Below are 110,000 nucleotides of genomic sequence, written 5' to 3' on the forward strand. Positions count from 1 at the left end.
ACATATACGCAAACACACACACACACACACACACAAACACACACATACAAACACACACACACACGCGCACACACATGCAAAACACACGCAAACAAAACACACATAGAAACACACCCAAAACATACACACATATACACAAACACACACAAACACATACAACACACACACATACAAACAAACACATACACAAAACTTCCCCATAACATACACATACACAAACACACACAAACACATAAACACAAAACACACACAAACACGCCCAACATACACACACACACGTACACAAACACACAAACACACATACAAACACGTACACACAAAACACACACACACACTGTGACGGTACATGCTCTTAATTTCTTTTCGATTGTGGCGATATTAATTGTTTTAGAGGGCCGTGTCCATTTCCATATGCACTTAGCCCAGGTGGGCACTTTGTTACGTAATACCTTCGCGCGACCGTGCATCCTAATTTGCACTTAGTCCAGCTGTGGAGGCCATGTGGCCAGTAGTTACGTAATACCTCTGCTAGTGCGGTTTTTACAACCTGAATTGGCGACTAGGCGTCATTAAGTCTGACGATCAGAGAAAGATATGCCGTCTTGGTCGCTGTGGAAATTCACTTGATACGTGAGGTACCGCGATGTACCCCCAGGCGATATTTTTTTTTTTTAATAAATAGCTAGGGTTTTAGAGATATCGGGGAGAAACAAAAGGAAGGCTCCAGGGGATCGCTGTCCGTCCGGACTGGTAAATAATTTTATTTCTGCTCTGTGTATAACCTTGATGTGATTGATGTGACTTTAAATATTTTAATACTGTATTATACCAATATTATTTAGACGGTGCTGCCGGTTATCTGACGCAGTATACTGTAGGCTCACCGTTCTGATATATATATATATATATATATATATATATATATATATATATATATATATATATATATATATAAGCTTATCCAGTCATCCTAGAGGACCTAGGTAAACTGTAGGTTATTGTCTTTATTGTGATAGGTACCAGTATTAAGTCTGTATTACAAGGTTATTGAATGAGTAGTTAGGGTTAATTAAAAATTAACCAGTTAGGAATAGAGTTGTAATTCCCGTATTAATTAAGTTCTCCTGGAAGCGTTTCTCAATTATCACACGTGTGGGTGTTGTGTCACGGTGAAGTGATTAGCATATTGTGTAAACTAGACACCTAGAGATTAACTAATTAAGTGATCAGTTCTGGGTTGTTATTATTTGTTGTTGTTAATTAACTACTGCGGCAGTACATTTGTCAGCGTAGGTTAATACAGATTCCAAAGTGTATTGTGTTTTTGTTGTGTTTTCTAGTGAACTAAACGTGCTATAATAATATATACTTTATATAAGATCTTATCTCTGATCATACCTAGACGAGCCAGCGGGTATAACTGCCTGTTACAGAGAGATCTAATAGATATACAGTTAGGAGAGATATTTGGACAATCGTGTTTCATTCAGTTACGGGTATTATAGGATCCCCGTGACAGGAGTAGAAAATTGGGGCGCTTGTCCCGGATGTGAAACGGGGCATGCATATTTAAAAAAGTATTGTTTGTAAATGGGGGCTTTATAAATTATTTTTACAAATTTAACTAGAAGTAGCAACGTTGTTCACTAGAAAATTAATTAATAATAAGTGCATCATATCTAAACATGGATAAGAATTTGCTGGATAGGCCTACGCTCAGTGTAGTGGAGATTAAGCGAGCACGTAAGGCCGAGTTAGTTGAAATAGCGGGTGAGCGAGAAATTTATTTAACATCAGCTAAAACCTTAGGAGATATAAGGACAATTATTATCCAGGAAGTTTTTGGTGATAGTCCTGTTATGGAAGACAGTGAGATTGTTCCAGAGACAGAGATAAATGAGTTAAGTGTGGAACAACAATTAGCTTTTAAAAAGCTTGAGTACGAAAGAGAAGAACGTGCATTAGATAGAGAGAGAGAAGGGAGAGATAGAGAGAGGGATATATATATATATATATAGAGAGAGAGAGAGAGAGAGAGAGAGAGAGAGAGAGAGAGAGAGAAAGAAGAAGATACAGATAGAAAGAGATAGAGAGAAAGAGAAGAAAGAGATAGGGAAGATAGAGAGAGAGAGAGAGAGAGAGAGAGAGAGAGAGAGAGAGAGAGAGAGAGAGAGAGACGATAGGGATAGAGAGAAAGAAGAGAGGGATAGAGAATTCCAGTTAGAAAAATTAAAAGTGGAACATGAGTTAAAGTTGAATACTGAAGAATTCAGACGAGAAGTAGGAAATGGGTTTAACATGTCGGAGGCTTATAGATCAGTGCCTGTATTTGATGACCAGGAGGTAGTTATGTTCTTCCAACTTTTTGAACGGGCCGCTAAGCAGCTAAATTGGCCGCAGTCTAAGTGGACATTGTTAGCCGTGTCTAAGTTTAAGGGGAAGGCTAGTGTAGCTTATAATTCAATGAGTGATGAGCGAGCAAGTCAGTACGACCTAGTTAAGGCGGCAGTGTTGAGGGCGTATGAATTACGACCTGAGGATTATCGTTTACGGTATAGCGAGTTGAGAAAAACGCAGGGTCAGTCTTATAGTGAGTTTGTGGCTAAGAAGGCAGGGATGTTTGATAAATGGGTGGTGTCTCATCAGGTAGAGTCATATACCGAGTTACGGGAGTTGTTGATCTTACAGGACATTAAAAATGGATTACCAGTTAGCTTACGTATTCATTTAGAGGATCGTGATGTCAAAAAGATAGAGGAGGCAGGCATAGTGGCAGATGACTACGTGTTAATACACAAAGCTCAGGCAGTACAGGATAGCTCTTTACAACAGGGTGATAAGAAGAAATTTCAGCCAGGTTTTTCCGGGAAAGTAACTATCGGGGAGAGTCATCTAGTTGGTCAGCTAGTCAGGCAAGGAATGCACCTGGTGGGCAAAGTAAGGATAAGCCTGCATTATCAGCCAATGCACGAACTTTTCGTCCACATTGCAGTTACTGTAAAAAGGATAACCATCTTGTCGGGGACTGTTTTAAAAGGAAACGCGATAATGCGCAAGTCGTTGGTTTAGTGAGGTCAGCTCCGTTAGCGAAAGAGTTAATGGTTAGTCCCTTGGCAGAGAAAGTAAACCCGTATGTGTCCACTGGTATGGTTTGTGATGTGAAACAAGAATTGAGTCCTAAGGCAATACCAATCTATCGAGACACAGGCTGTAGGCAGTCGCTTATAACGTCAAAGTGTTTAGCTGGTATTAAGAATTCAGAAACAGGCCGTAGTTTGGCCTTAACCTCGGTTCCTGGAGAAAAAATGGTTGTCCGGTTACATAATGTTTTCTTGTGTTCGAAGTTTGTGACGGGACCAGTCGTTATGGGTGTTGTGAAGGACTTGCCTGTTGAAAACATAGGAGTTTTGTTGGGTAATAATTTGACTAGTCAGTGTTGTCAGCCGAAATGTGACCAATTGTTAATTGAAGACAGCCCTTTACCCATAGAAGAGTGTGAGGTTGATGAGACTAGATATCCTGCGTGTGTAATGACTAGGGCTATGGCCAGAAGGGTAACACAAGACCCAGAGGATAATTGTGAATTGTCTGATACGTGTGTGAGCCATGAAATTGGAGTGGATGAGGTTATCAGTAAAATTGTAGATAAGTCAACTGACGAACTAAATGTGGTGGAACCTGTTGACCTCCCGCAAAGGGTAAATGAACCAGTTGTGTTTGATAGAGGGGACTCACCTTGTAATAGACAAGAGTTAGTTCTAGAGCAGGGGGCTGATCCAAAATTGTTGGCAGCTCGCACTACATTGTTAACTGAGAGAGTATTAATGAATAAGAGAGTTAGAGATAGGAGGTGGCAGGCGACCGAACTAGCTAGGAAGCAACCGAGCCATGCTCAGAGCAAAATAAAATCAGTGTTTGATAGGAAGACTAGGAGTCGGGAATTTAAACCAGGGGATAAGGTGCTGCTGTACCTTCCCATTAAACGGGGTTCTGTGCAGAACAGGTATTTCGGGCCCTATGTTGTGCACAAACGGGTTAATGAGACAGGGTATGTCATAAACACTCCTGGTAGGGTTAGGAAAAGTAGGTATTGTCACATCAATTTGCTAAAAGGTTATTTTGACAGACTGCCGATAGTTCCAGCGATACCGGTCCAAATTGAGAGTCACTCAATTTCCTGTGATGACGTCAAGACTGCAGAGATCAAATTAACCAACAGCCAGATTCTAGCAGACTTGAACCCCCAGCGAGAAAAGCTGACTACATTGATACCAGACAATGTTTCCATTTGTCAGAACCTTCCAACGATTACCAACACCTCAAGCCAGGATATGTGCTTAGAACCCAACGCTACACTGATTCGACAGCATGCCTATCGGAGAAAACCTGGAAAACGTGCGACACTGAAAAAGAAAGAAACGAAGTTCCAGTGGTCAGGTGAATGCGAGAAGTCATTCAACCGTCTCAAGCAGATGAGCTACTCGTCTGCCGTGATGGCAACACCAGACTACCGAATGCCGTTCAAGCTAGCTATGGATGCCAGTGACGTGGGAGCTGGAGCTGTGTTGTTCCAGGAAGACGAAAATGGACTGGACCATCCTGTAAGTTTCTTCTCCAAAAAGTTTGACAAACACCAGGTGAACTATTCCACTATAGAGAAGGAAGCTTTGGCCATGGTACAAGCTCTGAAGCATTTTCAGATCTACGTGAAATCGGCAGTGCATCAAGTGGTGGTCTTTACTGATCATAATCTGCTTACTTTCATTCACAGAATGAAAGCCACCAACCAGAGAGTTTTGAGATGGAGTCTTCTTCTGCAGGAATTCCCAATTACCATTGAACATATCAAGGGCACTTCTAATGTAATCGCTGATGCCCTGTCCCGAAGTTGAACGTTATGATAATGTGTTGACATTCTTGATTTCTGTTTTGTTTTTATATATTTTATTTGTATACCAGGGACTCAGAGACTCAGTGTGATTACTGGTAGTCACCTTATTATTACATGTGTTATAAATGCCCGGATGCGTCGGTTAACGCACCATTTTGTTTTAATGTAGTATATTTCCCTATTCCTAGAGTAGAGGAAATATCCTTTTTGAGGTGGGGGTGTGTGACGGTACATGCTCTTAATTTCTTTTCGCCTGTGGCGATATTAATTGTTTTAGAGGGCCGTGTGCAGTTCTATATGCACTTAGCCCAGGTGGGCACTTTGTTACGTAATACCTTCGCGCGACCGTGCATCCCAATATGCACTTAGTCCAGCTGTGGAGGCCATGTGGCCAGTAGTTACATAATACCTCTGCGAGTGCGGTTTTTACAACCGTGAATTGGCGACTAGGCGTCATTAAGTCTGACGATCAGAGAAAGATATGCCGTCTTGATCGCTGTGGAAATTCACTTGATACGTGAGGTACCGCAATGTACCACCAGGCGATATTTGGGTTTTTTAATAAATAGCTAGGCTTTTAGAGATATCGGGGAGAAATAAAAGGAAGGCTCCAGGGGATCGCTGTCCGTCCGGACTGGTAAATAATTTTATTTCTGCTCTGTGTATAACCTTGATGTGATCGATGTGACTTTAAATATTTTAATACTGTATTATACCAATATTATTTAGACGGTGCTGCCGGTTATCTGACGCAGTATACTGTAGGCTCACCGTTCTGATATATATATATATATATATATATATATATATATAAAGCTTATCCAGTGATCCTAGAGGACCTAGGTAAACTGTAGGTTATTGTCTTTATTGTGATAGGTACCAGTATTAAGTCTGTATTACAAGGTTATTGAATGAGTAGTTAGGGTTAATTAAAAATTAACCAGTTAGGAATAGAGTTGTAATTCCTGTATTAATTAAGTTCTCCTGGAAGCGTTTCTCAATTATCACACGTGTGGGTGTTGTGTCACGGTGAAGTGATTAGCATATTGTGTAAACTAGACACCTAGAGATTAACTAATTAAGTGATCAGTTCTGGGTTGTTATTATTTGTTGTTGTTAATTAACTACTGCGGCAGTACATTTGTCAGCGTAGGTTAATACAGATTCCAAAGTGTATTGTGTTTCTATTGTGTTTTCTAGTGAACTAAACGAGCTATAATCATATATACTTTATATAAGATCTTATCTCTGATCATACCTAGACGAGCCAGCGGGTATAACTGCCTGTTACAGAGAGATCTAATAGATATACAGTTAGGAGAGATATTTGGACAATCGTGTTCATTCAGTTACGGGTATTATAGGATCCCCGTGACACACACACACACACATATATATATATATATATATATATATATATATATATATATATATATATATATTCTCACACACACACACACACACACACACACACACACAGTGTGACACATATACACATACACATTTACATACATTCACACACACACACACACACACACACACACACACATAGACATACATACATACAAACACGTACACACAAAAAACACACACACACACACATATATATATATATATATATATATATACACACAAAAACACACACACATACACACAGTGTGACATATACACACACACATTCACACACACACACACAAACACACACACAGACATATATACATATACATACATATATATATATATATATATATATATATATATATATATATATATATATATATATATATATATATATATATATATATATATATATATATATATATATATATATATATATACTGAGTCAAATATATTTAAAAATTCACAATCTAAAATTTGAATAAAGTCAATGAGTGTTGAAAGCAGGTATTTTTCAGGAATAAATATTGTAATTGCAATGTCTACACTCCATTTGAAGCCTATCACAGCTCACGTGACCCGATCGATAGCACGTGCACAGCACCATTGAAGCAACAGTGGTTTTGCACGTGCCACTGGTCACGTGACTACAATAGCACACGTGTTTTCATCGTTACTTGTTCACAGTAGTCTGACACAACAAAACCCCACATTAAAACGATATTTATTACGATCTGTTTCGATGTCATGCCTCACAAATGTGCAGCGTGAACGTGCTGTTGGCATGTTGCACGCGGGAATGTCAATAGCTGACATTGCAAGGACGTTGGGTTGCAATCGACGGGCAATTTATGATCTGCGGACTCGAGTACAACAAACCACAGCTGATCGCCCCCGACCGGGTAGACCACGTGTGACGTCATAGGCAGATGACCGTCATATTGTGTTACGTCAACCTCCGCAATCGTTTCATGACAGCTATAGCAACCAGAAATGAACTTTACAGACGTCGAATGTCCACGCAAATGATTCGAAATCGGCTGCGAACCGCTCACCTCCACGCATGGCGCCCATATGTTTGACCCATTTTGACACAATTTCATCGACGTCAACGTACCGGCCTCGGATGCGTCGTGGTTAGGCCATCGGTCTACAGGATGGTAAGTACTGGGTTTGGATCTCAGTCGAGGTATGGGATTTTTAATCCAGATACCGTCTCCAAACCCTGAGTGAGTGCTCCGCAAGGCTCATGGGTAGGTGTAAACCATTTGCACCGACCAGTGATCCATAACTGGTTCAACAAAAGCCATGGTTTGTGTTATCCTGCCTGTGGGAAGCGCAAATAAAAGATCCCTTGCTGCTAATCGGAAAGACTAGCCCATGTAGTGGTAGCAGCGGGTTTCCTCTCAAAATCTGTGTGGTCCTTAACCATATGTCTGACGTCATATAAGCGTAAATAAAATGTGTTGAGTGCGTCGTTAAATAAAACATTTCTTTCTTTCTTTCGACGTCAACTGTCGGCACAACGTCACTTGCGATGGACTCGGAGGGAATGGAATAGAGTTGTATTTAGCGATGAATCGAGATTCACACTGCGATTTTTCGATGGCAGGCAGAGGGTTTGGAGACGACGTGGTGAAAGTCATACTCAGTGTTGTGTCAGAGAATTTGACAGATTCGGAGGCAGAAGTGTAATGGTTTGGGGTGCTTTCTGTGGAAATGGACGTTCTCGACTTCTTGTCATCCGTGGCAACCTCAACACTGCTGCATACCGTGACCAGGTGCTGTCCCAGGTACTTGTGCCCTTCATGGCAGTTCATGATCCAGGCCTGATTTTTTAGCATGACAATGCCATATCCCACACGGCCATCTTGACAAGGGATTACCTGAGGAAAGCGGGCATCAATGTCATGGATTGGCCTTCAAGGTCGCCCGAGCTGAATCCCATCGAGCACGCCTGGGATGTGCGGGGAAGACAACTGACAACTAAGCACTCGCAGGAACCCTCCACCGACTTTGCAGGCACTTGGTGCCTCATTAGTAGAACAATGGCGCCGTATCCCTAATGCAGACCTTGCTTTTTAAGGTGCGCGGGTGCGATCGCGCTTGTACAGCGCATGTAATTTCAATCTGACGAATGTGAAAAACAGCGCACGTTATATACTCAACAAACGGCACACGTAAAATATTAGTAGTATATTTATTTCGACTGTTTACAAAAATCAACAGTTTTCATAGCTCATTTAGCTGATAGGTAGATCCTTTTATTAAAACAATAATAATTAAAAACATGGCAGTGGCTTTCATGCAGTCATTAAACTGGTATTTCTCTTTGTTGAACAAATCGGGAAATACTGGTTTAATAGACAATTTTGTAGATGTACCAGTCAAAATCCAATCGGAACTACATTGCCTATTTTATTTATTTTGGAGAGTAATTTTTCACTCGCCTTAGCATATTGAGGTGTGCGATTTTCCACTCGCCTATAATTTTCAAAAACCAAGGACTGCTAATGCAGTCTTTACACGCATTAGGCAGTCAATGAAGAGGCGTTGCATTGCCATTGTGGGTACACATGGAGGGCATACACGCTACTGAACCTGTGATTTTATCAGACGACCCCGCTTGTGAATTACCATTTTGACTGATTGTGGTTTGGACGAATGCTGTGGGCGCATCGAACAGATTTTTGATTTAACGTTTATTCCTATTCTTTCTTTGGACGTCATACAATAAAAAAAAATACCTTATTTAACACGTTCTTCTGTCATATTTGCTAATTAGCTAAGATGAAACGGTTGTGAAGTTTAATTTGACTCAGTATATATATATATATATACATTAACACACACATTGGATTGGATTGGATGGCCACAAGAATCAACTTGTCTTGTGTTTTTAAAACTGAAAAGCCAAATATTGATGTAAGTGTAATCTTATGGATAGTTTTCATTGGATTGTATATATTTGAAAAACTAAACATATCAATACAGTTTGTGAATGAATATGATTGTTAATTTATGCAGTTTCTGAACTTAAATGTCTGTGTGCTTTTTACGACTTATCGGTCCATTTTGAAAAGAAAAAAAATCATTTTGAACAACAGTCTGTTCGGTACAAGCATGAGTTCGAATTTAATAGAGAATTCACCTAATTTTATCCCAATACCATGACGAGGGGTAGGCATCCAAACAAAGACAAAACAGCGCTATTATTTTACAGACAAAGGATAAGACTTGTTTTTAAAAAACAAAAAACTAGAACCGCCCACAAGAGCTTCACAACTAAAATGGCCACAGATGTTCATTTAAATACAGGAAAACAGTTTTAATGACATTGATTAGGTCTAACGGACTCGACAGCAAGTAGAATGTAGTTTTTTTTCTTGGAAACATCTCATTAAGGTCAACACCAAATTACCGTGATGTCATAACACACCAATGGCCATTCAGTTTATGTGTCGCACATATACATTCTATATGGTTTGACCATGACAACATCACTAATGACACTTCATTTTTAATACTATTGAGTGATCTTGAATAAAAATGTATTATTATTATTGTTATAAATGCAGTCCTAATTTCTATATTGGAGAGTATATGGTGTACACTTTAATGTGTCCTAATTTACCTTATAAATGATGACCATCAAAACGTGTATACTTCGTATTTGTGATATCATAATCATATTGAAGAAACACATTATGACTGCCAAGGTCAAGTCAGGAGTTTTCGAAATGGCGCCGGATTTCGTGTTTTTAACACTGGAAACTGCACAGCTCTTCGAAATTTTTATCAACAGATCAGAACTGTATGATGGGATTTTCTGTGTTAAATGCCGTGTTCAATGCAGTCTTCTCTTTCTAAATTAATTATCCGATATTAAACCATCCATGTGTCAAACACAGCTACCCAAACATCAAGCCTGTTGGCCAGATTAATTAAATGTCTGTTTGTAACGCTGTCAGCAGTGACAACATTATTAATTAGCAAACCGCAATCTATAAATCTATAACATGCTCAAGCATATTAGAAACGCATCACACCCTTGCCATATGGGATAATGTATGTGCACGTACAGTCTGATACCAGTGTGCTATTATGTTAAAGACACTGTTGCAGGTTTGTTTCTGTTGTAATGTTTTCGGTTATTATAGCCTGTTTATCTACTAAAATACACATTAAATACATTTTCTTATTTAGAATATCAGTGTCTGTATATACAAGGTGTTTCTTGCCGTCATAATGTTTTCAGTCGCCAAATATGGATTTCACATCTCAATAATTTCGTACGTACCAACAAATACATATTCTAAAAACACGAAAAGAAACGCATATCAAGGTGTGGTTAAGTTTGTAACTAGAACAGGTTTACATGATATAAACGTTATATCAACCTGTAATTCCCCTGAATATCAATACGTGTTAACTCCTTCATAAATGTAGACCAGTGGTAAAGCGCTCGTTCGATGCGCGGTCGGTCTGGGATCGATTCCCGTCGGTGGGCCCATTGAGCTATTTCTCATTCCAGCCAGTGCACCACGACTGGCATATCAAAGGCCGTGGTATGTACTACCCTGTCTGTGGGATGATGCATAAAAAATCCCTTGCTGCTAATCGAAAAGAGTAGCCCATGAAATGGCGACAGCGGGTTTCCTCTCTCAATATCTGTGTGGTCCTTAACCATAGGTCTGACGCCATATAACCGTAAATAAAATGTGTTCAGTGCGTCGTTAAATAAAACATTTCTTTCCTTCCTTTCTTCATAAAATACGAAATTTAATGCTACAGCTTAAAATTGTTGATGCTTCTTTTGTTGTTCATCATATTAGGAAGTAAAACGAAGCTTGGGTTTCTATAACAATCACTATAACCAGAAGGACGCTGAAATATACAAAAACTGATTCTAAAGAACGGAATGTATTTAATATGTAATTTTAGTCGTTAGTCTGACACGGGTCTAGGTGGTATAGTGGTTAAGCCATCAGATTTAAGGCTGGTAGGTTCTGGGTTCGCAGCCCGGTACCGACTCCCACCCAGAGCGAGTTTAACTACTCATTGGGTAGGTGTAAGACCACTACACCGACTTCTCTCTCACTAACAACTAACCACAAATCTACTGTCCAGGACAGACAATCCAGATAGCTGAAGTGTGTGTGCCCAGGACAGCGTGCTTGAAACTGAATTGGGTGTGAATGAATGAATGAATGAATGAATGAATGTTTAACGACACCCCAGAACGAAAAATACATCGGCTATTGGTTGTCAAACTATTGTAAATTCAAAACATTTAATTGGATATAAGCACGAAACTAAGTACAAATGAATTAATGTGTGTTAGTCTGAAACATCTTTGCAATGGCAAACCGACCTTGGTGGTGTCGTGGTTAAGCCATTGGACAAAAAGTTGGTAGGTACTGAGTTCTCAGCCCGGTACCGGCTCCCACCCAGAGCGAGTTTAACAGTGGATAGGTGTAAGACCACTAAACCCTCTTCTATCTCACTAACAACTAACAACTAATCCACTGCCCTGGACAGACAACCTAGATAGCTGAGGTGTGTGTGTGTGTGTGTGTGTGTGTGTGTGTGTGTGCCCAGGACAGCGTGCTTGAACCTTAATTGGATATAAGCACAAAAATAAGTTGAAATAAAATGAATGCAGTGGAAACTAACTCAGGGCCTACTGTTTAACGGTGTCAATAGAACGTGATACACCACTGGAAGGTCAAGCATCAATATGCGGTCTTAGTGATACGAGATCTGATAAAAGTAACCAAATTTAGTGTTTACGGAGAGGAAGATTGTGCGATTTAATAACGTTAGTTGGGGAGATTTTACCAATAAAAGCAATTGCATTTCACGCTCACGAGTTTGGATGTTCTGCTGGGTTATCTTTTGTAGGAGTGGATGGTTTTGAATAGGTTTTTCTTTTTAATGTAGTGGCTGCTATAAGGAGACTTTGACGTGAAATAAATTGAGGGGAACCGTTTAAGAAATTACCATATTGATACCATAAACATTTACATGCTAAGGGAAGCTAAAAATTACTCTCCTATAGGTTGTACTATACCAAATAAAATCTTATAGGCGAAAATGTTAACGTATGTGGTTACAAATACTATATGCAATATATTAACCAAACTATGACCCATAAATAGCACTACAACGCTTCCATCAAAGTATTAACTGAACAAAGTGGAACCTTTGATGGCTCATTTTCGATATAACCGGATATTTTTTATAACACCCCTACGGCCTAGTTTCGCATAACATTGTAGTACTTAAGTTTTACAGGAACCCATACATGTTTCAAGCGCAAGGCTACTTGACACAGTGGTACTAGATAAAAGACAATTGTATACATGTTTTGCCCTTATGAAATTTCTTTAACTTTTTCACAACAAACACTGTCACATTTATTACCAATGTCAGGACTTGTGGTATTAACTGCTCAATCAAACGTTATACATTTATTGCCCATATGAAACTCTCTTTTTCACAACAAACACTGTCACATTTATCACCAATGTCACGACTTGTGGTATTAACTGCTCAATCAAACGTTATACATTTATTGCCCATATGAAATTCTTTTTGACAGCAAACACTGTCACATTTATCGCCAATGGCAGGACTTATACAACAGTGGTTTTCGGACATTACAAACACTGTCACATTTATCGCCAATGGCAGGACTTATACAACAGTGGTTTTCGGACATTACAAACACTGTCACATTTATCGCCAATGGCAGGACTTATACAACAGTGGTTTTCGGACATTACAAACACTGTCACATTTATCGCCAATGGCAGGACTTATACAACAGTGGTTTTCGGACATTACAAACTCTTCTAGATGTCAGTTTTATACATTATTTAAAACAGAATTTTACTTCGAAACCTACTCGTCGAGATTATCGTACCAAAATGGATGGCTGGATAACTAAATTGTGTACGTCAAATTTACGACTACCAATCGAAACGTTCCTAGAAAAAAATAGAATAGGCAAACTTTGTAATACTGATATTGGAGATGAATGCCATTATTTATTCAATTGTAAAAATTATAATATTGAAAACATTAGAAGAAAATATATATAATAATACTATAAAATTAATCCAAGCGTTTTTAAAATGAAAGGTATGCTGTCATTATGTAATGCACCATTATTAAAAAACAGCGATATTTATTTTAAAAGTATCTAGTCTTGTGAACTGACGTTTCTCCGCACATTTTAGCTATTTTGATTGCATATCTTGTATTCTATGTTAACTAGATACTTCTATTTTGACGCCTGTTCTTGTCATGTATGTTAATAATTATGATTTGAATTGTCCACTTGTTACACAAAGTAATGTGTCTGAGTGTTGTTTATTAAATCTTGAAAATATTGAAATCAAACGTTCGGTGCACCTTGAACTTTGACCGAGCCGGATGTTATTTGGTTTGGTACTACCTTTAACTCATCTCAGAGACGTGATGGTGAGCCAGAGTTATAGCAACCTCCCCCTCCCCCTCCCCCTTAAACGTCGAGGTCTGCTACAAGTTTAATAACACCACGATTTCTCCGTTATTGAGAGGAAAGGATTTGTAGGGATGCCTAGTGTTGGACTGTCTGCGCGCTAAAAGGCCAGAAGGTTTAACAGTCAGACTGCCTGCCACAATGCCCTCAGCAAATCGACACCACGCTTAACGATTCATGGCCAGGACAATCTCTTGTCATGACCCCCAGCCCATGATCGACACATTAACCCGACACATTGGAGTAACAGATTCCTGCAACAGCAAGACTAGCAGTACGGCTACCATCCGTGGAACAAGGGGTTTATCAATCGATCACATCATGGGAGATCTCCACAGTGGCTAGAAAGTCTGATCTCGGTCAAATAGGTGGCAAAGAAGAAAGTATTTATTTGAAATGCACTCAACACATTTTAACACCGACTTGAATATGTTTTTCCCATTCGTGTGCGTGCGGTGAAAGGCAAATTAATATCAATTGCTCTGATGATTATGCATTATCCACCCCCACCCCCTTCACGTAAAAGCAAATGACTATAACATGCCAATTGCTCTGACAATTATGCAATGTCCATCCCCTCCCCCTTCACGTAAAAGGCAAATTAATATAACATGCCAATTGCTCTGACGATTATGCAATGTCCATCCCCACCCCCTTCACATAAAAGGCAAATTAATATAACATGCCAACTGCTCTGACGGTTATACAATTTCCACCCCCACCCCCTTCACGTAAAAGGCAAATTAATAAAAACATATCAACTGCTCTGACGATTATGCATTGTCCACCCCTTCACGTAAAAGGCAAATTAATATAACATATCAACTGCTCTGACGATTATGCATTGTCCACCCCCACCCCCTTCACGTAAAAGGCAAATTAATATAACATATCAACTGCTCTGACGATTATGCATTGTCCATCCCCACCCCCTTCACGTAAAAGGCAAATTAATATAACATATCAACTGCTCTGACGATTATGCATTGTCCACCCCCACCCCCCTCACATAAAAGGCAAATTAATATAACATGCCAACTGCTCTGACGATTATACAATTTCCACCCCCACAGTTGCTGCACTTTTCTACGGTGTACAGTACAAGGGTGTCTGTCTAGTTCCGTGCATACTTGAATCATTACACGGCATTACTCCTGTGATATATAAACGACTACAATTCAGTTTGTCCTCGGGGAGTGTTTGCTTCAGACGACGGTCTGCTGGGACAGATATAATGTGTATAAATCATCTTCCACACACAGCACTTCCACAAAGAGTCGGATCATTTGTCGTGCAGATTTTATGCAATCATTCCTGAATCTGAATCTCAGCATAAAGCTGGAGTAAAATATCCATTTCTTTCCAAGGCTTGTCAGGTGTACTCAGAAACAAATTAAAATCTATCGTAGGACAATTTGTAATGATGGCATATCCATTTTTCAAAAGTACCTTTTTTTTTCTAAATCCAATACATATGTTGGGTAAATACACGTTAAACAAAATTCCCATGTGTGACTCGAAAAGAGTAGCATACGTAAAGTTAAAGTTTTGTTTCATATAACGATACAACTAGAGCATCGGCTATTGGATGTAAAACATTTGGTAATTTTGTCTCTCATAGTCTTCAGAGCAAACCCGCTACAGTTTTCCATTAACAGTAAGGAATCGTTTATATGCACTTTCCCAAAAACAGGATAACAAATACCAGGGTATTTCATATACCAGTCGTAGAACACTGTGTGGAACGGGGGGAAAGTCCAATCAGAAAATGGGTCCACAGATGAGGTTCGATCCTGCGACAAAAGCACCTAAGGCAAGCGCTCTACCGACTGAGCGAGATCCCGCCCCTTAGTATATGTAACGATAGTAGGCTTTATTTCTCAAACTAGATCTCATGTCGCAAATATAATAGGTTTTGACGATAACACTTTATATCAGTAATCAGACTTGTAACAACCGCGCTAGAATATAAGACCTACGCCAGACAACTTTTTCTTGGGAACAAAACCTATAAAGTACATTGTTAACAGAAAACAAACAATAGATGAAACGGATTTTCTTCATTTGAATCGACCGACTACCAAATCATTGATTAGTATTGATCGACGCTACCGGCGCCTGATACAGTGACACTATTCATTATAAAGGGCACACAAATGCCAAGTTAATCAGCTATGAAATAAACCGGCTATTCATAAATATAGAAGTCAATAAAAGCTATGGCTATATATATATATATATATATATATATATATATATATATACATATGTATGTAGGCCAATAAACATTCACACATGCATACCTCTCTCTCTCTCTCTCTCTCTCTCTCTCTCTCTCTCAATTCTCTTTCTCCTGTCTCTGTCTCTCTCTCTCTCTCTCTCTCTCTCTCTCTCTCTCAATTCTCTTTCTCTCTCTCTCTCTCTCAATTCTCTCTATCTCTCTCAATTCTCTCTCTCTCTCTCTCTCTCTCTCTCTCTCTCTCTCTCTCTCAATTCTCTCTCTCTATCTCTCTCAATTCTCTCTCTCTCTCTCTCTATTTCTCTCTCTCTCTCTCTCTCTCTCTCTCTCTCTCTCTCTCTCTCTCTCTCTCTCTCTCTCTCTCTCTCTCTCTCTCTCTCTCTCTCTCTATCTCAACTCGACCATTTGCAAAGCGCCGAATCAGACTGTTTATGCCATTCATTGAGGCCAATCGCCAGAATCCCACCAGAGGATTGCTACAGAACACTAGTCAGTATACTACGATTATTGCATTTTGTCGCTATCTACTGATTAAAAGCTAGTGCTGGTAATTTAGGTGCATTTACACGTAGTCGCAAAGTAATGAAATTCTGTCCCATTATCACTACTTATGACATGATTAAATAATAAATCAAATTAGTAGGATAGTCAGTAATAAGAATCATATAATTAGAACCAATTCAGCGGCTCAGTAACTGCTGTTCGTATTATTAAACAGTCCATTGTATGCGTACTTTTAAATATATTTCATCAGCATATTTATTGGAAGATACAAATTCCTGATTTATGTAATTGTACATTCAGATTCAGTTAATGGCAAAATAGATTACAATTTAGAATAGATATCTGTTAACCGTGGGTGTATTTGAAAGTGTGCAGGGTCACTGTCAGTGAGATCGCATGGAGGATAAAAATAGGTGCCCGAAGGTTCGGAACCAGTTATGCTCTCCGGGGGGGGGGGGGGGGTGAACAACAGGTGTTGGTCCCACCCACCCTTGTATCGCGGCCTCTGATTGAAACTCAGCATGTAATAAATAAATCCTGTATGTTTTATTACTGTCTGTTCAGTTCATTGTGGCATAAGCGGACCACATCTAACTGATGAATTAGTAGGCCTATGTAACTCCAAAATTAATCAAGTTAAAATGTATACAAAAACATATTATTTAGGTGTTGTTTTTAATTTCAGTGTACAAAAAAAAAAAAAATTCATAACCAATTACTATCAAATTATATAGATTAAATCTGATTTTTAAGGAAATGTTTTATTTAACGACACACTCAACACATTTTATTTACGCTTATATGGCGTCAGACGTATGGTTAATGACCACACAGATATACAGAGGAAACCCGCTGTCGCCGCTTCATGTGCTACTCTTTTCGATTAGCAGCAACGGATTTTTTTATGCACCATCCCACAGACAGGATAGTACATACCACGGCCTTTGTTACACCAGTTTTGGAGTACTGGCTGGAACGAGAAATAGCCCAATGGGGCCATCGACGGGGATCGATCCTAAACCGATCGCGTATCAAGCGAGCGCTTTACCACTGTGCTACGTCCCGCCCCTAGAACAGCCAAGGTATGCAGCTTCACTTTCATTGTCACTGGTGTAATTGGTAATGCTGTACACAGACTAAAGATAGAACTACGCATGCCTCGAAGGATCCAATTCTCTTGGGGAACCTATTCACTGTTTGGGTTTTACCCGTCCCAATCAGTACCTCACGACTGGTATATCAAAGGCCGTGGTATGTGTTGTTCTGTTTGTGGCAAAGTGCATATATAAAAAATCCCTTTTTGCTAATGGAAAAATGTAGCGGGTTCCTCCGACTACCTATCACAATTATCAGTGATTGTAATCCATTTAAAGTTCTCTAGTGGTGTCGTTAAACAAAACAAACTTTAACTGTCCACAGACAGGACAGCACAGACCATGACATTAGATATACCAAGCGTAAGGCACTTGTTGGGATAGAATTCCAATGGTCCCACAGATGGGGTTCGATCCTATGACTCGTGCACCTTAGGCGAACGCTCTACCGACTACACTAGATTCCGCCCTTGCTGCATAATGATTGAATATGATTAGGTCTTGTTCCAGTGGTTTCCTTACACTGTCGCATTACTATTAGTAAGATACAATAAATTATCAAATTCTGGTTGTTTAATCCTTTTCTCTGTATTCCGAAGGATGGGACGTAGCCCAGTAAAAAAGCGCTATGATCGATCCACGAAGAGAGGAGAAACTTTTAAACACGGCCGAGAAACTAAAGAGGCTTCCATCTCACCCAGTACATCAACAACTCCATAAGCGAACAAAAAAACGTTTAAAACGAAGCAGCATAAACCATCTTGTCAGATAGTTTGAACACACATACTCTGATATCGTACCAAGGGCACATGAAGAATGGGAACCCTTGATAGATGTAGAGGATTGCACAACATCATTAAAAGACATAACCAGTGTAGAGGATGTTCCAGGAATCACCAGGAAGGGAGAACAGTCAGATGCCATCCTAAAGTCTCTCGCACTGGAAATTCTTCAAGACAAGTACAACATCTCACAGTGGACCCATGTCTACACAGATGGCTCAACTGAAGAGAAAGTAAAGAATGCTGGTAGTGTGGTCCACGTTAGATTTCCTGATGGACGAGTAACTTTCAGATCATGCCCAGCAGGAAAACAGTCAACAAACTTCAGAGCAGAAACAAATGCCCTTCTTGAAAGAAAGACATGTTTTATTTAACGACGCACTCAACACATTTTATTTACGGTTATATGGCGTCAGACATATGATTAAGGACCACGCAGATATTGAGAGAGAAAACCCGCTGTCGCCACTTCATGGGCTACTCTTTTCGATTAGCAGCAAGGGATCTTTTATATGCACCATCCCACAGATAGGGTAGTACATACCACGGCTTTTAATATACCAATCGTGGTGCACTGGCTGGAACGAGAAATAGCCCAATTGGCCCACCGACGGGGATCGATCCCACACCGACCGCGCATCGAGCGAACGCTGTACCACTGGGCTACGTCCCTCCCCCTGCCCTGGAGAATCCACTTCAATCACAGGTCGTGTTCCTGATCGATTGCAAATCCCTCACTCAGAGCATACAGTCACCTGAAGAAAACCTAGTAATAGCAGTTCAACAGGGACTGGCTGACATTTCTTTACACATGCAGGTTGTAGTCCAGTGGGTTCCAGCACATTGTGGTATTGCAGGGAATGAACACGCTGACAGGCTGGCAAAGGAGAGGAGCACAATGGAACAGCTAAATCACCCAATCTCCTTCAGAGAAACAAAAAACATAATTAAGAGAAAGTTCAGATGCACCCACGCTACAACCAAGAATCCAGTTCATCATCTGGAGAGAAACCAAGAGACAACCATTTTCAGGCTAAGAACCGGTCACTGCCATTTCAGATCCTATATGTACCGCCTAAAACTGGCAGACACTGATGAATGTCCATGTCAAACAAGACCACAGTCCCCAGAGCACATCCTGAATTCTGCCACCTTTACGATGAAGCCAGGATAAAGCACTGGCCGAACAGAGCAACACTGGCTGCCAAGCTTTGGGGTTCCAAAGATGACTTCACAGAGACAGCGGTTTTTATCACCACACTCGGACTCCAAAACTAAAGCATGATCACCTATAGCTTGAACACAGATGAAGAAGATCCCCCTGGTGGGCTCATTTGGCTATTTCTTATTCTAGGCAGTGCACCAGAGTTAAAAAGTTAAAGTTTGTTTTGTTTAACGACACTACTAGAACGAGAAATAGCCCAAGTGGTTCATCGATAGGGATCGATCCTACACCGACCGTGTATCAAGTGAGCGCTTTACCACTAGGTTACATTCCGTGGTGTAAAAGCCGTGGTGTGTGATATCCTGTATATGGGTTGGTATATATAAAAGATCCCTTGCTACTAATGGGGAAAATGTAGCGGGTTTCCTCTCTAAGACTATATGTCAAAAATACCAAATGTTTGACATCCATTAGTCGATGATTAATAAAGCAATATGCTCTAGTGTTGTCGTTAAAAAAAATAAAATGTATTCCTTTTTTTCTGTTCACCAAAGCCGTCAGTCGGCGTTTGGTTTTATTTGTGTTTTTTAATTTCTTGTGAATTTCAACAACATAACCACGGACCTGATAAATGAATTAAACAAATACTAGTTAACAAACAAACATATAAACACACACTTACCGCAACACGTGTAGACAATAGTCCAACCGCACAATAGTTAGTTGTCGTCGTTAGGTAGTATTGGATCCAAGCACAGGTATTTCATATTTATACACATTTAAAAATAAATCTGTTTATAAATGTCAAACAGCGATTCTGTTCGTACACTTCTGAAGGTAAGCTATATCCATGAGAAGAATGTACGTAGTATCGCTTTGACATCAATAAGCATATTACGGTAAGACGTCAAAGCATTGTTGACGTCACGACCAAGGAATGTTGATGTTATGGCAACGTCCCCGGCCATTATGGTGTCTTACGGAAAGAGCCGAAATACTATTCCATGTGTGTGAGTGATCTAAAGTCTCACTACACAAATGTCATCTGCCATTGAATGAAGACTGCCAATAGAACGGGTTCACGTTGGCACTAACAACATACACCATTGCGAACATACATTATATAAGCATTTATTTTCACTCCAAAATTGAGCACATTTCCTTCTCAGTTTTTTGCTATATGACCGCATCAGGCTGTAGTACCGGTCCGAACAGGTGGTTCATTAACCGATTCACTCCGGCTGTCTCTTGCGCTATACATCCATGTCCCAAAAGGTCAATGCACAATTTTATAAAATAACAAGAAAAAAAATACAGCCAGAAGGCTTACTATTAAATATACATATTGTTTTAATTCTTCACCATTTCCTAGAAGTGAATATGTGAACCATAACTTTTGTCACAATTAGAAACTATAGTGGACCGTGATCAGTGAACTCTCACCCGGAAGTGATCTGTGTAGTGAGACCTAACAGGTTATATGGAGGTAGGATACCTTTAAGAAGACTTGGCATCATCACTAGTTTGACAGTGATTCATGAGTACACGCAGTCAGTTTTCTTGGTATGTATCCAGGACTCCCTTGCATATTATACAATTATATATTTAATTTAATGAGCAATGTTTTTTATACACGCATATGTTTTTAAATGCATCGTCTTTGAAACTGTGAATTTTAAATGGGGTCTGACAAACTTTGATGGTAATTGTCGAAATGATATTCAAAAACAGCATCAACTGATGAAAACGTACAATACATTAGGTAAATTAGTATTGAGCACATTGCAGATACGTGTATAATGACTTCAATCGTGGGTACTGTACAAGTATATCTAACTGTTAACACCATGTTCGGCAAATTTCAAAAGATCAATCGTGGATCAATTAGGTTGAGCAATTGCAGCTCATCAGTTATCAAAATAACATGTCCTTCGAAAGGTGTAAACATGTAACACCAGGAAAGAATTTAACAGAACTTTTATAGTCACCCACACATCAACTCCCAATAATATACACAAAAGTCGTATTCAAAATGTTTTAATATAATATAAAGCAAATAAAACTGAAATGCTCTATCTCTCCCATTAGACAGAAAATACATATTCTGATAGAGCTGTTGACATTGTAATAACGTCCATCCTCAACGGCTAAATTAATCCATACTAATCTTAGTTTTGTGATATAATTTTACATAAAAATGAGATTGGTTTCATGTGATATTTTTGTAAATTGAATCTCTTGTACTCTTGTATTTTTTTAAAGATATTAACATTTAGCAAGTGGTCGTAGCTACATGTATAAGAATAATATCGGGTTACAAGATGGAAAGCAATATGTAGTAAATACAGTATTTACATTACTATTCTGCTCAAAGGTTACAAGAAGGAACAGGATTAGATTCCCAGCAAAACCGCGTGCCCGTACGTCATCTCATTGTGATAAAATGTAGTCCCTCTTGTCGGAACCATGGAAACTGTTGAGTGCGGGATCTCTTCCTTTAATCACATGCCACACACAGTCTTCACGATAAAGGTATCAGTGTGGTTATTTCTTTCGTCTTGGTAACGTTAGACACAATCTGAACAACAAAACTCTTATTATTTTCAAAATTGTATATCTGTACAAGGCCGAGTTAAAAAGATGTTTTCACAGTAACCGTAAGACTGTTCCCTTGAGTCACTGACGGGTATTTTGGCGTTAGGAGGACTGCCATCTCCCAGGCCTATATATTCGTAGTATTAGTTATTAACCTGTATAGGAAGGAAAGGAAAGTTTTATTTAACGACGCACTTAACACATTTCATTTACGGTTATATGGCGTCAGGCATATGGTTAAGGACCACACAGATATTGATAGAGGAAACCCGCTGTCGACACTTTATGGGCTACTCTTTTCGATTAGCAGCAAGGGATCTTTTATATGCATCATCCCACAGACAGGATACACCAGTTGTGGAACGTTGGCTGGAACGAGAAATAGCCCAATGGGTCCACCGACGGGGATCGATCCTATAAACCTGTATAGCAGGACTACCACTTCTAAGACTGGCTAGACAAAGCTAAACCTGCACATAACTGGAAATTAAAACAGTTGTGATGACATGCACTCGTGAATCACTGCCTAGTTAATGATTATATTGGTGTGTTCAAGAGAACGGGCGCACGCGAACAATTTCACTGATTCTATTGCGTTCCATAATATCACATATTATTACGAAAGTCTAGTGAGTAATCGTGGGCGCTAGCACTCCTGAACACGCCTCGAGTATTCGCGAACGTTGAGTGTAAATTCTGCTGGTGCAGAATAATGTTTCACTCTATTTCGCCGATTATAAACGTACGTAGCTCGAGTGTCTTCTAGCCCTATCCTACTTATGTGTGATGACATTAGCCATAAAATGTAACCACAAATTCAATAAGATGCTTAATTGCTAACTACATACTACGTGTCAGAATTACCAAATGTTTGACATCCAATAGCCGATGATTAATTAATCAATGTGCTCCAGTTCAGCTACTGAATGTCAAATATTTGGTATGTTTTGACATGTGTTAGAGGAAACCCGCTACATTTTTTCATTAGTGGCAAGGGATCGTTTATATGCACTATCCGACAGACAGAGTAGCACATACCTGAAATGCAATTTCCTGCATTCTCAAAGTAAAATTTTGCCTTGAGATTTACTACAAATAATATTTTTTATTCACAATTATTCAGGGGATTAGAGCCACACACCCCCCCCCCCCCCCACACACACACACACACACACCTCCGCCGTAGCTGTGGAATCGCTCCTTAACGAGTAATCAAGGTCAGGATTCCACCAGAGGAACCTTGCAATGTTCCAGAGGACTATGTACTTTAAGGTTCGATTTCTCGTCGCTGGTTCAAACAGGAGAAACTTGACCTACGATTTGATAACACACTTGACAACGAACCGTCGATCATGTCAGAAACGATTTAACGTGCTAAATCATTACGTTCAAACAGATTTTGAGCGTAGATCAAAACTCATTCGTTAATATGAAATGCAAAGTTCAGCCGATTCTCTCTCAACCCGAATTTGAACCATCAATATTGGCCGATCGTCAAGGAAAAATCGAGCCAAAGACAAGTGGTCGATAATTTACATGTCATGATCCGCAGAGAGCTGATTGAATAACCGCAGATTCTACTCAGATCATTTAAAATTCTATGTTCATCCAAACCCGCGTTATCGATCCCAAAACCGCTCATGGTTCAGAATTTTAAACGTTTACGACGAACAATAGCATCTTTCAAGTTTTTTAATGTAGGTCACGTTTGCAGTATAGCCTATTTGATTATGTGATTTATTGGAGAATGAAATTGTTAACTAGCCTGTCGTGTTTTTCTTTAGGTTTAATGTCCTGCAGTGAAATGAGATATTTCCTGTGGATAATGTCTGCAAATATAGCTCTCACTAGACGGGCTATATGCCATTGAAACCTGTGTTAATTTGCCCGAATTCAAATCCAGATTTTTAACAGAACGGATTCTCGTCGACACTTTTAAAGGGTTTTTTTTTTTGGGGGGGGGGGGGGTTGGGGGTGTTTTTTCTTTTGTTGTTGGGGTTTGTTGTTGTTTTTGTTGGGGTTTTGTTGGGGTTTTTTGTTGGGGCTTTTTGTTGTTGTTTTTTGTTTTGGTGGAGGGGGGGGTTTGCTCCAAATTTGAGAGCATTTACGTCTGTTTTCCAATACATGGCCCATTGTGACTGTAGTATGTGTCGTTATGGTTATCGGAGGAACCGATGGCACCTGTTCTGGTTTAAATCAAGTGTCCAAATTTGAATGACAAAATCGTTGTCCTTGATCAAGATCGAATGGGAATAAGTCAAAATTGTGCTTGATTCCATGAATCTCTATAGGACAGTCACTCCCGAGGAGATCCTTTACTGCACAATACATCATTTTGACCGCCACAAAGATGACTGCCACTCCCAGATTAGTAATTGCACAGTATTACTGAATCTCATGGGCACAGTGCAGCCAGGAGATTTGGCATTTAAAATAATCACTTATCATTAATCATTCTCTAATTTATAAAAAAAAAAAGTGAACAGGTGCCCATTTGTTACAATTAAGAACTCAAATGGACTGTGATTCCCTTTCACCTGGAAGTGAAACCTGTGGTGAGCCTATACATACGTTGAACCTGCCTGATTTAAGGATAATATTTTGGGTTGTTTGTTGTTGTTGTTGGGGTTGTTGTTGTTGGGGGGTAACGATACAGCTAGAGCACAATTATTTATTAATCATCAGCTATTGGATGTCAAACATGGTAATTTTGACGTATAGTCTTAGAGAGGAAACCCGCTACATTTTCCCATGAGTAGTAAGGGATCTTTATAAAGCAAATTTAGTTGAAAACTATATCACGACACCAAAGTGGGATACGGTGTCCTGTAGTGGAATGAAATATTTTCTTTCCACAAGGTCTGCAGTTATAAACACCGACCCTTCCCCGTTTAGAAACTAGAACAATTAGGTCAAAAATGACCATGATTCCAAAGTGGAAAACTGTATCTCTTAAATCAGTTGTATGGATTCATCACTAAAATCTGGTTGCAGGCGAAACATTCAAAATCAACATTCAAAAAAGCTTTTTTGAGATATTTAATTAATAAATTGTATATTTTCAACACAAAAATAATGGCAAAGTAGTCTACGTCGCCGGGTATTTGAAAAAAAGTTAAGGTTTGCTTTGTTTAATACTAGAGCACATTGATTAGTTAATCATCGGCTATTGGATGTCAAACATTTGGTATTTATTACTCTTATTATCAGAGGAAATCGCTACATTTTTCTATTAGCAGCAAGTGATCTTTTATATGCACTTTCCCACAGACAGGATAGCCTTTGACCAGTTGTGGTGTACTGATTGAATAGATCCACCAAGGTGGTTTGATCCTGCGACGCAAGTACCTTAGACGAGCACTCAACCGACTGAACTAACATCCCACACCCAACCCACCCGGGTATTTGAGTTCCAGTAAACGGATCGAGTCCTAATTGACCCGGGCCAGCCTCGAGTACAGTCCGTGGAATTTCTGGCGTTATAAGAACATGTATGTATGTATGTATGAAGTGTTGCTGGAATTAATGACTTATCAGATCGCTTGCTCTTTCCTTTGAAGTTTGTTGCGTTAACATGAATCAGAATGTTAACACAGGCTAATTATTTTGCTCTCCATATATTATACATAACTTGTTTACAATGCATTTACAAAGTAATCGACCCGCACACATATAGCTAATTTAAACAGTTTATCAGAGTGGTAGCTATGGAAACAGCAGACCCTCCACACACACACACACACACACACACACACACACACACACACCAGACACACCTTATCCAAATCCAACATTATGTTTCCATTGTTTTAGTATTCCCCCAGAGGGTCAATATTCCATCATTTTAGGTGTAATATATGATAATTGTGACGTTTACATGGGTGGGCCCAGGGAATGTTTTTCAGAATGCGTTTGAATGTTTTAGAATTGACGTGGGGTTAATAATAAAGTTTGAAATAGCAGAGAAATACAACAGAGAAATACAGCATGGTTCAATGATAGCGCCACATGGTCACCATTCTGAAGAGAGCTCACCTGTATAACGACTGCAGTCCAACTCGTATACATAAGCTACTGCTATAGAAGAGCATTTCGTTCATACCATTATATGTTAATTGGATGGGTATTCATTTTGAAAATAAATGCTATAAATATATATATATAATGGTATATTGTATGTCGTAGTACACTTATATTGTATATGTCTGACGTGCTTAATGTATGTCACGTGCCTCGTGTATGCGTCCTCATGCATTCAATACATACTACATCCAGATTGTGTATACTTGTACTTGCATTCTTCGATTATTTAATGTATACTTTGTGCCCATCGTATATATTAAACATATTACAATGAATACATACCGTACATAAATGGGTATATAATAATAGATAAAATGAACAAAAGGCTTATAACTGTTAGCTATGGGACCAGCTGCTCTCCACCCCAACCCCCAACCCCCTCACCCAATGTTATTGATATGGTTTAGAGTACTAGAGAAAACATCTTTCACGTGGGTTAATAGCAAATAATCCTTTATATGCTTTTTTTTCTTCTTCAAACGAGATACCAGAACGTCGATACACCAATTGCAGAGCACTGAGCACTGAACTCAAGTGTGCATGTATAAATGCAAACAGATCGATCCTGCGAGCATTTTATGCAAAAACAGTAAAAAGTATACATCTCAAGAAACTTAGTGACTTTAAGCTGCCTTAGACCAAGAGGTTATATCGTATATTGCAGCTTTGACCAAGATGTTAATATTGTCATATTGTACATGTATATGGCAAAATAAAGTTTTCTAAGTATTAGTGCTAAGTAAACTGAATTACATTAAACAATGGCAAAATAAAGTCTTCTAGACACTATTAATGCTAGGTAAATTGAATTGTATCAAACAATAACTTGGTAAAAGTGGCGGGTTGTAATTTGTGAATCTAGAGTAGAATAACCCTGTACCATACATCTGTTAAGGAAGGAAGGAAATGTTTTATTTAACGATGCACTCAACACATTTTATTTACAGTTATATGGCGTCAGACATAAGGACCACACAGATATTGAGAGAGGAAACCCGATGTCGCTACTTCATGGGCTACGATTTTCGATTAGCAGCAAGGGATCTTTTATATGCACCATCCCACAGACAGGATAGTACATACCACGGCCTTTGATATGCTAGTCATGGTTCACTGGCTGGAACGAGAAATAGCCCAATGGGCCTACCGACGCGAATCGATCCCAGACCGACCGCGCATCAAGCAAGCGTTTTACCACTGGGCTAGGTCCCGCCCCTATACATGTGTTAAAAAGAGATATGTTACAACATACATATAGCTATAGTGGTATATCAATGGTAATTAATGTTGTACGATCCTTCAACTAGATTAGATTAGAAATACATCAAGCAGATCTGCCATTCCTCAGACTAATCAAATACCAGGCAAATAATTTCCTGGAATGCGACAAACTCATAAAAATCACTATATTCATTTTAGAAGACTTTTATTTATGAACGGCGGCTTCAGGTTTCAAACACCATGCCCCAACTCGTGCAACTGTCCACAGCAATCAGCTATGACTTGAAGTTTTTAATTCTTTAGGGCACTTTGTTTTTGCTGTAGACTACATTTAGTTGGGGTTTTCTCATGGCATGACATTTTCTTAATTGTAGGGATTTGTATTCCTCATTTGAATAAAGCATACTTATGTGCCGCAGTAATCGATCACAAGTTAAAATTATAAAAATAGTTTATCACATGTATAATATATTCTTCCAAAAAAGTAGGGGAACCTGAAATATTAATGTTAATATCAACTATTAGACCGAACATACGTTTTGACCACAGACATCCTAGTAAAGAACGTTCAAGTCTGTTTATCAACACACCGAAACACATTCCATAGTTTGCACATGCATCATGCAGTTGCCCTGTACACGTGCGTGGGGTGTCATTCTCGATTTTGACAATTTCCAGGAAGGTCCATTAATCACGGTGGAACATTATTTCTGTCAATCTTTTTCATTCTGTTGATCATACAGTTGTTATTGTGTTGTTTTTAGTAATTTTTATTGTTTGAATTTGCGATTTACTGATAAAAAAAAACGTCAACTTTCAAATTTCACTTCTGACCCTAATCGTCCTTCAAGATCTTTGGTGGTCATAAAACCTACTGTAATACTTAACTACCGGTTATAATGTTTGCCCAATTAATTCACTATTATCATATAACCATTCCTCACAGCTAATATACCTTACAATTTTGGCAATTGTAAATTCTTATTAGAGTTCCCCCACTTTTTTTTAAGAGTATATATTGCATTCAAATTCTGATTGTCCAATCCTGACTATCTTTTAATTATCCGTAACTATTCTATAAAAATTAGTTCTTTACATGTGAAAAAAAGAAGAAATAAATCAGTTTCATTTGGAAAGAAATTTCTCCTCACATTTCCTAAAACATTAATTCAATAACAAAACTCTGTTTCAACTGTAATTATTTTATTTATTCCATTTAATTATTCATTAAATGAGGTCTTTATGCACAATATTGCCTTTTATATCAAGGCAATGTGCGTTGACAAAATCAACCATAATCCCAACAAGTGAACAATACATGATAAATAAACATGTGAACACAAAGTGCAAAATACATTTTAAGACAAGTTTGTCGTGATTACCTCCCTTTAACCCACATCTCCAATACTTAATCTAGTTTTGTATTGCAATGCATCAAGACGTGTCTCTTTGTTCGCTGTAATTACCCCAAATTCCTCACACCTCAAATATACACCCCGGAATTGGTCACTGGTGAAGTCAGAGGCTAAGTACGGGGTGGGCGTGCCTGAACCTAAGTTGGATATGGGCACATAAAAACAGTTCCCATTCCCATGCATTTGATGAAGTTAAAAATGTTATGTAATGTACAACATTAATTTATAAAAGAACTAACATAAAATAAAAAAACCCACTAGAAAATCTGTTTTTAAAAATAACTGAATTATTTTTGCTTAAAAAGACTAAACATTTTATAAAAGGATTTTTAAAATATTACAAATACACATTTTTGAAAACAAGGTATACAAAGTATTTTGTTCAGTCATGTAAACAGTTAAAATCATGTTTTGAAAAAAAAAATGCATGTATTATTAAAACAAACATTCAAAATAAATAAATGTGAAAAGACTATGATTTTGGTTCCATGTGAAGCCAGGAAAACAGTAAATTTGTTGTTAAATGGAATTATAGGAAAGGCTTAAAAATAAACAATTTAGTATACAATATAATAACAATAAAAATACATCTAAAATACTATAACAAAATGCTTATTTAAACATGTCCCATGCCCGGATGTGGCCTCAAATTTGAGGTTACTGATCAAAGGGTTAACTTGAACAGATACACAAACCCAGACTGAGCACTAGTCAGTATGATGTATATTTACAGGGATCGAAATTGGCTGAAATTCCTGCCAGACATTTGGTCCAGTAAGCTACACATTTTACAAGACCAAATAAAAACCTGTCGGACCAAACATGACAGTGAAGTAGAAATGCAAAATAATTGTTGGTCCAATGGAACGACAGGCAAAAACATCTCCTGGACCGCGCTAATGTTGACCAGCAAAAAACAGTCGGGATGGCAGAATTTCAACCCCTGATTTACAAATCTAGAAATAAAACATTTTAAGTGAAAAAAGTAAAAAGCCCCCCAATTGTCCTATGTATGAAAATAGTGGGATTGAATGAAAGAATATCAGTACTTAAATCCACCTCTGTAAATGAGACACTACATAAAACTGGACGGTTTACTTGCTTCCATACGTGTCTGCTTTAAAGTGCTTTCACTGTCTATATATAGTTTTATCCTCCAACCATTGTTTGGATTGACGGATTGACTGACTGACTGACTGGCTGTTTGATTACAGTGACAGTTTGAAGCAAAATCATAAATTGCTACAAGCAGAATATCGCTTTTCGTGTGACCTGTCCGACTCGACACATACACTTTGACTAGATAAGTAGAATATCAATTACATTCTTTACAATCATGAACTTTAAATGAAATTAAAAGTTGTGTGTTGTGGTAAACACAACAAAAATTACATATATTTATTTAGGAATTATGAGCATGAAAACTATTATAAGACATGACAAATGTAACAAATTACAGTAGGGTTTAAGTTGGACGTCGAATATTAATAGCAATTTGGCAAATTTGATCAAAAATCTGTAGCCAAGTAACATTTAGCTGAATAGAATTATTTTTAAAAACAGCTATACACACACAAACACAAGGTTTTTTAATTAGTATTTTGGTGACTTGGTAATGACATTTATTTGCCAAATTCAACTCTAAAATGACATTTGGTGAATGATGACTGCATAACCCATTACATTAATGAAGTCATGAATTTTTTGTCATATGGCAAAAGGTTTGCTTGTTTAGCTTGAGCATAATGAAAGTTAGGAATAAAATGATTTCCCTACTCATTTTATTGAGTTGCCAGATAATAATAATACAAAGATAAAGACTTAAGTTATCAACCTAATCCTGTTCAGGAAGAATGGGAAGTTCAGCTTTGCAAATCGTACAGAACTACTCACTGTCTATGTAATACAGCTATATTTCATCATTGTTAAAACTAAACCGTGTGAGCAACTTGTATATATTTAAAAGTATTTTAAAAATCAAACTACAGTACACAGCATGAACACAACACAAAAACATGTTTGGAGTTGAAAACCTGATTGTGCCAAGGGTTCATATGGACTATTGGTGTGCAACAGAACCACTGGCTTTGCCAGTATAATAAACTGGTAGCTAGTTAATATCCCATTTATTACCCATGGTGATATAAACAATATGGCTCAGTGAAATCAGTTAACAAATACCAAATCTTACAGTAACAGACATGCAGTTACACTTAACCAAGGATAGTTATTCATTAATAAATATATATATATATATATATATATATATATATATATATATATATATATATATATATATATATATACAGTAGAATCTCGTTGGCTCGACCTCGGAAGGGTCAATCACACCGCAAGGCTCAAACCAAAAACAAAGTCCCGAGTTTTTTGTTTGGTAAACCCTTATATTAACTGATGATGGGTCAACTATAAGCCTTCGGTCGAACTAATTTATCGGTCCCGTCTGTGTTAATAGCTATATTTCCCTCGAACTGGTGATCCATCAAATATCAAATGGAAAACCACCAAAAAGGACCAACAATTGCCGTGCTTGTGCAGATGTTATTACAACCTTCGGATTATAATTATTTAGGCGGAATGAGCTATAGATGAATCGGAGAATCGCAACAATAGCCATGCAATCCTTTCTTTACCATACTTGTCATGTTGTGTGTTAAGCGGCTATTGTAATGGTCTTTCAAGTACAGCTAGTGTTACGGTACCTGTTCGATGAACCGTGATACCAATCAAACAATTAGTGCACAAAATGGCCTCGACGTGAAGCGTTACTCTCAACACATCTACAAGACCAGTTTTAAGTGAAACAATGGGCGAGTTACTCAGCTGTCATCACTTCAGCAACCATATATTTAATTAATACCGACAAGGGCTCTGCATCACACAATCGGAGTAATTTGCAATAAATCCTTTCACTCTGATATTTTGCTATATAACACATTGATGACATTTTTAAGTTCGCAGTTACCAAAATAATATGTATCTAATTCAACTTTCTAACTGATGTTACGGAAATATCCAATGTGGTTGGCTATTTTATCCTTTGTGATATAAGGGAGACAACTCTTCCCACTAGATTCAGTACTGATAATACTTTTAACACTAAACTTTTCTTTGTATATCAGTTTAAGCAGATTAAATATCATTTACATGACTGTATGCAATTATGTGCTTTTTCTTTTTGTTTTGACCGTGTTCATATACAGAAATTTATGCATTAATAAATGTGCATATATTTATATCATGGTCATATGACCTTAATAACTGTTTTGTCATATCCTTATATTCAACCAATTATATCCTCGATTATTGGTTTGGTCTTAAATTGGACTGAATGTTCTAACACAGACATGTATACATTGTCACTTTTGTGACCTACAGTTATCTGCCTGCTACCAACCTTGGTTGGGCTGCTTGTGCTCTCTAGCACTTGCCAAGCGCAGGCGGTCCCCTCTCCCACCCACCCCAATCCCTTTCCAGTCCTGGAAGAAGGAGCCAGCTAAGTCAACACCCGCGTCCAGGACAGGTGTCCGCTATAACAGCTGGCTCTGAATGTGCACGTTAAACCCTATGACCTGACCTGACTTGACCTACAGTTATGACATAACAAAATATGTTATCTCGAATACCGGATACACCTTAGTTTGTCAAAACCCTCATCTGTTAAGTATTGAAGTCCCAACAGTTTTAAGAAAAAATTGTATATAATGATACTTGATATAAAAGAATATTATTATTTGGACTTTCATGAAATAAATTTTATATTTCATAAATTATGTGACGACATGATTAAAAACAACTAGGAATTATGGCTTTCATTAATTGAAATGCAACTTTCACAATAGTTTTAGTACTGGTTAAAGGTGTCAAATCACATTTCATACAAAGCAAACTGAATACCTGCAACAGCACAGCAAAATATATACATATATTTATACAATATTAGACTTTTACCAGTAATCAGTAAAAAGACAATCATCTTTGCAATCTAATTAAAATTAGATCCACTATTACATATGGATCTAACAGCAGCCCGTTGGGAGTTCATGTCCAGCTGACCTTTCATTTGACCAATCAAAACCTTACTTGCAAAATCATGCCAGTGATTTGAAAAGAATTTGAAAACATGTGGGATTATGCCGAGGGTATACAAAATGATTCAGGTGAATTAAGAAGTATGCCGGAAACTAATTGCAATATAAAATTTTATATAAAATTTGTTTCAAGACGAACAAAAAAAACGTGATGGTATAGCCATAAAATCTGTTTATACTAATATACAATCCAGAGTTTATTACTGCACTTTTCCCCCTGTTTTTTTCAATGTTGAAATAGACCAACAAGTTCGCCTATTGCATAAAATTATTAATAGTCTCGCCCGATATTTTTAGAATTTGTATGCTCCCGAATAACACTATAAAAGGCACAGTGTAATTGGTCGATATTTAAACTGTTATTTATGAAATGTCACCTGGACATGGGGAGTTCAGGCAATGCTGTTAGATCTACTGGTAGACCCAGTAGAGCTAATTTTAATCAGATTGTCATCTTTGGATACTCCATAGTAAAATATTGTGTAAAATGGTATTTAAAATGTTTTTCTGGTTAACAATACTACATTTCAATCAGGAGGTAATTTTAGGAAAATATTTTTTTTTTTTTTTTTAAAGGTTAAAATATAATAACAACAGGGAGATTCCTGTGCATACAACTGGTTAAGATATTAACAACAAGATCAAAAAACATCCGTTAGGTCTGATATACAAATATGAGGCAAATTGTCCAAAATAAAAATAACACAACTTTTAGGAAAATCATTAGAATAACGGTACATACATTACATTATGTAAAAGTGAAACCATTTTTATATTTGAAAAAGAATTATTGCATTTCGAACTGTCTAGTGTAATTTCACTGGAATAGTAACAAATGTTTAAGACACTAAAAAAACTTATTAATATATCACCTGAAATTGGTTTAACATTCTGGAGGGTTTGGATTTTTTTTTTTCACATTGTGTGTGTGAAATAAGTTTTTAGTCAAAATAATGGAAAGTATACACTTGATACAGGTATTTTGTGGTATTCTATAGGTCATCAAGTCTATATTCAGGACTCACCCTGACGATAGCCATATTACCCAAAAGATAATGTTTATACAAAGTGACTACAACATTTAGTATGGTATATGACTTACAAAATTTGGTTTAAATTAGCCATTTTGTAAAAAATTTTCAAAGAACTACTCTACACATTAAATTGGCTATTTGAACAAATTTATTTCCAGTGTGAGCCCAGCATATTTTATGGATGGCTGAATTTGGGTTACCAGGCACAATACGTATTCTGATGCCCGAAATAAACCTAACTCTATCAACAACATTCTTATTTGGTTGCTCCTCAGTCATAATGACTGTTTAAGTTGGACAAAACAAGGCCGATGTACAGACCAATGATTACTGCAGTAAGGATGATGGCAATGATGCCAACGATGATGCTGATGTTGATCATTGTCTTTGCCGATTTCGCCGAAGAATGCGCTGACATCACGTCATTTCGAGCCATGGCAACTCTCGACTGGAAATGAAAAGAAAACAAAACAGTTAGGATAAGTAACATCTGGATTAAAACAGCTCCTTACTGATGAACCACATCAACAAGGAAAACATCTATGATCATTTGAGAAAATTAGGTACCTATATTTATACATGCATGCATGCACGTACACACACACACACACACAGATATATATATATATATATATATATATATTGAGCACATAATGATGGGTATAATTGTAAGCGTAAGTTAAAAATTACTCAACTCATCGCCCAAACCCCACACACAAACCCTACCCCGACCATGTGAGCAATTTGGAAGATTCCCAAGTATCCAATGACACTAAATCATGTCCGTGTACAGGGGATGGTTTCCGGTGTCGAAATTGCCCCCCCCCCCCCCCCCCCCCATCCCTTGCTGAAGCAATTTTCTTTTTTCAATACATTTTCACTCACACCCACTCACACACCCTATAAACTTTGCTTGCCACAGTTTAGTCAGATATTGTAAAACGGGTATTATTCACGAATGTGTAATTTTCGCGTTTTTAATTTATCCGCGAAAATTACACTTACGCAAATAATAAACTCCATTAGAACAAAACAAAAACAACAACAAAAAGTTTAGCAATTTTGGCATGCTGTTCTGCATCAAACAGTCTATATTCACCGTATTTTTGTTTACGATTTGTAGAAGTTTTTAATTTATCAACGGCATCATTGATGACGTTGAAGGGTCAGGTAAACCAAGTTTCAGGTTTATCCACACTTTTTTTAACCACTGCAAAATTGAACCTGCCATACCGCTGTTTTTGTGAAGAATGATAAATGTAGTTGATTTTTGGAACAGACATTCTTACTGGTATTGTTAAGCTGTGAATAAACATTTAGAAATTAGTATAATGAGCCATTTTTAATTGGCCAATCAAAATAAGGGACACAAATGGTTTTGTAAACTTCTGCAAAAACGTCATCGACAAGAGACAAAAACAAGAGGTGAGACATTTTTAAGATACGGTGTTTAAACATTAAAACAAGATTACTAGTACATGTGTTTGTCTTTATTTCACACTTTCTGGAGAGTTGATTGAACCACATCCTGGATTAATTTCATTAATTGTACACACAGTGTGGTTGCCGCTGGACATGTGGCTGCAGCACTTAGCGGAGTCACTCAGAAAGGGATATTATTATGTATACCTCTGTTGACCACTAGTGTCGATTTAATGTATAGTTTTGTACTTGTTAGTAATTTAAAAAACAAACAAACAAAAAACAAAAACCATGACACCGTGAAAATTAAAAACCACGAACTGCCTGCATTTTTGATATCGCGAAAATTTACTGCCGTGAATAATACCCGTTTTACAGTACTTCCCAGCTTACATCATTGGCTTTCATGATGGCTATGATTCCGGTTGGCCAGAAACAGCACAGTGTCACAAAGATGGCTGCACACATGTAATCTTGAGGTGCAGCCATTGGGACCCCACCCGGAGCCAACATGGGCTGCTGAACCTGTAAGATAAAACCAAACATGTACATCAAGAGAAGAAGGAAATGTTTTATTTTATATGGCGTTGGATATATGGTTAAGGACCACACAGATATTGAGGGAGGAAACCTGCTGTCGCCACTTCATGAGCTACTCTTTTCGATTAGCAGCAAGGGATCTTTTATATGCATCATCCCATAGACAGGATTGCACATACCACGGCCTTTGAGTACATCAAGAGTAGTGTTTTCCATAGCTTCTTTTAGCATGGTGCAGCACCATGCCTCAATAGTCTAGCACCATCTTGCCTTAATCAGCGCCATGCTGCCTTGAGATTTAACAAGCCTTTTTCAATAATTAATTCTAAAATTGCCTTTATACAACACCAAGAAATATATTATTAACAAATAAAATATCCCTGGTTCATATGAGGGTTTGAACTTAACAACAGCAATAAACTGTCATAGGTCGGTAAAGTTCCTCAATGATGGCAAAATGTTTACACCTGGTGTACATTAGCTGCCAGTATATAACATTAGTACCTTTAAATATGTCTACATACAGCAAAATAACCTTTCAGTCTTATTTATTTGCTGCAAAAGTCTTCTCTTTTTTCAACTGCTAAGGGCAGGCTTTAAATTGCCGTCGGTGGGCCGTTTCACCCACAGCAATTTTGTTTTTAAATTGCCATGGTAGAAAAATTCTTAAGTTCGAGCCCTACAATTTTTTTTTTGCCATTCATTTATCAAAGCAAACACATTAATTAAATTTATTTTTACTTCAATATATTTTTTGTCTTTATTGAAAAAAAAAAGTGCCATAAAAGTATTAACAATGCCCAAAAGGAGTTTAGTTTAGCCTTGCCACATCTCTAGGGAAAATACTAAAGACGGTGTATTAGAAGCGAAATCTGGTGATTTCTTCACTGATTACACGCAGAGTAAATATAGCGGCAAAAATTACACAATATGTTCTTTCTTGGCATGTCTTATTCCAAAGGCATTAGAAATCTCAAGCCACATGATTTGAAATTTTATAGGAAACACTTTTTCGATTCCATGATCTGTGATCCTGGGATCCCATTGGAAACTGTTTTCGTGTAATCATGGGAATGGTCGATTATGTTAGCTGATAATGGCATGGAACATTCTGTTCAGTATCTCGATTCATTATGGCAATGGTCGATTATGTTAGCTGATTATGTTAGCTGATAATGGCGTGGAACATTGTGTTCAGTATCTCGATTCGCTAAAGCTATGGTCGATTATGTTAGCTGATAATGGCGTGGAACATTGTGTTCAGTATCTCGATTCGCTAAAGCAATGGTCGATTATGTTAGCTGATAATGGCGTGGAACATTGTGTTCAGTATCTCGATTCGTTAAGGCAATGGTCGATTATGTTAGCTGATAATGGCGTGGAACATTGTCTTCAGTATCTCGATTCATTAAGGCAAGTTTCACAGACTGCTACCAGGGCTAGCTCTGGGTGAGCAAAACATTTCTCCAAATTATCTTTAAAAAAATGCAAAACCCAGTTATTTTTTAACAAAACATCAATTACTACTTTAAATTTTTTCACCAAATTAAAATAAAGTTTGCCATTTATTCCTAAAATTCACAACTGGCGAATTTGGCGAGTGGCAGAGCTAGCCCTGGCTACAAAACTTTTAAAAAGTAAATAATAGTTGCTAACCAACATTCAATTGACCAGAAATGTTGGTAATTATCAAAATTTTGAAAACAAAATGTCCCCAGACCAACCATGCATCAGGCGGATGCTTTAGCACTTGGAAACATCCCGCTCTTGTTGTATAACACGAAATACTTACGACAACAGCGCTATTTGGACCAAAGTGCGTTGTGTAGCCAGACATATAGGGTTGTGGTGGCTGGGTGTACCCAGGGACTGGTCCTTGCTGCGCATACTGTGGTGGTCCGCTACCTGGCGGTGCCTGGGCTGGGTATTGTGGGTACGCCCCCATGGGGTACTGGTATGGGGTGTCACCTACAACATCCGAGTAGTCTGGAGGTTTGGAATCTGTAACTATAGAACAGAATGATGTTTTAAGCAAATCACAAATAATATTATACTATGGTTTGATTCAATGTGTGAATTAAACAAATAATAATAATAATAATAAATGTCTGGCCAACAATAAACTTATTTCTTATCGTCGACAATTGCATCTATAGATGTTCATGTCAAAGCATTCATGATTTTTAAAAAAGAAAAAGAAAAAAATTAATTTAATTAATTTTCTTTCACATGCATTCAATTTGTGCATTAAAAACAAAGAACATTTATACAGAATTAATTGTCTTGCCTACAATGTAGTGTGTGTATTAGTGGTGAATAAGCAAAATATTTGTCATCGGCAAACTCGAAAGTTATCAATGTAAAGGTATTTAGCGTCAAACTTAGAATTTTTGTTGTATTAAGAGCGGGAATTTTTGTCTAGAGTGTGGTAGTCAGCCATTCCATGTTTTCGCTAAAGAGTAATTGACTGAGAGTGCGATTACAACATCCAAATGTCTGTCTAGCTCTCAAACGGCAGAGTACTCAGGCTAGGCTAGAGGTCACTTGACCGACATGTAACACTGATAAATAGAAATTGTTTTGTTTTATCACAAATGATCGGGCAAATAAGTGTGCAGGAAACTGTGCAGGGATGGAAGCTTAGGCAGGTCATGCTCCCCCGAAAAATTCACTTGAAAAAATGTGCTTGGAACACATGGGGGGGGGAAATTGGGGTCGACTATAAAATAAATCAAGGCTAAAAAATTTGCCTCTTTAACAATAATTTATGTGGATTCTCATGATTTAATGTAAATGATTTACGAGAAATAGACCTGATGTAAAATTACAGTAAGATATATCATGATATGTATTAAAAGTCTGAACCAAATTGTTAACAACTATGATAAATTACTCTCCTACCTTTAATTGCCTTTAGATTTCCACAAACTTTCGACCAGAAACAAATCGTGAAAGAGATTCCACATACGAGACTGTAACGATGTCACCAATATCAACTTCGCTGAGATCGCATAGGGCAAAATACATGCAATTTTCTGCTATCTGTGATTTAATTAATTAGTTCATATACTTAGGAGGCTTCCACACCTCTTGAAGAGTATTCCACAAAAAAGCAAAATGGCAGACAGTGAAAAATGGCATGTGTAATGTCCTAGGAAATCTTAACAAAGTTGTTATATCATCAACATCCCTAACTGTGTTGTGCTTCCAACTCCGTTCAGTTTGGGTTTTTGTGCAGAGTTCATGCAATCAAAATTTGATTTGCTTTTGTCTGCTTGTCATTCATTTGTGAGGTTTTTCTTCACAGTTCAAGAACATTTTCATTGACAAAGTTCAGACATGTAAATATCTAAATACAAAACTTTACAAAACTCTAAAACCATTTATTTTGGTTTGTCATTTTTGTTTATTCCTTAAAATTACCGAAATTGGGTCCACTCGACTCGTAGAAATTGACTTAAAATGATAAAGATGAATTAACATTTGGTGTGTGTCACATGACCTCACATGTGCCAGATCAACAAGGCCAAATCATTTAATTTTTAGATTTTAAAGCCCCCTGTTAAGAATTTGTTTTCAATTAATATATTTTATCTGCATAAGGTACGCTACATTTTTGTGCCTCTAATGTAGTGAATAGTAGACATAATACATGCATAACAATTGTAAATAATTTTATATTTTAGAAACTATTCACTGGTATGAACATAATGCCTATCTGTATACTGACATCAAGTGTTAGCGATAGGTGTTGGTAAAACTTGGATTGGACCAGAACGCTTGAAAAACTGAATTTTTCCTTTTAAAAAAAATATTAAACAAACTGATCATCAACTGTGCATAGTTAAGAAAATATATGTTATCATGTAGTGGCTTTAAAAATAAAAAAAATGACGATCAGCACATGCACGGAAAGGTTATTTTTCCAAATGCATGTGTCTGAACGCAGTTAGAAACTACCACCCTTTCCTGTTTACTGTATCATATGGTGTTACACTTTTGTTTAGTAGACTGGATTCGTTTTACGTCCATGTTGTAGATTTTTTCATTAACTGATTAGAATATATTTTATTTCATATACTGTAATTGAAAAATATGGAATATTTTTTCTGTAAGTATCATACCATCAACGTCCCAAACTGCGTTCACCTAACAACAAAAACAAGAGTACAACATTTACAGAAATACTATTCTACATTTTTCAGATACGATACATGAAACAAAATAGATTGCAATCAGTTAACTTAAAAAATCAATGTGGATGTAAAACAAATCCATTCTAGTAAACAAAAGTGAAGCACCCACCAGTAAACAGGAAAGAGTGCAACATTTTCTAAGTGTGTTCAGGAGCATGCCTTTGCAAAAAGTATCATACCACACATGTGCGATTCGTCATTTTCCATTTTAAGGCCACTACATGAATAAATATATGTTTCTTAACTATGCACAGTTGATGAACACTTTGTTTTAACAGGGCTTCAACTAGCCATAGTGATTTTAAAAACTGACTAGCCACGATTACAAAATGACTAGCCCTACTTTACTTGATACAATTTTACTAATAGTAATAATTGGATATGTTACCTAAAGAGGGAGATCTGGTATGTGTGAGGTCATGTGACATGCATCGAATGTTAATTATCTTCCTCCATTTTTAGTAAATTTTTACGAGTCACATGGACCTGATATTGGTAATTTAAGAAATAAACAAAAACAACTTAGTAAAATTAATGGTTTTAGGGGTTTGTAAAGTTTTGTATTTAGATACTTACTTGTCTCAACTTTATTGTTAATGAAAATGTTCTAGAACTGTGAAGAAGAATCTCACAATGAACAACTAGTCCAAAGGGACGTAGAATGTGTGGTTCTTCTACATCCAAAGCTTGTTATATACCCTATATGTAGCTGGTATTCAAAACTTGTGGAACCATGTTTCAAAATATTTTCAACCAAAATAGTGCAACAAATGGACACACAAACCAAAATTGTATAACCTACCATACTCATTAAATCCTGATTGAAGTACTTGTCATTATTAACAAAATAAATCTCCAACAACAACCGTCAAAAGTCCCCTGCCATTTTAAATATGCTACATAGAGGGAAGCAACTCGCCGTGCACGTCAGGGGTCATGTTAAGATGCGTCCATGCATCCCTGAATGTATGTAAAGCAGACTTGGATGCCTGCTCATCACCACAAGTGACAATAAATACTGTCCCAGTTTAATTTCAAAGACGCATTCTAGACACATGTTTATTCCATTATTTCATCATCACCACGTCCTAAGTGATCTGGACGCATGGAATAAGTTAGCCAAGTCAAACAATCCGTCACTCATAATCCCGCCATGATCTCCCCTATCATTCCCACTATAAACCTATTGTAAAAAAACACTAGTGAAAATCACTTTCTTCTCCTGATCGTCTGGTGGAATTGTGGGAATGGCAAGACAAGTCTATATTTTGAAAGGTATAGAGGACACTTCGGTTGATTATGGTATATTCTCTCAGGCTGAAACGCCATCGGAAATCCTCATGTTGCCAATGTACGTCACAATCAATGGGGTTTTCTTAATCAGAACACGGGCTATGTTACTAACACTGGAGCCGTGTTAACATTCAACGTATACCTTACTATAGTGGAAAGATGAAATGTCACAATAACTTAACAAGTGCGGTCACTATATCTAGTCCAGACCAGTATTTGGTTGTACTTTCAATGTACAATGATTGAAATTTAACCCAACTTGATAATAATGGCTATTGGCTATCAAAAGCTTGCAGCAGTGAGCCACTTAGCCTACATATGGCACTCACGTGTTTAGAATGTTCATAGGCCCTATGGTGTGTACTATGTACTGTGTACAGTCAATAGAAAGATAGTGATGTAACACAAAGCTCAAAATAGGCAGGGTCGCTTCGCTATTTGCGATAATTAGAATTATAGGCCTACATGATCATGATTCAATCAATTTTTTGTATCTCATTTTTGAAAGACTAGTAATTCGCCCCTCTCCTGAGGTTTTCTAGGTCAGAAGGCCTAACTGCGCTATTTGTGCTACGACTGCACTCAGCGATAGGCTGTGACCCAGTTTCTCTTTGTGTATGGCCCAAACAAGCATGCGCCACGGTTACTTAGCAAAATAATTTTCCCTCATTCCCTGGCATGTTTTTTCTTTTTAGAAAATTTATATGAAATGTATTTCAGGTGGCCACTGCTTCAAGCATGACTTCTGACGACAGTTTAAGGTACTGTAAAACGGGTATTATTCGCGAATGTGTAATTTTCGCGTTTTTAATTTAGCCGCGAAAAATTACTTACGCAAATAATAAAATCCATTAGAACAACAAAACAAAAAAACAGTTTAGCAATTTTGGCATGCTGTTCTGCATCATACAGTCTATATTCACCGTGTTTTTGTTTACAATTTGTAGAAGTGTTTAATTTATCAACGGCAACATTGGCGGGCCTGTGTCGATTGAACTTCTTCGTAGAAACTGAGAAAGGTCCAAGGGATAATATTACGTATACCTCTGTTGACCACTCTAGTGTCGATTTAATGTTATGTACCAAAGTATAGTTTTGTACGTGTTAGTAATTTTTTTTTTTAAAAAGAAGAAGAAAAAACAAAAACCATGACACCGCAAAAATTAAAAACCACGAACTGCCTGCATTTTTGATATCGCGAAAATTTACTGCCGCGAATAATACCCGTTTTACAGTATGTAGAGGCATTTTAAGGTGCAAAACACTGTGGGGTGGGTGCAAGCAAATTATTTAGTTTTTCTTTACCTCTCAATTTTAGTGAAGGTGATCATCAATCTCAGGTTAGATCAGGCAAGTGACTTTCAGATGTATCTATAGTCAATAGTAGAGTAGGTATTATTCGCGAATGTGTAATTTTCGCGTTTTTAATTTAGCCACGAAAATTACTTTACAATTTGTAGAAGTGTTTAATTTATCAACGGCATCATTGGCGGGCCTGTGTCGATTGAACTTCTTCGTAGAAACTGAGAAAGGTCCAAGGGATAATATTACGTATACCTCTGTTGACCACTCTAGTGTCGATTTAATGTTATGTACCAAAGTATAGTGCAAATTATTCAGATGTATCTATAGTCAATAGTAGAGTAATTCACCGTAATTATTTGTTCGATAAACCGCTAGTATTTTACTCGAGTCCAGTAAATGTTACTTTTATTATTTTTTCATTCCAACTGGTACATGATGGAATCAATTTTGTTGATGGCACAACTGTTAAATACAACTGATGTACGTCTTGAATGAAGCTATGGAAACATGTTCTTAAGCTGTTATTTCCGAAAAAGGAATATGGACTCATGGATTTTGAGAATGGACTCATGGAAATGAGCTAATTCAGGAGCAAACAAGTCCACTGGAAAAAAAATGGACTCCTGGGAAAAATCCATAATACTACCAATGCAGTTTAACAAACATATTGACATAACGTCCCATGTGCACTAAATGAACAAGCAGACAACAAATCAGATGTTTATTGCGCAAACCGTAAGAGAAAACAAACTGCACAGAGTTGGATGCATAACACAGTTAGGGACATTGACAATATTAGTGGTTTTGTTGGCAAAGCAGTTTGGGACATCAATGGTAGGCGATATCGTTTCAGTCAATGTAATGGGGTTTGTTTTGTTTTTTTCACGATGTATGTTTGGGCAAAAAGTGGAGAAAATCTAATGACAATTAAAGGTAGGACTGAGAGTAATTTATTGTAGTTGTTAACAATTTGGTTCGGACTTTAGTTAGGAAGCTAAAATGATGTGTAACAATGTTACAAATGTTATGTTATCGACCTCAACTTCATTCAGTGATTGCACTGATCAACTGATGACAGAGTGGTTTATGATTAAAAATAGGGTGGAGAACAGCGCAGGCATATAATTAGCCCGAGTACTCTGACTGTAAGAGAGCTAGACGGACATTTGGACATAAATACGCTCTCATTACAGTCAGAGACCAACCTATGTACATTTTTGGCAATTCCTGACTACCAGACGGTAGGCAAAGATTCCCACTCTAATACCACAACAATCCTATGTTTGATGTCAAATACCTTTACATCGATAATTTTCAAGTTAACTGATACAAAAAAATCCACATATTAATCACTAATACACATACTACAGAAAGAAACCCGACAGCACCCACATTCAGCTACGCTTCGTGACACTCCGTCGCAACAATTACAAAGCTCGGTGATCTATTTCGACACGTAGATCACGTGATCGCCACTGGGCGATTCCGCCTTGAGCAGCAGTTACAGGGGCCGTCTCATACCAAGCGACGTTACAACATGGAAGAGTTGGCTAATGCCGTTTTGGATGAATTTGGATTTAATTACGTCATTAAACCAAAACAATTACACATTATTGATTCCATTTTGAATTTGAAGGATACATTTGGGGTGTTATCGACAGGATATGGCAAAAATATGTGCTACTCACTGCCTCTTTTTATGAGACGGCCCCTGTAACTGCTGCACAAGGCGGAATCGCCCAGTCTCGAAATAGATCGCCGAGCTTTGTAATTGTTGCGACGGAGTGTCACGAAGTGTAGCTGAATGTGGGTGCTATCGGGTTTCTTTCTGTAGTATGTGTATTAGTGATTAATATGTGGATTTTTTTTGTATCAGTTAACTCGAAAATGATCGATGTAAAGGTATTTGACGTCAAACATAGGATTGTTGTGGTATTAGAGCGGGAATCTTTGCTTACCGTTTGGTAGTCAGGAATTGCCAAAAATATACATAGGTTGTTCTCGGACTGTAATGAGAGCGTATTTATGTCCAAATGTTCGTCTAGATCTCTTACACAGTTACAGTCAGAGTACTCGGGCTAGCATATAATATATGCCTATTAATTGCATTAAAAGTGTATGACTACCTGGTTGTTTTTCCATGTTATGTCTGTCTTGTTTGATATTTACCGACACTTGATACGGTATTTCTGAAATTTAACTGGTCTGTTTAATATCGTTACGACATTAACGTAACTTACTATTATAGTAACAAGCTACAAGACACCAGTTACAAAAAAAATAGTATCGTGCGCCCTCTTTGTCAGACTTTTTGCATAAATTGAGAGGGATAACTCTCAGAGAAATTTTGAAAGCGAAAATACTGCCTTGACAAATATACTAAAAAGAAAGAATCACCATGTCTCATAATTGCTACTTTAATATGGGCGACCTAAGTATAAAATAAGCAGAAATAATTAGTTTTATATGATTGTCCATACAAAAATTAAGCCTGCTATCAACTTCAATAAGAATGGTTTAATAAAATAATAGTCGTGTTTTAACGTAACTTAACTTATGACCCTATAAAATAGTGTAAATAATAATGTATTTGAAATATCGCCTACTTAAAACAGAGACGAAACATGAATTGTGATGTTTTTAAATTCTTATAGAACATGCATAGAGAATTTTGAAATAAATAAATTCAGTACGTTTCATTTTTATATTTTAGAGATAACATACGTTTTGTTGATCTACGGACATGTGCTGAAATATTTCTTTATAATTTGGTCCTAAAATGTCTTTTGTTCAACAACACCACTAACCATCTCGTAAATTGGGCAGGGCGTGTAGGCCTATTTCCTCGAAAGTAAAGAGGCCGCAATATATTATTTCTTGTGACTGGAAAAATAAGATAAGATAAACTTGATTGCATATAAACATTCCACACATGGAAATGTGATAGTACACTATTTACAACATATATTAGTACAAGCACGGCACTGACACACATGATACTAAACTAATGGTAACAGTACTTGATTATTGGTTAATACATATATAATCATAAACAAGTTTACACACCACTCCTGCACAAGCAGGGTCGTGGTTTTGCATGATAAATTTACATTTTTCATGCATAGATATCATTTTAAAGTTAAATATTCATATAATTTAGAGCTTGGAGTTTTATATTGCCTGACACCCCCCCCCCCCCCGCCAAATAAATCGCTGGCCAGTCTAGACCCACTTCCCCCCTCCCCGAAAAATTTACTGCACACGCGTCTGTTCGATGTACCATATGACTCTCTCTCTCTCTCTCTCTCTCTCTCTCTCTCTCTCTCTCTCTCTCTCTCTCTCTCTCTCTCTCTGTATATATATATATATATATATATATATATATATATATATATATATATATATATATATATATATATATATATATATATATATATATATATATATATATACATGTATATATATATACACACACCTGGAAAAAAGTCAAGCACCCCCGTATTTAAAAAAAAAAAAATTCTGAAGTAAACATGCTATATGTGAAAGCGTAATCGTATCTTTGAAATCGTAATGTGATTTGTTTGAAAGCATATCTAATAACAAAAACGGACACATTTGATCGTAGATTTCAAAATATTTATTGACAATAACAACAATGCATTATTGTTATGAATGTTACCCCAAAAATCCATGTTGAATAAGTATGCCCCTAAAAGCCTTCTTAAAAAGTCAACTCAGGCGTAACAGATAGGAAGTTCATATCAGAACAGAACGTCTGTACATGGCACATTGAAATGTAGGTCCACTTCATTAAGAATGTATGTAATGACCACGTACACGAATGACTTCCTTGACCCTCCTTCTCATACCCCCAGTAAGTCGTCGTATACGGCCACGCGGTATTTGCTACAACTCACGATGTTAAGCTGCTTCTAACTGAGCAAGGTTTTGTGGGGCAGGATCTATTGCTTGCATACGGCGCCCCAAATAATCCCAAAGATGTTCCAGGGGGTTCATATCGGGGTTCATAGCAGGCAAAGGTAAGGTCGTGGTCGCGTTGTTCTCCAGAAAAGCCCTCGCAGCATGAGAACGGTGAGGTCGAGCATTGTCATCCATGAAGATAGGTCTGCTGGCTAATGGGTAGTCATCAAAATGCGGCACAACTATGGGTTCCAGGATGTCGCGGATGGCCTTACGAGACATACCGGTAGCGTGCATCCCTATAATTTTCCCCATTGGGCTATTTCTCGCTCTAGCCAGTGCACCACGACTGGAATATCAAAGGTCGTGGTATGTGCTATCCTGTCTATGGGATGGTGTGCATATAAAAGATCCCTTGCTGCTAATCGAAAAGAGTTGCCCATGAAGTGGCGACAGCAGGTTTCCTCTCTCAATAGCTGTGTGGTCCTTAAAGGTAGGGTCAACTCAAACAAGAGCCTTGTGTGTTGGAAAGATGCATACCCGGACCACCAACACATACTGATACTTTAGCAAATGAAAAATGCGTAATTTTAGAGTTAATAAAAAAACATGATTATTCCTGCTAACTGGGGGCAGCCATTTTGTTTCAGTTTTTTGACGTCCGGTGGGATAGCTTGGGGCGAAGTGACGTTAGCTCCTGACCATCTCCTGTATGTACAGTGTAAACAAAAGCAGTAATTTTCGACAAGGCGCTTCTCTTTGATCAACCTGACTTGTAATACAGCATAAATGACGTAATAATATAATAAACTATTTAACTAAATATATTTCAAGTTGCATTAACGGAACAAAATGGGGTTATAGTATTTTTTCACAATACCGGTATGTATTTTTGTGTCTAGACAGCGTCAATTAATTGGCTCGTCGGGTTACCAATCAAATACACACCTGCCAATTAGGAATCACAGAACAGAACAGAACAGAACTTTATTACGCTCAGGCCGTTACACAACGGCATATGAGGAACATGATATATAAACTGTAGTGACAAGATAGGGTTTACAGGAGACAATAGTACGATAGTATTAATACAAATGCAATAAAGTAATAGAGACAATAGTATAATACAAATGCAATAGAATAATAAGGAATAATATAATACAATTAGAATAAAGTAATGTAATGTCACATTATTGTAATTCCTACCAAATGTGCTAATCAGACATGCGCACACATATATACATGTATACTTGGGTAGTAATAAGACATTGTACATAATTCATATACATATATTTTAGGGTTTACTGCATTTATTAATAATTTCTTTTATTAATTTACATAATTTCTTGAGAACACTTATTTTGCTATTCGTCATTAGTTGTTTAAATTTCAGCGTACTTGGTTTATTATAATAATATGGCTTAAGCAAATTTTTACGGTAGTTAGTGAAATAAGTACATGTGAATAAATAGTGAAATTCGTCTCCAATATCATTATTGTTACATAATGTGCACGTTCGATCTTCCACTGGGGTGTTGTTCCAGCGTCCTGTTTCGATTGGTAAGTAGTGATTAGATGTTCTAAATTTGAGTAATATAGTCCAACATGTTTGTGGTAATATAATAAGATATTTTTCTAATCTAAGGTTTTCCTTAAATATAGTGTACGTTTTACCTTTTGATGATAAAGTTATGTTTGTATTCCATTGTTGTAAATACTGGTCGTTTTGTCTTAATTTTACTTGATTAAGAAGTATTTTTACGGATGAAAAGTTCCGTGATATCCAAACATTTGTCATGCCTAGCTGGTTAAATATATCTTCGACCATTTTTATCCATTTATAACTATATCCATTAACAGAAGAGTCGTGTAACATTAATTCATGCAGTAAAAACGATGATTTTGTTTGTTTACCAGATACGATACGGGCCCAAAAACTTATAATTCTTTGTTGAATAATTAGTTTAAGGGGTCTTCTTCCTAGTTCTCCATATAACATGAATAGCGGGGTGCCTTTTTTAACTGGTAAGATGTGTCTTAGGAATTTTATATGAATAGTTTCAATGATATCGATGTTTTCATAACCCCATATTTCGCACCCGTATAAGAGAATCGGGAGTACAATGGAATCAAATAGTTCTATTGAAAAGTTATTGTCTTTGGATTTAGACAGAACAAGTAGAGGCAACTAACAGCATAGACCAATTAACTAAGAAAACACTCCGTGTATCATTTCAGTACGTAGGTTAATGTATGGGCAAAACATTATTAATTGTTTATACTTGTTGTGTAGCCACTTTGTCAATGGTATTTTACTTTGTATTGAAATATAATATATATAGTGCTGGATATACTTATTGCTGGCTTACTGGGATGTGTATTATTACAGAACATTGCAATGTATGACTATTTATCATCCCTCAAAAACCAGGTAGATTGTGTTTCTCTAGTTCTAAGGCTCATTCCTGACGTTACGCGATAAGTATTACGTAACCACCAGCTCGCCAGAGGGTGTACTCACTGAGATGGTACAAAATGGCTGCGCCCGTTATATATAATAGCCGTCACATTAAACCGTTTTATTAATTAACTATACGATTATACGTGTTGATATTAAGCAATAATGTGCATTATATATCGTTGTATATGCATACCAGGCCAAATGCCTTAATTGTCCTCTCCTTTAACCGTCTGTCCGACGCCATATAACCGTAAATAAAAATGTGTTGAGTGCGTCGTTAAATAAAACATTTCCTTTCCTATAATTTGCCATCTTTTTTCTTCTGATATCTTTCGTCTTGCTATTGTCTGATATTAAAGTGTGAAATCCCACACATAATGCGTTGTAATACCCAGAAATACTAGACTGTTTCATACTGTATTTTGAGAAAAGCAACCAGCACGTTTTACACGTGTTAAAGTTACATTCTCTGGTTACCATATTATAACATCATGTACAAATGTGAAATACAAGCTCAAATGCACTTTTTAAAAAGTCGTGTGTGTTCGCTATGAACGGATATCGTCAAACGTATACGCTTGATTCGTCGCCTGTGCCGCCATAGCTCGGCAAAGCACAAACGACAGCCTGTTGTCAGTTTCAGTTAACACGTGCGTTTGCCGATTTCAAATTGTAGGGTTAGTCTCAAAAAATTAAAAGAGAAATCTTGCGCTGTACGAAGAACGTTCAGTTGAGGATACGGTACTAGAGTCTTTAGTTAAAACCGGTTTGATCTTGACAACGTATTATCGACAGTCGTACCTTCCTATTTCAGAATTGATATTTTATAAAGTGTTAGTAGAACTTTCAAAGTTTAGTTTGTATACTAGTAACACATTAATCATGTATATATTTTTAAAATAAAATATACTAAAGTAGACAATTTTTACGTGTTAAAATCGACATATTCAGATAAATATTATTTTGTTTGGAAAGGGTAAAGTGTGTGGGGGGGGGGGGAGGAGGGTTGTTTAACGACATCAAAGATAAAGCATATTGATTTAATAATCATCCGACCCCATAAAACCGTAAATAAAATGTGTTGAGTGCGTCGTTAAATAAAACATATCCTATCCTTCCTTCCATCTGCTGTTGGATGTCTAACATTTGGTAATTTTGACATATAATCTTAGAGAGGAATCGGGTGCATGTGCAGGAGGAGGGTATTGGAGGTCGAAACCCTTACTTGCCCAAGCTTAAAAAAAATTGTGATGTATTTTTGGGGGGAGCATGGCCCCATATAAACTTCGCTCAACACAGTCTATAACCCCAACCCTGCTGAAATCCCTGCACACGCGCCTTGGAAACCCGCTACATTTTTTTAAGCAAGGGATCGTTTATATTTACCATCCCACAGACAGGATATCACATACCATGGTATTTTTGTATACCCGCTGATGGGGATCGATCCTAGACTGACCGCGCATTTCCAAAAAAACACCTTTTTAGGTCTAAGTAATGAATAAAAATAACATATAGTCTTGAAAAATGTTTCGTAAATCGAACACAGTACCCTCTTCCTCTACGTCCCGCCCAGGAAGAAACAATACAATGAATACATTTTAATTACGGTTACATGGCGTCGGACGTATGGTTAAGGACAACACAGATCATTAGAAAGGAAACCCTCTGCTGCCACTCCATGATTTATTCTTTCATATTAATTAGTAGTAAGAAATCTTTTCTATGCAACCTCCCACAGACAGGATAATACATACCACGGCCTTTGTTGCACCAGGGAGCGGAATATAGCCCAGAGTTAAAGCGCTCGCTTGATGCGCGGTCGGTCTAGAATCGATCCCCGTCGGTGGGACCATTGGGCTATTTCTCGTTCCAGCCAGTTCACCACGGCTATTCGATGTCAACCATTTGGTATTTTCGACATATAGTCTTAGAGAGGAAACCCGCTACATTTTTTTCTCCATTAGTGACAAGGGATATTTTATATGCACCATCCAATAGGCAGGATAACATATACCACGGCCTCTGATATACCAGTCGTGGTGCACTGACAGGAACCTTTTGATCATGGGGGCGGGCTTTAGCTCAGTCGGTTGAGTGCTCGCTTGAGGTGCTTGTGTCCCAGGATCAAACCACCTCGGTGGATCCATTCAGCTGATTTGGGTTTTTATCGTTCCAATCAGCACACAACAGCTGGTCAAAGGCCGTGGTATGTGTTTTCCTGTCTGTGTGTTATTGCATATAACAGATCCCTTGCTGCATTAGGAAAAATACTAGTTAATTGCACCAATACCTATTTGTCGGTGTATGCAGTCAAAAGGTAACAACTTGCTGATACTGTATCACAGTACAAATTAGTCCATGGGCCAGACCAGAATTTGGTACCACCCAGAGGGACAAAAGCTCATAGGAACATTTATTATTCGGCTTACCGGTACTAGGCCTACCTAAAATAGGTTTTTCTGCTTCCTGGACCGACACCGCTCATTTTCTCTCGGCGAACTCAGACTTGCCCTTTTGTGGGTTTTTTTTTTTTTTTTTTTTTTTTAACGACACCACTAGAGCACTTTGGATGTTGGATTTCAAACATTTGGTAATATTGTCATATAGTGGAAACCCGCTATATTTTCCCATTAGTAGCAAGGGATCTTTTATATGCACCATGCCACAGACAGGATACCACATACCACGACCTTTGATATACCAGTCGTGTTTTTGGTTTGATTTTATGGTACGCTACGTGGGGCGAGACGTAGCCCAGTGGTAAAGCGCTCGCTTGATGCGCGGTCGGTTTGGGATCGATTCCCGTCGGTGGGCCCATTGGGCTATTTCTCGCTCCAGCCAGTGCACCACGAATGGTACATCAGAGGCCGTGGTATGTGCTATCATGTCTATGGGATGGTTGGTGCATATAAAATACCTCTTGTTGCCAATCGAAAAGAGTAGCCCATGAAGTGGCGACAGCGGGTTTCCTCCTTCAATATCTGTGTGGTCCTTAACCATATGTCTGACGCCATATAACCGTAAATAAAATGTGTTGAGTGCGTCGTTAAATAATATAAAAAAACATTTCCATTTTGGTACGCTATGCGTTTATGTTATTTCTAGAGGTGTTCTGGAACATGCTATAATAGAATTTTGGTTTTAATCAGATGTCCTCAATGTACATCAGTTCACTTCCATTAAATTTATTGCACAATACCAAACAATCTGGTGTCAGCAATCAGAGATAAGAATTATATAATATTTTTAAAAATGCATTTATAAAATAATCTATTTTTTTAAATTTTGTTCACTGAATGAATAATTGTGAAATAAGCTAAATAGCCTACATTATTGACCCGAATTAAAAAGTTTACAATAAATCTGAAATAACTTTATGTTCTTTGTAACAATTTAGTTCAACAAACTATTTTGTTGGTGGGTTTTTGTTTGTTCGTTTTTTGTTTAGTTTTTGTTTCGTTTTCTTTTGTGTTGTTTGTTGGTTGTTTTGGGTGGGGTTTTTTTGTATTTTGGGGTTTTGTTTGTTGTTGTTGTTGTTGTTGTTGTTGTTGTTTATGTTTGTTTTTTGTTTCTGGGTTGTTATTGTGTTTGGGGGTTTTTGTTGTTGTTTTTGTTTTTGTTTTTAGGAGGGTTGTGTTTTTTCTATGGATTTTGTTTATTTTAAAATAAACTATAATATTTTATTTTATTTACATAATGTTACTATTAATACTAAGTGTAATATTGCGTGACGTGACCATGGCGTAATCTGCTTCCCGGACCGACACCACTTATTTGCTTTCGGCGAACTCAGACTTGCCCTTTTGTGTGGGTTTTTGTTTGTTTGTTTTTTTGTTTTTTAACGACACCACTACAGCACTTTGGATGTTGGATGTAAACATTTGGTAGTTTTGAAATATAGTCAGAGTGGAAACCCGCTATATTTTCCCATTAGTAGCAATGGATATTTTATATGCACCATGCCACAGACAGAATACCACGTACCACGACCTTTGATATACCAGTCGTGTTTTTGGTTTGAGTTTCTTGGTTTATAAACTTTGTCAAATATATTTCTGTTGACATATTTTTATTAAACTTATTGTCATCATTTACAAAAGTAAAATTTGTTTGCCTTGTTGTATTTGTTTCTTGGTTATTTTATTGGATAAGTATGTAAGAAGCTGGTATCATATATACAAAGAGAATACAACATGAATGGCTGTTAGATATTATTTATACAAGTTGTTTTTAAAAGGTATCTAGAACGAAAGCAACAAATATAGCCAGTGGCGGATCCAGAAAATCCATTTGGGGTGACATGAGGTGGAGTCCCAAGGGAACTTTTGGGGAGGTTTGGAGGGGGATCGTAAAAAAATTAATTTAATATATAATAAAATTATAACTATCACAAAGATCCGCCTCTGGTAGCAACCGAGTGAAAATGAGTTGGATACCTCTTCAAACAACAGGTTGTAAGATAAATAGTATCTAACAGACACGAATGTAGTATTCTGTTTCTTACATATTCTTAAAAAGTCAGGTTTGAAACAAATTTAAATATTGTTTCCAATTAAAACGTATTTACAGCCACTGTGCTCGTAGATAACTTGGTGCAGCCAGTCATATGTCTTTAAATTGTTATCGTGCGTGCGTGCGTGTTATTAGTATGTTTTATCATAAATAATGAATGGTGTTCTCATCAATGGGTGTTTAAGAAATTATCCAAGCCACAAACTTTGCTAACATGTCAAATTGGTTACTAACCGTTTAATGTGATTATGGCCACAAGTTCTGTTGATATCTGGTACTAGTCATTTTTAACTACACACCCCACCAGTACCCTCTGCCATAGGTAAGAAATGTTACGTATAAAACAAAATGTTGGGCGTATTTTTGTGGGTTTTAATTTTTAATTATTTGTTGTTGGTTTTGTTTGTTTGTTTGTTTGTTTGTTTTGGGAGGGGGATATAGTTCAGTTGGTTGTTGAGTGCTTGCCTGAGGTTATTGCGTCGCAGGATCAAATCACTTCGGTGGATCCATTCAACTGATTACTTTTGTCTCGTTCCAACTTGTGCACCACAACTGGTCAAAGGTCGTGGTAGCTGCTTTCCTGCCTGGGAAAGTGCATATAAAAGATCCCTTGCTGCTAATGGGAAAATGTAGCGGGTTTCCTCTAAGACTATATGTCAGAATTAACAAATGTTTGACATCCAACAGGCGATAATAATAAATCAATGTGCTTTAGTGGTGTACAACAGCCGATGATAATAAGTCAATGTGCTCTAGTGGTGTCGTTAACTATTGTTTGTTGTGTTAAATTTAAAAACTGAATGACACGCGCAAAAGGTATATTTTGTCGTTGGAAAGTGGGGTTTTATTTCCAGTTTTACTCTCATAGCCTATTTCATTATTTTGGCATAACTAAAACCAGTCGGGATTATAAAAACACGTCTATAGTTTACAGAAACGTGTGTGTAGTGGCCTATACCCTGATTAATCCGATTAAAAAACTTTGGGCAAACCACACATTTTTCAATTCCAAATCGAACTGTCAGTGGAAAATGCTACTAATGGAAAAATTTAGCGGATTTCCTTTGTCAGAAAAAACTAATGTTTCACATCCAATAGCTGAATATTAATAAATCAATATGCTAGTGCTAAACAAATTTTAACTTTATAAGACAGGGGCAATTGCGGGTGTGGCATTGGTACGTTTTACACTAGGCTGCTTAATCATTAGACAAACAACAAACAAAATCAACCATTAATTTATCATGCACATGTGGCATATTATACAACATTATAACCTAACCTGAAGACGGTCGTTTTATTTACGGTTGTATGGCGTTAGACATATGGTTAAGGACTTCATGGGCTATTCTTTTCGATTAGCAGCAAGGGATCTTTTATATGCACAATCCCACAGACAGGATAGTACATACTTCGGCCTCTGATATGCCAGTCCGTGGTGCACTGGCTGGATCCCAGACCGACCGCGCATCAAGCGAGCGTTTTACCACTGGACTACGTCCCGTCCCATGGTCGCTTTAGGATCGATCTCCGTTGGTGGACCCATTAGGCTATTTCTTACTCTATCCAGTGCACCCCGACTGGTATACATACCAAAGACTGTGGTATATGCTATCCTCTCTGTGGGATGTTACATATAAAAGATCACTTGCTACTAATCGAAAAATGTAGCGGGTTTCCTCTCTAAGACTATATGTAAAAAATGTTTTTACAAATGTTAGACATCCAATAGCCGATGATTAATAATTAATGTGATCTAGCGGTGTCGTTAAACAAAACTAACTTTAACTTTTTATTTATATCCATCTAACAAGAACATTATTTCGCTTAGACTGCCATGAAAAAAAGCAGACAAAAGTTCTGTGTCAGGATATCAAATTGCATATTCTTGGCAGAAGGGAACTGGCTTAAATATTGTTTATATAAAGTGGCCAGCAGTAATGAACTTGTCATAACACTCCTGGATATCTTAAACGGTTTCGTAGAGCACCGACTAGTGTCTTTAATTGTAATCCAGAAGCGGGGCGGGGCATTGGCTCCCAGCTCTGTAAAATAATACACCCCTTCCAGCTGAAAATAAAATTAATGTATTGATGTCCCGTCCCAGTATTACAGTTATTGGAATTGCAAATACATATACATATTAATAATTTAGAATTAATGCAATGTTAATTTCAGATGTGTTCGATTTTAATAACATAACTGAACAATAAAGAGGCAAGACTCGATACAGATGCCAGTTGGGACCATTTTGTTTGGTTTTAATTTTTAATTAATTTATTAATCTCTCTCTCTCTCTCTCTCTCTCTCTCTCTCTCTCTCTCTCTCTATATATATATATATATATATATATATACATTCACTATTAAATATAATATCGGACTTTGCGGGCCGACTATAATGAATAGTTTTTAGTGGAATACACATTATAGGGTCGGCATTCCTGGATACTTGGATCTAGCTGTAGCTTGGATTTTTTGTTTCTATAATTTTCCACGCTAGCTACGACCCTGCAACTCATCAGGTTTAATTAACCCGTCTAAATCATAGTAAATATAGCGGGTTTCCTCTGAAGGACTACGTGTCAAAATTACCAGCTGCCTGACGCCCAGTGTTTAGTCGATGATTGATTATTCCATGTGTTTTAGCGGTGTCATCAAACAAACCAAGAGCCGAACCAGTGTCGCCTTCAGTCTGAGCAGTGCATGCTGACCGTGCAAAGTTTTCGCTTTGATCTGACGTTCACGGGAAGCGCACAATATACACGTGTTGATTGTTGATGTAAAGGAGCGTCAAAGACTCGACAGGTGTTCCTGGGCTTCATGAAAGGGGATTGGGGAAGGGAGGGGGAAGGGAGGTGGAGGGGGAATGGGGGAGGAAGTATTAGGCTATTTAAGATCTAACTTGAGGCACTGGAATACGTTATACTTTAAACAAAAATGATTATAAGATAGTGTTTTTTTTGGGGGGGTTTCTTCTCCCCCCTTTTCATTTTTTTTTTTTTTGTGTTTTTTTTTTTTTTTTTTTTTTTTTTTGCTTTGTTTTGTTTTGTTTGGTGGGTATTTGTTTCAGGCGAGTGTGCAGGGGAAGTGTTTGGGGGTCGACCCCCAACCCTACTCGAGCATATTTTCTTTCTTTTTTCAATAAATTTTTTCAACTAGACCCAGTAGAGCTAATTTTAATCAGATTGGCTATTTAAGAGCTAACTTGTGTCTCTGGAACACGTTATACTTTAAAAAAAAAAAAAAAGATTATAATATACTGTGTTCGCCCACACAAAAAAAAAAAAGAAGAGAAAAAGATTGTTAGTTTGTTGTTGTTGTTTTGGTTGGGTTTGTTGTTTGTTTTTGTTTGTTTTTTCTTTTTTGTTGTTGTTTTTTATATTTGTTTCAGGCGTGTGTGCAGGGGAAGGGTTTGGTTGGTCGAACCCTCCCCCCCCCCCCCCCACCCCTCAGCTTGAGCAACTTTTAATTTATTTTTTTTCAATGCAGTTTTTGGGTGAGCATGTCCGATGTTTTGCCCTCTCCCCAGTAAATTTGGCTAGCACAATCTGTTAAAATGGTTTGTGTTTTGTTGTTGTTTTTCTTGTTTAACAGGTCTAAATAAAATAAAAATTTAAAAAAATTAAAAACCCCACGAATAACAATAACAAATGACAATAACAACAACAAAACAAAAAAGGAAGTAAGGAAATGTTTTAATAAGACGCACTTAACAAATTTTATTTTACACATTTTATTTTACGGTTATATGTGGTTAAGGACCACACAGATATTCATGGGTTCCGTGGTGGAACAAGACATAGCTCAATGGGCCCACCGACAGGGATCGATCTCAGACCGATCGCGCATCGAACGAGCGCTTTACCACAGGTCTACATTCCGCCCCACAAAACAAAAAAGAAACAAAGCAAAGATAAACCAAAACAAAACTACGGAACTCAACGCAACAACACAACACAACACAACACAAAACAGGAAATCTTGAGGGGTGGATCCTTTGATTTCGATACGGTGGCAACATTATCTGATTAGGCGGAGTTTGATGGAAGTGTCAGCACCTTTACCCCACTGCACACTAAGAATATAACTTTTTAAATCTGCATCCCCTCCTCCCCCCTCAATTTTATAATTTGGAATACAAGTTTGTTTTGTTTAACGACACCACTAGAGCACATTGATTAATTAATCATCGGCTATTGTTTGCCAAACATTTGGTAATTCTAACTCGTAGTCAACAAAGGAAACCCGCTACATTTTTCCTAATGCAGCAAGAATATCCACATCAATTTTTTACTGCGACACGTAGCCCAGTGGTACAGCGCTCGCTCGATGCGCGGTCGGTGTTGGATCGATCCCCGTCGGTGGGCCAATTGGGCTATTTCTCGTTCCAGCCAGTACACCACGACTGGTATATTAAAGGCTGTGGTATGTACTACCCTGTCTCTGGGATGGTGCATATAAAAAATCCCTTGCTGCTAATCGAAAAGAGTAGGGCGGCGGCCTTACCTCCTAGACATACACAATTGCAAATTATATACACAATTGCGCCGAGTCTCCCCTGGGTTGTCATGCCACGATCAGAAGCGATCAGGCAACCTAGTCATCCGCAGGTCTTAACTACGAGCTACTTTCGGCCTACTAAAATCCAAACTCATACGTAGTTCCTACCTTTTATTTTTTAAAACGACCATCAAAATTGCGCCAAACTTCCTTCATTAAAATGCGCACTATTTCCCTTTGGCTTAATCCTACGGGACATTCCAAATTACATAGCACCATACCCCCTCCCGCCTGTTACCAACTACGGTTGGACTGCTGGTGCTCCCTTGTACATGCCAGTGCAGGCGGTCCCTCCTTCACCTACCCCAACCCTTTGCTGTCCTGGACGGAGGAACCGGCCGAGGCCGGTACTTGTGCCCAGGACAGGCGTGCGCTACAACAGCTTACTCTGAATGTGCACGCTAAACAATTTGGAACTGGAATTGGATCGAAAAGAGTAGCCCATGAAGGGCGACAGCGGATTTCCTCTTTCAGTATCTGTGTGGTCTGACGCCATACAACCGTAAATACAATGTTTTGAGTGCGTCGTAATATTATAGAACTTAATAACCTCGGGAAATATTTAGTACGAGCAAATAATGTAAGAAATAAATTATTAGAATAAATTGTATAATGCTGTACAATACAGAACTTGCACCGAGTAGCACAAACGTATACATATAACCAACTACTATATTAGTCAGTAAAACTGATGTGTTGAATTAGTTATTTATTTATTTTTATTTATTTATTTATATGTGTATCTCTGTGTGTGTATGTGTGTAGATGCCAAGAAAGTGCGTCTAAAGCTATCTAATTTAAAATAAATAAATAAATGATAATACAATTCTTAAGTTATAATACTATGAAAAACAAATCCAGCATTCCTTTCCTCTAGCAATTATATGTACACATACATAGTCACATTCACACGTGCATATCCAGGTACCTACCTTGTCTGTTCAAGGAATATTGTAGTTTATTTTTATTTTTTATTTTTTTAATTAATTATTATTTTTTTTTTTTTTTGGGGGGGGGGGGGGTATTTTATTTTATTTTATTTTATTTATGTCATTCATTCAAAACTTAATAATATTGTTTTGTTTTATGCTTATTTTTTATAGTTACGTGTTTGTCAATTCATCGGTCTTCTTTTGACGCAAATGGACTGTAACTTTGTCATATCAGACCGGCCTCGGTGGCGTCGTGGCAGGCCATCGGTCTACAGGCTGGTAGGTACTGGGTTCGGATCCCAGTCGAGGCATGGGATTTTTAATCCAGATACCGACTCCAAACCCTGAGTGAGTGCTCCGCAATGCTCAATGGGTAGGTGTAAACCACTTGCACCGACCAGTGATCCATAACTGGTTCAACAAAGGCCATGGTTTGTGCTATCCTGCCTGTGGGAAGCGCAAATAAAAGATCCCTTGCTGCCAATCGGAAGAGTAGCCCATGTAGTGGCGACAGCGGGTTTCCTCTCAAAATCTGTGTGGTCCTTAACCATATGTCTGACGCCATATAACCGTAAATAAAATGTGTTGAGTGCGTCGTTAAATAAAACACTTCTTTCTTTCTTTGTCATATCAAATAATTTTTTTAAAAATCGTATATGACCTACATGGTCAATAATATAAACAATTTGTACACGCGCGCACGGATGCATAATTCCAGTGCGACTTAACAACGGTGCCGATTAAATACTATTAATATAACACTCAAAAATGTTGTGACACCTAAGAGTTAGCTACCACCCTGAATTTTAGAAAGTATAAGTGTCCTCCATCGTGAGAGAGTAGCCATCTAAAATCTTCAGACGCAAAAGTCGGCGCACTTCAAAGCAGATTTGTGCCGCCAAACAACATCAAACAATTTTAATTATATACATGAATGGACGCTCAAGTTTAAAAAGTTTATTTTTTGTTTAATACTACTACTAGAGCACATTGATTTAGCAATCATCGTCTATTGCTGGTATTATAATGGATGTCAAACATTTGATATTTCTGACGAGGAAACGCGCTACAATTTTCCATTTAGCAATAACGGATCTTTTATGATATGCATTTTCCCATAGACAGGACAGCACGGCCTTTGGTATAAATGTTGTGGGGCATCAGTTGGGACGTGAACAAAAATCAAATAATGGGCTCACCAAGGGGGGGGGGGGTCGATTCTACGACCAAAGTTTCCCAGACGAGCGCTCTATCGACTAAGCTAAATACCCCCCTTGAATAGACGAAAGCATGAATGCAACTTCCGTCAATCCCCCCCCCCTATATCATTTCTCTGTCTGTCTCTCTGTCTGTGTCTCTCCCTCTCTCTCTCTCTCCCCCCCCCCCCTCTCTCTCTCTCTCTCTCTCTCTCTGGTGAAAGACGGAAAATAGATGTGGGATGGGTCTGTTTTGAAATATTCCACCTTCCTATCCAATTTTAAAATTTCATTTTTAATTAAATAATATACCCATGCATGTCACATATACATAATATAAGATGTACATCTTTTTATTATTATTATTTTTTTTTAATATTATTTTGATTTTGATTTTATTTTTATCCGAAACTAAGTATAATTTGATAATATATAATTCGGTTAATTGTTTTGTTTTTCTTTGTTTGCTTAATGAGGTTTTTTGTTTGTGGTTTGTTTTTGGTTTTTTAAAGGGGTGTTGTTTGATTTATTTTTTATTTATTTTAGTAATGAAAAGTCTTTGAAGACAACTTGAAGTGGCCTTACATCTCCCCACTGAACCATTAACATTGGCGGATCCAAAAAATCCATTTAGGGGGACTCCAATGATAAGGGAACTTTGGTGGAGGTTTGGAGGGGGATTGCAATAAATAAATAAAATTAATATATAATGAAATTATAACTGAATTCGGGGGGCAGACCCCTCTTCTCTCCCCCCCCCCCCCCCCCGATCCGCCTCTGATTAAAACTCACTCTGCGTGGGAGCTCGTTAGGGGTGCCCACTCGGTACCTACCAGTCTAATAGTCGCTGACTTTACTACTACGTAACTGTGTATTTCATCCTTTTGATGTCCTTTCATTCATAAAGCCGAAGACTACCTACGCCTGCCCACTGATTAAAATATCCAATGAAAATCACATTAGTCTATGGTTGACAGAGAAGAAGGCGGAGCCACTTCACACTAATTTGCATCGCTATCAACACGCGAGCACGAAGCTCTTTAGACGCATGCGCAACAGGTACTTGTAGCAGAAGACAGAAGTACAAATGATCTATTTGGTGACAAATTTCAGTCAGAGTGTGAACCGTTGAAAATGGATAAATCTGCTCCACAGGGTGTAGCGGGTGCTCCAAACGAAGCTGCACTCCTGTCTTTAATGGAAAGAACTGGTTATTCAATGATACAACAGAATGGACAGCGTAAATACGGAGGCCCACCACCTGTATGGGAGGGTATAGCGCCCGTACGTGGATGTGAAATTTTCATTGGAAAAATTCCACGGGATTGTTACGAAGATGAGCTTGTACCCGTTTTTGAAAAAATTGGAAAGATCTATGAATTTCGTCTGATGATGGATTTTTCTGGATCTAATCGTGGTTATGCATTTTGCATGTACACTAACAAACAAGATGCTTCACGCGCAATTAAGGAGCTGAATAATTTTGAAATAAGGAAGGGACGTCTTCTTGGCGTATGCTCAAGTGTGGATAATTGCCGGTTATTTGTTGGTGGCATTCCAAAAGCAAAACAGCGTGAGGAAATATTAGCAGAGATGCATAAAGTGACCGATGGTGTAGTAGACGTGATTGTCTATCCATCGGCAGTAGACAAGACGAAGAACCGTGGCTTCGCTTTTGTGGAGTACGATTGTCACCGTGCGGCAGCAATGGCAAGAAGAAAATTAATTCCAGGAAGGATACAGCTATGGGGTCATCAGATTGCTGTCGATTGGGCCGAACCAGAACAAGATGTGGACGATGATACTATGTCAACTGTACGTGTAGCCTACTTATCATAAAGTTGTCTTTACCTCTCTTGACATTCTTACCGGTCCGTGTTTGTGACCTGTCCAGTGGACATAATTATGCGGGCTAACCTTGGTTGGTCAGATGATCAGGGTCGCAATTTATAGAGCATAGAGGGCGTCTCTCCACCCCCACCCTCCATCATGTGAATTATTTTTATTTTTTATTTTTTTTAGTACTGTATTGTACTCAGGTGTATTTTAACTTCCCCCTCCCCATCTGTTATTGAGGCTGAATACGTCCCCGTTACCTTTTTCATTATTATTTTTTTACAAATTTATTTTACCATGTTTGCGTTAATTTAAAAAAAAAAAAAAATAATAATAATAAATAAAAATTCAGAAATAAAATAAATTAATAATATGAAAAAATTAAATCTTGTTAATCAAAAAAGAAAATGGGTTATTATTTTTTTCAAATCTGCATAATGACAAAAACAAAAATCAATTAATTTTCTTATGAAATGTAAATATTAGGCCTATACCTTGAATTATAAAGCATTGCATCTAAATCATTTCATTTTCTACTTTCTAGTATAAGTTACAATCTAGTTAACGTTAAACAAGACTGACATTGAATCGGGGAAATGCTCTTAAAATCGGAATGGAGCTGGTCACCATAAATGTTGGTCCTAGACATACTTCTCAGTGGGTCATTCATTTTATTTAAGTGTCACTGCTGGTCAGTTGAATTCCCTATAGTCCGTCCCTTCCTACAAATGTCTTTTTTTGTTAATGTCAGTTTGGTTTGACGTAAGAAGAAAAGTAAAAGTGTTTTGGAAATAACACCCCAGAAATACTATTTTTGTGTGTAAGCTACAAAACAGAAATAAATAACTTGTAATAAATTCCATAGTATCAAAAAAAACAGGCATTCCCTGTGGGACGGACCATAGATCTCCAACTAGAACACAGATTTTCAATGTTCTTTTTGAGGTAACCACTGTTTATACACCTAGTTTTTATATTTTTAGTTAATGCAAAGATTATATGTGGGATCAGTTAACTTATAATTCTCTAATTAAATTTTTTAGTTTTTACTATTGGTTAATTTTTATGTTAAATCAGATGATTTATGTATGCTATCATGAGCAACCAGGATTTACCTTTAAAAAATTTTGTTTGTTATTTTACCATGTTTGCATATAATTTTTTTAGGATTTTGTGTTAATCACTATAGTTAACAACAAAACACTAGTATTACTATGATTCCCTAATTACTTATGGGCCTAATAAATATATTATATATGTAAAAATAGAGAAATTGGAAAATGCTTGCAACTTTGACAATGCACCTTTAGAGAGACTTTTACATTAAATACATTTTCTTGTTTAGAATATCAGTGTTTACATGTACAATGTATTTCTGATTGTAATGTTTGTAGCAGATCATTCATTTTGTTCCTAACAAATAATTGGGTAGTAAAATCCATGTAGTTCTAATTCCATATTCTATGCTATTCTAGACTGATTTTTGTACATTGAGGCATAGCACATTGATAGATATTCTAGACTGATTTTTGTATACCGAGGTGTAGCCCATTGATAGACAGATTGTTTGTCACTTGTTACAAAAATAAAAATCACATAACCGAACAATCTGTTACATACATGTAACTAAGATTTTGAAATATTGTCCTGTAGAACTTGTTTTTTTAAACTAGGATGATGTATTTTTAGCTGTAGTGATGGAATATCTTTTAAATGGTGAAACTATTTTTACTAAACACCTGTGTTTAAGAAAAATCTAGGCTTTGTAAATTCAATCCAAAATGTTATGTAGTTACCAAAGAAGAAATTAATAAGAGTAAGTACTGTTAAGTATCCTCTTCAATTAAAATTAGAATCTGTATATCTTTTAATAAATTAGCTTGGTACCCATTTTTATACGCCTGTCTGTGATTGGTCATATTATGGTATGGCATAGTCCGTCCGTCTGTCTGTTAACTTTTTCTTGTCCGGACCATATCTTGCATACAGATGCATACAAGATCATCAAACCTCACATGTAAGAACAACTTGGGATGGCAGTGGTCACATACTATTACTAGGTCACTGTGACCTACTTTTCATGGTCTACTGCACATAACAGTAAATCCTTGTCCAGATCATTTTGCATACAGATGCATCAGGCCTCGAAATTTGGTGTTAAAAGGGCAGGCTATAATAGCCTTTAAAAATCTAGGAAATGAAGGGCACCAAGGCAGTCATTTTTAGGAAGTTAATTTAACCAGAAAAAACCCTTTATCTGTAATTCTGTTAAATTGGTCATTCATTAATAAATCAAAGTATTGTAGTGGTGTCATTAAACAAAACAGTATTTTAAATTTTTTGTAAAGACAACTTTGGTGGAGAGAGATTATGACCTATCTGGTCTCCTTGAACGAACAACTGCTGCTGTTCCATCTCATTACAGCAGGTAATGGATCAGTCCACTGGTTTCGGACCATCTGAGCAGATGGAGTATGACTGAAAGAAAATTATATTTGAATGGCTGGACAGTTATGTTAAAGTCTTAACATTAAAGAAATAAAATAAAATAATCTATAATAAAAGTAGATATGTTAATTTTATCTCTTAGTTTGTGAAGGTATCTCCAGAGAATCGCTGTAGAATACAGGTACTAAGTTTCAGAATTAACCAATCAAGATTTCTATTTCAATTTTACAATCTCATTAATTAAAAAAAACAAAAAAAACATGTTTTTACAAGTTTAGACATCTTTATTATTTTGTGGAGACTGCCAAGAGAATATGTGTATTACGTTTCAGAACAATACAATCAAAGCTTTAGGAAAAGGGATGAAATGTTCAGTGTTAAATTATTTGAAATACAAATAATTAAATAAATAAATGTTCAAACCAAATCATTTAGGTTTTTAAAAATTTAATCTTTATATTAGTTTTGTTCTAAATTTCTATATTTAACAATAATTAAAAAAATCCACCCTAATTTCAACTTTTTCTCCAACAAACATGATTGTAATAACAAGATTAACCAAATGACCCATTTAATTATAGAATAAAAAATGTGGAGGGAAATCCCATTCTGTCATGTGACCCTATCCACAAAAACGTAAACATTGTCGGAGGACACCATGGCCTATTTTCTTAAGTATGTTTTCAGCATTTATGGATTATTTTTAATGTGTGTGTGTGTGTGTGTTAAATGGTGGTTGAGGGGTGTTTGTGCGTGGGGGGTGGGGGGGGCGGCAGCAGCGATGGTTTTTATACACCCCCACCCCACTTTTTGGCTCCTTACGCCGTGCCCTGGACCCAATCACTGGCGTTGTTAGAGACTGGACCCAGACTAGACATGCCTGGACTTTGAATGGATATGAGCATAACTAATTTGTTTGAAATTGGAATCATTAACAGGTGCTCTTATTAAGTACAACAGTAATTGGTGACACACAAGATTGCATGACAGTACGGTAACGTGTGTGGCGATTAAACGGCTTTTATTACAAACTGCTAAATACTGTACTACTAGTCTGTAGGCCTATAGAGAAAAATATATCGTATTATCGTAACTCCAGTCATCACATACATTGTAGGTTTATTTTCCAAAAACAACAACGTGCGATATCAACAAAACAATCAAGGATTTCTCGATACCGCATGCACAGACTACAAGTCATCGCGTTTTTTCCCGCATGCAAAGGTGAAGGTCATTTGAAGAAGACTGCTACTGCTTAGGCCTAGTACCCAGAATTTGTTAATATACACGGGTGTAGCCTGTAGGAAGATACCAAAAAGTGGGGTGGGTGGGCACACAGACACACGTATAAAATTAATATATAAACCATCGATGCTGCTACAAAGTACCTCCTTCCCTGCTTTCCTACGCCAGTGATGTATAGGCCTATCAACTGCTGAGCATGGGTAATAATTAAATAAATGGAATATTCAAGAATAACCACAAACATTAAACAGTTTACATTTATTTCAGTGTTTCAGTTAATTGGGAATAAATTAATTTGGGTGATTTTAGCATAGGTCCGTTCAATAAGCTAATAAACACTAAAACTATAAGTCCATCCCACAGGGAACGCCTTTTTTATTACTATGAAATTTACTACAAGTTTTTAATTTTTAAGCCGATTGATTTGTAAATTGCACACAAAATTAGTATTGTTTTCTTATTTCCAATACACTTTTACTTTTCTTGTTACGTCAAACAAAACTGAAATTAATAGCAAAAAACATTTTTTATAGAATGATGGGACAGACTTTTTTTTTATAATTTCATTTGTAAATTGCACACAAAATTAGTATTGTTTTCTTATTTCCAATACACTTTTACTTTTCTTGTTACATCAAACAAAACTGAAATTAATAGCAAAAAACATTTTTTATAGAATGATGGGACAGACTTTTTTTTTATAATTTTAAAATTTGTCATGAAGAATATCGATAACAACAGCCCCAAGTTCAGCCAGCAAATGTTTGTCTAACGTTCGTGAACTATTTGATTGGTTCTCAACGTGGCCATTTGGTTTATTGTGAAGTGCATAAACCAGTCTAGCGGACATTTTTTCTGCTCGGTCTGGTTGAACGCAGCTGACATTTAAATAGCTAATAATAATAATAATTTTTACCTGAAATAATGAAAACGTTTTGGCAATTTTTGTCTTCTTAGTCTTCTTTTTCTTCTAGGCATGGTTTAGCCTATTTTGAAGAAAATTTTTTTGCCCCGGGATTCTTTTTCGGCTATTTACGTTTTTTTCCGTAAATGTATGACGTTAAAACTTTCGGCAATTTATGGTGGGTTTTTTTTCCGTAACGCTGTACGTTTCAACCGTAATTTATCATTTGTTACGTTCGATGTGCAATTATAATACATGACCAAGAAACTGTATACAAACGCTACCGAGGAACATCGAATTCGTGCATGTTTAATGTTTTAAAATAAAAGTTAGGGTTATACAAGTTTAAAACAAACAAACATACACAAAAGGGACACCACAGCAGGTAATGAAAAGGGCACGGTTATTCATAGCCATAAAGTAACTGGTATTTTTGAGGCATCACGGCAAAGGCACAAGGCAGTACGGCAAATGCTGTGGAGCCGTCGTGAATTTCGAAGCCTGATGCATACAGGACCATCAAACCTCGCATGTAGGAACAAAGTGGAATAGCGGTGTGTCACATACTATAACTAGGTCACTTTGATGTATTCTTCACTGTCTACTGCACATAACAGTAAATCCTTGTCCAGATCATATCTTGCATACAGGACCATCAAACCTCGCATGTAGGAACAATTGGAGATGGCTGTGTGTCACATACTATTACTAGGTCACTGTGACCTACTTTTCACGGTCTACTGCATATAAGAGTAAATCTTTGTCCGGGTCGTATCTTACATACAGAATATACAAATTTACTTTGTAGTGAAGTAGTAATAATTATTATCTATTAAACGGAGCATAGCATAGGTGTCAGAAGATACCAATAACTTTAAGGAGGGGGGTCAGACTAGATATATAATCAACTCTAGTTGTATTAAAACAGTTTCTAATAAAATGGAAAAATTATGAGATCTATACATGTGAACTTTTGGAGTAAACAAAAATTAATTCAAATCCATATTTAGATCGCCTTTCATCAAGGGTGTATGCAACCAAACCATGACCCATTTAGCTTCAGTTGGGGGGGGAGGGGGGGGGGTAATGCCCCCTGGTCCTGTATCCCTTCCCACCCACCCCATCCACTTCTGACACCTATGAGTAGCCAGCAAAACCAACAGTCCATCAACCCCTGCAATTTAGATAATTTTTCTGTTAACATGTTTGCAACTCTGGATTGTAAGTAAATCTGAATGATGAGTTTGTTAAAAGTTTTGTTTGCCAATATGCTGTAAGATTTATTTATACCAGTGGCAGTATTCGTTGATTAAAAGTGACATAACGGTTAACACATGTACCTTCAAGAACAGAGTTCAATGGCCTAGTTGATACTCACTTAATGCTGGTAATTTAAACAGTAACATGTATTCACAATCGGGCCGAAAGAAAATAATTACTTGTTTCCTATTACATGCTGGAAAAATATAGGGTAGGTAGGTAGGAAAAACATTTTATTTTGGAAAATAATTTTATTTATGGGTGTTGACTACCGGTATCTAAAATAACCACTGCATGTATAGAAATGCATTATGCAAACCAACAATACCATTCATCACAGTGTTTTCCCTAGAAATGAAGTAAGGCATGGTAAAGTGACGTTTTGGGGGCATATTTTATGTGCAGTTTTAAATATAAGGGCTTTTTTTCCCATTATACAATTTTCAAAAGGACAAAAAGCATATGGCCATTTTATTTTCTATATCTATTTCATAACTTAATTAAAAAAAGGAAATATGTAGTACTATCCACATAGGTGTGTTTAAAGGCTTCTTTTTACATGGGCAACTTATAAATTTTGATTTTGAGGGCAACATGGTGCTAACCTATCTGTGGGAGAGTATATACAAAAGACCCCTTGCTGTTTAATAATAGGCAGAAGGTTTACTCTCATACTAACACTTAACTTCTGTACTGGTCCAGGACAGACTTGGTTGAACCTTAATTGGATAGAAACCAGTAAATAAGTTATAACAATTTCTTTTAATGAAAACTGAAAAGAAGGGTTCTATATTTATCTGTCCCACAATAACATTTAAAAAAAATGTTATGAATATTATCTTTCCTAGTGCATCTAAGAAATGGTAGACTTGCCAATTTAATAATTTGCAATGTTAGTTTTATTCTGTATGCATCCAGTATTAAAGTACACACTTGGTTTGAAGCAATCAATTGGTTCAATGAATAGAAATGCAGTGCTCAGGATGCTCAAACGAATGTTGAAAAGTAAAGTTTGTTTTATTTAACGACACCACTACAGCACATTGATTTTTATCTTTAATATCATCGGCTATTGGACGTCAAACACATGGTCATTCTGACACTGTTTTTAGCGGAAACCCGCGAAGTTCCCAGTGACCACTTACAAAAAATAACGAAACGCATTGGGATCTTACTGACATATTTAATTATTTGATTTGGCAGTAAACTCCATCAGTATCGGTAAACATTCCCTCCCCTAGTTTATCAGAAGGTCACTAAATTTCTACAAAGCCAGTTTGTCGCTGGAGTAAATCATTAAATATAGTTATTATTATTATTATTATTAATCGGAACACCTCAATACGCTAGATGTAGAGTAAATCGGAAAAGATCGCATATATTCGTGAAAACCATTTTCCGACTCTTCGCCCGATATCTCACAAAAGTTACCGAACTTCAATTTGAAGGGAAGTAACTCCATCAATCAATTGTTAGAAGACAACATTTAGTGGCTAATGGGTTGCCAATAAAACTAAATTTGCGACAATAAAACCACCGATACACGTCCGCAAATCGGAAAACACAGTAGGGTTATCCCCAAAATGACACCAAATTGGTGCTTGTGATAATTTTGGAATGTTTTCGTGGAAATCGTTGTTATATTAAAAAAATAAATTTGGATATACAAAAAAAGTTTTAGGGTCGGCAGGTTCAAATTAGGGTCAGTCGGGTAACGGGAAACAAACAATATTTTATGATACGCCTCATGCCCGATGACACCGAGATTCAGATTCTTCTAAGTAATAACTGTGCAGTTACTCTTTTGATAGTTACTTTTAATCTGTTTTCATTTCACTAAGTACATTTTATTTTTAACAATAAGGAAAAAATCCATCTTGAAAAAAAAAAATCCAATATAGTCCACGGCAAAAAAAAATGCTGCAGAGAATGAAAAACTCTGCGGAAATCTCCACAGCATTGCCGATTGCCGCGGACAGTTGCAGGGGTTGACAGTCCATATAGTGTACCAGTTGCCAGATTATTTTGACAAGACTGCATTTAGGTGTATGACTTTATTTGTAAACTGTGCATTGTCGCTATATATTAAAAGTACATGTGGGTCTTTCCCCACACCCCCATGACTGATAAATGAGTCATTGTGATAGATTCTGAGAGTAGCACTTGTTAGATCTGTTCCAGAATCCATGTTTGTATATATCATATGGCAACAGTTGAGGCACATCCACCAGTCATAAAATAATGTTGGTGTACTGCCTAACCCAGAGCTGTAATCAATTTGGGAACAGCCCTTAGCTAAGATGTCTATGTTGAATTGATGAATGATAGTAAATGCTACATGCTTAATGAGGGCTGGCCAAAAGTACTCGTCCGCTCACCCCAGACTAGTAAAAATGTGATCGGATGAGTGAAATTTACAGTTCAGTCATCCGCTGGGCAACCAAAATTTCCGAACACAACCTGCCTCTTTATGCCTTTTGTACACTTGTGTGTGCGTGTCAGGTAGTTTTTGGTACCATATTAATAGCATGTCGGTAAAATTACAAAACCAAACTTTCGTTTCCCATGATTATTATATTGAGTACCATATTTGACCAGATGTAGGCCCACATCTTTGAATAAATGCCCCTTCTATTTGAAGGCATTTACCTTTTTAACATATTTGACCATTATTCGTAAATCATGGTATTTCATGACGGTGCCAAAAATGATACAATCCAGCACGTTACTAAAATGGATAAGTAGACTCTTTATAAAGTTGGTTTTCGCTTTATTTATGTGAGCTTGTACAACACCTGTGATGTAAAACTAGGTTGGAATTCCCACCGCACAATCAGTTTTTCACTAAGGTACTAGCGTTTCATATTACGAATTCGAAATTAGGTTGTCCCTCTACACATTTTCGCATTTGTTAATTAGGTCTACAGGCTGGTAGGTACTGGGTTCAGATCCCAGTCGAGGCATGGGATGTTTAATCCAGATACCGACTCCAAACCCTGAGTGAGTGCTCCGCAAGGCTCAATGGGTAGGTGTGAACCACTTGCACTGACCAGTGATCCATAACTGGTTCAACAAAGGCCATGGTTTGTGCTATCCTGCCTGTGGGAAGTGCAAATAAAAGATCCCTTGCTGCTAATCGGAAAGAGTAGTCCATGTAGTGGCGACAGCGGGTTTCCTCTCAAAATCTGTGTGGTCCTTAACCATATGTCTGACGCCATATAACCGTAAATAAAATGTGTCGAGTGCGTCATTAAAGAAAACATTTCTTTCTTTTTTTTCTTTCCATCCCATCAGAGTAGCACATAACAGCCTTTGATGTACCAGTTGTGTACTGGCTGGAACGAGAAATAGCCTAGTGGGTCCACTGACGGGGATCAATCTCAGACTGACCACATAATTATGTTTTAGACATGCACAATTGAATTAAAATGACCAGTATTTATATCTAAACTTTTTCACGTATTAATTGTAAACATGATTTTGTGAAGTAATAATAGAGACCGAGACTAGATTATATGTAAATTAAAATACTTATGTTACATGTTATAAGTGTTTCTGGCTGTCCAGTTGGTACTACGGGGACAGGGAAATTTCTTAATCAGAGAATTTGTATGCCAATGAGATTCAGTCCTTCCACCCAAGTACCTCAGGCAAATTATCTACCAAATGAGCTACATGTAGCTCCAGGGCTCGAAACGGCCTATGGCCAGGTCGCCAAATGCGACCAAAGCCCTGTTTTGGCGACTTAAATATTAAAAAATAATATTGGGTGATCTTCTTTCTATAATATATATGAGCTACTATTAATAATTGTATGACATGTATTTATTCCACAATAAATGTTTGCTCGTGGGTCGCAGAACTGAACGTATCGGCTTACCGTAATTAACCAACATTTATTTATATTATAAATTTTTATTGATGTTGTAGACCAAATGCAGTCATTCTGAACCATTCATATTTAGATTACATGTACCTAAAGCAAGTTTGGGCCACTGAAAATGAAATTTTAGTAGCCCAGATTATTGTTTTTGAGCCACCGTATATTTTGGTGAGTTTCGAGCCCTGAGCTCCTGCCCCTCAAACAGATAAAATATTGCTGTTTTTCAATTTATTTAAATAAATTGAAAAACATCTTGTGCATTTTTGAGGTTTGTTATGGTAAGTTGAATTAACAAGTTCTAATGAGTAGTGAAGTACATTTAACTCGCTGAATATCAATATTTTTTTTGGGGGGGAGGGGGGTTAATAGTCAGCTATATATATATAAAAAAATCTGACAAATGGTTGGGATTTCCCAGTCTCTTGACAGCCAACTATTCAAGATAGTGTAAAATGCTTTGCTAATAAACTAGAAAGTTTGTGCACTGTCTATTGCTTATTGGGTGTTAAATGTGGTAATCATATTTCTGTCCATGTATATCATATATGTATTTGATAACCAATTTTTTTTTTTAAATTACCATTTGCATTTTTAATTAACAGAAAGGTTTTTATTGAATTTATATATATAATTTTGCAATTAATTAAGGATGTTGCATGCTTCTTGATTATAAGAATCTTATCTATGTATTTGGAAGCTATAGAAACTTCAATCTGTTTGAACAAAAACATTAGAAAATAGTAGGCATTGGAGTAGACAGTACTGAAAACACCAAAGAGACTGAAGTCCGCATTTATATAGTTCTTGTTTTTAACCAGTTACTGGTGTTATTTGTCAAATGATTGCTTATATTCCATATTTTAACAGGGATTGAACTTAATGACAGCACCAACAGTAATTGCCGTCGTTGAGATATAAATTGCTATAGGTCTGGAGCATCACCGACATCATACAAGTGCGTCTGTAAAACTCCTCAACAATGGCAAAATGTATACACCTGGTGTACATTATCTGCCAGTATATAACATTTGTACATTTGAAATACGTCTACATACAGCAAAATAACCTTTCAGTCATGTTTATTTACTGTAAAAGTCGATTTAAAAAAAATTGCTATAGGCAGGGCCAAAATTGCCATCTGTGTGTCATTTCACCCATGGAATTTTAACAAAAAAATGGCCATGACTGGAGACAAATTCTTAAGTTCAAGCCCTGTTTTAACACCTATTTTACTTGGTGCACGCCTCATGATCATTTGTTGTGGATATTTAAACCAAGAACCCTGATTTATACTTGTCATTTGTTTTGCAGGTTCGGATATTATATGTTAGAAATTTAATGCTCAATACTAGTGAAGAAACAATAAAGGAAGTATTTGAAAAAGCAGTTGAGAAGGAAGACTGTATTGAAAGAGTGAAAAAATTGAGAGACTATGCATTTGTGCATTTCAAAACACGAGACGACGCCCTTAAAGCTATGGAATCTTTGGATGGTAAGTACTTGTAGGATTTGGTTTTGGAGAAAAGCATAGAACTTGATAAATCAACAACAAATTTTTTTAGTAGTCGACCTGGACAAGAAAATACATTTAAGTTTGAAAATGTGAAACCAAAATGGCACAAAACAAAATAATTCATTTGTTCCATATGTGTGTATGTCTGATGGTAAGAACCCTAGATGTAAACAGTTGTTGCTGCTGAGTTGTTACCATGAACACAAAATAAAGTATAAACGTGTTAGTACCAATTTGTGTACTTAACTTGAAACCGGTCTTGTCATAATAATAAGTTATTTCATCGGTTGTTGTGACTGATCGTGCTGGCTACTTTCATAATTAAATGTTCTGGTTTTGTTAAACATTAAATTGTTTTGAGAGGTACTGAAACAGCATTCTAATTTGAAACATATTAAATGTAGGGATGAGACGATTCATTAAAAAAAATGTATTAAAGTTTTTGGTATTTAGTCCACAGTTTCATTTATTCATGATATTTTCCACAAGTACATGTAGTGTTTTCCCTAGACATTTGGCAAGGCATGGTCGACTTTTGGGGTATTTTCACCAATTTCAAGGCACTTTATTTTATTTTTTCATTAAAGACAATTTTTTTTAATTGAAATAACAATAAATGTAATGAATGTGCTTGCTTTAATAAACGAATGACAAAATATATAACATTTTATTAATTAATAATACATTTTGAGTGTTTGTATAAAGGAAATTTTAGAATTAATTATTGAAAAAGGCTGGTTTAATCTCAGGGCAGTATTACGCTGATTAATCTTCTGACTACTGCAGGCGAGATATCTCGCCCGACGTCACGTCAGTCGATATACTGTACACTGTATACAGTGCATTCCCCAATTCATATTTCCCGCCGTTTTGCACACGACACTCACCGGAAACGGAAATATAATTAAAGAAAAAAGATTTATTTTCAAAATGGTGGTTTTTGTTTTGATTTTTTTCAATTGAAAATACCTTGAAATTTTGAGTTCAAAAAGTGGTTTTCGGCAAGTATTTTCGCTTGACAACAATGGCGGGATCGATAGCTGATTGTAACAGCTAATTTGATAATAAATTTGATAGTTTTACCAACAACGAAAATTAGGCCTACCAAATATTGCAATATGAATCGTAGTTCGGATTTAAAAAAAAAATTCTGATCAGAAAACCACTGTTATCGGGAATAATGGACATAAATACTGGACAGCTGGCCACAAATGCCCGTAAGTAAACGCAACTTTTTCGATTTTTTGCCTAATTTTAATGACCATTAGCCGATCTAAAATATTAAAAATTACAAAAAAAGACACGAAAATAATACTTACCGATTCATATATGAACTTTATTTCATGTATTTATGAAACATTTAAGTGAATATATGTAAGTAAAAATTATAAACTTGTACCCACTCAACGTGGTTTTTGTTAAAAATTAATCCAGTAGTCTAAAGGTTAAGGCAAGATGGCACTAGACTATTGAGGCATGGTGCTGCACCATGCTAAAGCAAGCTAGGGAAAACACTAACATGTATGCCACCTAGCATACATAAATTTCATAATACTTTTTACTATGCCGTGATAGCGTTTTGGGTCTAGGATACTTGGGTAATGTTTCCCCAAGAATTGAAGATTTGAGTTGAGAGTGTTGGCAAAATAATTTGATATGAACTGATCACTGGATGGGGGCAAGAATGCTGGGGGAAGTGGAGGTCTGGGGGCTTCAGTTTATATTTGATGATTTAGTAAAAGATAGCTTAATCTCTAGTTAATTGTTGTCACATAGGTTGATGCAATGATTAAAAAAGATTTATAATTTATGTTTCATTTTAGGTTCCACGCTGGAGGGCTCAACACTAGAAGTGGTGCTAGCAAAACCTGTGGATAAAAATGATTTTTCAAGAGTGCTTCGTGGAAATAAAAGCGCTGTTTCTGAGGTAAGTGTAGCATTTTCGAGAGATGTATTTCAAACCCACGTTTCTCATCTAAATTATAAAAGAAAATGGATGTGTCATCCTGTTTGAAAATCTCCAAATATGACAGACTGATTTAAACTGGATGTTCCTTGCACGGGAAAGTGTACATGGGGTGTGGTGGATTAAAAATACAACTGCAGTGTAGATAGTCAGCCATCATTAGCTGAGGCTACCTATATACACAACTGCTGTATATATGGCCACTTCTATACAACTGCTGTATATATGGCCACTTCTATGTTAAGTGTCAATCTTTGTATGCACTTTTTAGCAAAATATGTGTATGGTAGTCGACTGGACCGGAGTGCACAAAGATCCTTGCGAAGTGCAGCATCTGTTAAGTACAGACCACAAGAGAAAGAAAGAAATGTTTTATTTAACGATGCACTCAACACATTTTATTTACGGTTATGTGGTTGAGGACTACACAGACATAGAGAAAGGAAACCCGCTGTCACCACTTCATGGGCTACTCTTTTTGATTAGCAGCAAGGGATCTTTTATATGCACCATCCCACAGACAGGATAGTACATACCACTGCCTTTGATATACCAGTTGTGGTGCACTGGCTGGAACGAGAAATAGCCCAATGGGCCCACCGACGAGCGAGCGCTGTACCACTGGGCTACGACTAAAAGAGAAGTGATCAGAACCATGGAATACTGTTAAAATGGTCTCGCATATTATATTAATATTATAGATATAACTTTTTGTATTTGAAAGAAGTAACCACTAGTCTGGCATTCTGTTAAATAATCTTCAATTCCGAATATACTATTGCATTCTGTAACTGAATATGGTTTATTGGATCCAAATTCCATAGGGGTCAGCAATTGAAATGTGTTTTTTATTTCAGGAAAATGATGCAAAGACTGTTGTACCACAGGTGGTTCTTTTGATTTGTGTTAAAATTCTCTTTGTTTACAAGGTGTTCATTTTCTGTGACTTCGTGGCTAAATACCCCAGGTTGATCAAGCTACATGTAAAAGCGACAATGTAAATAAAGACAGTATTTTTTTCTTCTAATTTCTTATACTGACTTGTGATCACAAACTCAGTATTGATAGTTCTATAGATGTACAAATATATACATACATGTATACGTACATAAACTTGGCTTGTAGACCAAAAACCAGTTTTAATTTTATTATGATGGGTTTTTTATAGTTACAAAACAAATTTAAAAAAGCAGGGTTTGTCTTTGTAGTGTACTATTTTTTACTCGAAGAGCCTCTGTTGTGGGGAGCAGAATGTGACCCAGTTTGAGGTCATCTTCCAACCCATTTGTGTTACTTATTCCAACTAGTGCTCCATAATTGGTATATTAAAGACCATGGTATGTGCTGTCCTGTGACTAAATGTCCTAATTAACCAAACAACCACCCAACCACCCAACCAAAACTCCTATTTGTGTGCTTACATATATGTTATCAGTTACCATTATATGTTAGATGTCTAATAGCTGAGCTGATTATGCAGTATACTAGGTTGTAATTAACCCAATATTATTTTCCCTTACCCCAGACTACATGTTAAGCCAGAAAATACTAGAAGAAATAGTTCAATAACTACCTGTCTGCAGCTGACAGTTAATAGGTATATGAAACAAAATCAATGCTGAACTACTCAGAATGTAGGGAAATGTAGTTTCATCAAAGTAAAAGGTAAAAAAAACAAAAAAACTATGTCACAGATTGCACTAAAAAAAATTATTGATCAAAATGAAAGAGAACTTTGCCTGTTTTTTATTTATCTCGTAATTTACATTTATAATTAAAGTGTACCAAATAGAATAGTTAAGCACAATATACATGTATAAGAAGAGTGTTACAAGTTTAAAATACATTTATCAATAATTGTACAGTAGATTTAATTGAATGTTAATTTTACATGTTCATGACTTTTGTAGTTTTGTCTGTTAAACCCCAATATTTCTGATAAAATGTAGTTTGGATATCTTCAAAATGTGGTTTGGATATCTTCAGGAGTATTTAAAAGTGTATAGGAATTGAACACCTATTTCAAATAATTGTTTTGTTGGTTATTTCATTATTTTTAGCTTTTACATTTGATATTATAAGATGAGTTTTGTTTTGTTGTTTAATTTTTATGTTTAAATAAAACGAATCATAATGTGATATATCTTAGCTTGTTGGTCAAACTGCTTTAGTCCTTAATTATATGCCCAGAGAACATAAAAAAAAACATTATTTAAAAAATATATGTATATATATATTTTTAGTTAACTCAAAGCAATGCAAATCATGTTTGACTAATGCAGTCCTTATGCTTTGACATGGGTAATTGCCCCTGGTCGCGTTTGCTTGTGCAAAACTATTTCCACTTGGGCAAAAAACTGATTGCCTTTTTAAATGCTGATAGTGCTTTTTTATTTAATTATAATTATTGTGAATTTGTATACAGAAAGTAATTGCTCTCTTACACAATTTCGGGGGCGGGACGTAGTCCAATGGTAAAGTGTTCGCTTGATGCACGGTTGGTCTGGGATCGATCCCCGTTGTTATGCCCACTGGGCTATTTCTCACTCCAGCCAGCGCACCACGACTGGTATATCAAAGGCTGTGGTATGTGTTATCCTGTCTGTGGAATGATGCATATAAAAGATCCCTTGCTGCTAAGCGAAAAGAATAGCCCATAAAGTCTGACGCCATATAACCGGCGTAAATAAAATGTGTTGAGTGCGCCATTAAATAAAACATTTCCTTCCTTCCATACATAATTTAAGGAGAGCAGTTTTTTGCTCACCCAGGGTTTTATTTCTAAAATTTGACTTTGGGAATTTTAAAGTTGTTTTACAAAACTTTTGGAAATTGTTTTCTGTTTCATTTAAAAAACATTTTAGTAAGCCTTGTTAAAATCGAAAAGACTAATACTGTACATATACTTGTATTTATTCAAATTAATATCTAGTCTTACGTATTGTTTTCAATATAAAAATATAATAATAAAAAATGAGAATTTTTTACTCCAAAATTGGGAATAAAAAACTACATAGCTTTTGAGGAATGGTGGGGAATGGTGCCGATTATTGGAGTCTAAAAACAGGTGATACAACCCTGTCACCATCAATTTTCAAACCATAAACACTACTAATATGTGCAAGTTCAAAAATAAATCCAATAATATTTTTAAATAGCTATGTGGTTTTGATACGTCTTCAGTTAAAGTTAAATCTAATAATAATAATAAAATTCTTTATTTTCAGAGGGTAAACACATTCAGTACAAGGTGACTCTAATCTATACATGATAGTATACATACATATATACATATATTCATACAAACAACATCAACATACATGTAATATGTATAGCAATGCATGAGAAACACAGTAGAAGGAACAGTAGCACATATGAATATTTAAATAATATAAGAAGAAACAAATTGTTTCTTTGTTAATCTTATGGCACAAGACAGTTCTGCACAAATTACAACATTGTACTGTATTAAAGGATCATTTCAGTGCTGCCATGTGCAAGGTAAAGAATGATAATTCCATTGATAGGTGAAAGTTTACTGTGATACCTTACAGTTACTAAATTTTCATCAGGAAAGGTTATTACTCCCCTTGCCTGAACATTTTGATAATGGTTTTTTTAAAAGGTTCTTGTGATCTCTTGCCTAGCACCTTTTCAGGAAAGTGATTTTGCTCATGGTTAAGCCTGCAGGGTTTGAATTAGATAACTGCACTACGGCAATTGCCGTATTAATATTAATTTATAGTCCTTACGGTTTACTTCGAACGCTGACTTAAAATGGGCAAAGATATCCAATATATGGGTTTTTTTTATTATTTTACAAATTATAATATCTATTCATCAAATAGAATATATCTTGGGTTTGAGAGAGTGTATACCACCAACATCAGAACACATTGATGACGGTGGTATTTAATAGTAAGATATGTGGTTGAAATGTTACATGCCATATTTCAATCTACATATACAAAACACTGATGACAGTGGTATTTAATAGTAAGATATGTGGTTGAAATGTTACATGCCATATTTCAATCTACATATACAAAACACTGATGACAGTGGTATTTAATAGTAAGATATGTGGTTGAAATGTTACTTGCCATATTTCAATCTACATATACAAAACACTGATGACAGTGGTATTTAATAGTAAGATATGTGGTTGAAATGTTACTTGCCATATTTCAATCTACATATACAAAACATATAAAATAAAAATGCTACAACATGTTCTGTTTAAAAATAAATAAAATAATTAATTGTGGAAAAAAAATAATAATTTATTTACTTTTAGAAATGCTATAACTTAATAATCTTCAAATGTAAAGGTCAGCAGGTCACTGGTGGTTTATCTAATTTGTTAATGTCAATAATGTTAGATTCCCTATTTCAGGGGTGGGAATTCTCCTCGAATCTGCGGTTTTCCTCTCATGGAACATTGTGTTTCCTTGCTTTTTAATCGTCCTTGTCCCCGGACCCCTCAATAGATTTCCTCTTTTTGACAGTTCAGCACCCCAGACCCCTCTAGATTTCCTCTTTTTAACATTTCACCAATTCCCACCCGTGCCTGAGGGGCAGGGTGAAAAGGGGGAAAATAATGCCAATTAAAAAAAGAAAAAAAAACCCAGTCTTCTCAGACAAAGCCCAGCCAAATTTGTTTGGAGATCTCTTGGGCATGTGAAAAAAACACATTTGAGTGGCAAAGCCCAAAAGTGGAAAGGTATTCTAATTTTTATTGTAAACTGATGGCGAATGTGTTCTGTATTGTTAATTACATTCTTTTCCCGGAATCAAATGAAAATAACACACAGAAAGCTAATGACATCATTAGAAAGTGACATCTTTAGCAATTACAAAAGGCCAAGTCAACGATTCAAGGGTCTACAGTTAGACTGTAGCCAGGTATTGTTTTTAAGAAATACCAAATATACAGTTAGTTCCATAGAAAAACTATTCAGTTTCCAATGGACCTAACCATATGTAGTTTTTAGATTTGCGGGTGTTATTGTCTATTTCATGCCCACAAAGGTTTCATTTTTAGGTCAAAAATGACATTTGCAGGATCAAATAGACAATAACACCCACAAATCTTATTAACTCCATAAGGTTATCCCCTAAAAAAACCTCCCTCATTACTTCAAGAAATAAAGTTTGTTTTGTTTAAAAACACAAAGGGTGGGGTGGGGTGGGGTGGGGGGGTGGCCTAAAGGAGAAAAAGCTGAACCAGTTTAAAAAAAAAAAAAACGACTTAATGCCAAACCTTGGCACATGTAAGAAATAAATATGGTCATTTGATGCTATATCTGAAAAGTTTTCATAAATGTGAAGATCATTAGATGGTCTATCAAAGTAGAGGATTAACAATTCACTCGGGAGACCGTTTAAGCCTATGGGCTTCTTGTATTTTATAATTGTAGGTATATGGATACCAGTACGAAGCTCCATTTACAACTCCAGCATTTTATAGCCAGTACGTATCGCCAGGAATGAGGTGAGATTTAACAAATGATGTTAAATATGCACACACATGTGCACATGTGACAGCAGTTGCCATAGTTGCAATATGAGTTGCCATAGGTCAGAGACTTCACCAATTGCCGTTTTTTGACACTGGATAAAAGATATTGCCTTCAGTTGAAGAGATAATTTTTATGTGTGTGTGTTTTGCAAAATTTACTGGTTTAAAATTAGTGTAGGCAGGCTCAAAATTGCAGTAGGTGAGTATTTTGTCTACAGCATAAACATTTCAAAATAGTCGTAGATGACAAACTTTTTAACTTTGAGCCCTGTGATCTGATGAACAGTCCGATATAATGGTATAAAACGGATACTATTTTAAATTTTGTATTAATATACATTTTGTTTAATATACTAATATCTAATTCTTTATTTTTATTTGTGGATTAGCTTACAAACATAATATACAAATATGTTACAAACAATATTAGTTCTATATTGTACAACAATACATACATAAAAGGGAAAACCAGGCTAACCATTAATGTACGTTATTGATCTATTGTATAAATTGGATGCTTGGGGGGGGGGGGGGGGGGGGACAATTGATTGTCTATCTGACATATTTTAAATTAATACAGCTAATGAATATTTAGTTCAAATTGTATCTGAACTTTTGTGCTTTTGTTATCTTCTGCTTTATCTTAGAATGTTAAGTCGGTTGTAAACGACCTTTGCAATCTCCACTTTGTAGAGGTGTCCAGCGAGGTGCAATTGGAATTCGTGGCATTCTTCGCGGGCGGGGTCGAGGGGCCGCAGGGTCACGAGGGGCAGGAGGAACTCGCGGCTATACCACAGCAACCTTCGCTGTTCGTGATGGATACAAAAAACACCCAGTGGAAGTGAGAATTGATTTTGTAACACAAAATTACATTTTCTGGCTAAAATTATTGTTGGGGTTTTTTGGGGGGTTTTTTCTTTTCGGTTTACATATTTTTTTAATGCAAGTGCATGTCAATCTGATAATTTAGTCATATTTTTGTAGATAACAAATGATAAAAATAATATTTGAACAACAATTAGTATGTTAATATGTTGTTATGTCACAAATACTATTTCATTGAAATAGATTACAGTTTACATACTGAACCGGTTGTATTAATAAAATTATTAATCTTCATCAGCACACTACTTAAGCACACTGTATACATGTATTCTTCATTTATGTGGTTTTAATAATACTGTTTTGTGAGTAGCAATAGTTTGGGTTATGTTAGAGTGGTAAGGATAAAGGTTTTGGAAATGACAAAATATTACTGCTTTTGCTGTGATTATTTTTAAAAATTATTATTTCCCCACACCCATTTTTACTACCATCAGCCACCAACATTTTGACTTGATTTGTTTGCTTAATGGAACTATTTTTGTTTTGTTAGGGAACAAAAATATTTCATACAGTGTTCTCCTAGCAACCAAACTAAAGTTCATATAAACAGGATCACACTAGGTGATTCATGTGAAAAGGTTGCTCTCTATGTCGCTGAACTTCGACTTGGTTAAGGGCATAGCCAAAATTTCTTGAAAACATATTTTTGGAATTCTGTCTTTTTAATATTTTATTGGTTGTAGACAGGAGTTACATGTCTTTATTATATTTAAACTGACTACATGTATGTGCTACTGTTTTGACATTTTGGGATGAAACGCTGCATTTTAAGTTTCATAGTTCAAACCCTGCCATCAAAAAAATGTCCACGGCAAAAAAACAAGCAGTGGAAACAAATTCTAATGTAGTCCACCGCAAAAAAACACGTTTTAATTCTCCATGGGCAATTGCAGAGGTTGTAGTTGTAATCCATTTCTGCTTTAATTTATCCAAATTGAAGTTATTCCCACAAACGTGTTATGAAAACATGCAAATACTGAAATAGAGTATACATGTATCCAGTTTGTTCACCTTGTTTTGTTTACTAATTATAATCATGATATGGGCAGAATTTTATCAAAACACCTAAATTTTCAAGAATAATGTAAGTTTTTAAACACAATCAGTAGCATTATTTGAAAAATCAAAATGAGATTGTTATGCACTCATACATTTATAAATTCATTTATGATTTACCATAACCATAAAATATTTGCATGAATTAGCACCGATTCTTGGTAGAAAAAAAATGACAACCAGTGCTACATGTGTAAATCTTTACATAAGTCAAGTCTCTGATTTGCACGGGAATTCTGCTCCTGCATGGTCACTCAACAGTACAGTGGATTCATTTATTTCTAAAGGATTTCGGGCATCTAAATAAACATATTGTCTGGTAATCCATGTACTGGTTATCACAAAATATGGACTTCGTAACCTACAACATTTTTATCAAGTTTACAATTTCCATTATTTTTACCATTAAATTCACCTTGATGAAAGTGGATGCAGCTTATTGTTATTGTAGAAATCTTGAAAGCCTCAGAATTAATTTTAAAGTAAAAAATAACATACATTTATTCTAATTACATGATAAATTATATTTGTACATATAAGTAATACAAAAAAAGTGTTTAATTTGTAGTTCAAGTATATATTGGACGACATGAATCCACAGTATATGTTACTGCAAATAATACCAGCATGTTTTGATAGCATGTATTTGATTACAGCATGTTTGTATATATGGTTTATGGTTTAAATTGCTGGTTTCCATTGTCTTTGATTTACGTTTGGTATTATTATTGCTTCAGTTTCATTAATAATAAGTGGACTACATGTACAAGTACATATATTTAAGATGAGTATTAGTGTTCAACATTTGTTTTAAAATATGGTTTGCTATCTTTCAGAGCCATACAAGGTTACATGCATGCAGCTTCTTTATTAATTCTCTCCCCCCCCCAAGCTATATTTAATCAGGGCTGGGAATTCTCCTTGGGTCCGCTGTTTTCCTCTCATGGAACATTGTGTTTCTTCGCATTTTAATCATCCTTTCCTCCAAAATGTGTCAGATGGCACAGATTTTAACCTAGGATTTCAAGAATGTGCGGGACCCCTCCAGATTTCCTCTTTTTTTTACAATTCACCAATTCCCACCCCTGCTAATAATTTCAAATATTAAATAAATTTTTAACAAATGAACTGTTCTAGTAGATTCAGTGAAAACCCCAAAATTCATTAGTAATTTTTGTTACTATGGCATCTCCATAGAATGTAAACAGTATTTCAGAATAAAGAGAAAATAAAATCTGTGGATTTACATGTAGATTGTATATGATATTAAAAGTTGTGGTGTGCCATTTTGAATTTTAGTGCCATCCCAAAACTGTTCCTGCCTTGGTTATTTAATGAAGTTTATTAATCATTGACTATTGGATGTCAAACATTTGACCATTTTGACATATAGTTTTAAAGAGGAAACCCACTATATTTTCCCATTAGCAACAAGGGATCTTTTATATGTACTATTCCACAGACAGGACAACACATACCATAGCCTTTGATATACCAGTCATGGTGCACTGGTTGGGATGAGAAATAGCCCAATGGGCCCACCGACAAGGATCAGTCCTAGACCAACAAGCACATCAGGCGAGAGCATTTACCAGTGGGCTACATCTTGACCTTTGTTCTGTAATGAAATGCTCACAATAATTAACTACTTTTAAAGAAGCTCCCACATCTTCTGTCCAGGGTCATTATTATCTTAGGTGGGTTGGGGTTGTGTGGGGTTTTTTCTTGTGTTTGGGGGGTTTGTCTTTCTTTCTTTTTTCTTTCTTTTTTTGGGAGGGGAAGGGTGAGGCAGCTGTCTTTGTTTTTTTGTTTTGTTTTTTTAATGCATAATTAGTCACACATGAATACAGCAGAGGCTGAAGAAATCTAGTTTAAGGCTGTACTAAGTAAAAGGGCTCTTGAAACCAGCAATTGTTTTTTTCAAATTAGTTGTGGTGTTATTGTTAACCCTTCCAGTGCTATGTGCAGAAGAACAATTAAGAAGCTTCTTTTGATAATTTCCCTAGTATTCTTACAAATGTGTTCATGGTCATGGATTATAAACACAACATTGTACATGTATATTTATTTGTCAAATTCTAAGAAATAAATAATACAATTTTCTCTGACAAAAATAAATAAATTGATTTTCCAAACTCTTCCTGTGATTGCTTCCTTAGTCCCAGTTGCATTTGTGTTTATAGTTGGTTTCTGTGTGAAAGAGATATCTGATGAATAAGCATTTAAACATATAATGCTAAAATATGTATAAAAAATATATACATATATATATATTATAATATTAAGCTTTAAAATCATGCCAACTCCTTTTACATTTTTTTATTTTTTTATTTTTTTTTAATGAAATTTAAATTATAATTTGTTTACGATTTTGTGTTATAATACTTTTTTTTGTAAATTAGCATTATCCACTGTAGAGTAAATGCTAATTCATCGGTCTCCTTTTTGGTACAGCTTTGTCTACTGGTGCTGGTTAAGATGTCATAGTAACATCCCTAAATATACGCTGAATAATTCTGCTATTATGAGATAACTAATTTAATTATATAAATACGTGCCGTACACATTTTTCTATAGTATACAAACTTAATATGTATCAATTATTAAAATACTAACTGCAAGTACAAATTAAGTTTTTATGATTATTATATTTGTATCTAATATATTATGGAATAGTGGTTTTTAATTTTTAAAATCTGCAATGGCACTGAGAGGATTAACATGACTTATACTTTGTCGGAAACAGTTTCTGGGCACTTTTGTGGGCCAGCAAATGGTCTTTATGATATATTTGTGATAAGCAAAGATCTATGTGAGAAAGTATTTTTGCTGTAGGGGCGGCTTTATGACATCTTGCCTGGCATGGATTTGATACCCACTAACCCGGTTACTCTCAAACCACAATCATTGAAAACTACAATGCAGGTACAGTGAATTATATGCCTCAACATTCTGGAACTTTCCTGCTTTTTGTGAACTGGTATAAGAGCTTGTCGATTTAAAAATAATTTACACATATAAGGCCAAAAAAACAACAACAAAAAGTTGGTTTCTGGTTGGACCAAGTTATAGAATTGATGTGGCAATACAGATTTTTAATTTTTTTCAATTCCTTTTTTTTTTTTTTTTTTAAAGCATGGATTGCTTGGAAAAGGTGGGCATACTAGATACTGAAATAAAGAGCATATTTAAATTGAAATCGGAGTGCATGTCCTAGTTCATGCGCGATGGCATTTTGGTTCCAGATGCATATTTTACATCTTAGCAAGAAAAGCCCAGCAAAAATCGTCATATTGCGAGAAATTACTTTTTTTTTTTTTTTAAATGTTGACACACGAGGATCAAAATTAACACACATGCTGACCAGAGACCAGAAATTTATTTTGTTTGACCTAAAGGTAATTATGTGAACTATATTACAAGATTAATTTTTGTTAATTTAAAAAATATCTTTGTTGGTGGTGCATTATAACAAAATAAATGTTATTTTTCTTTTAAACAAACACCTTGCAAACATCTAATTTGTAACGAGTGATACCAGTATGCCACAGTATAAACAACACCAAAATACCAACTGAAAATTAATTGTTATAGTTTTAAATGGATATTAATGACACTTGTACCTGTTAGCTACATATAGACAATGCACCCAAAACTGTAGAACTGCTTAAATCCTCTGCATTTCTGTATATTCACTTGCATTTCTGTATATTCACTTACCATACATGTGTATATTTTTATTCTGTGTGATGTTCCACAATGTTTTTTTTGTTTGTGTGTGTGCAAATGTATAGATTAATTGTTTCACATAGTAACAGTCATACTTAGTCATTTGATACATGTTGCTATTTATCTTGAGATTTTGTTTTTGATTTTGGGGTTTTTAATGTTTTAAGTATCTAGTTACACTAAATTTGTAAATGTATGCAAATGCAACTTTTAAAAATTTAAACCTGGTACAGTTTTCACATCATTATTTACATTGAAATAATTATCATTGGATGTATCTTCATGAATAATTCACCAATATAGAATATTTTTGTCGGTCTTTCTTCTCAACTTGTATTTGGCTAAATTACTATTTATTGGTGTGTTGGTTTTTTTGTCCAATTTTATACTTGACACTTATCTCCTGCTTTTTGTGTTTTTACAATGCGCTTTACAGTACTTTCTTTCCTTTATAAGTTAAATATTGTATGATTGAATTAACATTTATTTCTGAAATATTATGTCTTTGGTTACTGAAAAACAAATGTATTGTATTTCATACTAATGGTATTAATAATTTTGTTTGTGTAAACTTGATAAGTTGTGCATATATATCATAGCTAAAGCCTTAGCTATATTTCATTGTAAATTATTGATATATATACTTGTTCTTGAAAAAAGGAAAAACGTTGTTAAAAGAAAAATCTTTTACCTACTCGTAACTGCTATAAGAAATCATGTTCAGTCATGTTTCTGTTTTTGTCAGTGCTAGGCAAGCAATCACATGAAGTTTCAAATAAAATTTATTAAGATTTTTATTGCAATGTGATCATTCGCTTTTCCTGGTGAAGACTGAGGAGAGGTGTTGAGAATTAATTTTAATAATTTTGCGAATAGGCATTACAATAATGAAGTTATATTACTTGGGTAAATTTGAATCTTAAGTGATATGTAAAGAGTCCTTTATGATGAACATAAATTATAGCAATATGTGAAAAATATTACTGAAAATAAATCTGCTTGACAAGAAATATCTTGTTCTGAAGCAATTCTGATTTTATGTTTCATATTCCCATAAGCAGAATTTTGTATATATGCCAATTTATTTTATTTGCTTCAGATCTTGGATGAGATGTGTCAGAAGAATGGCTGGGGCACACCAATATACCAGCTTCACTCTGCTGTACACAGAGAAGGTGCAGGGGATATGCAGCTATTCCTCTTCAAGGTCAGCCTATTGATGAGTTTCCAGTCTCCACTTCTTTTGTTTAACAGTTGTTCACTATCAATTAATTGCGCTTTTCTGGCACTAAATTCCACATTATTTTTATAAAGTTAAAGTTTGTTTTGTTTAACCTTTAGACTACTGGATTAATTTTTAACAAAAAAAAGTGGGTACAAGTTTATAATTTTTACTCACATATATTCACTTAAATGTTTCATAAATACATGAAATAAAGTTCATATATGAATCAGTAAGTATTATTTTCGTGTCTTTTTTTTGTTATTTTTATTATTTTAGATCGGCTAATGGTGATTAAAATTAGGCAAAAAATCGAAAAAGTTGCGTTTACTTACGGGCATTTGTGGCCAGCTGTCCAGTATTTATGTCCATTATTCCTGATAACAGTGGTTTTCTGACCAGAATTTTTTTTAAAACCCGAACTACGATTCATATTGCAATATTTGGTAATTTTCGTTTTTGGTAAAACGATCAAATTTATTATCAAATTAGCTGTTACAATCAGCTATCGATCCCTGAAAATTACCGCGACGTGCCGCCATTGTTGTCAAGCGAAAATACTTGCCGAAAACCACTTTTTGAACTCAAAATTTCAAGGTATTTTCAATTGAAAAAATCAAAACAAAATCCACCATTTTGAAAAAAAAAAAAAATTCTTTAATTATATTTCCGTTTCCGGTGAGTGTCGTGTGCAAAACGGCGGGAAATATGAATTGGGGAATGCACTGTATACAGTGTACAGTATATCGACTGACGTGATGTCGGGCGAGATGTCTCGCCAGCAGTAGTCAGAAGGTTAAACACAAAAAATTAGTGATGTGAAGATATTTAAAAATATTTTTAAGGGATGAAAAACTGGGTTTCCATATTTCATGCTACCCCTAAACTTCTTGAAAAGTTCACAATAACCACCTATGTTTTCAAGATACTAGTTTTCCCTCTCTCTGTCTCTCCTCTGTCTCTGATCTGTCAGTCTCTCTCTCTCTCTCTCTCTCTCTCTCTCTCTCTCTCTCTCTCTCTCTCTCTCTCTCTCTCTCTCTCTCTCTCTCTCTCTCTCTCTCTCTCTGTCTGTCTTCTTTTTTCTGGGTGTTTTTTTTTTTTTGGCTTTGTCCAAGGTCAGTTCATCTGATTTTATATAGATATGTTTTGGGTTTTTTAAAAATTAGGTAACCATTCCAGCTCTGGCCTCGCAGAACCCAAATCCATTTCAGCCGAATAAGCTGTGTCGTTCAGTGGAAGAAGCTAAGTCATATGCAGCAGAATATGTCCTTGCACAGTTAGGACTTCCAGTAGAAAGTAAGAGATCAGTCATTTCACATTTATCATATTTCTGTTTGTTTGCTCATTTGTATGGTAAGCAACCATTTGCACATGAATTCTATTCTAAAACTGAATTTAAGTATGTTCATACAAAATTTCACAGTTAAAATAACTTACGTAATAACCTTTGTTTTTATTAATAATACTAAACTTTACATTTTCTTATAGAGAATATTTGCTGAGCAGTTTTATGTGCAGATGGTTAAAGCTTAGAGTAGTGATATAATTCTGGTATATATTTATGAGGTGGAAGATCTGAATCTCGCTAGACCTGCTTTTATTCTGGCATTAGTTTACACATCTTTGCACATTTCTTTGGCAAGCAGGATTTATTTGTAATCTCATCTTCTTGCATGTTATTACATTATATATTTTTTTAAATAACAATTTTACTCTTCTCCCCCAGCCATAATTTTGTTGGTTAGACAAAGTTGAGAGGATTTATAAGAGCGTAAGTCTTGTTAACCTTTAGACTACTGGATTAATTTTTGACAAAAACCACATTGAGTGGGTTCATCTTTATACTTTTTACTCACATATATTCACTTCAGTGTTTCATAAATACATAAAATAAAGTTGATATTTGAACTGGTAAGTATTATTTTCATGGATTTTTTAAATTTTAATAATATTTTAGATGAGTTAATGTTGATTAAAATTGGGCAAAAAATTGAAAAAATCACCTATATTTATGGGCATTTGTGGCCAGTTGTTCAATATTTACGTCCATTATTCCCAATAACTGGTTTTCTGACCAGAATTTTAAAAACTGCAAAAAACTACAATTCATATCCCAATATTTCGTAATTTTCATGGTTGGTAAAACGATCATATTTATTATCAAATTAGCTGTCACAATCAGCTATCGATCCCTGAAAATTACCGCAACGTGCCGCTATTGTTGTCAAGAAAAAACACTTTTTCAACTCAAAATTCCAAAGTATTTTACACTGAAAAATCTAAATTTGAAGACACAGGAAGCTGAGTTGTCTTCCGTTTCCTGTTAATAAATCTATTCTGGTGAGTCGTGTGCAAAACGGCGGGAAATATGAATTTGGGGAATGCACTGTATACAGTGTACAGTATGTCGACTGGCATGACTTGGGTGAGATATCTCGCCTGCGTTAGTCAGAAGGTTAAGGAAACGGAGATGTATGTATATATGTTTATGTGAATTTAAATAAGCTTACAATTAACTCTCAGATAGATGGTTCATAACCATTAAAATAAAGTCTTTAAAATCAATACTATCTCACTGTTCATTCCTTAACAAGGTTAGGTAGCTTGCATCATCCGCTCTTGGTATGGTCACCCAAGCTGAATTGGTCTAAGGGTGGAGGCTAGACTAAAGGCGATACTACTCGATACGAGTGCCTCATACGGGAATAGCCAATTGCATAGTCTTGTCTCGTCACTATCGGCTATTCTCATATGAGGCACTTTTATCGTGTGGTATTGCCTTGATAGTGATCCGTGTCAAAGATGAAGTGTGTAAAACAACTTGTAGAGAAGCACCTAACTAGCTCAATGCACGTTTGTTTATTTGAAAAATCTGTTAATGGTAATAGAAATATAATTATTTCCATATATTTCATGTCAGCTGATATTTTCAGTTGTGAAGATTACAATCTTTTTAATTAAAATCCTGTTTAAACATCAGAAGGTTGTATTAATTAGTGTTTGGGAAGGAAGTAGGTAAATATATCCTAGTAATATAACAGAAAGGTATTTCAGTGTAAATGTTTACTAAAATGTTAATAAAATACAAAACTTTGGTATTTTAATGTAACTTACAGTAGATGTAGCTTTTACTGACGCTGTAAAGTTGTATCCATAAGATATCTTAATGATTTAGTTTTATTGCTTTAAGAATAAGGATTTTTGTGTGAAGTGTAGGGATACTTTTCTCATTAGGCATACTTTCTGATTGTCCCCAGGTGCTGAGATAACTGCTACCCCGACAAGCCCTTACCAAGGACGCCCAATTTACCCCAATGGTGCTCAAACTTTTGCACCTGCCTTGCCTATAGTTACGAGTGCCTCGTATGTGGTTACTCCTGGGAAAGTAGTACAAAGTAAGAATTCTTTTTTCTTTCTCTTTGCTATTTAGCTAACCTTTTCTGCTTGCTTTCTATGTGGTTCTAGCATTTGTGTTGCTTATTTACTATAGCTAATTTATAAGTTACTGACTGAAATGAATAATTTTACCTACATATGGCTTTTTTACAATAAAGGGACCAAATCATAATTCAGTATGTTATGGAATAAAAATTGCACACTGAGTCCATTAGGTCAAATTTGGGTACTTTTTGTCGTTGAACGTTGAACATGACACTGGTTTGCAGACAATTCAATTCTCTAAAGAGAGTTATTTTGTAAAAATTGGTAATCAGGTTAAAAAGTTATTGCAATTTATGTAAATGTACTAGTTTGTTATGCTTTTTTCAAATCAAGTCTATACCTCCTGTTATATGGACATTAAATCTTCAAAAATTAGGTGAAATTAAATTATGTTACACTGAATTTTGTCACAAATATTTAGTATTTATGATTTAGGAATAAAAAGTCCAATATTTTTTAATGTCACAAAAACTTAACAAAATTAAGGCAACTTGTAGGTTTATCACACAAAAATCTGTAGTGTCCGTAATCATTTAATAATTTTTGACTTTATCAAAAGAATTCTACATCCATTTATGGTTTACAAGTCGGATGTAATGAGAAACTCTACAAAGTAATAGAAATGTGAAATAGCTGAAGGATTTGAAAATAATACACACTGAATGTGGATTTGTAATGTCTGTAATTGTAGTGTCCATAACCTTTCAAAAATGATCTTGTGTTTTATTTTGTATGGTTACAACATGTTAAAATCAGAGCAAACATAAATAATATAGCTGAATTTGTAATTGTTATTTTCATCCAGCATTGACCCCTGAAAAAAACATAATTATGACTAGAAGGTAATTCCTCATGGTGAAAATAGTTCTGAATTGTGTTTAGCTAATTTTTAACTTACATAGACAATTAAATTCACAATGAGACATAACAATGAAGTTTGAATCCTACTAATAACATACTACTAGGGGTGCGTTGCATTCAGTAAGGATTTTCAGTAGTGTCTGTAACCAAACAATTAATCTTTTGACTACTGGATTAATTTTTGACAAACCACGTTGAGTAGGTACAAGTTTATAATTTCTACTCACATATATTCATTTAAATGCTTTATAAATACATAAAATAAAATTCATATTTCAATCGGTAAGTATTACTTTTGTGGGTTTTCAAAATTTTATGATATTTTAAATCTGTTAATGTTGATTAAAATTAGGCAAAACAAAAAAAAGTTGTGTAAATTTACGGTCATATGTGTCCAGCTGTTTAGTATTTAAGTCCATTATTCCCAATAACAGTCATTTTCTGACCAGAATTCTTTATAAAAAATGAACTACGATTCATATCCCAATATTTGGTTATTTTCAAATTTATTATTAAATTAGCTGTCACAATCAGCTATCGATCCCTGAAAATAACTGCGACGTGCCGCCATTGTTGTCAAGCAAAAATACTTGCCGAAAACTCGAAATTCCAAGGTATTTTCCATTGAAAAATGAAAAATAAAGCTACCATGCTGTCAAGTAATCTGTTTCCTGTATTGTATTTTTGTTTCTGGTAAGTGCCGTGTGCAAAATGGAGAGAAGTATGACTTTGGTAATGCACTGTATACAATGTACAGTATGTCGACTGGCGTGACGTCAGGCGAAATATCTCGCCTGCAATAGTCAGAAGGTTAATATCAAAACTTTGTGGTAAAATGTAACTAAGTGATTAAAAGTCAACAGTAATACCATAAGATATAGACGTCATATGAATATGATATATGTTTGCAAATTACCATTTTATTACATAGTGTTTTAAGAGTTGAAGATGAAATTTGAAGAATTTGTTTTTTAGTCAAATCTTTCTTAAAATTTAGTTTTAGGAACAAGTCATATATAGTAAACAAATTAAGTTACACTAATACTCACATCTGAAATGTTAATATTTTGAAAATAAATATGTTCAGTTGATTGGTTACAGACACTACCAGATGTCAAATCCAACCATGAACAGTATAGATTTGCAGCTGATGAAATGGAAACCATTAATAATCATCTCAAACATTTTAAAACTGTATTTTTCAAATATGGAAATGTTATTTGTTTCGTTTATAGTTATATTCAAAGTTGAATAATTTTGTTCAAATTTATGATTACCATTGGTTGTAACAAGATTACTGTTTACTTGGTGTTACAGGGGTGCACAAATCGGTTGTCCGCGCACCCGGGACAACCAAAATATGTTGCGGACAACCATTCTTTGTCAAACAGTTGCCTGACTGGCAACCAAGAAAATTACAAAACAAGTTAAATGAAAAACAAAATTTCACGACACTCGGACAGTCACGGGCAATTCAAAAGTATTGAAACTGATAACTTGACTGACAGGTGATATAAATATCCACCCTAACGCTGCCATCTACTCAGCGTCCACCGTGCATGATTTTGACGAGTTCAATGCAGACAGATACATTTCAGAATGGTGGCTATTAGCAAAGGGCACAAGACATATGAAAGGCCACAAACTACACCAACAACCATCCAGTTCTGAGCTAAAAATTTGGCTAAGCCATTTTCTATCTTCCGATGTGAACAATCGGTTACATAATCTATCCAACACCTAACATATAATAATAATACTAAATAATAACAGGGATCTCGCGACTGGTAACGAGAATCGGTGTCATCAAGAATTCGGCATAACAATGTTTGCTTATTTTAATAGTCACAGTTATTAATTTTAACAGCAACATGTATGCAAGAAAAGTCTAAAAAAAAATCTGTAGCGTGTTATTTTAACTCTGTAAAGTCTTTGAGCCAAAGTCATAAAAAAACGGACCGAAATTGCGTGTCAGTTTCAATACACATGGTAGTTCAGGGCCAAAGACTAGGGCTAGGGCTAGGGCTAGGGCCAAGTTCAGCTAGACGGAGCAAAAGAAAAACATCCGCTAAACTGGTTTATGCGCTTCACGTTAAACCCAATGTCCACGTCGGGAACCAATCACATAGTTCGCGAACGTTTGAAAAACATTCGTTGGCTGTTCTCAGTGTGCATATAGGTCACGCTTGACAGTCAGCCGAGACTGTTTCACGTGTCAAAAGACATTGTTGCAGACATTAAACAATACGATTACACGCAAGTAAATCTTGATGTAAATTTCTGACAAAAAAACACACCATCAAATAGTTGTTCGCATCAATGAATACTTAATTGCTGTTTCGTTTGTTTATTTCCGTTGTCTTTGTTAATTTCATACTCATGCATTTCGAGATCGCGGGAAAGGAACATGCAGTATTTATACAAATTGTGGTTAAACATAGGCTCCCCATACACTGAATACAATTAGTTAAAAATAATCATGATATTTGTTAGATAAAATATTATATAATCATGATATTTGTTAGATAAAATATTATATAAATTTGTTGATTGTGAGGTGACATCTCAGAAGTTAGCTAGATTTTAAAAAGACTGTAAAATTTGAATTCATTATCTTTTTAATCAAAACCTTTTGACGTAAATGGATAGTTGTCATAACATGAAGTCAGCATTCTTAGGCCATATAACAGTGCTATACAAAACAATTTTGGCTAAAACATTTTCATTATGGCAAATAAAAATCCCATTTGGCAATTTTTTTGGCTACAGGTATTTTTAATCTTGGATGAGCCCTGAGTTCATCAACGTATTATGACAGCCCAAGCGAGATCAAACCGCCTCTGTGGATCCATTCAGCTGATTGGGTTTTTTCTCGTTCCAACCAGTGCACAACAACCGAACAAAGGCTGTGGTATGTGCCTTCCTGTCTGTGGGAAAGTGCATATAAAAGATCCCTTGCTGCATAAGGAAAAATGTAGCGGGTTTCCTCTGATGACTACGAGTCAGAATTACCAAATGTTTTACATCCAGTAGCCTATGATTAATTAATCAATGTGCTCCAGTGGTGTCGTTAAACAAAACAAACTTTTTTTCAGCCTAAGCGAAGATGAGCTGTAGATAAATAATGTTAAAAAAGAAACAAAACTAAACTGATAAGTAATGATAATAATAAAAACGTTTTAAATTTCAGTTTCATTTTAAAGACAGTTCAAAATTATATTCATAAAACTTTTTATGAAATACTGTATGTGGTCAACCAAGAGATGATGTTGGGCAACCAAATTCAGCTACTGGTTGCCCACCGGGCAACTATCACAATTTCACATTTGTGCACCCCTGGTGTTAATAAAGTCATGGCTGTTGACTGTCCGTCGTGAGATGGATTTCCGTCGTCAGAGAAATTGAGGAAATTATTTTTTCTGTCTTTTTTTTTTTTTTTTTTTTAAATGAGAATCACTTCAGTCGTTTTCGGTTTCCGTAACGTCAATCCGATCACTTCGGCCGTTTCTTTGCCCCACTGACCCCCCCCCTTTAGGTACCCATCGATGGGTATAATCTACCATACATTTTGGGGCCGATGAACGGCCCTATTCCCCTAACGTAAATTCCCAATCCAATATCAAACCTTTTTCCAATTACGACCCAACAGTTTCCCAATAAAGATTCCCAAAGTTGCTCTTATCGCGGATACTTGAACTCATAGAAATGTTTTAAAATTTAGCTAATTGTATATTTTTAAAAAAAAACTGACATCGAACACGTTTCGTTTTGGTTTTCCGATCGATTACGAACATGTGACGAACAAGTCTGACCTGGATATGCAAATTAGTTTTATCCTGTTTTGATACAGTCTGTTGTGTCGTAGTTTTTAGTAATAATGCCTACATTGTCTGATATAATACAGTTTTGGTAGAAGAATACAACTTTTTGTTTTAATTCATTCATTTGCATTAACACATATTTGGGATCTATCGCAACACGTCCAATCCGCTATTTACATAGTCCGAACAGACGTAGAAAGTAAAGTATTGACTTAATGTGCACCCTGCACTATCATTTGCTGTGCTATTTTAAGCAGACGATCTTATTTTGTAAAACGGTGTGTACATGTTTCGTACTTTTTTTTCTTCAAATATTTTATTATTATTTTATTTTTTTAAATCATTTTTGGTATGGTTTTTGTAATTAAAAAAACAAAACAAACGTTTCTACAGTAGTTGTAAATTAAGTGAAAAAAAACCTACCTTTAATTTAAATGTGCTACTCACTCCCTTTGAGCCGTACCCGATGTCACATCATATGATGAACAGCACGTGCGAGTTTGAATACTGTTACAATGTAATAGTTCTGCTGGGAGATATTAGATGGCGTATTATAGATATTGAAACTTAATAAAGTTGATCCGGTCAAATATAACATTTACCGACCAGCGGTATGTTACTTCTTTATTATTTACGATTGAATAATGGGATCATTCGAGAACTACGCAACGTGCACTAAGGAGAGTGGGAATTATGGGATGTGACAAAACGTAATTGGGGTGTGTGGGGGGTGGGGGATGGTGGAGGAGGTTATTGTGCAACGTAATGTTAATTCATAAAGTAAAATGCAACCAGTCATTGCCATTTTATTTTAACATATATGTATTACTAAAGACCCCAAAGTAAAATATGACACGGTCACAAAACGTTACAAGGGGAGAGGGGTAATGAAACTGCAAGTTTGCGTTACGTATTGTTAAATGACACAAAGATCAACAAAGGACTATTCAACATTAGTGTAATGCAATATCAGACATTGGCTTTTACCTCAATTTTTAATGACCCCTACCCCCTCCCATAATGAATTTGCAATAACACAAGGGCCACCCGATGTAAATGTATGCCCCCCCTCCCCCCAATCCTGGGAAATATTTACCTTTTCGCTTATTAATAACTTTAAAAAGGTTCCTGTGTCATATCCCACTACACTACAAAATCCTGCCTACGCCACTGCTATTTCCATTAATATAGGTTCACTGCAGGACCCATCAAATTAATGTTTTTGTCAAATAAAAATAATAACTGTGTGGGATGGGAGAAATACATGTTTAAAGTGGACTATCATTGTCATATAAAACATTACCATTTTGAATGCCCTGTACCTTGAAATTTTAGTCACAACATTTTACTTTTGTTAACAGCCATGTAAAGTTGCTATTTATTTGCTGACTGTTTTATGCATATTTTAAGCTGAAGAATGTACATTACTTTTCTGACCATTTACAGTATGTACTTTATAATTTTATATCTAAAACTCGGGGGGGGGGGGGGGGGGGGGGGGGGGGGGTATTATCCATAACCAAATATTATTGACTTTACCATTTCATGTTCTGCCTATGTGGCGACAGCGGGTTTCCTCTAAAAAAAAGTGTCAGAATGACCATATATTTAACGTCCAATAGCCAATAAAAAATCAATGTGCTCTAGTGACGTCATTAAATAAAACAAACTTTACTTTACTTTTTAAAGTATTGTGTTTAAAGTGTTTGTGGGTGTTCTGGATTTTTTTTTAGTGTTCTAGTATTGTGTTTTTGTTAGAATAAACTATATAAATGACAGGCTTGTCATTTCAGTTTGTTAAGTTATGATCAAAATACTGTAAGATGAATCTTCAGTCGTACAGCAATGTATTCTTTAAAACAATTTTTCTAAAATTTAAATAGAGAGAAAGAAGTTTATATTTTGAATTTCGTGTGTTGTTTAAATTCATTTATTTCATTATTTTGTTCAGAGATAAAAACTCTGGATTTTCCCAAATTCCAGATTTTAATGCTAACAAAACCTGGTCATGTTCTTGTTCTTTGATTAAAAACCTTATAACTCCCATACCTTTCAAGATCCTGCAAAACTTTGTGCGTTTTTGTTGTTTTAGGTCCACAGTCGTATACGTGTATTAAACACGCTTTTTCTGTGGTAAATAATAGATATATACAGATAATAAATGAGTTACCAAGTGAAATAATTTTCAGTTGTCGCGAGCTTTAGCGAGTATTTTAATCATGTTCACAAATAATTTTCAAAAACAAAGAGTTCTCATTATTCTGCTAAAAACCTATAATGAATGACATTTTGATATAAATTTAACACTGAAAACAGACCATAAACACAAACTCTTTTAAACTACATGACATCATTTTGTGTTTGCCAAATCGTGATGACATCATATTTAGTACTGACATGGTCATTGGTTTGTAAGCGTCAAATCATCCAATAGTATTGTACGTTACACCAATGCAGAATATTTCTCACTGAGAAAATACTTTCCCTTTTATAAGTGACTTCTGGGGTATTGAAGAGAAAATATATCTGTTTAATTTATGTAATGTGTACTTGTGTTTCAGATCCAGAATATCCTGGAGCGTATGAGTACCAGACTGGTTACCCCACCTCACAGCCACCTCCTGTATATGGACACCAGTATTGATGTCTGTAGCAATGGATATCCAGTCATTGTGAGCAGTACTTATGTAGGACTGCAAGCTTGAAGCTCGCCCTCGTATTATTTTGTTGTTTGGGTTGTGTTTAATATACATATATGACTCCTATTTCTCTTGCCTAAATATATGTGTATTGTTGATTTTTTTTTTTTTTCTGTTTGTTTTTAGTTTTCCTTGGTTCACAAGTTTGATGCATATCATAACGAGTTTTGCCTTTGAGATGGAGATCCATTATTTATTGAGTGATATAGGTGCTGCTTGCTTGTGAAATATTTACTATTGCACGGTTTTACTATTTAAAACAGTTTTAATGTGCTTGTTGTTAAACTGTATTTATGTTTAGGAAACCACTCTTTACCCATATATTGTATTTTACTGGTTATTTACTTCATTTGTTTCAAGATGGAACATTCATCATTTACATACATGTACTTGTAGATAAGCACAAGAGCAGTGTTCTTGTGGTCACTGATATATTTATATTATCGACTAAAACAAAGTGCTTTTCACACTTGCTGATACTCATTTTTAACAAATGTTTTGTTTACAGAAAGATAAGATTTGCTGCAGAAATATTAAATAACTGGTGATTACACAGTTCTGTAAGAAAATAAATTTGTTAAAATGGTTTAATTCCCATCTTGCCTCTGAAAATGTGAATCAAAATGCATGTGGATTTTTGTTTAGTTTTTTTTAGTCATTTATTATTTATACACATTCCATTTCCAAATATATGGTGCCATTTACCACAAAACGAAACTGATAAGTACTGTAACATTCCACTTAATAAATGTTCTAATTTTTTAATTATTATTTATACCGTATATATTTTTATTGTTAGGTTTGGGGGTTTTGGGGGTGGGGAGGTTTGGCAAAGAAACGTGTATAAATTTTTACTTTTAACAAATAAAGCTAAGATATTTGTTTTTGATTTTTTTTTTTTTTTTTTAAATTGAAATCTTATAGATCACTGATTTCTGATCATGGTTGTTTTACATTAATGTTCTTTTGAACATAATAGTACAACATTTCTATGTTATTTGGTTTAAATCTGGACATTTGTTTTATTTGGTTTACTTGCAAAATGTGCAAATTGAAATTTCTTTGTTATATATTTTCTTATATGTTTATTATATTTGTATGTTTCCACTCCAGGCCAAAATTAACAAATAATATTGGGCAATGCTGTCTACATTTTGTCTTCCTCAGAATTTCATATTACATTTTATAAATCAGATAATAAAGGTGTTGCTGACTGAATTCCTAAATTCCACTAGAATAATGTAATATCAATATTTTAGAATTCCATCTAATAGTCTGGGGTTCGTGGAGCCACGGAATCCTGATAAATTTGCAGTCTGTATACATAACATAGCCACGATTGTCAAGTACTATATTGTTGCCATACATCAGCATGCAGAAGGTTGATTTATAAAAAAGAAGAGCGAGTATAGATGATAATAGGATATAAAAGTTGTTCCAGAGAACTTAAAAAGAGTTGAACATTTTGGAATAATTTGATATTCCTAGAGTCTGTGCTTAGTATTTTGTTAACAGTATTTATCATAGAATACATCTATTTCTAGACAGGATATATATAGCTTAATGAGATCTGACAGATCCTAAGATTGCCAGACCCTTCGGATAGATCACCCACAGTGACTAAGTAGGTATCTTCCCCCACGTTATCCCATGACTGATATATATGTCAGGGGAAGTGCATGAAGAAAATCTTTTGCTGGTATTTAGTAAGAGTACCGATAGCCTGCATGGTGCTGGTAGGTTTTCATTTATTTGTGGGGTTAGCTCCTTGAAACCAATATTAGTTGCCATTGTTGCTGGATTACTAAGTAAAAATACAGTTAATATGGTTTTAAAAAAAAAGAAAAAAACAATCCTTAAATTACATGTAGTTTTATGTGTTGGTATACTTTAGTCATGTGCCACTGGTCTACTTAATGTTTCAGTTACATGATGTAGTTTTATTAATATGAAGGGAAGTTCTCATTTATGATCATAAAAAACTTGCTAACTTAATATTTGAGTTACGTGGTGTAGTTTTATTAATATGAAAGAAAGTTTGCATTTATGATCATTAAAAACCTGCTATGATTTTATGAAACAAGCTTTAAAAAATATAATTTTATCATTCTTAAATAAATCTGATGCAAACATAACATACCAGGGATGTGATGTTTTCACTTTTTATCCGATTTCAGCTTCTTTGTGTTAAATTACTTTCACAAAGTAGATTGGATTTAATCTGAAATGCTGAAAAATTACCTTTATTTAGGTATAGTGTACATAGAAGTCTCAGCTTTTAAAAAATCATTTCAACTTTTATTTTCAAATGGGTATATCATCCCTGGATATGGACATTACACATTCCAATGTGCCAAATATTTGGAGTTATTTGAATACAATTTGAGAGTTCAAAACATCAGTAATTCACAGTATTAGATAAATAATTTTAGAGGCAAGAATACAGTCAAAATATGAGGTAAATCAAATTGTGGCAAGTATGTAAGAAATAAAATGTGTTTACGTTTTACATAGAGTTTTATTGCTCAAGTTGTTTCTTGCCATTGTTTTAACACTTGTTGACATTTTATTGCAGTTTGTTATCTTTATTCTTGTTAGTATGCAGGTATTGACACTGTTACATGCATAATCACTCTGTAAAGAATTGTTGATAAAAATTAACAGTTGATTGTTATATGTTTATCTAGATAATTTTTACAGGTTTTTATTTTGGTACTAATAAAGACTGTCCATTCTTGTGTAAATTGTAATCGTAATTAATTTACTGTACACTAATAAACATTGGAGAAATAAAGTATTATTAAGGTTGATGACGGACACTTGCTGCACCATCATTTTGGCTTTGGTACACATTAAATATACCATTATACCATAATTTTACTTCATGTACATATTATTTCGTAACTGGTACAATTTCTTTTACATGTATAACTCCATTTCTACAAACATTGTTTGATACATTTAATAATCTTTGAACAAAAAACTTTCAATGTCAATTTTACACTGATAGTTTACCATCATTTTAAAAATGGAAGTGTCATGCACCCAGTTTATTGCTATTGAAGGAAGATGCAAAGTGATGTCATTTGAATACTGGCGTTATTCCACTTTAAAAAAAATAAATTATTATTACCGTGCTTTGCCGCATTGGAAAAAGCTGGTCTACTTCCTTTCTCCTATGCCTATGATGCCATATAACTGTAAATAAAATGTGTTGAGTGCGTCGTTAAATAAAACATTTCTTTCTTTCTTTCTTTACTTCCTTTCTCCTGTCAAAATAGTTCCTAGTTCTATAATGAACAGACAATACTGTTTAAATATTGGTATGTTTTTATTTTTCATAATTGTAGATAAAATATGTTTACTTTTAAAGAGAGATAAAAAAAACAACAACCATAGAACCATTCATCAAAAGCAACATTAAAAAATTACAGTAAGATGTATTATATTTACTACCCGGTATGTACGAAACCAAAACGATGGTGCAGCAATTGTGTTCTAAATCATAAATATTCCTGCTATGTCACTCCATAATTAGGAGCTTAATGAAGAAATCTTATCTTAATTATGGTGAATCCTTAATTACTACAATAGATACACTAATAATTCATGAGAACTATTCATAATTCATGAGAACTATTCATAGAGTTTTTGGGATAAAAGATCGTATAATCATATGTTCATGAACATATTTTAGATTTTAATGAAGGAACTCTTAATTATGGTAAATGCTTCATTACTACAGTGAATGTAACAGGAATTCATGATAACTTATTAATATCAATTTAAGGGTACTTAGTTTCCTTACAACATGAATTAATATGGTATTTTTGGCTAAAATTTGTCATTTAAAATGGTAATTTTTACACACAAATATTTCTGAGCATATTCATTACATACACTCGCCAATCCAAAATCATATTATTTTTACTTGGAAACGAAATGTTCTGAATTTTCAAACACTAACAATTCAATGTACGTATTTGTAAAAGGACATTTAAATTGTGGTCATTCCAGACACTTCCACAACCAAGAAAGTAAAGATAGACAGAAATTAATATAAGCCAAAAATATCAATGTTGTAAGAGGAACAATGGATCTTTTAATTCCACAGAGCTCTTGACATGGAAGATGCATAATATTCAGTATTTTAATGAAGAAATCCTAATTATGGTGAATGTGTCGTGTCATCCAATTATATCTATTGATAACCAGTTAAATTTAGAAGAGCTCATATGATTAGACTGTAATTAGTTTATTTTTGAACTCTTAAAATTGCGCCATTTTGACTTGTTCTGTAGGAAAGTGTGGAGTGAGGTAATGTCCCTGTACCTTTTCACTAAGACCATCTTCGGTATTCATATAACTAGTTTTCAGATCATTCACTCTTACAGGGCTTTAAGAAATGAAAGTTTGCACAAATAAATTCAGGTAGTCTATTGCCTTTTGCATAACCTGTTATGTCCATGTAAATGTTGCTCTAAATTTTGTGCAAACAAAAAATAAACTTAGATATGTGTGAGAAACACGCAAAGGAAATGCTCATTCTCGCAATTCTCAGAGACCTGGGGCCTAACTCACTAAACTCGTGCAATGTGCTAAAAGACTTGCAAAGAGGATGCTTTGTTGTCTAGCAGAGCCTAAGAGAGCTTTGTGAATTAGGCCCATCTCACAGTGCAATGCTAAAAGACTTGCAAAGAGGATGCTTTGTTGTCTAGCAGAGCCTAAGAGAGCTTTGTGAATTGGGCCCATCTCACAGTGCAATGCTAAAAGACTTGCAAAGAGGATGCTTTGTTGTCTAGCAGAGCCTAAGAGAGCTTTGTGAATTAGGCCCCTGCTACTACCACTATATCTGTGAGATCTCAAAATGTTTTGATTTCAGTATTTCTCTCTTGATATAGCACATTGATGCAATATCGTACAAGGACAGACCTTAACGTCCACAGATCTTTTGTGCAGAATGATTCCATAATTATTACATTTGAACCAAAGAAAAGTAATCTGGATAAGAATAATGTTCTAATGGGTGTTTAAAAAGAAAAGAAAAAAAAGGATATGACCCAACAAATGTGCTGATGTATTAAAATTGCAATCGCAAGTATATTTTTAAAAATTAACTAGAAGAGATCATCTATATTAATTCCTCCCACCCCCGTGATATGGCATTCTTCAATATCTTAAAGCTGCAATTGCTAATTTAGGCTAGGTAAAAATGTACAATCTCCATTTCAAAAATAAAAAGGCAGGTTGCTTTTAAAATGTATTTTAAATATGGCAACAGGTGTATGACATTGACCATCAGTTGATAGCAAAAACATTTACGTCTATTAAAACTTTGTATTTTGCATTAGCTATGTTATCTGATGGTCGGGTACAATTACAGCTTTAAGATCTTGTATTTTATATCAGTTTTTTTAATTATTTCATTCATTTTTAAACTTGTTAGCAGCATGTGCGACATATGCCTGTGACAGTTTCTACACAGTTACTCTGATACTGCTGACAGCATAAACACGTTTGTGCCCTTGTCTGCTTATGACTTCGAACTGTACCCTGGTTTGGCCACAATCATTAAATCATTATATGTGGATCATCTGTCATCATTGTTGAATTATATAATTATGGTGGTGGGTTTTATTTGACCAAAAAAGTTTTTAATTATTTTTAACTCTGTAGTTGCCTAGTTGTTTCAGTAGTAATAGATTTTGCTTTGATTGCCATATTATTATTATTATTAATAATGTATTATTGTTACTATTATTATTATTATTATCTTAATCTGAGAACAGTTCTGGTCAAAGAAGATGTCATATTTAGTTTTCAAGGTCAATATTTTATACACGGAATTAAAGTGAAATAAAAATATTTCAGAAAAAGAAAAAAATTATGTCTTACTAATAATATAAAATTTAATATTAGGTATTCACACTTCGATAATTTAAAAAACAAATACAAATGAAATGGGTTTTTTTTACTACTTTTTCATGGTAATTTGACATACAGGCATAATTAAGTTAGTTTCCAGAAGTTAGCTTGGTGTAATAATACATTTTAATTCAGATCAATGTCCATAGAACATACATAATATTTAATTGAAAATAATTTGCAGTAGTTCCCAAGGATAATTCTTTAACATACAGTATTGCTAGTTTGTAATTCAATATGTTGGTGACATTGATTAATTTGAAGAAAGCTAAATATGACATCTTCTGATTCTTTTAAGTTGTTTTATTGAGTTTGAGATGAACAGCATGTGTTCAGCTAGTCCTGCATTGTGCCATATTTAATATATTTATGCACTTTTAAGTATTTTTTACTGCAAAGATGGGTCTCATGTTGTCTCAGTATACGAGAATTTTATTTCCAAGAAGAAGCTCAGGTTTTTCTACCTTTTATATATGTACCTTCACTAAAGGTGAAATTGTTTATTCTGTGATATTTTTTTTACAAAAAGAAAAATCTAAATAAAGTTTTCAGTTTCTTCAGTAATTACATTAATTTTTTTAAAACATGCATGGATAAAGAATCGGACCCATTGCAGTAAAATTATTACTAATATGTTTATATTACTGACGATTGGTTCTTAATCACATATTGAAAGATTGTCAAGAGATAATCATGTGACTGTTTCATGTCAGAAGATTGCATATTGCCAGGTGTACATTAGGCTGTGCCTAAGCCTGGCTGCAGAGTTGATTACTGTTGTGATGTGATTAGACCAGTCTCCATTTACCATGTCATATTTATCATTATACCTTATTATTTGGAGTGTTAAAGTTCAATCAGAGTGTATTATCAATAAATAAAAAGTAAATCATACTTAAACATGTGTCAAGTTTTATCTCCATCATTGTTACTGTGTGCACTTGCACCTTTGAGCTGTTATCCATGTATATGGTTGTCGGATAACCTGCTGTCCCTTTACTCGACCTGGGTTTGTTGAAGGTGGGGGTACAACTTGCTGGTTGCTTTTTGTATGTTTTTGTATTGTGAACAGGGGTCTGTGAGGTGTGGGGGATATATAATTTTTTTGACATACCACATCACCAGACCCTCAATGACTTAACCAGAGGGAACTATGCCCCCACCCCAACATATTTGTCTGTTTCCCCGTAAGACGGTGTGGGTCCGCACGCGCACGCACGTGTATACATCACACACTATATTCCTGACAAAACCAGTGCCCACCCTTAAAAATTACTGGATTTTTCATTTCCATTTTAAGAGCATAACTAGTTTTTTTCTTTCTGTCTCCGACATTTCAAAACCTAGGTCCCTACTATTATTTGTTTTCTGACGTTAATAAACTTAACGTTTTTTTCTTTTGAACATATATTCAGGTAATATCAACTGATGTCCAGTTTAAAATGTGGGCACTGTTACTTGATCGTCTGAGACCGCTTCATCTCCACGTGTCTGTACAATTTTGGGACATGCTTTTTTTTTCTATTGTGACTCGATAAGTGCGCGCAATGCTAATTTGCAACATGTCTGAATAATGCGCTATCGCCCAGCGCACATGATTCAGCATAAACATTAAATTAATGGCCAGCATAATTATTTGGCGTGACGGTCCGACCTCTTTGAAACTGTCTGGTCATTAAGTTCTATTGGATGACGTTGCATTTAGTCGTCACAATATAGGTGTTTTACAACGAAACTTTAACGAGTTTGCTTGTAAACTAATAGTATATGAGGGCCTACAGTTAAGTGGATGCTGTATATTCGACTTTTTCGGACAGAAAGTTAAAATAATAATTTCCACACATGTGCATTTTTCCCAAAATATGTTGGAAGATATGTTTGCAATACGAAGACTTTATATTAGGGCTTGTATATAAACAAAATTGTCGGGATTGGGGGCATTTCTTTGTATAATTTAGAAAATAGAAGATGGAGTTTCAGTAAGTAATTATGTCCAAATATTTTATCTTCATCGTGTCGCTATATAGGCATATTAAATTTTTTTAAATTGTAAATGTAATATTTATGTCATTCGTCTACAGGTTTAAACTTGAGGGCGTCCATCCTATTTTGGTGGAGGGGACGTAGCCCAGTGGTAAAGCGCACGTCTGATGCGCGGTCAGTCAATCTAATTAAAATTAGCTCCACTATTACATGTAGAGCTAATTTTAATCAGATTGGTCTAGGATCGACCCCCATCGGTGGGCCCATTGGGTTATTTCTCGTTCCAGCCAGTGTACCACGACTGGTATATCAAAGGTCATGGCATGTGCTATCCTGTCTGCATATAAAAGATTCCTTGCTACAAATGAAAAAATGTAGCGGCTTTCCTCTACGACTCAAAATTACCATGTTTGACATCCAATAGCCGATAATTAATAAATCAATGTGCTCTAGTGGTGTCTTTAAACAAAACAAACTTCTATTCTTCCATCCCATTTTCTTACGGATAATCTATAGTCATTAACAGACATTTGGGCGGGACGTAGCCCAGTGGTAAAGCGCTCGCTTGATGTGCGGTCGGCTATTTCTCGTTCCAGCCAGTGCACCACAACTGGTATATCAAAGGCCGTGGTATGTGCTATCCTGTCTGGGAAAGTGCATATAAAAGATCCCTTGCTGCATTAGGAAAGATGTAGTGGGTTTCCTCTTGATGACTACGAGTCAGAATTGACATCCAATAGCCGATGATTGATTAATCAATGTGCTCTAGTGGTGTCGTTATACAAAACAAACCTTTTTTAACAGACATTGTATCTATTCCTTATTTACTCCTGCATTATATCTCTGTTGTGTAAAATCCTCAGATTAGATCATTTATTTTTATGTAATTATATAAAAATCACAAGTGTGCGAGAATTATTAGCCTGGGGTGGGGTGGGGGACATTCTGTAATTGTGTATAATTATAAGTGCACGAGAATTAGCTTTGTAGAATCTGCGCCCAGAGACGGGGTTGGGGGGGGGGGGGTGTCCCGAAATAACACCCACGCCCAATAACTAACTCGTTTTTGTAAAGCTCTAAATATTCGTGTCATACAATGTTTAAATAAATGGCTTGTAAATCAAGACGAGATTGTGCTTGAGGCTCAACACTTAAAGTTCTTTGCTGACTGGTTTCTTTTGCCAGATTTAGTACGACTACGCAGGATTGTCGTGTTTGCCAAGGTGGAGAGATACAGACGAGGTCGGGCTCGAGTATGGAATATTTTTAGTACTCGGGTAGCGCAATCGAGTCTGGCTGATAAGAACCGACTGCGAGGTGATATCAAGTGTTGCCCTGGACATAGTCCTCGGATTATCGACCAGAGCCATGTGGTGAAACTCCCGTGCTTGTTCAGAATTTCCTATCTGCAGTTGTATTATAGTCTAGGGTCGTTGCTGAAACTAGTATCTATAATATGGGTTTTTATGTTTTAGATTATAGTTATAGGAGTTGGTTGTATCTATTTAAGAAAGGTGCTTTCTTGCATTTATCCCACAGGCACAGTTAAAACGTAGGGATGGGTTTGAATTAAAAAAAAAAAAAAGTGAAGCTCATATTATTTTGAGTAAGTTCAATCAACAGAAATAAAATAATTACAAGTTTATGACATTTTTATTAAGGCTGACATATATGATCGATGTGGCATACGTGAAGTGACATGTCTATATGCCTGGTGGTTTTAGGTTTATTCGAACCAAAACCATGCGGGAACGAACCCTGATCACTGATCTGACGTCATGATGGCATTTCGGAGTAGAGGACCTTCAGAATACAGAGATGACCTTATACATTTTACCAATATCTTCACAGTTTCAAGCAACAAGTCTGTACAAAAAAATATTAACCAGTTATGTGGGTGAAACAGATATGGGTAAAATTTACCGTTGGCCGAAACACAAAACTTACAATACATAAATTTTTGACGTTTTTTAAATTCTGTCCAATTAAATTTCGGGACACTTTTAAATGTCATTGATTTTGATATGTAATAGCTGATTTGATCAAAACGTGTTAGTTCGAAATCTGTTGATTTATTATGTACCCGTATGTATTTTGATTACATCCTGATCGACAATGACCCATGGTTATGTTAATTTTGGTTTTTGTTTAACGACACCACTGTCCTGTATGCAGAGGCTATTGCAGTGTTTTAGTTTTAGCGGGTAGACGAAACAAATTTCACGTGATTTGCTCAAACAATAAATTATGAAGTGCAAACGAAAGCAAACTTTTACACACAGTCCATGATTGTGCATTCCATGAAGAGTTGACTTTCACCATGGTAGTAAAACGATTTATCAAATACCTGCTAGTCGAGGGTTTGTTATATTTCCTGGGGTCAACGGTCAATCATTTTCTTCTTTCAATATTATCTCCACAGCAACCATTTTATTCTGTTTGCGACAACATTAAAAAGCCAATAAAAATATATACAGTAGACCTGTAGGAACCGGGGGGGGGGGGCACGTGCGCCCCCCCCCCCCCCCACCCGTGAGCCTTGTTTTTTTTATAATCACATTAATGTTTGCCATTGTAACCAAAATCTGATATAGAGTTTGTACCGAATACATCAGTGCCCCCCCCCCCCCCCCCACACACACACACACACACTCCCAAATTCGTTCCCACGGGCCTGTATAGTTGAATACAATCAAATAATCCTGTTTTAAAATGTATACATTTTAAATTATATCTTTTTTAAATATTGTCATAATAATTGTGAAAACTTATTTTTTCGGGGTGAGGATAGGTGTTTTTTTTTAATTGTATTGATTTATAACGTATATTAGTAATTAAAGGCATGTAGCACATTTAATGATGTAAAGGTTTTGACATCTTGCCATAATAATATTATACCTAATATTATTAGGTATAATTTTTAAACTTATTTTGTTTTTAGTATTACAGTTTTGCAAATGGCCAAACTGCCTGTGGGATGGTGCATATAAAAGATACTTTGCTGCTAATCGAAAAAGAGTAGCCCATGAAGTGGCGACAGCGGGTTTCCTCTCTCAATATCTGTGTGGTCCTTAACCATATGTCTGATGCCATATAGCCGTACATAAAATGTGTAGAGTGCGTCGTTAAATACAATATTTCCTTCCTTCCTTGCAGTATTAACGTAGTGAAATTTTATCTTGGACGTCCCTTACGAATACATGTGCATATACGGATTTCTTTCTGCGTGCCTTAAAATAACTTCTTATCAGTCACATGTTCGACTTTACCATGCAGACTTTGCTTTGCCGTATCACCCAATATCGGATTTATAACGACAGCAATGCCAGAATAAATATTTACCCATCAGTTTCCGGAGTATATTACAACCAGGTTGTTTGCCCTACCCACTATAATTTACA

The 110,000-nt window shown here is 35.8% G+C and overlaps 2 protein-coding genes across 4 annotated transcripts; one reads left to right on the top strand and one right to left on the bottom strand.

Moving 5' to 3' along the window:
• Positions 1–33,409: 33,409 nt before the first annotated feature.
• LOC121381384 (proline-rich transmembrane protein 1-like) lies at positions 33,410–45,089 on the bottom strand. The gene is made up of 4 exons (XM_041510673.1): positions 44,941–45,089; positions 37,813–38,027; positions 35,874–36,005; positions 33,410–34,506 (listed from the first exon to the last, which is right to left on the bottom strand). The coding sequence occupies exons 1-4, from the start codon at positions 44,954–44,956 to the stop codon at positions 34,330–34,332; spliced, it is 540 nt and encodes a 179-aa protein (XP_041366607.1). The 5' UTR covers positions 44,957–45,089; the 3' UTR covers positions 33,410–34,329.
• Positions 45,090–61,497: 16,408 nt separating this feature from the next.
• LOC121380853 (APOBEC1 complementation factor-like) lies at positions 61,498–103,411 on the top strand. 3 transcript variants are annotated; one of them, XM_041509847.1, is made up of 10 exons: positions 61,498–62,216; positions 73,289–73,469; positions 75,314–75,417; positions 76,314–76,343; positions 80,877–80,950; positions 81,671–81,818; positions 87,747–87,854; positions 89,036–89,165; positions 91,127–91,264; positions 98,554–103,411. In XM_041509847.1, the coding sequence occupies exons 1-10, from the start codon at positions 61,536–61,538 to the stop codon at positions 98,634–98,636; spliced, it is 1,677 nt and encodes a 558-aa protein (XP_041365781.1). In that variant the 5' UTR covers positions 61,498–61,535; the 3' UTR covers positions 98,637–103,411. The 3 variants fall into 3 exon arrangements, with proteins under 3 accessions (XP_041365781.1, XP_041365782.1, XP_041365783.1); XM_041509848.1 differs by having other exon boundaries at positions 80,877–80,929; XM_041509849.1 differs by lacking the exon at positions 76,314–76,343.
• Positions 103,412–110,000: the final 6,589 nt, after the last annotated feature.

Source organism: Gigantopelta aegis, chromosome 9 (genome assembly GCF_016097555.1).
Source record: "Gigantopelta aegis isolate Gae_Host chromosome 9, Gae_host_genome, whole genome shotgun sequence".
Taxonomy (NCBI): Eukaryota; Metazoa; Mollusca; class Gastropoda; order Neomphalida; family Peltospiridae; genus Gigantopelta; species Gigantopelta aegis.

What these genes read in the sequence shown, in the direction of transcription:
- LOC121381384 (XM_041510673.1), bottom strand. An exon ending in GTCCAAATAGCGCTGTTGTC is followed by an intron (nt 36,006 to 37,812) that starts GTAAGTATTTCG and finishes TTTATCTTACAG; the next exon opens with GTTCAGCAGCCCATGTTGGC. An exon ending in CCATCATGAAAGCCAATGAT is followed by an intron (nt 34,507 to 35,873) that starts GTAAGCTGGGAA and finishes TTTCATTTCCAG; the next exon opens with TCGAGAGTTGCCATGGCTCG.
- LOC121380853 (XM_041509847.1), top strand. Translation starts at nt 61,536, where the DNA reads ATGGATAAATCTGCTCCACAGGGTGTAGCGGGTGCTCCAAACGAAGCT. An exon ending in ACGATGATACTATGTCAACT is followed by an intron (nt 62,217 to 73,288) that starts GTACGTGTAGCC and finishes TTTGTTTTGCAG; the next exon opens with GTTCGGATATTATATGTTAG. An exon ending in TACGTATCGCCAGGAATGAG is followed by an intron (nt 80,951 to 81,670) that starts GTGAGATTTAAC and finishes TCCACTTTGTAG; the next exon opens with AGGTGTCCAGCGAGGTGCAA.